General features: G+C 49.4%; 2 protein-coding genes across 10 annotated transcripts; one reads left to right on the top strand and one right to left on the bottom strand.

Annotated features, from left to right (window-relative positions):
• The first annotated feature begins 25,981 nt into the window (after positions 1–25,981).
• Positions 25,982–95,161, top strand: SCMH1 (Scm polycomb group protein homolog 1). Of its 9 annotated transcripts, none has more exons than XM_032202319.1 (16): positions 25,993–26,064; positions 41,519–41,580; positions 44,188–44,272; positions 47,169–47,237; positions 52,566–52,636; positions 53,325–53,559; positions 56,824–56,912; positions 57,882–58,125; positions 76,214–76,446; positions 77,019–77,145; positions 78,196–78,396; positions 79,062–79,247; positions 84,996–85,127; positions 90,522–90,725; positions 91,892–92,034; positions 94,146–95,161. In XM_032202319.1, exons 3-16 carry the CDS (start codon positions 44,248–44,250, stop codon positions 94,269–94,271), a joined length of 2,085 nt encoding a protein of 694 aa, XP_032058210.1. In that variant the 5' UTR covers positions 25,993–26,064; positions 41,519–41,580; positions 44,188–44,247; the 3' UTR covers positions 94,272–95,161. The 9 variants fall into 9 exon arrangements, with proteins under 9 accessions (XP_032058216.1, XP_032058210.1, XP_032058217.1 ...); XM_032202321.1 differs by having other exon boundaries at positions 26,031–26,064; positions 41,474–41,580; XM_032202324.1 differs by lacking the exon at positions 25,993–26,064 and adding an exon at positions 28,897–28,933.
• Positions 95,162–100,231: 5,070 nt separating this feature from the next.
• Positions 100,232–118,434, bottom strand: CTPS1 (CTP synthase 1). Its single transcript, XM_032202345.1, has 19 exons — positions 118,387–118,434; positions 117,862–118,039; positions 117,334–117,504; positions 116,471–116,571; positions 115,142–115,258; positions 113,704–113,787; positions 113,385–113,465; positions 111,507–111,658; positions 110,104–110,236; positions 109,195–109,283; positions 107,698–107,792; positions 107,047–107,109; positions 106,149–106,192; positions 105,145–105,241; positions 104,816–104,871; positions 104,635–104,731; positions 104,173–104,317; positions 102,090–102,180; positions 100,232–100,688 (listed from the first exon to the last, which is right to left on the bottom strand). Exons 2-18 carry the CDS (start codon positions 118,025–118,027, stop codon positions 102,096–102,098), a joined length of 1,776 nt encoding a protein of 591 aa, XP_032058236.1. The 5' UTR covers positions 118,028–118,039; positions 118,387–118,434; the 3' UTR covers positions 100,232–100,688; positions 102,090–102,095.
• Positions 118,435–141,436: the final 23,002 nt, after the last annotated feature.

The raw sequence follows: 141,436 nt of genomic DNA, 5'->3' as shown, positions 1-141,436 counted from the left end.
TCTGCCCCTCCTGCAGCACACAGACACAGGTGGGCTCACGGGCAGGTGTGCACCATAAACACTCGTGTGCGAGGAAATGCCTCCCACTGGCAGCGTCCTGCAGACACATGGAGCTGCTGCTGCCCTGGTGCTGTGGCCGTGCAGCATCCCAGTGTCCCCACGCAGACCTCTGAGCAAACCCCGCACCCCAGGGTGAGCATCTTGCACCCCGCGGCAAGCTAACAGTGCAGTTCAGCCCATCCCAAATCCTCCTGACTGCCACTTGTCCCCCAAGGGCGGACATCACAGCCACCTGTCCTAACACCCTTCCCACCACTGCCCCATCACTTCCAGACACTTTCTTTTTAAATTTATTTGTGACTCAGAGTTGGTTAGACAGCTGATTGACTTGGTAATTTACTTTTTTTTTTTTTTAAGCTTCTATTCCCTGTGGACAGTTCCAATTTCATTAAAAAACTTTTGTTGGAATGCTCCAAAATAGTCAAAGTCTGTTTCCAGTTTTTGATTAAAAGCTGAAATCTGCAGTGGAAAAAAAGCACCGAGTTCACTTTGAGGACACACACACTGCTCACTGCCACCCTTGGCTGCAGTGACTGAGCGGGGATGTGGGCAGCACGATGTGAGGCCAGGAGAGCAGGCATGGGCAGCACCAGGTCCCTGGGGCACAGCTCCTTGGTCCCAGTGCTCCCGGTGTCCGCAGGGTCACAGTACTGCTGGCAGCAGGACCTTCAAGACGTCCCCAGCCCGTGCCCTGCTCAGAGCAGGGCAGCTGCCAGCAGTGGACTCGGGTAGCTGTGGTTCTGCCTGGCCAAGTCCCATTGGGGTGGAGATGCTTCCATCTCTGCGACCTGTCTTAAGGTGCATCACCCTTCTGGGGAGAGAGCTTCCCCTCCCATCCAGCCTGAACCTCCCCAGATGCCACCCGTGGGCATTGCCCCTCACTATAGTGTTGGCCGCAGCCAGGAGGAGCTTGGCTCCCTCACCTTCATGGGCAGCTGCAGGTTGCTGCCAGCTTGCACTGCCCCAGCCCAGCTGCCCCTGGCCCTGGCCATCCCCGTATTAGCGGGCCACAGCTTCTCCCTATGTGCTGCCCATCCCCTTGGTACTCTTATCTTACACGCAGAGAGCACGAGCAGTCGGCTAACGCTCCAGCCAGGCTCCTCTGTAACCTCCAGGTCCACCATAACCAGATGCGTCCCCGTCTGCACGATGTTGTTCAGCCCCAGGTGCCATACTCTGCACTTCTCTCTGCCCTCAAGGGAAATCCCATAACTGGTTGAACTGCCTCCCACCAGCAGCTGGTGTGCACCAGTCCTCGCAGGTCCTAATTTCTTTCCATACTTGACCTGGAGCCACCCCTCACATTAACCTCTAGCCAAATGTGTCACTCCCACCTTGTGCTGCAAACGCCCACACGGCCCCACGAGCGTGGCATCTTCTTCCCTTCCTAATCCCCGTCACGCACAGGTTGACCAGGAGCAAGACCCAAGCCTGCAGCTCCCGCGGGGAGGAGCGCTGCAGTGCTGCATGGCTCGCCACCACCGCGGGGCCAGGGTGCGTGATCTCAGCTTGTTCCATCTAAAGAGTTATCTGTGAAATGTGATTACCTCTCCTCCTTCCCCTCCCTCCCTGGTTGCTCTCACTCAACCCCAAAGTGATTTCTTCCAGCCCGTGTTAATGTTCTTGGAGGAAATGGGTTATCTTCCCTATCTTTCCATATGTGCAAAATCGCAGTTCCTACCCCCCTGGCTTGGCACTGCATACTAATAGGGAGGAGGCTGAGACTGAAACATATCAAAATGCAAGACCTCAGCTTTGCTTTTGCATCCTCAAAAGCCTTATTTTGCTTTTTGGGCCAAACATATTGTGCATTTTCTGTAACAATGAACTTATCACACTTATTATGATAAACTGAGAAGGCACTTTCCACAGTAGACTAAAATCCTGCAGATTGACTTCAACTCTCAAATATTTTTGGATACACGTACATTTTTCCATGGCTCTTCTGACAAGGGGAGTATCCTGTCTGCAGCTTGGCTTTGTGGAGCAGAGCAGCCAAGCCCCAAACAGCGGTGGGAGCTCTCGCAGCTCCTCCGAGCACTGGGAGACACACAGAGAGGGGCGGCTGAGTCAATGTCCCCGTTCCTGGGCATCAGTACTCCTCCAGAAGGAGCGTGCTTGTGTTGGCTACCATTTGGAAAATGTTTGAGTCACTCTTTTAGGGTCTCCAGCCCTGACCCTGCAACCACCCAAAGCCAGGGGACTCACCCTGCGCAGCCTGTGCAAGTGCGAGTGCTGGGCTGCACTGCAGGATCCATCCCCTTCTCGAACACCATCCCTGGGGTGCAGGAGGCACAGGAGGGCCTCTGGAAAACCAAGTCAGGCAAATATCCCTCTAGCCTGGTTCTTCTGCTAAGTAAGACGAGATTTCTCCTTTTTCCTAATGCCCACCACAGCTATGTCCCCACTGCAAGATCCCAAGCTAAGAAAGCACCCAACAATTACAGAGGGAGCATTCCCTGCATGACAGTCTGCGGGGACAGCAGATGTGTTCCTGTGTGTCCCACACTGGCCTGCTACGTGCCAGCACCTCTGCACTTGGCTGATCTCACCCAGTGCCACCTCAGCCTCCTGAAGCCACCTCCTGCAGCCACTTGGTTGCACATTGCTCCGCGATCAATGACCCCCACTGCCTGCACCCGTCTTGTCCCCACCAAGCAGTGTCCAACTGCCCACCTCCAGGGACATGAGCAGAAATAAGCTTAAAGACACACCAGGCAGAGTAATAAATAAATAAATAAATAAATAAATAAATAAAAATGTTTTCCTTCTTGCCAAAGTGTGGAGAACGCTTTGTGGGAACAATCCTCAGGACGTGGCACCCCTTGGTGTGCTGCAACCCACAGCCAGCTCGTTAGCCAGGCCCTTTAAGCACATTTTGTGGCATTGGGAAATAACCACTGTGTAAAGCTCTCCGGAGTTAATTCCTGGGAAACGAGAGTGCCACGCCGTGGTGAGCACTCTGCAGGCACCGAGCTCTGCCCCTCCAGCCCTGAGCAGCCACCAAGGGCAGAGCTGGGGCAGCGGGAACATGTATTTTGGCACTTCACCTCCATCCTTCACCTTCAGAAATGAAGCGTGCAAAAAAATGAGAGCAGAAATGTCTTCGCTGACAGGTTTGAATTAAGAGATTCCATCTTTTTATAAACAGTCTTCACATTTCCTGAAAGTTACAGCGCTGGGCATCATTTGTATGCAGGATGTATTCTAGCTCAAAGGTACCAGAACTAATGCTGTCCTGTTAATGAACTGAGTGAGTAATAGCCATGGGTATAGAAAGCTTATGTCTGAAACTAATCCTAGTTAATGAATCTATTGTTACAGGTATTAAATGGTGACAGGGGGTTTCATCCATCAGCCCTCCATTAATCACAGTGTCCCCGCCTATGCTTATTATTTAGAAGCCAGCGAAGGGATCTTAATGATATTAGTAATAGAGCGGTTGTGGTACGTGACCTAGGACAAGCTGGGGATTTAAGGTGATAAGTGTCTGATCGCATAAGGCATTTTAGAGGTGATCTAAGCAGCTTTGCTCTCCGTGGCACGTTATCTTGTCTCTGCCAGCCTGCTCTGTTCCAGGAGCATCAGTGTGCGGAGCCATGGTGGCCACGCCGGGAGCCTCCTCACCTCAGACCCCACAGCTGCACAGGATCCGTCCCACTTCCACTCCCCAGTCTGCCCACGGGGTGCACGCATGGGCACAGGATGAATCCGTCTGCACAAGTAGCCAGGTGCAAGCCCACGTGCATGAGCACAAATACCCGCACACCCACACAGCCTCGGAGCAAATGACTCAAAGGTTTCTTTGGAAAGACGTGAGGAGCATCTGATATTCTACGCGAGCTCTCCATCTGGACCCTCGCAGCGTGTACGTTGGGACAGGATTCGTTCCACCTATCGTCGTCCCCTAAAGTCACGTCTGCAGTCAGATGTCTCAGTGGAGGGGCCCCACCACCTCCAGGGACAGGTAGGCTGTCTCAGAGGGCCAGGACAGTGCCTGAGGTGAAACAAGACACCCTTTGCTGCACGGTTGGCTTCCAGTGTGGCTCCACTTTGGGGACAAGCCCCAGGGGTGAGGCTGAGTGTCCCGAGGGTCCTCAACAGGGGCACGGGTGTCAGAGCTGGGGAGTGGGTCTGGCTTTGGTGGGCTGAGTTGCTCCTGCCTGTCCTCCTGCATCCTTGGGCAAGGGATGTAGCCAGAGCCACTGCAGCAGGGCTCATGGCCACCACAACAGCAGTAGGGTGGGGGGTTATCTCGGGGGGTGGGCAGGGATGCTGTGTGACTCAGGGGCCTTCCCTCAGGATGCCAGTGCAAAATTGCAGATATAAAAGCCTGCAGTAATTGAACAAGGCAGAGATCCCCACATCTCTGTGCAGCTTTCACCTTCAGCCACCACTGCAGCTCATGATCTGCTCATCTCGTAATTTCCAGTGAGAGGTGAAGCTCCCTGATTAGGTAGGAGCAATGTCCGTAGCGATGCCGGTGGTCGTCTGAGCTGATGGACACGGAGGGATGCCCAGACGTCGTGCATACAGCATGGTGCTGGAAATGCTTGGGCAAACACTGCCCCCAAGTAGCTCAGAGCACATGGGGGGCACCTCCCTGCCACGTCCCCTCCCTGTAGCGGACAAGATGCTCCGATCTAATGACCAAAAGTGATGATTTCAGGGGTGGCCACTGACTCACCTGCTCAAGGAAGACCACACGCTGCTGTACACTCTGGCAGAGAGCAGCTCTGAAAAGGGGCTGGGGGTAAGCCCCCTCCTCCCTGCCAGCCTCCCTCCTGCAGAGGATGACAGCCCCTGAAGGGTCACAGCAGGAGGGAGGTGGCGGGGCCTGTTCTCATCTTGAAAATGGAGTGAGGCAGTGGATGGAAAAGAAAAACTGAAATCTTACCACCTGCCACCATGAGAAGCTCCTGGGGAGCTGTGCTGCCAGGACATCTTGTGGCCACTTAGGTGGCGAGAAGTCAGCCTACATGGCCCAGAAGCCCATGAACTGGGTGACCCTTGTCTCTTTTGTGGGAAGACCCATGGGGTATAAAGCCATTTGCAGGAGAAGAGGAGGTGCTGAAGACAGGGATCCCCAGGGCTCCTCCCGTAAGCAGCAGGAAAACTGCTCCAAAAGCTGTTGTGAGAGACCTGCATGCTACCCCTGTCCTGCTCTCAGTGCTGAGTGCCCAAGGATGGAGTAGGCGTCCTCATGGATTCTTCCACCATGCCCATTTCACAGCATCACCCTGTGCTGTGCCGGCTGGGCATGGAGCAGCTCCCTGGAGACCTGCAGGGCTGATCAGTCCTTTTCTATTCTCTGCAAGCACTCAGACCCCTGAATTTCCATGAAAACCCACAGCAGGTAATCTGTCACTTTATTTTATTTTTAGGTTAATGACAGATGTGTAAATATATATATGTCTCATCTTCACAGGTATTCAGAGCCAGGAGCTCACCAGTTGCCAGTGTTTAAAACAAGCCCAGATCTAGCCCGATGCCTTGCCTCGCCAGCCACACCAACAGCACCCTGCTACACTGCTGCTTGTGCACCACAGCCTTGCGTGGCTGGAGCCCAGCTGCAGGACTTTGGAGCCCGCTGCTCCCCAGGCACCAGCCCCATCCCTGCTGGCTCCCCGCAGTCTGCTGACACCCAAATTTGTCCCTAAGCAACAGGGGGACCCTGCCAGCTGGGCGTTCACCCCAAACCCTCCAGCAGCAAGGATGATGTGTTTGAGGGTTGTGTTTTCTTGCAGTGTTAAGAAACCATCCTCACTTCCCTGCCTGCTCCAGGGGAGAAGATGAATGGTGGCTCTAAGGGATGCATTACCCTGACCAGGCCCCCCAAAACCAGGAAATTGCCTTATGATAAGAAAGATGTTGGTGCCTTTGCTTTGTCTGTTTGTATTCACAGCTTTCTTCCCCATCATAGAATCAGAACACTGCTTTTATCCAGCAAGGAAAGCTGAGATCCTCCCATCACTTCCAAGAGCTGGGGTTTTCAACAAAATCCCCAGGACTGCAGAGTCTGGCAAGCAAGGCAGAGCCCTGGCCAAGCCTGGCCAGAGAAAGGAGCAGGGCACGGTCTGCCTGCGCTGCGCGAGCCCTGGCACAGAGCAGGTGGATACCTGGTCTCCAGCAGTGCCACGCTGCACTAGGACAGCAGCCAGCAGAGGAGGAAAAAGGAAGAGGAGAGATAATTATTAGTGATTGAAACTGATTGCATGAAAGAAGGACAGATGTTTCTTGTTGTGCTTGTGTGCCTGAGGCTACAGAGCCATGCAAGGGACCGGGGAAAACTCCTCTCAGCCTGGGAATGCTGGGGCACTGATCTGCATTCAAATGAGGACTGAAATCTGTACACACTTTCCCTCTGACTCTTGCAAATGCACACAGGATCTGGATAAAACACCCATCACCAAGTTTCCCCATTCAGGCAGACCATGTCCATGGATGACAAGGTGCTGCAGAGATGCCCCAGCTTCCACCATGCCCCCAAACATGTCACCATCCCAGGACGTAGGCACTGGGAGCCGATGGGACTGGAGATGGTGCAGCCAGTCCTGACAAAGCAGGCAGGGGTAGAAAGTTTGAGCACAACATCATATAAAGGCTCAGGACCAAAAGCAGGAAAAGCTTCTGGCCATTCTGCTGTTAGGGCAAAGCAGGCCTCCCTGGGAGCAGGGGGATCCACCACTCATCAGCCATCCTTGTAGCACCCAGGGTGGGGGATCCCACTGGTGATCCTTTGGAGAGGATGGGTCACCCAGGGGAGAGCCAGCTGAGGCCCTGCCAAGCTGAGGAGTTGCTGCTGAGGGGACAGAAAGCCCCTGTGGTGCGGTGTGTGGGCTGCGGTGCATGTTTAATGCTATAAAATATGTAAATAAAGGGCTTGTCTTAGCGATGTGACTGATGGTGGTGATGTGCATTTGGCACCAGTTCAGATGGCTTCAGTGCCAAGGCGGATGGGGCTGGAGAGGCATTAGGGGAGCCGAGAGGGGGCTTTGCCCCACCACGGGAGGAACTGGCCCTGCTCCAACGGCCCGAGCAGCGCCCCTGGGAGCACAACCAGCAGGAACGAGCACCCCGGGCAGAGCGGGGCCATCCAGGCTCAGGCTGAACCCGTTTCTCTTGAAATAAACGCTCCAGCGCCCTACAGGGGGCTTTAAAGTAGGCCCGCGGGGGGCAGCAGGGCTCGAGGTCTGGGTGTCACTGCGGGGGGTCGAGGGGCAGTCGGTCCAGCCGGCCGGGAGGGGGCGGCTCAGCCCCGGACGCCCCCGGCCCCGGCGGCGGAGAACGGCCCCGGGCGAGCCGGGTGCGTGCCCACCGGCAGCAGGGGGGCACCCACCGCGGAGCCCCTTCCCACCGCCGGCTGCAAAGGGCCGGGGGCGAGGGCTGTCCCCCCGGGCTGAGCCCCCCCCCGGCCGAACCCTCCCGGCCGAGCCCCGCCGCCCCCCGGCCCCGGCGCATCCACGGGCGCCCACTGCCCTCTGCTGGGGACGCCGCCGCCGGCGGGAGCCGCTCGGTTGCCACGGAAACGGGGCCGTTCCGCACCTCCGGAGCTGGGGGGGCCGGAGGGGGCTCGGGGGGAGCCGGGGCCGGGGCGCGGTCCCGACCCGTCCCCCCCGGCAGCCTCCAGCCTCCCCGTCCCCCCCCTCGGCCGTGGGGCAGGGGGCGCCCAGCGCTCTGCGGGACCCCCTCCGGCCCCAGCCACATTCCTGGGGCACGGACGAGCCCTGGAGAAGGGGTTGGCCCCCGGGGCTGCGGATCCCCCTGGGCACCCCCAGGCCCGGCCCCATCCCCTGGGTACCCCCCGGTCGCACCTTGCTCGCACTGCCCCGACCCAGCCCCGTGCCCAGCGAGGGGCTGGGGGTGCTGAGGGCAGCTACAGGGAGTCGGTGCCACCCCTCCCGCATGGCCCAGGACCCACTGCTGCCACGACCCCAGCTTCAGGAGCAAATGTGAAGTGGATGGGTGCAGCCACGAGAGGGGTGGGAGGGCAGGGGGAGCAGTCGGAGAGGGGGAAAGGGGAGATGTCTTGCCCCTGCCAAGTATTTCTTGTTCACCCTCCCCTCCCAGTGGCCACCAGTCCGGTGCCTGGGCTGGACTGGCAGGAGGAGGCAGCAGGCGCAGGTGACATGAGCCACCAAGCCCTCCCTTCCCCAAACCTCCCGTGGGTGCTGAGAGCCACGAGATGGGGGCCCAGCACCCTGGTGCCCGGGACAGCCCCGGTTCTGTCCTGCTGTGTCCACTGCTGGCTCCAGCCCTCTCGCCTTCTTAGAAATAAAATCCTGGGTGAAGAATACCCAAAGTGCAGGAACTGGGCTCCCTGTTTTTTTGCCAAATGTCACCCCAGGGGAAGGGGCTACTGGGTCCTGGTACAAGCATGCTTGGGCACTTGCACGTCTCTTCCCTGCACCCCAGCCCAAGGATGATCCTCCCACTACATGCTTCTTTTACCCTGTGCTGTCTCCTACGATGTGTGACCAGCTGGGAAGGGGGGAGAGGGAGGAGGGATCCTGTGCCCACATCTTGCCTCCCCCAGCTGCTGCCCCACAGATCCAGAGCAGTGGGGTGGGGGGAGCAGCCCTGCTGGCCTCATTCTGGGCTGGCACCAGCTGCATCCTGCCCGTGCATCCTCCATGGCACAGGCACTGGGTCCAGGCAGGGAGAGCCTGGCTGCCTCTGGCAGCTGCTCGGTGGGAGCCAAGCTCAGTCCCCAGCTCTCTCTAGGTCTCACTGATGGCACAGGGGGGCTGGTGGGCAGCAGCTGGGGGGCTGGAGAATACAATGGCAGCAAAGGCTTGGATCATCCCCAGGGCATCCCTGGGATATTCACCTCCTCTGCTCTTGGCTCGGAAGCAGGAACTGCAGCTCTGCACGCCAGCAGCATCATGCACACCATATGCAAGGTGCTGGGGAGGTCTTGGTGTAGATGTCCCACGTGCTGGGCATGGAGGAGAAGTGCTGTGAGCCACACTTGCTTCCCTTTTTCCCCACCCTTGTACCCTGTAGGACAGCTGGGCTGGCACTGCTCGCACAGCCCCACACCAGCACCATGGGTCCTGCCCAGGGCAGCCTCAGGGAAGGCTCAGCCCATCACACTGCGTCCCCACACAGGCTGACACCGCAACAAGAGCCTGAGCTGAGCTTTGTGTGTTGCCAGTTTGTTTTTTTTTTTTTTTCCTGCCAAATCACAAACCATTGGCAGAACCACAGAAAGGCTGACACTGGAAGCAACCTCTGGAGACCTCTGGCTCCAGCCCCTGCTCAGAGCCGCGGTGTGTGAGCGCTTGTGTCGCCGAGCGCCCGCCTGTGCGTGCGTGGCTGGCCGTGGCGTGTGCCTCCATGTGAGCGCCTCTCCCCCTGCAGCTCTGCCCGGCGTTGCAGCTCTCAGCACAGTGAAGGCAGCCAGAGAAGTTCTGTAATTTGAAAGAGCTGCGTCTCCAGACATCAGTGCTGCCTTTGAAAGCACATGAAAGGCAGGCAGCTCGTGAGCAACCAAAGCCTAGCTCAGGGAGACAAACGTCCTTCTGCGCACCCCCAGCCTTTCCCCGCGATGTGTGTGATCTTCCCCGCTCTCCTGGGCACAGGGCTTTGAAAGGCGGCATTGTACCGGCGGCTGGGAGCGCCGGAGAGGATCAGTGCTGGGAAGGGGCCCGCCGTGTGTCAGGACGCGACGTCTGCCATGCAGCCCAGACGGGGACAGCAGCCACGCGCCTGCAGCAGCTCGTGTGTGGGCACGGGGGGGACGAGAAGCCCCCTGCAGTGGGTGAAGGCAGGGCTGTGCCCTCCCCAGGGTGGGGGGCACACACCGCTCTCCCTCCTGAACCTCCAGCAGACGAGGCTGTACCCACAGCACCTACCCAAACCACGGCCCCAGCCCCTCAAACCCTGCAAGTTCCCAGACACAACCAGAGCCTGCTCCAACCTTGGCTAAGGCCCTCTGCAGTTTCTTGGGACCACAAATCATACCCTGGACCAGAGGGAAGCTCCTGGAAATGGTTTAATCACAACTGAAACTTCTTTTGCAGGAAGTTTGGGCTTTGGGAAATCGCTGCTCAACCTTTGTCCTGGTGTAACTTGGTGTTCCCGGCTCATCTCAAAAAGCCTCTTGTTCTTTCATCACTTCTCCCCTCACACTGGAGAATAATATTTTCACTCACGCTGAAATTAGATCCTGATGTTTCTGCCAGCAAAGCTTTTCAATAACTTGCTTATGTTCCTGGATGTAATTGCCTGGCAGACTTTCGGCCCCTGTGCTTTCGGGGGCGAGGGTGTGCGTGGAAAGAGACCCATTAATCTCCTCGAGCAGCCCCAGACCAGGCCTGTCCCTGCTGCTGGAGCCCAGAGGCACGGCAGGCGGGGGAGCCTGGAGAACCCTCATGCAACCAGAGGATGAATGGGGGGACCATGCTCCCAGCCATGGAGATGGGAGAGCTCTGAGACAGGGCACCCATCAGGAGCTTGGCACAGAGCCGCAGAGCCTCCCAAAGCCCCTCCCCATGCTCCCTCCCTGGGGGGCTCCTCTGGAAGAGGACAGCAGCGTCCCTGCCTCAGTGGCACGGGGAGCAGGGGGAGAGCCAGGAGCCACCAGGCACTGAGTGCCACAGATGGGATTTCACTGATGGGGCTCCCAGCACTCGCTGCCATCCTGCTGTACAGCCGCCGGCCAGGCAGGCGTGGGGGTCCTGGTGGTCCCAGCTGCTGAGCACCCCTCCAGGGCACCGCAGCCTCGGGCCAGGGCTCCCCGGGGTTTGGGCACGACAGCCCGGCAGGCGGGCGGCGAGGGGCAGGCGGTTCCTGCCAGCCCGGCAGTGCGGCTGGCGAGCTGCGGAGCAGCTTGGCAATCCCCACTCTACAGCAGCCCGCGTGGCAAGCTGCTGAGGACGCAGCGAGCCTGGAAGCCGCGGGTGCCCATCTGCCGGCCTGGCAAGCACTGGGCAGCGGAGGAGCCCAGGCTCCCAGCGCCAGCTCGGTGGAGCTGGAGACAGGCAGAGCATCCCGCAGGTCGCTGCCAGGAGTTTCAGCAGCTTGGCAGGAGCCGCAGAGCCCCAAACGCTGCCTGAGCCGCTCTCATATTTCAGGAAACCAATCGAGAGAGGAACCTTTTTTGCCCATCAGGAAAACACAGTTCTCCAGGCTGTAATTGCAGCACATCTCCAGCACGGCCAGAGCAGCTCTGTGCCATACCGGACTTGCAGCCCCGTGGCTGTGCACCCTCTCAGGGACCATCCCTGCAAGATCCCAGCTTTCCATCAGTGTCCTGGCTGCACCAGTGGCACTGCGCTCACCCTCCCCAGGCACAGGTCACCGTGCCACCTCCATGGCCCTGGTTTCACAGGGCCTTCCGATTTCACAGCTGTCACCTACCCAAAGGGTGAACTCCAGGTGTCAGTGCAGAGCTGCAGAGCTACTGGGAGAACCAAGCCCCTGGCCATGCTGAGCCCATCAGCACAGCCCACGAAGTGCCCTGGTGCCAAGCTATCCATGGCCCTGCAGAGAGGATGGCATCACTGATGACCTCCAGCATCCCCCCGTGTGCTTTTCCAGCTGTGGAGCTGAATTATTTTTTGTTTTGTTTTGTTTAAAGCACAAAAAGTTGTTTATAAACAGTGGGGAAATAATACCTCCCTCCTCGTAGCCTCAGAAGTATCATGGTAATTTTCCTTTGGTTTTTCCAAAACAGCTCATCCTCTGGCACAGGCAGCACATGGGAATCTCAGCTGGATGTTTCAGACAGTTACGAACATACAAAAAAATGGATGTCAGTGGTCTCTGGCATTAGCTGCAGCAGTTTCTTAAACTGCTGATGGTTTACTTATATGCATCAGGACGGTAGCAGCTATAAAGCAGATCCTATTGATCTCCTACACCCAATTAACCTGAAGGGGGGGGGGGGGGCACTCATCTGGGCACAGAGGTGCCCTCCAGCTTGGGGCTAGCAGGATGCAGGTTTACCCCCCAGCGGTGCTTGAAGTTGAGGATGGAGCCTGAGCCAGATCAGGTTCTGCTGCTTCAGTTCAGAGAAAGCTTTCCATGATCTCCAACGAGGTTTGCAGAGCCGGGGCTGGCTGCAGCCCTCCCCTCCCGGGCAGCCAAGGCGCGCTGTGGGCACTGACCCCGAGTCCCTGCTGCACGTTGCAGAGGTCAGTCTGTCTGTCTGTCTGTCAGTCTTCCTCCTGCCCTGTCCCCTCCACCGTGCAGTGAGTAATGAAAGACAAAGCTGGCATGGCAGTTAGTCCTTCTTCTGGTTCTGAAAGAACAGACATTGCAAGCTTTTTTTTTTTTTTTTTTTTTTTTTGTATCAGCTCTTGGAAGCTGTTTCTCTTTCCACCTCCAACAGCCTGAATTCCTGTCCATGTTTCTTGTGGTTTCAGCTGGCTGTAAAAATGCCTGCACTGGGGAGAAGAAGCCGTTCGCTCTTCTCCCATGAACAACACTTTCCAACAATGGTCACAAATAATTTGTGCCACGATCAAGCGTGTGCAACTTGGAGACATCTCACCTTGCAGGTGAGCGCTGCAGGGGAAGAGGCCCCCATGGATGGCCAGAGGAAGGATCAGGCCCCTCACCCAGTCCCACACAGGAGCTCTCAAGGGCAGGGCTGTGGTGCACAGCAGGCTCTGGCAGCCCCAAAAGCCCTCATTCAGGTGCCCTGAAGGACAGCCTGCCCTCGAGGCAGTGCGTGGATGCTGCTGTTGGCATGGGCTGCAGTAGCAGGGGCATTTACACACAGGTGTCCATTCTGGTTGTCCCAACCAGTCTTTCTGCCATAAAATGTGCAAATCAAGAAGCAACAGCACTGCTCAGAGCTTGGAGTGGATCCAGAGAGCCTTGGCACCTGGTGGGACTGATGGGCAGGATAGCAGGGATCTGCCCAAATCCTCATGCTGCCTCAGTTTCCCTCTCTTGGGCACTGAAAATCATCCAGCACCAAAAACTCAAACAAACTGCTTTGTTTCCTAAAAAACAACCTTATCGTCGTGTCAGAATAAGCCTTCCAAACCCTTTCCTTTCCCTGGCTTTTAATATGGCCGTGTCCTAGGCTCTGCAGTCAAAATCAGCCTCAGCTTCACACAGCCCTCACAGCCAGCACAGCCCCCTCCCCAGGCTGTTGCACCTGAGGAGGGAGGCGGAGGCCCACCAGAGCCCTTCTCTCACCAGCAGCAGCAGCACGAGGTTATCGCTGCTGCTCGGTGTGCCTGGCCAGGGAGGAGCACAGGCACCAAGGAGCCGAGGGGACTAAAACAGAGCTAAGGGAAAATGCAGCTTTAAGAAAAGCTACCTCAGACATGAAAGGGATGGAGCACACCTTGAAAAATACAGGAAAACAGCAGGTTGGGTTTTTATTTCCTCCAAGATTAAAAGAAAGCACCTTGTGAAACAAGGTCAGCAAGCGTGGCACCGCTGCAGCCACGGGAGCTGGCGCACCTGAGCACAGTGTGCAGGGTCTGGGGGGCTCCGGTCGAACCCCGCTGTCTGCAGGGGCTCTGCCACCACCACACAGCACCAAGGGGCCTGGGGCGCTGGCACCAGTAAGGACAGGCATGGAATGACCTCGCTGGGGTTAGGTTTTACAGCACCCAGTTGTGCCAGGTCAGCACCCGCCTGGGTGTCAGCGCGCTGCCAGGGCTGGTCCCAGCTGTGTGCTTTGGAGCTGTGGGGGGGTGGCAGCGACCGTCACTAGAGCCTTGGAGCCTTGCTGTCTCTACCAGAGCTGCCAAACCGTTGTTCTCTGTTTATGCCCAAAAAGCGCCCTGGGATGCTTCATCACACTCCAGACCCAAAGAGCACAGACCCCGCTGGCTTCCAGAAGCCCCACATCTGTGCAGCCCCTGGCCCCTACCTGGGCACCTGGCACAGGGAAGCAGAGGCCCGCAAACACCCCGCGGTGCTGCTGTGACGGGGGGGCAGAGCCAGCTGCTGCCCCGCGGGGGGCTCGGGCTGACCATGGCACCCCGCAGCCTCTCCTTGCCTCCGGGTGCCTGGTGGGAGTGGGCTCAGCCAGGTGGCATCGCCCATGGCAGGGCTGTGTCCTGGGTGCCACAGTGAGGGCAGCCCCGGGCCGGCGCTGTCCCACCATGCGCGGCCACCTGCACAGCGGGACAGGGCATGGCATCGAGCCCTCGGCATCCCTTGGACCATCCCTGAACCCCGAGGCTGGGCACCAGGTGGGCACAGCCGGACACGGCTGGCCCCTTACCCAGCCCTGCACCCCCAGGTCCCCTCTGTCTGCTCTCCACCCGCTTCTGTCTGCCTTTCCTTCACTGGGACTAAGAGGGCAAGGCCAGGCCTTTGAAGGATGCTTTAGCTGTAAGGGAAAATAGTGATCCTTTTTAAAACTTTGATACCACTAATTTAATTGGTTTGAAAATACACGGGGTTTTCCTACCCAATGTTTCATACATTGTTTTCCCTTTCCCTTCTAAGCATTTTCTCCTCCTTTTCCCCATTCTGTGCCTTGCCACTGAAACACAGCACACTGAAGCAGATAAAAGCAAGACCCCAAAATTCTCCTCTTTATTTCCAATATCTTCAAAATGGAAACATAAAAACCTGAGATTCTCCAGGCTCTTTGACCTCCTCCTGCAACAGGCTGCCAGGGGAGCCTTTGTTTGAGCCGCTGTGCTTCCAAGCCATGTCCCCACCTTGGAAAGCAGATGAAGAACCACAGCACCTGGCACCTATGAGGCTTCCATCTTGTGCCTGTTTTCCCCTCTCTCTTTCTCTCTCTCTTGAGTACCGTGTTTCTTTCATCTTTTAGACTTGCATGTCTCACTGGAGTTGTCCCATGCGTCACTGTATCTCAGTTCTGCCTCATAGATATCTTTCCCACGTGCCTTCAGCATCCTGGTACGAGCTTACACAACTGTAGATCACTTTGTCTAGGATATTTGATGGGCTTGTTGCTCCTCTCTTGCTAAAATTCCCCCAGGTTGTCTCCTCAGCACTCAGACAGGCTCTCGTATCTCTTGCCACGCTCAATTTGCAGCTCTCAGAAAAGCTCTCCCCAGCTCTGCACCCGCCAGCAGGGGACGGTCCCTGCCCTGAGCTGCCACACGCTGGTGAGGTTGTGCTTCCTTCACACCAGGGCACCCTCACTTCCTCTCCATTAGGCTTATTATGCCAAATAATTGGAGAACAAGAGCAGGAGCTTAAGGTGCAGGCACTGCCCGGCCTCCATCCTCCTGCATGCCAGCCCAGGCCGTGAGGCTCTGTGCTTGCAGCCCGCAGCTCCCACGCCTGCTGCACAGTTGGTGACACGGCAATAAGCAGTGAAGCCAATTGCAGGTATGTCTGAGCTATAGTTGGTTCCCTACGAAATGTTAACAAAGAAAATCCTGTAGCACATTGCCAGGAAACCCTTTTCTAGCTTATTTCCGGAATCCTCTAACATCAGTGCATATCTGCAATTCAATTAACTTTCTGGGAGAGGCAAATTAGCATGCCCAGCTCCCCGTGAGCTCAGGAAAGCCAGTTCCTGCTGAGGGAGAAAGTCTTTGGCTGCATTTTTCAAAGGCTCAGCGGAGCTCAGGATAATCACAGAGCTGGGGGAGGACCTCGGATGCCTCGAAGCGCCCCTCGCATCACGCTGCCCTCGGCTGCCCCTGGGACACGGGGTGCAGCCTGGCACTCCCTCCCCAGACCCATTTGCTACCAAAGGCAGCGTGCCTGGGCTCTGTGAATTAGATCAGATGACATTACGCAGCTGTACTCATGGCCTGTGGGTCGCATGCTCACAGAAGCAGTAGGATGCTGTAATTACACAGCCTAACGAGGGAGCTGGTCTTAAAAGGCACCCAGGGCCCCGGGGCAGAGCACAGCCTCCTGCTCCCGCTGGGCTGATGTGTGCCAGCACCAGGGCTCTCATTCAGCGGTGCTTCAGCAGCACCCAGCCTGGCCACCAGTGCCAGCACAAAGCACAGGAGGGCTGATATCCAGTATTTTCTGACAGATACCAGCTTTTCAGGAAAAAGGTGAAGCTCTTCACTCCCAACGCCTGCAGGTCATGATTCTTGATTTGCAAATCAAGATGCAGAGATGGTGTTTTCCTTGCAGCCCATGCTCGTGCCAAAATGCCCCTGCATCCAAGGATCCCAGCTCCCTGCAGAACATCTCCAGCAGAACAGGAGGGCTGAGCACCCAAATGCAGGGAGCAAAGGGCAAAAGCAGGGCAAAGCAGGGCATGGCATGGAAAGGGGGGCATGGTACAGAGCTCAGCACGCCGCTGCAGGCAATGGATGGTGCAAGCAGCACACGGTGCAGAGTGCTGCATGGAGCTGCAGGCAGTGCCTGATGCAGGCAGTGATGATGCAGGGCGGCACATGGAGCAGAGCCATGCCAGTGCTGCAGGCAGCACATGGCACACAGGGTGACAGACACGGGACAGTGCATGGTGCAGGCAGTGCATGTGTTACAGGGTGGTTCACAGCCAGGATGGTGCCAGCTAAGGCATGGTACAGAAGTCTGGTGCCTGGTGCTGCAGGTGCTGCACGACACAGCTGGAGCACAGGGCTGCAAGTGACGCTCAGGGCACGCAGTGCACAGTAAAGACAGTCCATGGCACTGCAGGCGGTGCACAGAATAAGAGGTACACAGCACAGAGGCAGTACAGGATGCTGTAGGTGGTGCGTGATGCTCCAGGCAGCACACAGAGCATGGTATGCATGGCCCTGCAGGTGGTGCAGTCTCCCGTGGGCAGTGCAAGAGGCTGCAGGCAGCATGGGGTGCAGGCCATGTGTGACACTGTGGGTGGTGCACAGTGCAGGTGGTGCACTGCTACCGACCGTGCACAGTGCAAGATGCAGGAGTGCAGGATAAGGTGGTGCAGAGAACAAGCACTGCACAGTGCTGCAGGTGGTCCATGTCGCTGTAGGAAGTGCAGGGTATGAAGGGAGGTGGTTCATGGTGCTGTGGGCAATGCACAGTGCTGCAGCAGCGCACAGCACCACGGGCAGTATGCAGTGCACCAGGCGATGCGCCATGCAGGCGCTGCATGGTGCTGCAGGTGGCACATGGCACTGGCAGTGCAGGGCACAAAGCAGCAGGTTGTGAGGTGCTGCTGGTGGTGCAGGGCGCAGCACAAGCAGTGCACAGGGCTGGCAGCGGGCAGTGCAGAATGTGGGCAGTGCAGGGTGCTGCTGGCAGTGCACGAGGCAGGCGATGAACTGTGCTGCAGTCAGGGAATGCTGGAGGAGGCACAGGGCACTGTGGGCCCTGCGCAGGGAAGGCAGCACAGGATGGTGCAGGCAGGGTGGGTGCAGGCAGCGCCTGGTGCTGCAGGAGGCGCACAGGGGGTACACAGCAGGCAGCAGCCAGGGCAGGCGGTCCACTTATAAAGGCAAAACTGCTCCATCGCCACACTGCACAGCCTGATTCACAACGAGTTCATGTCCTGAACCCTTCCTGTACACCATTTGCAAGCAGCATTGCAGAGGAACACCCCCCCCCCCCCCCCCCTTAACGTAATCTCTGCATCCTAATAAATATAGATGGGCAGGAAATAAGCACGTAGCATTTCTTGCAGAAAATGATGTGGTGCCCTGGAAGACACCCCTACGAGCCTGGCCCAGGAGCCCCCACGCCCCTGGCTGCCAGCCCAGAGCTGTGTCCCCGCAGAGCCCAGCCGCCTGGCAGTAACCCGAATGAACAAATTGCACAAATTAACTCACTGAAGCAATTTTTCCTAACCAGCTACAAGTGGAGCACACATCTGAGGATCTGTCACAAGCGGTGACAAGGAAAAGGCAGACTTGGGCTAGAAGAGGTTACCAGATATCGATGCAGTGTGGGGGCAGGCTCAGCGGTGCACTGCTGCTGCACCACTGGTGCTGCAGGAGCAAGGTGCATGCAGGCAGGGCTTTCCAGCACAGGGAGGGCAGTGCTGGTAGTCCCGCAGGACTGGCCCCTGCTTTTCCATCATCATCAGTTATGGAATTTACCTACAGCAGGACCCAGCACTGCTGCAGCAAAGCAGGAAAAGTGGCTGAGATCTGCCAGCCTGGGTGACACACTCCATGAAAACGGCAAACCATTTTATTTAATTAGAGGGACTTAGAGGTAAATGGCTGAGCAGCTATTCCACCCACCAAGGGACTGCAAACCTTAAAGTCAGCATAGCTATTAGAGACCAGTTATTGCAACTTCTATCTGACAAAGGTCATGGTCTCACCCCAATATGCTCCACTAAGCCCAAAGACAGCGGCGAGGCTCAATATTTCATAAATCATAGAAAGGTTTGGCTTGGAAGGGACCTTAAATATCACCTGGTTCCAACCCCCCTGCCACGGGCAGGGACCAGTAGAAAGGGACCAGCAAAAAGGGACCATCAGGGCCACCAGATCGGGTGGGATCTACAAAGATGACCCCCCAGGCATGATAGGTCTTTCTGCAGATAAAAGCAGAAGCTCAGAGCAAGGTGTTTAAATACAATTGCTGCTATAGTGCAAGAATTCCCGCTTTCCACCAGGGTCAGCAATGAAGTGGTAAGCCCCCAAACATCACTCAGACCACTGCAATAGGGAGATGCCTGGCTCCAGGCCCTGGCCAGGCCACCCTGGGCACTGGTGGCTGTTCCTGCTCTGCATCGCCCTGCTCCTATTGCAGCCCCCGCATCACACCGCACCAGCCAGCTGCTCGCCAGTGAGAGGGGCACCTCACGGTGAAGATCCTTCAGCTTGCTGTGTCGTGTGAAGAGCTCCTTGACCTTGAGTCAGAAGGATGCTTTTCAGCCCCTGGAAGACTTTTGTAGATTTCTTCCATCCCTTTTTTTTGCTCCTGCAAGCTTCGTCAGAGGCTGACAGCAGAGCTGCTGCGGTGTTCCTGTAATAGCTTTTCTGATGCAGTGTGAAGGATCTAGGTCACTCCTGACTTCTTGCTACTCCCCTTTCATACATCCAACATCACGTGGATGCACACAATGACTCTCAATCCGTTCTGAATGATGCTTTGTGAGACAGGATCTCCTGCTCCAAGGAGCATGCGCTCCTGGCTCCCAGGTGTGGTCCTGCGGATGCCTCTTCAAACACAGCAGCTGGGCTGTGACTGTTTAAACCAACAAACCTGATCATTTAGTAGCAGTGACCCGTCCTGCTTGGTCCTAGTGTCATCTGCAGACATTACCATAGATTTTGTGGTTGTCCTCTTCATCTTTAATAAAATGACCACATTGCTCTCTGCTTCCAGTTTCCAGTCCAGCAGGAGCAGCATCACCCTTCATCTCAAGGAGCTGGTGATGGTGAGGAGACCTATCACGAAGCCAGAGACAGCTAACATAGCCTGTTATCCCTCGCTTACATTGCCAGTTCGAAGCATTTACTGATTTTCTTGGTGGGACTGTTTCACATTGACCTGTACTCTGCCAGTCTGCATGGTGCTGCCAAGGCTCCTGCTGAAAACTGCATGGGCCTGCACGGATGCTTTGACCAGCCCCAGTCTCTCACAGCAAAGACCAGGACTTTGTCTAGCAAGGCTGACTTTCCATGCCAAAAGCCATTAATTACAGTGTTTAGCCAACACTTAGCCATAGAAACTCAAATTATTCTTCCCGCTGTTTGATCTGGGTTCGTGGCTTTCCTTTCTCAAACCATCACGATGATTTTGTAATCCCCCAGTGTCTTGGGATTCTCCAAGTTTTCGAGACTTGCTAAATCTCACCATTCATGACTCAGCCAGCTTCCCAGCTAATTCCCCTGAGAGCCCCAGGCTGAGGCTTTCCAGCACATTGATTCAAAAACATTCTGCGTTATCAGACACCGCGCCTGCGCCCCGCTCACTGCAAAGTGACAGCGTCTCCAAGGACACCCAGCGGGGCTGGGGCAGGACGTGGGTGAACGCTGCCAGATTTACAAAGAAAAGCTTCCCAAAAAGGCGCGCAAAACCTTCAGCCACTGCGGAGCCTACATTCTGGTTTGTTGATCCTGTATTCTTTAAATTAATGTAAAATAATGAACAAACTCCTGTATTCTGAAGGGAATACTCTATTGTGTGGAGAGCAGGAAGGCACCAACACAAATGCTGTGCTCAGAACAGGACGGGGCTGCTGGTTATCGGCTGTCGGCTGTCACCATTCCCTGGCTGGAGCTAAAGGCACAAGGGGTGACCCCAGCCAGCACTGCTGGGGCTTGTGGCTTTGAAGGAGCTGCAAGCTACTGGCTGAGTGCCAGGGGAGGAAAAACCTGGCCAGAAAATTGTACGGAGATGGGGGCTTCCTGGAGGGACTTTCCTGAGATACTCTGGGTGATATCAATTCTGGGAGCAGAGCAACAGCAGGAATCCTATCCCATCCCATGGGAAGAGTGGGGGAAATAAATAAATAATAAACAAATAAAACCCAGCAAATTGATGATCTCAAATCAATAGGTATGTGTCAAATAGCAGTAATGGCAAACAAACACAAAAAAATATGAAGTCATAGCATCATAGATCCATTGCAGTTGGAAAAGGTGCATAATATCATCGAGTCCAACCATCAGCTAAGACGACCAAGTCCAGCACAAAGCCACATCCCTAAGCACTACATCCACACATTTCTTAAATATCCCCAGGAATGGCGACTCCGCCACTGCCCTGAGCAACCTGTTCCAATGCCTACCCACCCTTTCCATGAAGAAATTCTTCCCAACATGTAATCTAAACATCCTCTCCAGGTTAAATGAGTGCAAGATGGCCCTAAATTTAAGACATGCCATAAATATGAAGAGCAGTTAAAGAAAAGATGGATTAAATTGAATCAACAACCTGAACTGTTTCCTCATTCCCATAGATAGTTACAATTCTGAAAAGAAGAATCTTTTGCTTGAAATTTTCCACGACAACTTGAAAAGCAAAGCAAGCATTGTTTGGGGGAAAATGACAGATGGGAAAAAATGGGAGAAAATGCCCTGCCTTCCTCCCGGCCCTGCCCCAATGCAAGCTGGCAGCTGCCCCGCTGAGCACGGCCCCCGCAGCTGGGTGTGTCCCGGGGCAGAGCATCGCTCTCCTGTGTGTGGGGCAAAGACGATGCTCGAATCCCAATGGGAGGGTGAGGGGTTTGCTCGGGTTAAGACGTGCAGTAATTTGTGAAGGGTGCAAACAGGGTATTAAATGGAGTGTTTGTGGCTGGTGGGATTAAAGAGCAACAGTAGGAAGTGTTTAAAATAAGGCCGGAACAAGGGAATTCAAACGCATATGAGTTCCTTAATAGATGCAGAATTTATTAATAGAGGTAGCAGATCAGGTGTTCAATAACTTTCAAAGTTCTGCTTATGCAGAAACCGGATCTTTTTTTCTTGTAATATGTAAGGCTGGTGAGGTACTTGCAAGCCTGCTATTAGCCGAAAGGTTTAAACAACATATGCTCAAAACAGACTTATCTTTACACTTAGTCCTGGAGTGCCCAAACAGAATAACTCCCAAAGAGGTGAGAGAGGTACACAGAGGGCTTTTGAACTACTCTTTTTTTGAGATCAGAAGGGTGCTGATGCGGAGCCACTGCAAAAGCAGGAAATCAAATAATTTTGGGCTGGCTAGTTTGATATCACAGTAACGACAGGTACAAACCAGGCAAGCCCCAAGCACAGGGTGCAAGGCGTGGGCACTGTGCCAGCAAGGAGCGGGTGGGAAGAGGAGGTGTGAGCCCCGCGCGTGGCGCGGTGACACGGACCTTGGCACCCAGGCTCAGTGTCCACCTTTTTTAAAGGCTGTGGGCAAGGCAGGAAAGGAGACATCAGAAATGGGAGAAAGAGAAATGTGCCATAATAAGGAAATTCACTGTTTTGCCTCAGAAGGAGATCGAAAGGGGTGGGTTTGCAGTGTGCAGCCTTCTTGTAAAGGTCTCTCTGTAATCTGGCAAGGAGAGGCAGAACTGCCCACAGACGCCTGAACAGGATGCCAGGCAATTTCACACCACCAGATGAGTTTCCTTGTGATCGCAAAGATGATTCCTTGTCCCGTGATGCCTTCAGAGCAAACCCAGACCCTTTTGGGAAAATTTAACCCTAGTGAAATTCAATGGCTGCTCTCAGTATGAGCCTGCTTTGGGAAGGAGGATGCACAGGAGGTGCTGCAGGGTGACCTGCTGCTGCCTGTTGCTCTGTAAATAACCTCTCCTTCTGCCCTTCTGAGGCCTGGGGGATCTCCTCCCCTCCTGGAGGGAGCTGTCAGGTTGAGCAATGAATCAGGACAGCCAGGATAGCACTGCACATGTTTCCTTAGATTTCCTTCCCTGTGCCCTGTATTCAACTTTTTATTAAATACCAGATTCCGGAAAATAAGGTCATGAACCACGAGACACCAACATTTGTTTGTTTGTTTTTTTCTAGCAGAATATGGTCTATATTTTTATCATCCATGCCAGACTCAAGTTCAGCAGAGTGGAACCAGCCTGTTAGGAAAGTTGGTCCCAGAGAGCTGAGAGGCACTAACGAGGGAGGAGGAGAGGGGAGAAGCGCAGACAGCAGATGTATTTCTTCTTCTTTATTGTGCTACATTAACATACATCCTCTCTCTCAGAAGCTGCTGCCACCAGCGAGTCCAGCACCACAGGCACTAGGACATCAGTGCCCATCCTCAGTTGTTGGTGATGCTGGCAGCCTCCAGGAGCTGGCCCAAAGCAGACTGCAAATGTGCTGGAGCTTTTTTGGCAACACTTCATAATAAATGGCAAACCGTTTCTGCAGCTCATTTCCATTGTAATATTAATCAAACTGAATTCCTGTGGTGCTCATATGGATGTCATATGTAAATCCTTCAGAACTCTGCTGCTGCTAATTCCAAATTAAAGTCAATGGGGAAATTTCTCTCCTGCCTCCATCTTGCAGCCCTTAGCTCTTGCGCATTTATTCCATTCATGAAATCCTGATTATTGTAGAAATGAGGAAATACCAGAGCTGATGAAACCCATGAGGAGCACTGATACTTCTGATTTTATACGGAAGGTGCTCAGATGCCATGTTGACAGGGAGCACCGTGAAGCCCGATATGGAAAGGAACATATCCCTGTGCTGTACTGCCGTGACACAGTACTCTGTGTATTGGTTAAAACAAAAACACTCACCAGCATTTCCAAGTGCCCATTCCCTCAGTGGGAAAATTTTAGGAACAGGCTTTTCAGTCCACTGCTCATCTTCAGCAGTTGTGGAAAAGGCTTCAGAAAAGAGCATGAGAAACTTCCCAACAGCAGTTCTGGAACAACTCTCTCTAGAAGAGTTTTCTCCCCTGACCTTAGAAATCCTGCCCTGTTTGGAGAAGTGTATATCCTTATTTGCCATTTTTTTGTGGGGGGAGAAGCAGGCAAATACAGGTTGTATTTTGTTATGGGGATACCAGCCCCTTTTTTTTTTTTTTTTTTTTTTTTTTTTTTTTTTCCTTTCTTTCTTTGAGAAGGGGATAGAAGAGCTGTGAATTAGTTGCAGGACCCCAGGAGTTAGCTACTGGCCAGCCAGAAGCTCTTTTGGCCTTGGGCAGGATCCTAAACCTTGCAGAGGCTGGACCGAGCCAGCATTTGAGACAGGACAGCATTAGCACCTCCGTTGTGTTGTCTCTTGCCTCCACTAGTTGGAGGTCAGCCATCCAGTTCTACCTGCAGCCTTCACAAGGCAGGGAATGGCATTAGCTGCCTCAAAGGAAAAGAGAAGAGCACAACGAGTGGGCCAAGACAGTTCACGCCTTCCTGCAAGGGTGCCCCCGGGGGCAGCGGTGTGATGATTCCCCCTCACTCTGCACCACCACAGACCCTGGCTTTTTACTGGGTTCCTCTCTGCTCAGCATCAGCGTGGCTTCCAGACCAGGACAAAGAGCATCACAGATTTGACAGAAAGCAGTAAATGGCTTCATCTTCCCTTTGCTGCACATGATAAAGCTACCAGCAGGAAGCCTTTGGGGCTGCCAGGACTAGTGCCCGGGTGAGGAGCAGGTTGCTGACACTGCACTGCAGCAGGGCAGAGGTCATACTGCCTGGCAGAAGGTTTGGCCAAATCCTTTGGCTGAAAATGCACGCTGACAACCGCACATTCCCAGGGGCACTCACATCCCTGCTGCCAACGTAGCAGCAACCTGCTTCCCATCCCATCCCATCCCATCCCATCCCATCCCATCCCATCCCAGTAGGCTGCAGAGCACTTGCTGTGGTTCAGGCAATGATGAACCTACCCTCTGCCTTAGTCTCACTTTCTCCTAGTGTGCTGGCTCCAGCTGTGTCCCAGCTGTTTCAAGTGTTAACTGGCCTTAAGCTGTGGGACATGATACCTGACAGACAGGGGTGGGTAATTCTAGTCTCAGGCACAAGAGAGCTCTCCCTGAGGACAGTGTCTCCTCACTGGGCAGAGCTCTATCAGGCACAACCTTTCCAAACACAGCCAGGCCCTGTCTACACCAAGGGTGCTTCCTTCTGATCTTTTGCTTTGGTTTTGAGCTAAAATTCATGAGTTTCCATGTAATCCCACAGCACAAGAGAACAGTCAGGGAGAGACTCAGATGTTCGTCATGTCACTACATGTCACTTTGGAAAGCATTCAGGTGCTTTTTTCCTGAGAAGGCTTGTCACATATGTCCATGAGTCACTCCAAAGTGATGTCTCCATATTCTCAGTGAAATATCTGTATTGTGAGAAGTCACAAGTACCCAGCAGCAGTCCTTTACACTCACTGACCATTGACTCGAGCAGCTCTGAAGATAACTGGATCTCCAGAATGCAATATAGGTGTTGGTATTTTTCAGGCAAGCCAGCACACAGAGAGAGGACACAATCTCTTGCTCTGTAACTAGCTGCAGCACGATCTAGTTGATAATTAAGATGAATGGCTTTGTTCAGTTGCAGTATCTTGCAATGGAAGCAGGGTCCTCAGCATGGCCAATCCAGCAGCCAGGACATTTGTGCAGAACAAGGGGGAAATGGCACCCTCAGCTGGGAACCTGGCTCCAGGACCACCGTGTACTGCTGACTTCTGGCTGCACCGGGGCTTCTGCTGCCTGCCCACCCTGTGGGGCACGGAGACCTGGGGACAGGACAGAGGCAGGGGTGAGCGGGTGGGGGGCTCTGCTGTGGGTAGAGGTGGCTGTGGCTGTGTTGGTGCACAGGGGGAAAGAGGACAAAGGTGGCCCTTAGAATAGCCGTGTGTCGGACTGAGTTTTCTCTAGCTGAGGGATGCTAGGGGATGGTTCAGGGTACGCTGTGTAGGCTCTGCTTGCACTGCAGGACAGGGCACGTCCACCTCTGGTGGGGGTTGGCTTGCACAAGGGTTGGTCTGCAAGCCGTGAAGGATGCCATGAAGGTGCTGAGCACCTTCCGTACCATATTCTGCGCTCTCTGCACTGAGTACAGCGGTGGCTTGAGGTGCCCTCCGGCTGGGGGCAGGGAGGTTTGGGGCGCTGGGATCCCTCTGTGGTGTCCCCACCTGCAACGAGAGCCTGGTTGGGACAGGAGGCCAGGGGGCATCTGGGGGCCCAGCGAGAAAGTTTGAGGGTGTGGGGGGAACGGGATGCCCCTTATCCAACGGCACCACTGTCCGGGTGTGAGCTATGTGCGGGACACATCTCCAAGCACCGCCACGAAGCAGCAGCAGGCTGGACAGAAGCATGGCTCCAGCTGGCGAAGGGGAGCGCGGCGGCCCCTGGGGTCCCTCTCCCGCTCGTCCCACGGCCGGGTTAGGACGCGAGGTCCCCGCGGGTGCCCCGCAGCCCCCCACAGCCGCGGCGTGTCCGCGGGGGGCCGAGGGGAGAGCCGGGGGTCAGGCCCCGGGCCCGGCCAACACCTGCGTACAGCGGGCCCGGGGCACGGGGAGCGGGGGGGAGGCAGCGGAGGCCGCGCAGGGCCGGGCCCCGCCGGGGGCCTCCCCTCCGTGCGGGCCGGGCCGGGCCGGGCCCCCCGCGGCCCCGCAGCCCCCGCGCGGCGCTGTCCCGGCGGCAGGGGGCGGCGCTGGGCCGGGCCGGGCCGGCGGCCGCCGCGCTCCCTCCCCCGCTCCCCGCCTTCACTGCGCATCGGAAACATGGCGGCGGCGAGGGACTGAGCAGCAGCGCCCGGCGGCCGCGCAGGTGAGGGGGGCGGCGGGGGACGGGTACGGCGCGGCCCGGCCCGGCCCGGCCCGGCTCGGCTCGGCCCGGCCGGGAGGCGTGGCGCTGGGCACGGCCGGGCCGGCACCGCCCGCGGGGCTCCGGGCACGGCGCTGCCCGCGGGGCGGGCGAAGGCAGCGCGGCCCCAACGCCGCCCGCGGGGGCAGCCCGGGAGGCGCGGCCCGGCCCGGCGCGGAGCAGCGCGGAGCGGAGCCCGGCTGTCAGCGCGGCCCGGCCGGCGCCTGGCCCGCAGCGCCCCGGGCTGGCAGCGCTCCGGCCCGGCCCGCCCCGCGCTGCCCGGCCCGGCCCGGCCCTGCCCGGCCCCGCCGCCACCTGTTGGTGCCCTTGGGGGCCCGGCCCCGCTCCTGCCCCGGGCCGCGGGGGCTGCGGTGCCCTTGTCGGGCCCGGGGCCGGCTGCCCGCGGAGCAGCCCCGGGAGCTCGGGGCTTTGTTGCGCCCCCTGAGCTGGCTCCGGGCAGGGCTGGGCGAGGGGGCCCCGTTAAGTGCAGGGGGATTCGGGTCCCGAGCTGTTCCCGCAGCGCTTTGCGATGCCTCGCGTCGGCCCCCGACGGCCCGTGAGTGCTTTCAGCAGGCTGCCCGAGCCCCTGGCCCGCCCTGGTGCTGTGTGCTGCCCGCTGACACCCCGGGTATGAAAAGGGAGCGGGGACACGGGAACGTGCTGCCGGAGGTGCCGCAGGCTCCCGCTGCCAGCCCGCGGTGCTGCCTGACCCTGGCCGCAAGCCCTGGACGACAGCAGCGAGCCCGTGGTGCGGGGATGGACAAGGACAGAGCTGGGAGCAGGAGTGGGCATCGCGCACAAACCTGCCCCTGGGACGCTGCTGGCGAGGGCTGAAGGGCAGTCCCAGGGACTGGCCAGAGATATCCCACAATTACTGTCCCCGGGGGAGCATCTGCTTCTCCTTCGTAGCCCCTCTGAACCAAGGGTTTGAGCGGAGCTGGAATTCGAGCAAAATCGAGCTTTTCATGCATAGTAAGATGTTTAAAAATAAATACAGTGGCAGGCTGGCTTCTACCGCACGTTGCTCAGGTTCAATCCACACGCTCTTTGAAGCTCCGGTGTAAAACCGTGGCAGCAGTTTGAAGTCTTGATGACTGAAGGTAGAGATAATAAATCCAAGTCCGTGGCCTGTATTTTGGGTATGCTCAGTAACATCGGCTTTGGCCTTGGCCGTTTTAGGTTCAGCAGCTCTATACTGAACTTAATTATCTCCGTGGATAAAATAAGAAAGCAGAGACCCAGCTCCAGGGTACCCAGCTTTGATTTTTGGCTCCATTTCTGTTTACTGTTGTTGTTTATAGTAAACACTGTGCTCTGAGTGGCTGAGAACAGCCATGTGGCAGCTCCTCTCCAGCAGCCAGTAATATTGGGGAAAACGCTCTCCCGTATCACTTCAATTGCTGGAGTAACGGCGTGCGGCTGCCTGTGCCGAGCTGCTGGCAGAGGGACAGCTGCCTCCTCGCCTCCTCTCTGCCGGCCTCTTCCCTTTCAGGTGTTGCTCTCGGACGTTAGCTGGCCAGGGTGAGGTGTCCCAGCACACATTCTGGAAATATTTGGCATACAGGGTGATAGTTTCATACCTCCCTTGTGCTTCAGAGCTGTCACCAGCAGCAGCTGGTGACTCGGCGCTGCTGTAGGGAACGGAGCCCAGCCTGTGGGCAGCCGGCGCTTGGGACGAGCTGCTGTGAGGGTCTGTGCTGCGTGGTCGGGTAGTTCAGGGTCTGCCCAGTAGATGGTATGAAAATGCAGACAGAAATAGGAAGAGGCTTTTACAGTGGGCGAGATGGAAATACACACGGCTGTGCTATTTCAGATCTTTATTTTAGTAAAGGTTGAAGTGTGATTTGTTTTGAGAGACAGACGTTGACCCAAGGCGCTCCTGCTTTAGCATTTACATCTTAGGAAATGACAGATCTGTGTCTTGATAATCCACTTTTTAGTCAAATATTTGGTATTAAATAAATCAGGTGATTAGCTAATTAAGAGAAAGTAGATGTAGAATCTAGAGCAGGCATGTGAGTGGCATCCCTGCAAGTTTTGAGCCTCAGTTCAGGTCAGTCTGTCTCCTCTACCTTGTTTTTCCTGTGTATAAAATTTTAGCAATATTTAACTCTGAGTCACTTGCCTGGAACCTTGATGAATTTTGCAGCACATTTGGTGTCTTTAAATGAAAGGTGATGTTAGGGTGTAAAATGCTGATATTATTCATCAACTGGCAGTATTTCAAACTAGGGTGTCAGTGCTCCAGGGGTTGTGTCCTTGCCTTATATTTAATTTAAAGGAATCCATAACGCTTTGTGTCATAGCCTCAGGCACAGTGTGCCCAGAGAGAACCTCAGGGGATCACGTAGTTCTTTTCCAATTCAGAGTAAGATCAGGTACAGATCTAAAACCCCTCCTGGTTAACGTTTCTTCCTTTAAGGCTTTTCCTGCTGGCCGTCGCGCATCCTGTACAGGTGCAACGCTCAAGCATCCTTGCTATTAGAGAGATTTTGATGCTGTTTAAGATAAATCTCCGTATTGTACTTTAAGCCTGTTCCTGCTTTTATGGTCAGCAGGGCACGTGGAGAACACTGTACTCCCAACATCTCTGCAGCTATATTCGAAGTATTCAAAGACTTTGCTCTCTCTTCCTAAGCTGATGTAGCTCCCTTTCTATTCTCTTTTCATATGGACTTGTTTTCTGCTCTGCTGATCTCTGCCCTTCTCTGCGCTCCGCTGTCGATCCGTGCTTTTCATGTGATGCTGTGGTCAGGCTGGGCTAAGCAGGACTGTATTAGCTGAGCTTCTGTGGAGCAGTAATAATGAGTGGGCCCAAACTATCGCATTTCAGGTATGTCTAAGTACCATTACATGCAAAAGGAAGGCAGATCAGATGTTTGCATATTTGCACGCTGAACTGTGCTGTTTGTGGCAAAAGACTTGGCTTGCTCTGCAAACTCCTATTTGCAAAATCTGGAGTAGCATGTTAGCAGTGTGGGCTCACTGCTGGTGTAAGTTAAAACGCGGCATGTTTGGTTCCCTTAAAGCCATTATGCTTGCATCTAGCCCCCTGTCTCTCTTTTTTCTTGACTGAAACTGAAATTGAAATTCAGTTTGCAATGGGACAAGCGGATTTTGAGTCGTTGAGTTGCCCGTTTCTGTTTAAAAGCTTTCCCCATAAGATGACCAGGAGAGGTCCATGGGAAATGAAGCAAGACGCGCTGAGGACAGAGCAGTAGCTGCAGCTCCCACCTTCTTTTGCAAGGTTGTTAATCTCCTACATAAGTCAGAAACATCTCAAGGTAAAAAACATCCCCACAAAAAGTCTCTGGGTGCAATGAGACTGTAACTCCGAACCTCCTTCACCCCTGCCGTACACCCTGGTGCAGCATGTGCACTCCAAGCCATGGGACGTGAGCAATGTTTTATCCCAAAGATGGCAGGACCTAGTTCTAAAGGCAAGGTGTTGTGTGTTTTTTAATGTATTCATAAAGAACTCCTTTATTTCCAAGCTTAAAAAATATCTCACTGTGAAGACTTCCCTAAATTCTTGCTCAGTGTTTGAAGTGATAATGCAAATCTGAAAGTAGTGGGAAGCACGTGAGGTCTTCTGTCTCTTTATCACCAGTTTTTGCTAGGCTTGTTCATGGATCAAAGGAGACTCATTCGTGTCTAGTGGCCTGAGCTGGCAGTGTCAAGCCACTGAAGTGCCACCAAGCTGAAGGAGAGTTCAGAGCAGAGGCATCGCTGCTGCCTGCCTTGTGCTGAAAACTTTAATTCCTAGCAATCTCTCTCTGCCTTAAATTACTTTAAAAGAACAGCACAGTGCTGAGCTCTTTTACAAAGGTTTCTGACAGATGACCTCTGGCAGATTTAGATGCCATGATATATGGCATTGCAGCCAGCAGGGTTCCTTCAGACACCTACCAAATGTTTCTGTGGCTGTAACAGGGATTTGAGCAGAATATATGCCTCAGCTTTCCTTTTGCATAGTCTTGTGGTTTAATGCAGACTCATCCTGAGCAAAAGTTCAAGGATTTGGCCGTGAATGGAAGGAAAAGATGACCATCCTGTTCTGCTGCCACTGCTATTTGCATGGCAGCCTCATCCCAGAGGGCATGCAGGTCCGTGATGTCCTACAGTGCTGCAGATGAGCCCACCGGATCTTTTCTTCCTGAGATCTGACTTCATCGGGAGTGGGAAGTTGTCCTTGCGGCTCCCCTGTCTGGCTGGAAGCTGCTCGGTGGTGGTGAGGAGGCTGGAGCTGAGTCAAAATGGCCATTGCCAGCACGAGGGAGCTGGTGTGAGAGTTCAGCACAGGGCTCGTTGTTTTCCCTGGCACTGTGCTTGTGCCTCTGAAATACATACACCGTGCTCCATTTCTCGCTCAGAATTTTTTTGTGTGTGTGTGCTGTAAATCAAACAGTATTAGCACCAGCCAGAAGCCCACCTCCTCCTGGAGATACCTCCCCCAGCCGATGTGCTCCCAGTTACCCAGCTGCAGCTGTGTGTTCCAGGCTGACACAATGCGAACAGCCCAGAAACCTCCCCGCGGCTTGGTTTTGTTTTTAACAACGGAAACCGTAGGAGTAGATGCCAGTGGAAATTTGTGAAACGCCGCTTTTGCCCATTGAGAAAAAGACAACTTCTACCCCGCCTCGGCTCTGCCAGCGTTGTGCCAGAGGCTGCGTCGGGTCCCTTCCTCGTCAGGGGAGCGAGGTTGGTCCAGGTGCTGCGGGAGCTATGCTTCGTGCAGTTTGGTCAGGCATGCTGAGGGTGGACGTGGAGCAATGCCTCTGGCTTCCCCCTGTGTGCTGCTGACGTTTGGCTCTGGGGAAAGGTCCTGCTATGAAGAACAGCTGCTTTCCAGCAAGGACTGCATCCCTGCAGGAGCTGCAGCAGGAGGCTTGTGCTGTTTCTCTCAGTTTGGTTTTCGTGGGGTGCCGTGCAGGTCAGAAAACTGGCATCACTCCAGCCCACCACGGATGGGCACGGTGTAAGCGGTGCTGTTTGTCACATCTCCCGGCTGCCTTGTACACTGCCTGCATGAGGGAGTCCCGCGGTGCCTCTGCAAGTGCCAGCAGGGCGCCGGCTTTTGTCCTTCCTGACCTCTCCATGCGTGACAGCCGCACCTTATCTCCTCTTTCTGGGCCTCTCCTTTCCTCCCCTGCTCCAAATAAGCCTCTGCCTCCTCCCCCAGCACTAACCCTGCGTTCAAGGCAGCGGGACGCGCATCCAGCTGCGTCTCCGCAGGCGGGGGCCGCGTGTTCCCCGGCCGCTACCTCCTGGCCGCTGGCAGCCGCGGCGGCGCAGAGCCTCCCGGGCTGCCTGCCAGCGCCGGCCCTGCCCACGGCCCTGCGGCCTGCAGCCCGAGGGAGAGGCCGAGGGGGAGCCCGAGGGAGGCCAGCGAGCGGCCTCCACGGGAGGCTTGTCCGGGAGGCACATGGGCAGCAAGGGATGGGGACACACAGAGCTGCTCCTAGGCCAGAGGCTGGGCTCTGCTCTGGCTCCCGGTGCTGTGCAGCAGATCCTACGCAGCCAGGTGTCTGCCGAACCCCTCTCAAACGGCCGTCCCTCCCTCTGGCCTTGCCCGTGCTGAGCACAGGAGGCAGGAGAAGGTTCTGGCTGGCACGCGAGGAGCGTTACCCACGGGGAGGCACAGCGAGCAGGCAGAAAAGCTGATGAATTCTGATGTGGACAGAGGAGGAAGTTGCACCAATTCCACTTTCTAAAAATAAGTCGAGTTAATGTTCCCGCAGCCCAGAGGCTGCCGCTTTTTACATGCTGAGTTGTGTTTTTTTTGTCTTGTTGTGGCAAATTTTAAAAAAAAGACGTTACAGTCCATCAAAATGCTGCACTGCTTGTGCAATCAGATGTACACGCCAATAACAGGCTTGGTTATTCCAGTGTTTCTAGAAGTGACCTTGAAGGATTACCCACACGTAGTGTTTCCTAGAGGTTTCTCTAAGCTGTTCTTAAAGATTTTCAATACTGGTGATTCAGACTTGCTTCAGCAATCCACTCCAATGCCTGACTATTCAATGATTAAGAAGCCTTGCTTGGTGTCAGACCACTAAGGCTGTGTTTTGACCTCTTTGTTTTGGCATTTCACCTTCTCCCTGCCAGGCTGCCAAAGGGAAGAAAGATTCTCTAAATTCAAAAGCGATCATATGTCTAGGGCTTGGTCCTTCTTTCTGCCTTTTGCAGCAGTGTTCGAGTGCCTGCTGGCTCTTGTGTGCTGCTCTGTGTTTAACTACATGTGTGTGACACTCGGGGAGCCCTGGTCCTGACTCCTGTGCCGTGTTGGCCATGACTTGCAGACCATCATCAGTGCTGGTGTCAGTGGGAAAGCGGTGCTTGAGGTGAAAAATGTTTTACTGAAATTGTGCATCATGACTTCCCCAGTTGTCTCTTACTTCTACAGAAAAATGCACATCTCAAACACCGTACAAAGTTTTTTGTTAGTAATACATTTCATAAAAACCAACAGGATGGCATTAAAAGCTGCTGATAAAACTGTTGCTGAGAAGGAAAGAGCGGAATATTGTTATCTGTCACAGGGCTGGGTTTTGTCTCCTTTGCCTGTGGTTGCGCATTTTATGAAATATGAATTTGCTATAGAAGTTCATGATCTGCAGCTAATTTCCTATTGCTTTCCATGCTAAGATGGGTGTTTGCAGTATCTTCAAGGCATTACCATAACTTTTTCATTTCATTTGTTGATAAAATCGTTATAATGCATTTCAGGGAGAGGTCTACAATTGCAATAGGCTGTGATTTATTCAGAAAGGGAGGAAAAGGACTGAGGCACCCAGGATGAGAATTTCTGCCTTGCAAAGCCTGGCTGGGCTGGCCTGGGCTCCCAGGTTCCTTCCAGCTCAGAATATTCAGTGGTTCTGTAAGATTTCTGTACCTCAGTTATCCTGCTTCCTTGCTGTGTTTTCTGCCATCAGTTATCTCTGGGGCTCATGTCTTTACCCAGGTGTTGTTTTTGTGCTGGGAACGTGTGGCTGCTCCTGCACTCCTATAAGGAGAGGCAACAGACACGTGCAACTCCTTTACGGTGCCCTCACCTTGCAATCTGCCAGCTCCTGGAAAGAGTCAGCGCTGTAGTATTCAGTCTCGTGTATTAAAACTCCAATTTACTTTCCATTTCACAGAATCCCTTGGGGAAACTGTTCACTGTTGCATGGACCTAGAGCAAGTTTGCTACTGCCTGACCAGCAACGCCTGTCTGTGCGTGCGTACGCTTGCTCTGCATGTCCGGGGCTGTGGTGAGAGCTCGGTGCCGGTGGCCTTTCCGTGGCAGGGGTGGCCGCCTGCTCTGTGCCAGCAGCTGGCCCTGAAGTGCCCGGCACTGTTGTAGAGCAGCTAATGCAGCATGTGTGCTCTGCCCCCAGACATTAGGTTTTTTGTTAATTTAGTCTTAGTGGCTCTTACCAGCTCGGAAACAGTGTAATGCTTGGCTCCTACCTTGCTCCCTAGAGAACAAAGCTCACAGTGCCCTTCAGGTTCTTGGTGCCCTGCTCTGTGTTTCTGTCCTTGTGCACAGGTAACTCAGCATTCTGCCCTGTAGTAGGGTTTCTTCTGCAGGTTCTGTCGCATGCAGTTGGTGTGGTACAACCCAGAAGGTGTTGGTGACTGATGGCCAGTAGGTGCCAACTCCAGCCAGGTAGGTCCCAGCTCACTGCCCGCCTGCAGCCTGTCTCCCTCCCCAGAGAGCAGTAAGCCGCAGCAGGTGAGCAGTTCTGCTGCCTTGTCACACATCCCTGGAGGTGAGCATCACGTTGTCAGTTCAGCAGTCCCTGACAGGGTTTTGGGCTGACCACATGGTGCCGCGTGTCCCCAGCACGGCAGGTGCCCGCTGGCCGATGCCGGGGTCGCAGCTCTCTGGTGCTGGGCGGTGCAGCAGGGACGGGCTCTGCTCTGGCATTGCCCAAGCCCCCGCAGCGTACGGCTGGGCCGTCCTGCTATTGTTCAGGGATTACAGCAAGGCTGAGGGATGGCTTTGTTGTCTTGGCTCGCTTTCCATTACTCTGAGCTTCGCTCTCATCTTGTGTGCTGCTGGCACGATTTCTGTTTGTGGCCGTATACACTCACTGCTATCCACTGCGCCTCACCAGAGGACTCGGTCTGGGTCTGTTCAGTTATTTCATATTGTTGTCAGCTGGAAAATCTGTAAATGCCCTGTGATATTTTATGGCTTTATAAGCTGTACAAAATGTCCAGCAGGTAGTTTAATGTCTAGCAGATACTCTGTAAGAGTGCGTTTTTTTCATTAGCTGTTTGGCAGACTCTGAACATACTTTCATAGCTGCAGGATGGACTTTTGGTTCCTTGTGGTCATGATTTTTTTTTTTACATTGGCGTCTACCGTATGTACATGTTATTGCCAAAATAAGAGATTTAATGGTGTCTTGTACAGAGGACAGTGGAAGGCCTTGCAATATACTTTTTGTTTTCCAAACTCTTGGCCGTTCAGGAATGTAGCAACTTTTTCTTTACATAATCAAAAGCAATCTGTTCAGGGTTTCTTGCAGGAACCGGCTAGTGAATTTTCCTCTCTGGGAGTAATTCTCTGGGGATAACATTTCTCTGTACTGCTAGATTGCTCTTTCTTTTCTTATTAAAATTTACAGAAGTTTTGATGAGGATTTGTTAGAATTCCTTTATTTCCAGAGTTTGCAGCTTGTAGAGGATATTTCACCTATTTCAGTAGATTTACAGTTTTGACTCCTGGGATTTTAGCTCCTTCAGTCACAGATGAGACTGGAGTTATACACAGGATAAAAATAGAAAGCAGTAATTAATACACATCCTCAGTGAGCCTGGCTCTTCTGGTCTCTCTTGACATGTTGCACTGCTGCAATTTCCTCTCCTTTTCCTATGAAATAGATGAATTAATCTCTCTCTACACGAGCGAGAAATAAAACAAAGAGGCTCGCTTCCTGCCCTTGTGCGCTGCTGCCTTGGGTCGCGGCGCGTTTCTGCAAGCTTCCCACACTCCGTGGCCCTGCTGCTGGGCAGGGGGAGCAGTGGCATGGCCTTGGCCTCTCCCTCTGTCCACTGTCTGTCTGTCCATCCATCTGCCCAGGGCTGGCTGACCTGCGCTGACTCCCTTCTGCAGGAGCACACCTGGGTTTGTGCAGCGGTGCTCTGCACTGTGAGGATGCAGGAGGGTTTTTCTCTCGCCTTTTGCAGGCAGGGCTGAGCAGTTGGAGCTTTTTCAATCCTGCTGCCCATTCGCACAGAAGGATTAGGGCTGCAGGGGTTAGGGGGAAGAGCTAGGCTCATCATCTCGCTCTCCAGCTTGATGTGGAGACCTTGGGGCATTTCTGAGCCCTAGGGAATGGCACTGCCTAGGGCTGGGTGAGGGATGAGAGCACCTGAGAGGCTGCTGTGGTGCCGAGCCATGCTTACAGGAACAGGTTTTCAGCGTGTGCTTTTTCCCAAGGGTTATTGCTAAGCACTCAATTTAACTATTAGCATCAGTTACAAAAGTAAAGCAGATGACAGGAAAAGGCAGCTCTAGGTTTATGTAAGCATTGTCTTCCCACATGCCTGCAGTACCTCAGCTCCCTAGAGAGAGCAGTGGTTTTGCCCCTTGCCATCAGGGCTGGTTGGCTTTCGTCTGCTCCCTGAGCTCCCATTTCCCTCTCTGCAGTTTTGGTGGAAACACCTGGTCCTGTGTACCTAGCCCTGGGGAGCGTCCTCCTCTGGGCCGGAGTGCTTGGAAGTTGGAAGCTGATGTGGGGATTGGGTCATTTGCTTCCCCTCTCCTTCCAAGGCTCTCCTCACTTCCACTTCTGTTGTCCCCCACTAATTATCATCCTTTTCATATTTTTTTAATTCCCCCTCAACCTTCCTTTTCCGGCTTACTGTTTCCTGAGAATATTATGCTGAGACTTTATCAAACTTGCGTTATGAGAATTAGTTAGTGCAAAATCTTCTTCCAAGAATTTTCGTATCCAGCTTGCAGTATCATTGCACAATCAATGGTGACGCTTCCAGCAGAGACACGACTGGAAGTCAGACCTTTCTGCTTCTACTTGCTAGGGGCATGGGCATCTATTGTCTCTATGGAGCTAAGGTACATTCATTTCATTAATTAGTATTACAAATCATGGATGTATTTATCCACCTGATCCTTTCTTCCTGTTTCTCCCATCCCATAAGGAGCTTAGTTTTTAAGTAAGATATGACCCAGGATAGAATAAGAATAAGGCTAATTATCAGGGTTTTGTAGAGTATATGTAATGTGTGATAAACATAGGCTTATGAAGAGAGTGCGTGGTGGGGCACGTTTCTGCTGCCACCTGCATTCTGAGCATAACTGCCCTCTGGAAAAGCTGCCACAATTCTCTACAGGACAGGCTGCTTGAGCCTGGTGAGAGAAGTTTGTGCCCGTGTTACAGCCAGATGACAGTGATATGGAAACGCTGCACTTCTTTTCTACGTGCTCCTGTTTAAAGTCTTATTTAAAGACCTTGAAGCATCCTGTTGTATGCTTTTGTAGGGGGTGACTTTGTAATGGTCATGGGCAGAATCCCATCTGAAGGTCTTCTGTAAGCCATCTGCTTTCATTAATAGCTTTTGGATTTGGCACACAGCACAGTGCAGATTAAAATAGCCACATTGCTGCAAAACTTTCTGTACTGAGTTCAGCCCCTGTGCCTGTGCCACAGAGCGTGTCGGTGTGCGCCCTGCTCTGCACCGCTCCCAGGTGGGGCTCCCTGCCTCTAGGGTGTCAGGATGTGTCCATAACACGGCTAGGGTCGGGGACTGCAGAGCACACACATGCCTGGTAACTTCTCTTGTCTGCTTCGAGGTGACCCCAGGGGCTGGGCTGGGTGTGCTGGCACGCTGCTCAAGGCAGCTCCCGCTGCTGTCGCCCAGCCAGCACTCTCCTAGGGGCAGATGAGTGACTTGGGGCTGTGTGAGCCCTACTGACACCAAATAATTACAGCCCAGATGGCTCAGTCGCAGAAACATTAGCCTAGGGCACGCGGGGCAGGTTCAGTTCCCTGCTTTGGCACGTTCTCCCGTGCAGCACGTTTTAAGTCCTTCGGTGCTCTGTGTTTGAAAGGGGCCTCACCACTCCAAAAGGCCTGCCCCCAGCGATGGCTTCTGTCACAGCGCATCTGGGAGAGATGCTGCAGGAATGGTGGCGGTGTGGCTCGGAAATCTCCACTTAACACCAAGAAACAGAGACCTCCAGTTTTCCCAAAGCTCCTTAGGGAGATTTATGGTGAGCCATGCTCTCGATGGCCTTGCTGACTGCTGTGCCTGAAGCCTTCCCCGTCCAAGGAGAAACAGTGGTGAGGCAGAGGCTGAAAGCCAGCAGCAGGACCAGCAACAAAGGCATCTGCTGGAGTAACTCAGGAACATAATGAAGCTTCGTTAACCCAGCCCTAATGAGAGGGATTGGTTCTGTATGATTAGCCTAAGTCTGCTCCGTACAGCCACCTTTGTGGTGGGCCATCCCCGGCCTCCTCAGCCTAGGGCTTTGCTGCAGGCCTCAGGCCGCACTGACTTTGCTGTGCCTGGGGGGGGGATGCTTAGATCTTGCACCATTTTGTTGTATTTGTTTTCTTTAAGAAGCAAAGCAAAACCCAGCTTAAAGCAAAAGAGTTCTAATTTTTCTAGGTTTAATGTGTGCATTTCTTGCAGTGGTCGGATCCTGCACCCGTTCTCAGGAGGATTTGAAGGGCCAGCTTTCTCACTCCCATTTCCATCGAAATGGCAGATGCACAGCAGGCCGGCTTTAACTCCCAACTCATCAGCAGAAAAGTGTGTGAGAAGATGAAACGTGGTTTATAGGGGCTTCCTATTAGCAGTCTCAAGCCAGACTTTCTAAACTGGCTGTTTGTTGGTGTTTTTTTGTTTGTTTGTTTGGTTGGTTGTTTTTGTTTGTTTGTTTAAGTTCTTTTCTCCCTCTGCTTCGCAGCCTGGATATCCGGTTCCTAGAGTGTACAGAAAGTGTAGATTTTATTGCAACCTTTTGAAACTTCATGGAGAGCAAGGTCTGTTCACAGTGACACAAGACAAGATGTTTCTATTTTGAGCCAAGGCCCACACTGTTGGGTCTTTCTTTTTTTGAGAGAGAGAAATAGAACAGTATTGGAATCCTGCAAGGTTTTATTTAATTTCCTTCACAGTCTTGAGAGGTGGTAACTCCTGCAGCCTCCCTCGTGGTGGTGAGTGATTCCTTCCAGCGGTCTCTGGCTTTCACCCCCATCCTGAGCTGTTGGCTTTCCCTTGAACTTGCCTCAGCAGTGTCTGATGATCTAGCTGTCATTTTCCAGGAGGCTGACCCATCTCCTCTCCCCTCCAACCTGAAGGTGTTCAGGAGGAAGTCATAAAGTTGATATTTTCATTGTAGAGACACGGCTTATCCAAGTTTTTTACATGTTCTTTTCTCTCTTAAAACATGTTCTCCCCTGAGACTTGGCTCAGGGCTAGAGAAGTGTATTGCTTGTGATCACATCTTCGAGACACCTCAGTATCTTAACATCTTTCACAAGAATGTGTTTCTGAAGAGCCAGTCGTGAGGTCTGGAGTTTATCAGTCCACTTCTTACATGGTAGAAAGATAAAATTAGTTCCAGAGAGAGAGAGAGATGTTGGAAATGACACAAAATCCTCCTGGTAAAAAGAGAAGTAATGGTTTGCAGCCATCGGGTATTTCAGATCACACGAAGGGATCAGTACTCCAGATGGAAATACTGACATTCATTGTTACAGTGTTTCTTTGAGAAATTTCCTAGCATGAAGCATAAGGACCCTTGAGACTTAACAAGGGGAGATGCTCCCAGAGGTACTGTCGCTCCATCAGCCTGCGCTCACTGCTGCCAAAAGGCAGCTTTGCACAGACAAGAAGAAATAAAACTCCAGGCTTGTCCAGGAGGACGATGATAAGGAGGTGGAAGGAGATAAATTCTGGCTCACCTCTTCAAAATTTGCAGCTATTCCCTCTTGAGAGCTTTCCTTCCTGGTCCAGCACAAGCATGTTCGTGTTGCTGCATTTCAGTACCCATTACTGGCTGTTGCTGGCTCCTTGGAGGCTGGTGTTCATGGGCTGGGAGCTGTCTGCTCCATGGTGGTTTTAGACCAGCAAAACTTGTGGTGTCTGCAGGTCAGGCAGAAACCTGAGGAGCTAAGTCTGGTGGGAAACTGGAAGAGGAAAGAAGTGCTATAGATCGCATGCTCTCTTTTTCCAAGGAGGCTGGATGTGCTTTTCTCCACTTAGAAATTAAAATTGTTTAAAAAAAAAAAAAGTGATAGTAATGGAGCAGGCTGGCATGGTTATATACATGGTTGTACACGTCTACTGATCAGGTCTCCGTGCCTGGTTTCCTGGTCAGGTTTGGAGGAATCTGGCCGCAGTGTGCATGCGGGGCAGCTGGGCTGGAGCAGGAGCCGGTGCCACGGGGAGCACTGCCCTGGCACCGCCGCGGGAGCTCCTCGGTGATAGCCCCTCGCTGTGGGCACGTAGATAATGTTTGATGGAAGGATTCCCCTGCAGAACAATCAGTGGAGGCAGAGGTTGTGAGGAGGGGGTTTTTACCAGCTGGGCCTGTCGTGGTGCTCAAGAGCCGTGCTTTTGGCAGGGGGGATCAGTGACTGCAGGCATTTTGCATTATGAGAAGCCCTCGGGACTCTCTTGTAGCTGTCCCATGGGATCTCCAAGAAGCGTCATTCTCACAGTCCTCTGGCAATACGCAGAGTTTTCTTTTCTTCGTGACCTTAAGCTGTGGGGTATGTATCCACCCTACTAAAACCATTTTTCAGCTTCACTGTTGGTAGTTTTCTTCCTCTTCTCTCTGAAAACATCTTGCCTGCTGGCAACTTCATTGTCCAGAGAGGTCTGAAGCTTGGCACGCTGTCAACAAGCCTTCAGTTACCCATTCAATCAAACATGGTAGCACTGTGAACTGACTTGGCTTCCATCCCAAGGTTCACCATAATCTTCCTCATATAATAGGAAGTCCAAACAACCCTAGGAAATAATTCAGATGCAAGTGGTGCGTTTAGTGGAATAAAGAAGTGCCTAGAAGAGGCACTAAGAATCTCAGCTATAACTCCTTTCATAATTATGCACTCTAAAGGAACAGAGGCTTTGTAGATAAAGAGATTACATGCATTTTATGAGGTCTGTATAGCTGTGACAGTACCTTCCATCCACATTTTTTTTACTTCTTGTTTTATTGACATCACAATTGCAACGTTTAGTGCAAGAATATCACAGAGCAGGCTGCCCACAGCCCTTGAGGTCCCTTGCAATCTGGCACAGGTAAATTGAATCATCCTTCCCTTAGGGATGATCAGATTTTTTGGTAAGAGCAGTGGTTGGGGGGGGGGCAGAACTTAATTAGATTAAGGAGCTGTTCAACAACGCTTAGGATGAGGACTGCACAGTGTGTGTGCTGAGCAAGCGACAGCCTGAACCAGAGCCCTGGGATATCCTTCCCAGCTTCCTAGCTGCTGCCTTTATTTTTACACATCTTTCTGCAACACTGACATAGAGAAGAACAGGAAAAAGAAAAGTAAAATACACCCGAGGTGTACATCTTGATGCAAACAATTCCGGGGGCAGCGGGAAGGTGGCAGAGCTGCACCTGGTGTGCTGCCTGTGGCCAGGTGTCAGCAGCCAGGTGGGAAGGCACGGGCACAGCTTCTCCTTGCGAAGGGCAGCAGGTAATGCAGTGGTGTGCTGGGCAGGATTTGACTGGTCAGCTTTGGAGTGAAGCGTGAGTACCAACAGCCTGTGCGGTTCAGACTTTCACATAGTTAGAAGTGCTTTTTTGCTTTGAATGTCTGTGCCCTTTTTTAATGTTACCGATTTCCTTGTCTTGATAACATTCTCCATGATGAAGCTGTATGTCTGTTAGTTTCCAATAAACAACAATTCCTTCTCCCGGGTACATACCTGTTATTTTTTTATAGATTATAGATTTGCCCTGCCGCAATGTGGAGAGGATAACTTGGAGTCCCCAATTCACTATTTTCATGCCGTTCATTATTTTATATGCCTCTCTGGAGGTCTCTCTCCTTTTTATTACTAATCAGATGTAGTCTTTTAAATCCTTCTTTGTGTGATAGTTCCATTTTACAAAAGCTGAACTAGTTTATATCAACTCAGTTGATGTGATCTTACTGATATCAAAGGTGTTTAACAGCTGCGGTCCTGTGTACTCGTTGCAAGCTGAACTTAAATTGTGTCAAGCTCTACGCTGCTTTGCTATGGCAAGTGGGAATGTTTGTTGCAGCTGTCTTTAAATTTAAATTTGGATGTCTTAAATGAATTAAATATGAACATGAATAATGCAGCTGGTAACCTAGCCTTTCTGCAATTAAATGCAAACTTTTTCATTTTGTCTCTATGCTTCCAGGTTTTGATATGCTGCAGTATTTGTACTGACTTTGCTGTCTTGTAGGAATGATGGGGAACTAGAGCTCATGACAGTTCAGTGGAGCCGTTCGCACTTTTGATATCTTGGTGAGTGGAAGTTGTTTGGAACTGTGAAAAAGGCACCTTATCTACTACAAAAGACAGCAAATAAGTTGGTCTACTAAAGTTTTAAGGTAGCATCCCATTTAAACGAGTTTGTACTTTGATATGTCCTTTCAGGGCGTGAATTCTGGAAACCAGCACCACATAAAACTGTGATCTGTGGTTGCAATATTACCTTGATAGCCACAAGTATGAGAAATACAGGTTTTGACAATGAAGGGAGTTTTAATTCTGATATGCATTTTTGTAGAAGTGGCAGGGTCTGGAGACGAAGTGTTACAGCATGTGCTGGGCTGTCTAAATCTCAGCTGCTTCACCTGATTCAAAAGTGGGATTGTCCCCTCAGTGACACTGACCCAGCCAACAAGTTCTCCTCAGGTGTCTGTTTTGTCTAATGCCTTTAAGAAAACTCCTGTCTGTGTGAACAGCCAAGTTTTCCCCTTTGGATACTGAGTTGTAGCTTCTGCTGTTTATTACTGTAGGATTTTCTCAGTCTTGAATTCCTGAACGGTGTAAAAGACCACATACATGTACATCCATACCACGTTTCTTCCTGCCCTGCCCATTAACTTGCCCATTCTGACATTCACTTTCTTCTGTCTCAGCTGAAGTCTGTTTTCTTCACAGGGGTGTTTCAGGCTTGCTAAAGACTGTGGGGTGATTCTACCTCTCTTCTGACTAGATATCGGCAAAATAAGATTATAGCCTATTTCAGGTTGGAAAAAACTTCGGGAGTTTGCCTTGATTTTTCCCCAACTCAACATTTACATCTCATTCTCTTCCACAACATGAGATCTTACTAGGAAGCTACGTATGGTGTCTGCTGAGGGTCTCGGCAGTTGTCTTCATGCTTTACAAATTGTTGGGTCTCTCTCCTTACTGTCTGAGCAAGGACCAAGTGTGGAGTTATTTCATCTTGCCTGCTGAGCTTTGGTCTTCCACAAATGGTGTCTGAACATCTTGTACACACTCATGAATTTCTCCTGCAAGTGTTCCTGCAGGGAAGGGTTACACATCCCTGCCGGGTAGGGCTCTGAAGTACTGAGGCTGAAGCAGCTTTTCAAAAGCTGTCTGAGTGGTGCAGAATGGGTGGTCCAGCGCCAAGTGGGTGAGATTTATGGGCAGCATTAGGTGCTGCAGAAAGTCCAGGTCCACAGGAGCCAAGCAGACATCAGTGGTGCAGAGCCAGAGATGGGGAATGCTTGTCTGCTGCCTTTATGTAACACCTCGCGCCCTGGGGTTTATGGCTGGAGGACTTTTCCTGCCGTGACTGCTAGCTTTTAATAAAAAAGACAGATTAAAATTATGAAAAAAAAAAAAAAAAGCATTAAGTTGTAAATAAGCTTTCACATGTTGATTGCTTTCAGGCATTAGAAGGGAAAGAAACTTTACTCTTTTCATAAGTATGCAGAAACACACACACTATTTATGAGAGAGGCAATAAGAGACTACTGTGTACCTTTTGCTTTAGATTAAAAATCAGCTATTCACTTTTTTTTTTCCTTTAGTCTTATTTCAGAGTTTTGCTCAATGTTGCCAGCACCGCACCTAAAGACTGTAGTTTGCAACGTTTGTAGAGAAATGAAGAGTTTAGCTTTCTATTAGACGTGGGAAAAGGCTGTTTTTCAAAATCAAAACTTGTAGTCTGTCTGGATCTGTAAAAAGCCCTGTAAGCAGGAAACTCAGCATAGCGTCCTGGTACGGCTTCCTCTTACATCCTTCAGCCTGACTGCCCCACTGTGAACAAAATGGAATTATATTGACACAATTAATCTTTAATTAGTTAGTGTAGTGTCAAAACATGCTTTTACTAGCTTTCCTAAGGGCTTGTTTGTGGCTTAGCCATTCATTTAGATATTTTCTGGTGGGGTTTGCCAGGGCTGGGGCTTGCTGCATTTGGGAGGCGCTGCCCTGTGCAGTGGCTGTGTGGGAGCAGTGGCCTCCATGCGTGTCCAGAGCACACCTAACGGCTCCCATCTCCAGTAACACTTGCTTTTAACAAGAATGCAAATGTGTTTTTTTTTTTTGTCGGGGACAGTCTGGCCAGTTTTCCTCCAATCAGGAAAAAAATACAATGCAACTTGGACAATCGTTGCAGTAGTAATAGCAAAAATATTTCCTGGGTCATTGTCCAATTTCTCATCCTTATTACCCAGAACTGCTGTGAGCAATTTGAATTGCAAGTGGCGAGCTGGGGATTGCGGTGCTGCTTTGCCAGAGTTAATGTTATGTTTCCATGTGTTTTCTTTCATAAATTCCAGCTTTGCCTCCCTTTGTTAGTGAGCAAGAGCAGCCCCCCTTCCATGTGCACACTTGGGACCTGCTGTATAGTTAGCACAGAGACTGGCATATGCTCTTCTTGCTTATTTATGCTGCTCCCACTACCATAAATTTGAAGCTCTCCACATATTGGAGAAAGGCTTTTAGTTTCAGTGGGCTTGAAATGAATTGTCTGTATTCAGTAGGAGGTGTTTGTGCAACCTGGGGTGAAAGAGCATCTATTTTCTCCCCGCTGTGTAATTAGTTAATGTTGCAGATGATTGTATGCTCCAGAAATGGGGAATTTTCTCATGTTTATTTCTTTTATCCTAGACATCTTCAGTTATCTAAAATCAAGCCAGTCCCAGGATAAGGACAGCAGCAGGTGATATAATGCGGAAACCAGGCCCTCAAAAAGGTGAGCGGTGATGCTTGGCACAGACAAAGGCCCGTTAGCGAGCTGCTCAGACCAGAGGACGGAGCACAGCAGACCAGGTGGCCAGCCTTGGGGAGGGTGGGGGGACGTGCTGGTTGTAGGTGCAAACAAAGCTCTGACGAGGGAGTTTCTCATCTCTGGCAGTGTGCAGGGAATGCTTCCATCAGTTCCCCACCGGGAGCCGGTGTGCCTGCGGCAGCCCCCAGGATGCCCGGGCTGGCCCCAGGGGTCCCTGCAGTGGTGGAGCCCACCCGGCAGCCCCACCGGCCTCTTCCTTCCTCATCTTCCTGCAGCAGCGGTCGGGGAGCGGAGGGTTGGGCACTGGGGGAGCCCTGGTGGCCCTGCACACCCCCGCAGTGCTGGGGCACGATGGCAGGCGGGACGCTGCTCGCGGAGCTGCTGCACGCACCATCTGCTCGTGCTCCCAGCGTGAGGCAAACTGCTGCTCTGCTGGCACAAGCCTCCCCCTTTCTAATGAGGCATGAAACCAAAGACCAGCCTACCTCGTGGAGATGAAATTCATTACAGGCACTTACCTCTCGCAGCCTCGGTCTCTCGTCCCCTTGCCCGCAGCTGCGGCGAGGTGCTCAGGACAGCCACACGCCCACTCCCCGTGTCCCGCTCCCCCGGATGAGAAGGGCCCTGTCAAGCAGGCTGCCTGCAGCTGAGCCGCCTGGACCTCGTGGTTAAAAAATAATATTGATTTCCTTTAGTGTTGTTCCATACATGTGCATTTGACGGGAGTGATCTCATCACATGCGCTTCAGAGCGTGGGGGAAGGGAGCGCAGCAGAGGAGAGTGCATCCTCCGCAGTCCTTTGTTCACATCTGCTGCATGCACACAAGGCTTATCACAGGAGATTTCTATGCTCAATTTCTCCCCTTCCTTTATTTTTTTTTAAACGTCTCCTTTGCTTCTCTGGTGGTTCATCTTACAGAAGCATTATCCTCTTCCTAACGCTGCTTGTCCTTTAATGAAGTGAAAATAAATGAAGGAAAGCGGGGAATGGGGAGAGCATGCTGCGAGGCAGCTGGAGGGCTTGGCAATAGAAGAGGCAGATTGATTAGTCAGCAGCACGGCCGCGGACCTGGCTGCCTGAATTTAGCCCCGCACACAGCTTGTCCTCTCTGCCTCGTGGAGCAGGGTGCCGCCAGGCAGCGTGACCTGTGCTGCGAGCGCTCTGCCATGTGCTGCAGAAGCAACACCTGTATTGTGTGCAGATGGGCTGCTGTCCTACTTACCTGCTTTTCCAGTAAGGCACTGAACTTTTTGCCTTTTTTTTTTTTGATTTGCCTCCAGAAATTCTTGCATTTTTCCTCTTTTTCTGCTTTTGCTGTCTGCTTAATGAGGATTTTGCGTGGTAAAGGTTAACAATAAAACATAACTTCACCTGCAGAACATGGCAATAGGCAGCTCCAAGCATACAGAGGCTGCTACAGAGCTATCCTGAGCAGAGTGTTTCTCATCATGGAGGCTTTTCTGTTTGTTGCATGTATACCTTGTGTCCTTTTTCTTTGTTCTCATCAGGAGATAAGCAGGATACTGTCTTGGAAGGGAATGCAGTTTTAGGAAGGGTTTCCTTCCAGCTTTTTCATTTATTTGCCTCTCTCTGAGGAGACTCTGGCTGGTCCTGTGGCCATACTGCATATGACCCTCTTGATCCTTTAAGGGATGAAATCTATATTAAGTCTTGCTGTGCATTTTACTGAAAAGAACATGTCATGAAGAGAAGACTGCTAAAATAATGGTCCAAAAGCAATTTTAAACACCTTAAGATTATCCACTTAGCAGCAGCTCATGGCCTGCCTCTTTCAGCTGCTTCTCCAAGATTTCAAAACTTTTTCTGTGCTTTTTCTGTTTTCTTTTTTGTTCTTTCACAAGTAGTTGCTTTTCACGGGGACAAATTTTCTAGGGCACTACCAAATTCTTTTTTTTTTTTTTGGTTGGTTGGTTTTGCTTATAGTAGCCTACAAAATGCCTTGTAAAATAAATGAGCAGGACTGTAGCAGCTAAAAGTGCTTGTGGGTGCACATCCATCAGCCAGCAGCACACAGAGGAGCCCACGACGGGCCGCTCACTCGGTGCAGGCTCTGCCATGGCACGCTGCTCTGACATCCCTCTGTCTGGCTGAGGGCTGCCAGAGGGGATGAGCATCGCCTGTTTCTGGCTGAATCTGTCTTCCAGAGCAGTCTTGAGAACTTCTTTTGCCCAAAGCTCTCATGATGAAGACAGCTCTGACGAGATGTCCATCAGAGCCAGGGCTACGTTGCTGCTCTGGCCTGTGAGGAGGATGCTGTGGAGCCTGATGCTGTCCCTGTCGGGGCACTGTGCAGACGCTGGGAGAAGTGCTGATGAGCCCCAGCACTGGAGAGTGCCGAGGCTTTCGCTCCCTGTGTGTCTTTGTGCACTCGTGGCTGGCCGCAGCAACCCAGAGGCAATGAGTGAGCTGCGATTCAGGCTCCCCATTGGGGTGCATGGCATGCATGCCAGTCGCTTTTAGTGACTCTGGCTTTTGTTTCTCTGGAGCCTTGATAGCTCTTCATATACTTTAAATGATGAAGATCTATCAGTTTGCTGTTTTTCACCTTTTTGCTTGCCGTGGCAGAAGAATATTGGTTGGTGAGGACTAGGCAGAGGCTGCAGTGCAGAGGCCTGGTGTCAGGTCTTCTAAGCTGTGTGGAGGAAGGAGATTTGGACAAAATCTCCCTGCTCTGGGCATAACCTGTGTTACCTGGGTGTGTGTCAGCAAGAACAGGGAGGTCATTTCTCTCCTTTGAGGTGGCCCATGCCTGCAAAGCAGATGATGCGAGCTGCTAGTGTTGAAGAGAGCATTAGCTGGCTTCCCTCACTGACATGAATGCTTTATTTCTTGTCTCAGCCATAGACTGGAAAGATGGTAAAAAGCACAAGTACAGCCGCCCGTCAGAGTCTCCCTCCCAGTACCAAGGTAAGACAGCATGCTTCCCTTTCCCTTCCTTTTCTTTCTAAAAGCTTATGGAGTTGGCTTGGATCTGGGAAACTACGGTGTGCCAAGTTAGTTTACAGATTAAAAACTGCTTTTGGGCAGTCCTAATGTGTTTAACTCTGACCACAGTCAGCAATTGCTGAGAAGATGTCAGGGCAAGCACTCGGCTAAGGCAGCTCATTCTGAAATCAGGCAGGATCGAATAGCTGTTTCTTCCTGCCCAGCCGTGCATGCCAAATGGGTGGCTCTGCCACGTTTTTACACGTGTCCAGGATGTAGAGAGCTTCTTACTTCTGCATGAACTTCTCTTGGCATTCACGGCAGCGGCTGATGCCTGCGGTCAGGAGCGCAGCGAGGCAGCCTGGCACAGAGGCAGCGGGGTGTCCCTTTGGGCAGGGCCGATGTGCTCCCATGCAGGGCACCTGCGGGTTGTTCAGGAAACTGCCAGCTCCTGCTGTCTGCTGGTAGGGATGCAGGTAACTTCCAGTTTTATGGAGCGTATGAAAGACTTGTATTTTACTTATATTTATCTTAGGAAGGTGATGTCCATATTTCCCACCAAGTACAGAGCAACAAGAAGCTAAATGGTTTCCTGAGCTGAACAGCTGAACCACTTCTAACAGGAAGCTTGTGTTTGCCTTCATGGAAGGCACTCCTGTGTTTCTGAGAGCCCCTGTGAGGACCAGAGTGGTTGCAGTGCCTTGGGGCTTGGCTGTCCCAGACCCTGATTCAGGGTGGTGGCTGCCCTCACCATTCTCCTTTGGGGCATCTGACCTGTCCTTACCTACCTTGTACTGAAGTCCCACATATCACAGTTTGGGAAGGTCCTTTTCCAAGGGGAGGCAGTTCTTTAACATCTCAGATAAAGTCCTGGGCCCTGTGTCACCCCGCGCAGAGCTCCAGGTTACATTACAGGGTGCTGTCACAGCTCCCACGCGCTCTGCATAGTGTCCCCACAGGGCATTAGGTGCTGCACTACTTTTTCCTTTTTGCTGCACTGTTTGCAGATGCCGGAGGACTGGCTGCTGTTCAGAGGCAAGTGGAACTTGAGATGGAACTTTCTGTGAAATTCAGGGGTGTACGCTCCCATCAGTACTCATGCACAGCAGTCTCCACACCTCACTGCATCTCAGGGTTTCAGAGCTAAGGAGGAACTACTGCAGACATGCTTCTGTGTGTGCGTGCGCTCAGTGGGCACATGGCGTAACAGCAGAGATCAGACATCAGCTCCCTTCAAGAAACTCTGATCAGAGAATCACTTACCACCTGCACGGAGCTTGGCTGCACGGCAAGGGGTGTGAAACTGCAGCAGCTCTCTGGCACGAAGCACCCTGCCGTCCAGGCTGGAGGGATTTCTGCTCAAAGCTAAAATTGAATGGGAACACCTCTGAGAAGCAGCAAAGCAGACAACATGTTGGTGTTTGAAATCTATTAGTTTTGGCTCACACATTCTTGCATTTCTTGTGAGCAAGGCAGTGAGTAAGCAGTATCGTGTTATCAGCTGTAGCTGTTACTGATGGAGACCGTGCGGCCAGACTGCCAGCGGAGCAGAGTGCCTGGAAAGTAACGCGGGTAGGAGGTGCAGGAGCTGTGCCATCACACTGGGAGAGCTGGCCCCTCAGAAAGCTGCAGCCTGTTGTTGGGGACAGCCACTGTCACCTTTGGATCTGCGAGCACAGCCGATGCTCTGCTACTTTTTGTTCTGAGTTGGCTCCGACTGTGCTGCTTTCATGTGCTGCCTTGATGCTAGTTAGCAGACACACATATGGGCTGCAGACCTTAATGGGATGCCTTGATCTGGGTAGGGCACGCTCTCCTTCACAGATGTGACCTGAAACACACATGTATCATTTCAGTGGGATTGATGACCCCTTGGGAGCTGAAATGCTAATGGAGCCCAAACCAGACTCGGTTAAAGATATAAACAGAAACTCCATTTAAATTCTGGGCAACAGATCAACATTAAATGCAACATGATGAGAATACAAACACAAGGGTGCAGAGTTGCATTGTTCACAACTACTGTAGTTTGACCCCTTGGGTGTGTGGAGTGTTTTGTTTGTAGTAAATATTTTTGAATGTTAAGACAGCAGAGCCCCAATCTGATGCTCTGCCTGCAAGTAATATCTTTCTTTGGCATTAGCACACAGTAAGGCACTTTCCAAAGGCAAGCAAAAGTGACAGGCAGTTGTCCTTAACAGGCATTTTCATAGCCGACTTACAGGGAGCTATACAGGTTTATAATCCTTGGCTTTTGTTTAGCTCACAATTTGTAATTACAGCGACGTGGTGTTTCTCATTAAGCGTCTTTCTCTTGTTTCTGCCTGAAAAGAAGATTTGATGTATGTTTTACTGAGGAACACGGTCTGGCCAAACAAATGATCCCTCCAGTCTGTAGGGGTATGGTGTGCTCTGCAGCAGAGTGGCAAAAGGGGAGGCAGAGACGAGGGAAAACAGAGGGTGATTGTCGGACCAGGAGGGCATCTTGCAGATAGTGCTGGAAGCTGGCAGCAAGCAGGGGAGCAAGCACTCCCCTTTGCTTTTCGGGGCAAGAGAGGCTGTCAGTCCCTGCAGACAGTTCTGTCCTTGGCACCCCTGCCCTGTCACCAGAATGAAATGCTGGTATTGCATGAAGCAAAGCCGCTTACTGGGAGCTGGAGAGAAGCCACCAGTGTTTTTTGACCAACACTCAGAAAATATTCTGCAGTGCTGTCTGCCCAGGCCAAATAAGAAGACAAAAACACCCTGTCTCCCCACGGCGAGACACCCGGTTTATTGATGTGTGTCAGGGCTCATTCTCTGCTCCCTGGTTAAAAAAGCTTGAAGAATCTCCTCCTTTTTTCTGTTTTACTGTCAGCTTTCCCTTTGTTGTAAAAGCCCAACTTTTGTTGTGTTATGCCATTTTCCTCTTCCTGCATTGTTAGGTTGAAGTTGATCATATTTGGTTATGTTTTAAAGCACTTTGAAATTCCCAGTTGAAAAGCATTGTATCATGAGCTAAACATTTTTCCTGAAATCATCTAAAACCATTCCAGCATTCTGCAAAGGGAGCTGTGCTGAGGCAGAGGTGGTGCCCTCTAAGCTCAGTATACATTTTCTGTCCCGTTTTATGAGTAATCCTGGAACAGACGTGCAGCCTCTAATTGTGATTGTTGTGCTCTTTTTACGGAAAGAAATTACCCATTGTAAGCAGAGAAGGAAGGCGGGTTTAACTCCGCTGTATATCCTCTGTCTTTTTGTTGGGGTTCAGGGTCTTTCTGCTGCTCCTTCTTTTCTTTGCAAAAGAAGTCATCAGAAATGTGAGCTGTTAGTAGCTGCAGTTCTGCTGTGTGTGTCTTCATATGGCGGTTGAGTCCCAACAGGCTCTAGAATTAATCTCAAATAAGTTCCATGTCCAAACACTATTTTTAGAGGCACACAGCTGTCTCAGAAATTTACTGCTCCTGCAGGAATTTTACAGCATTGATCTCGACTGCAGTGTGAGCTGTTGCAGAGAGCAAATGGCCTCACTTGGTCCGGAGTAAGTGAAAAGTGGAAGGATTAAAACCAGAACTAGTTTTAATAGTGAGGGATTGAAACCAGCTGAGGGGAGGATGAGCTGTATTTTTTTTTTTTTTTTTTAATAAAATTGTCAAAAGCAGCTGATGCTTTTTAGGAGGCTTGCTGAGGCCCTGAGGCATGCGCTCCTCATCCTGGTATGATCACTGGGTGCTCTATGGACACGGGCTCCAAAGGGCCAGGCTGGTCTGAGACAAGCCCAGATCAGGAACCAAGCTCACAGATGGAGAGCAGCACAGTGCTTCATGGCAGGACTGCTGGGCTTGGAGTCCTCCGTCTGGGTTTGCTGTGGCTGTATACTTACTAAACATTATTCATGCAAAGAGTTTCATAGAGTTAAAGATCATATCTTCAATTAAGCCCCAAAAAATCCTGTTTGTGAGAGCACCGTTCAGTGAAACTTAATTTCTTCGTTCACCCCCATGTGAGACTGCTGGCTGAAAGGAAACGCGTGCCAGCTGATGGGATGGAGAGCTGCTGTCAGAGTGTGTAAAAGCAATGCATTCAGCCACTGTGGCAGTGAAACTCTATTTTTTCTGTTCTTTACCACTGTATTTAGAAGAGTGCTAGTTATCAGCATGGAGGTGGCAAGAAAGCAGTGTTTCTTTTACTTATTTGAAGCTGGTGGATTATCATGCCCCTAAGGCTTCTGTGCACGTGAGGCAGAACTGAAGCAATGTGTGCTGACCCCAGCGCCCGGATTTTCAGAGGTGTGGTATGCTCTGCAGTAGCTGAAATGGCTCTTAATGTAGCTTTTGTTTTGAAAACAGACTGATTAAAAACTTGACATGAATAGGGGAAGCGGTAGCCGCTCTTTAATTGTGCTGCCACCAATGCTCTTGAAATGACTTGAAAACAGCGGTCTCCTGGGAGCCGTTCGGATGAATACAAGCTAATGTCATGCTGGAAGGATCCTTTCCCAGCTGCTCAGCTTAAATGGCAGAAGTCATGATTTGCTTGGATCATGGGAGCTTTTAATTCCTCATTTAATAACAGGTTTCCCTGGATGCCATATTGCTTTCACCGTCGCTGCTGTACATGAGAAGCGGTGCAGGCGTGATAAAAGCAACGCTCGGGGGAAGGGGCTTTGCTGTTGGATGGGGGCTGCTCTGCTCCGCAAATCCCTGTCCTGGGAAACCCTGCTTCCATCCTGCCCAAGCCGTGGGCTTCGTGCCCATATCAGGGAATTAATCAATAAACTTACCTGTCCGCTAATTATTTCTGTAGGTGGGCTGGTACCTGCTGGGAGCTGCTGGTTGGCAGGACAGGCTGTGGGCATACTGGATGGGAGAACCACGAAGTCAGCACCTTGCAAGGTTTCTGTTGGTCTGGGCTGCTTTTAGCTCTTTGCCCATAGTGACTGTGCTTAATCCCCAGGCAGAGCAGTGTCTAATGAATGATTCTTAAGGGACAGTTGTCTAGTGGACTCCACGGATTCCCATCTGTGCTGGGTGTTTTATGTGACGATGTGGGCTGTTATCCTTGCTTTCTGAGACCCTCCATCAGCAGCACAGAGGCAGCACGGTGCCGGAGGCAGTGCCATGCTTTGTTCTGCCTGTCAGCTGCAGTTGTAAATCTTCTGTGGTCACAAACATCAGAGGATCATGGTGAAAACATGTTGCCTGTGAGCACCTCCTCTGTGAGAAGTGGAGAACTGCTGGCTCTAGGACTCCAGCCATCTCTTTTCTGAGCTTTTTGTTCATCAGATCCTATTTGAATGCCCCCCCTTCTTTTTTTTTTTTTTTTCCTTAGGTCACTTCACCTGGGAGAAATACCTGAAAGAGACATGTGCCATCCCAGCTCCTGCCCATTGCTTCAAGCAGGTAAGAGGATGAATGAAAACAAGAGATCCAAGGAAGATGGGTCATTTGCAGCCCAGGAGTTTTGTGCCTGGGGTGGCCCCTTTTTTGGCAAGGAAGATGTTAAGGATAAAACAGAGCCTTAATAAAAATCATAGTGTGCTGAAGCAGAGATGAAAAAGATATGTTTAGGCACTGCAAATGTTAACATAGCACAGAAGATTTAAGTCTCAGATGTGAATGGATGGAGACACAAGAACAATTTTTTCTCTGCTGAGCACAGGCCCTTGGAGAAAATGTTTTGAGTAGGATGTGATACAGGTTCTGTTGGATCCCGTCCAGCAAGACTTCCCACAGAATTCACCAGTTCTGTAGGAATGGAATAGCAGCCCCCTGGGCATTGGGTGCTTTGAGTACAGAGGTGGTTGTGTTGAATACAGGGGATACAGGAGAGAACTTAGGTCAGAGGTTGGACTCGATGATCTTGAGGTCTCTTCCAACCTAGAAATTCTGTGATCCTGTGATTGTGTGATTCTGTGAACTGGCATGGCGCACATCAGTCCCAGCAGAGGGGCAGCAGCACAGAGGAATATCTGCTGTCAGTCTTTGGTAGAAACAAATTTCATCATCTTCGGGCTTCAGCTTTTGGACTGAGGTGGTACCTGTATTGGAAATCCTGGCTCTAACTGGGTCCCCGTTCTTCTCTTTGCAGTCATACACGCCACCTGCAAATGAATTCAAGATCAGTATGAAACTAGAAGCCCAGGACCCCAGGAACACCACCTCCACTTGCATTGCCACGGTGGTGGGTCTGACAGGCGCTCGCCTCCGCCTGCGTCTCGATGGCAGTGATAACAAGAATGACTTCTGGCGGCTGGTGGACTCTGCCGAAATCCAGCCCATAGGAAACTGTGAGAAGAATGGAGGGATGCTGCAGCCTCCACTGGGTGAGCTGAAGTTCAACTGTCCAGCAAGCACCTACATCATCTGTGGGGAAAAACCTTTTCCTTTTTGTTTTTTTAACATTTCTGTGCTTGGGACAGAGATCCGCAGACTGCCCATGCCTACCACAGTGATGTAGACTAGCCCAGTTAGCTTGGGCTGTTAATCAGATGTATTCCACACCAGGTTTGTATTTCCACGTGCACATTGTGTCATGGATGGGGAGATGCGTTGGAGTGTATATTAAAGTGTTTTTGGCACTTAGATGAGCTGATAGCTCGCTTGCAAGTGAGCAGCTTGCAGCTTAAGCATGGGCTTGGCACATGCTGACCATGCTCTCTTGCCTTCTGAAACTCTCCCTGTTGCACCTCAAAGGAAAAACACATTTTCCAGCCATTTGTGTGAAAGAGTCTGAGAGACGCTTAAGGTTCCCAGAGGACACAGAAGCAAAGGAGAGGCCTCCAGAAGTTCTGATCACCCAGGGGTGTGTGCAGGAGCAGTGAAGGCAGAGCTATTGATGACCTTTCCTGAGCCAGCACACGAACATGATGTATCCAGGCTGTTGTTTTTTTCTGGGAGACACCCCACAATCAGAGGGGCAGTGCTGGCACATAGCTCTAGCCAAGGCCTGATTACAGGCTGTTGCCTGTTGCTGCAGTCTTCTGATCCTGCTTGCAATTGCTGTCATGTCAAAGCTGTGTTTAACAGAAAACAGCTGCCGTCCAGCAGCACGTCCCTAGCACCTCCCCTTAGAGCAGAGCACTGTACTGACATCCTGGTAGAGATGCTTTGCTGGGGAACTCTAAATCTTGATGTAGAGAATAACCAAGAGAGCAATTAGGGCTGAGGCATCTACTGTATCACTGCTAGTCCTGACACTGTGATTTCAAAAGCATTTAAATTTTCATTCTTGCTGTCTAAGTGTATTTGTGCCCAGGTGCCTTAGAAGCAATAGCAGGTTAGCTGGAAACCATCAGATGGGAAAACATGATGATGTCTGAAAAGGCTGCCAGTGATTTAAGTCCTGTGTAGAATGAAGGGACAGTTGCAATATTTCATCTGTTTGTTTATTTAATTTTACTCAGCTACAGCTTTATAAATAACCTGAATAGTCGAATAGTTCTGCCAGTGTCATCTCCAGTTAAACACGCATCTTTTTTTTTTGACAATGCTGAATAACGAGTTGATTTGCTGGTTCTTTCTTAATTAAACAACAGGATTAACCTGCTTTTGCATTCTGCTGCCAATTATTATTGAAGCGTCTTCATAAAACACTTTCTGAATTAGCACACCCCCAGATAATATCAAGCCGATCTATAGTGATGGAAGAAGCCTTCAATAGAATACCTTGAGTTAGAAGTATTTTTATTTTTTTCTGGAGCATCATTTGTGAGCTTTGGTGGAAGTAGAGTATAAATTGCAATGGGACACTTGGGACTGACCTTTCTGAAGGAAAAAACACCAGTAAGTGCACATTTTGCCTTGTCACTCCAGACAATGCCATGTGTATGCAAGTTGCACTACACTCTTTCCCTTCATATTTACTACAGACAGAACCTGCTGCAGCTATTAACATTAAAGCTGCAGTTTTTCATGTCACCTTAATGCATGCTGCTGTCCTTTTTCAGATGTCTCGTTGAAACCCTGGTCCCAGGGTGCCATTCACACCTCTGGTGCGGTCTGCCCAGCAAACACAGGTGCCTGTCCTCCCTGAGAGGGGTGGATTCCTCCTGTGCCTTTTTTGAGTTTTGCCAGCAGATGGCAATAAACATAATTGAGTCGCAGAACAAAACTGATTTCTGTCCGTGCCAGAGGAGCAGGTTAGGTTAGTACTCAGTGGAAGAAGTCTGTGTCCAGCTCTGTTTTGTGTCACCTGCTTAACCCTGGTCCAGATGAGAGTACTTCTCTTGTGCCCAGCATGAACACCAGTAACAAGTAGCTAGCAATGCAGTTGTCCTTTTTGCCTGCGGAGTACAAGATCCGAGAAAACAAGGTGAGGAACTTATATGTTCCTTGTGGTGTTTTCTGTGTGCATACATAAGCTGCTGCTCTCCTGTACATGGATAATTCATACTACCCCAAAGGTAGTAGTAACTCCATTACCCAAAGGTCATTTTTGCCCCCCCCCAGAGCTTAGCTCTCTCAACCAGAGTGGTTTTTACTGAGCTGGTTGTGTTCTGGTGTTTGAGCTCTTGCAAAACTTTGCCACATTTATCATTGTGGGATGCTTTCCCTGTAGGTCCAGTCCCAGCGTTACCTTCAAAATACCACAAATACAGAAAGTGCAATGCCATGTTCAGCTGAACAGCAGAAACTGCCAATGCAGGAAGGTACAGCCTTGCATTTAGCAAAGATTGTGTTGTGTGATATCTGGAGATGATCTTTGTGCTCATACTTTCCAGGTCTGTGTTTTCTGTACATTCAGGTATCTCCTTGTCATCTTCAGTGGGACACTACATGCACAGGGCTCCTGCATGTGAGATTCTGCGATGGTTTTCATCATTCGCTTCTGCTTTCTCACTGATCTTTTTTTTTGCGTGTGCACTTTTTCAAAGAAGACAGCGTGTTGGGCTCTGTCACCTCTGGGATTAATACCACAAGCCTTTCTAGAGAGCAGGTCTTATAACAAAGGGTGTAGAAAGAACAGAGCTGAACAGTGGACACAGAGCTGTTGTGCAGTTGTGTTCAGTCCATTGACTCAGAGCATGAGAATTTGCTTTTTTCTTCCCATATGCCTCTTCCTGTTGCTTCTTTCACAGAAGGTATTGAGCCAAAAGTTGCCATCCTTTCTGTTTGGTTAAATGGTTAAGTCCGTTTCCTAGCCAAGTCACAGCCTCTTTATTTCTTCAGGTCAGCTTGCTGGCAGCTCACTCCTGAAAGGTGGAGGGGGCCACCCAGAAGCTGAGATTCCCTCCTGAGGCAGACATTTCATAGCCTGAGCACTTGCTGATTCATGTCTCCCCCGTAGCAGGATCACTGAAGCTGCCAGCACCAGTGCTACGCACAATGCCTGTATGGTCAATGTACAGACTTTTGTTATGATAAGTGAAAATTGCAGTCAAACATCCATTTCCAGATGTTTCTTTTCAGCAACATAATGTTTTGCATTTGGAGTATCTGGAAAAGGTCAAGCCTGACTCCTGCTTTCAGAGGAGGGTGGTGTGGGATCACAACATGTGCCCGCTGCAAAGCTCCCGTCAGGACAGGCATGTGTGGCTGGATCCAGTGACCTCCCAGCCTTACGTCCATCTCTGCTCCCTTCTCTGCAGGCTTCCGGCTGAATGCCTCCTCTTGGCCCATGTTCCTTCTGAAGACTCTGAATGGAGCAGAGATGGCTCCTGTCCGGATTTTTCACAAGGTATCTTACTGTTTGTGAAGACGTCTTTCTGGTGTGTCCCCTCTACTGCAGAGCATCAGAATCACAGACAGTTTCTCATGGTCCATCGGTCCCAGAGGAGCTGAACACATGGCCCGGTGCTGCCACATGTTGCTTCCCTAGGGACACATCCATACCCTCTGCTGCTGCATTGAGCAGGGGTCAGGGTGCAGACTGTGGTCTACTGGGAAGGTGGGCTGCAACGCTGGGGCTTGAGAGATGTGCTTGTTTTCACCTGGGCAGCGGGTGCTTCTCCAATTCTCTATATAAAAGTCAGCACCTCTCCCTGAAGCTTTTTAATGTACCAGAGCTTGCAAGGGATGCAGCTACCTTGTGTTGCTTGTGAAGCAACAGTGCAAGTATGATTTCTCAGTTTGTATTCTCATCCCTTTAATGAAGAGAGAGGGACGGAGACCAGTCTGGGAGGCGTATGCCATCATATGGGGTGGTTGGGGTGGTTTTACTGTATCTCTTTGTAAAAGACCAGGCAGAGCAAGCCCCAGATAAGGATGGCTGACAGGCTTCTCATATATCTAGCAAAGCTGAAGGTGGAGAAAGAATGATGGAAAGAGACTGTCACATCTCAGCTTTTCCTGCTCTGGTTGAGATACAAAGTGAGAGTATCCTGCAGAGGCTCTTTTCTTCAGAGCTTTGTTTTCTGTCATGCATGACAGAGTTGTCACAGGGTGCAGTGTTAATGTAGCGCTGTCTGGATTTGGTCCAGCCGCCTGGTGATGATAGAGCAGTCAGTAATAGACTTTGTTGTCTTATGAATGTAAAGGCACATGGCTGCGTAGCTAGGCCAACTCATGCACATCTAATCGGGGTTCAGATCTGTCCCACTAGCTCCCTTCTCCATCTGCTTGTGGAGGTGAGTGCTGATGGAGAAGGCAGCCCTGATCTGGGGGGGCACTGGCACTCGCTGAGAATATTTTCAACTTCTCCTTGTAGGAACCACCATCTCCATCCCAAAACTTCTTCAAGACAGGTATGAAGCTGGAGGCAGTGGACAGGAAGAACCCTCACTTCATCTGCCCGGCCACCATTGGGGAGGTGAGAGGTTCTGAGGTCCTCATAACATTTGATGGCTGGAGAGGTGCCTTCGATTACTGGTGCCGATATGATTCCCGGGACATCTTTCCCGTAGGCTGGTGCTCGCTGACTGGAGATAATCTGCAGCCTCCTGGAACAAAAGGTAAGGTCCATGTTGTTGTTTTGCTGTCTTCCTCATCCACTCAGCTCTCCAAGGGCAGCAAAACAGGCAGAAGCTAGCAGTAAGGACATCTGGGTGCCGTCTCAGGCTTTCTTATCGCAATTTCATGTGTGGTGAAGGTACAGATGATCATATCTGTTGGCAGTGTAACAAGCAGCCTGGCATCAAGGTGCTAGGCAGCAGCCATCTGGAAAGACGGGCAGCATGGTGGCTGTTTGGAGGGAAGGCAATGCTGTATCATGTTCTGTTCCTCTTCAGGAATTTCCTCAGTCTTTCCTGTGTCCCTAGAACACACAGAGACCTTTTCCCACAGGAACTGGGATATTTGGAGATATAATAAGGAAATAATGAGAGAATTATCTGTCTTTAAGTAGCCGGACTATGCCAGTTCATACTTCTGACAGTGCTATCTTGCTGTGCCATTTGCTGCAGTCTCTGCTGGAAAAAGCGGGTCTGGGTCAGGCAGTACCTGCCATGTTCCGAGAGCTGTGATGGTTGGTTAGGGATGGTACTGGGGAGCTTTCTGCCTTGCTGATGCCTGAACACTGGCTGTTGAGAGTTTCAGCCATGTGTCTAGCTTGCAAGTGTGAGAGTTATTTGGGAACACAGGAGCTGGCACTGTCCCCGTGCAGGTCCCTCTAGCATTTGCTGGCTGGCAAGTCCAGCGCATGCCTGGCAGTGAAATTAAAAGCAGGAGAGGAACCTCCCTGCCCGAGCTGAAGGATTACTTAGGAAAGGCGTTTCTCTGATGAGACAGTTCCTCTTGAAAATCCAGGGTTTGTGCTAGTCCATCAGGCTGGTGCTGTCCTGCGGCCCTGTGGTGGTGCCAGGCCTGTTGGTGCTGCAGGGCCAGTGTCTGGGCACGTGGCCTGGGCTCACCTCGCATGGTGGCCTGTGGGCTGTGCTGTGAGCTCCCCCCAGCCAGGAATGGTTTCTGTTAGGCTGGGAGGCACTTATTGTGCTAAGGCTGCTTATCTTGGATGCCCGTGTCCAGCTGTGGTGTTCCCAGCCTCTCCCTCGCTCCTGACCTGGGGCTGGGGGCTCCTGCCCGGTGTCCCCGAGGTGCTCCTCAGGCACCACACCAGGGGCAGGGACGTGTTGGTGGCAGGTAGGAGCTTTTGTGCAGCCAGGGGTGGAGAGCTCTGCCTCACCCCTCTCTGTGCCAGGGAAGAGTGCCCAGGACCCCCCAGCCGTGGAGCAGCACGGTGGTGGCTGGGTGCCCTCTAAGAAGCGCTTATTCCCCCTTGCCGGCCTGTCACAGTTTTCCCTCGTGTATTTGCTCAACCTGCAGGGACTCTGTGGTTCCTGCTCACGTACAAAAACAGTGAGCAGAAGGCACATCTCCACGCTTCCAGCCAGAACACTTGCTTTCAGGCAGATCTCTGCTGTCTTTGACAGGTATTTCAGTTGCTGCGGCAGCAGCAGGGACTGGCAGAGGTTGTGTGAGCCATGCAAAAGCACCATAAAGTCGGGATCGGCATTGGCTTTGTGGTATTTTACTTTCCTCTCTGTGGCAAGATTTTCCTTTATCCCCATCCTTTCCTGTCCCAAACTTTCCAATTTCCGCTTTGTGGGATTAAACCAAAAGAAGGGACTTCTGGGAACTTTCTTCCTTTTTCCCAATCTCAATTCCTCCCTTGTTCATTTTCCCCTCCGCCCAGCCTTGCAGGAGGGCTGAGCTCAGCTCCCCCGGGGCCTGTGAGTGCTGCTCTTGGCAGGCCTGGAGGAGGCTTCACCGCAGAGGTATCCCCGTTTCCTTTAGCTCCAGGAACCGTTGCGGTAAAGCTTCCTGCTGAACCGAGGGGGGGCCCTTCCCAGCAGGGAGAGCCACGGCCAGGACCCTCGGTATGACTGCGCCTACACCGGGCTCTGCTCCCACAAGGGCCCGGCCGTCTCGATGGGTGTGAGCGGGGCGAGATGCAGTGCTTGGCAGAGCTGAGGAGCCCTGCAAAGAGTTAAGTCCATCGGAGCTCGTGGCTTCCTAGGGCTGAACAAAGAGAAATGAGCTCATGTTAAAGGGAAGCAGAACTTCAAAGAGAACAGGCATGTTTGTTTAATGCTGGCAACTTAATTCAGCTCTAATCTGTCTCTTCTGGTGGTTGCCAGCAGAGGTGGAGGAGAGCGGGCTTTCTCCTAGGCACATCCCTCCTCCTCCAGGCCTCCCACTCCCACCAGTGTTTGTTCAGTGGGGCGGCTTCGAGGGCTCTGGTGCTTCTGGGGCCGGGCCAGCCGCTCCCAGGGAGCTTTCCAGAGGGCATGGGTGTGCGGAGGGAGGGAGCAAAGGGAGCCCAGGCAGTGCGGAGGAACGGCCCTCACCTCACCAGCCTGGTAGTTGCAGCATTGGCAATAGCAGCGCCGTCAGGACGTGCTGGCAGACCACTGGGAGCGCTTGGCCATGCCCAGGCAGCCAAGTGCCTGCAGTGCCCAGCTTCAGGCTGCCTCTGTACAGCACAGCCCAGGGACGGGGCTCTGCCAGACACGCTGTGGGTGATCCACAGCCATGAGGTACTGACACAGGGCAGCCGGAGCGGGGTAAGGGTGGAGGTGGGGTCTTTTTGGATGGAGGGGCAAGGCAAAGCACAGCAGAGCTCGTCCCGTACACCTTGGGCCCTCCGTGACAGCAGCCAGGGAAGTCAGGTCCCCCTGCCCGTCCCAAAGGGACCTCCCCACCACGCCAAGCAGGCACCCAAAGTTGTCTCTTGGGCAGGAATCCCCAGTCTGCCCCATCACCCCTCACACTTGGTGCATGGCACCTTCAGTGGATTTTCGTGTTACACACGTGCTCGTTCGCCCTTACCTGCCCAGCCTGGGCTGTTAGGAACGTAAGGTGTGGGTGGGCTCGCTGTCAGATGCAGTGCTGGTTTGACCTCTGTTCTCAGGGCAGGCTGTGTTAATGGCATTTTCTGCACCCACCTTGCACAGGGGATAATGGTGACTTGTAAGTTCACCTCACAGGTTTATAAGTTTTTTGGGTTTTTTTTGGCTGTCTATGGAAGAACTGTTTGTACATCCATTCATAAAGAATGAAGCACTCGTTGTAGAGAAATATTAATCTGTCATGGGGCATGTACATAAAGCAGCTGACTTAAAGTTGCATGGGGCGTTTAACCCAAACTTATTGCAAAGGCTTTGGACTTTCCTGTTTCATGGTGGCACCAGAGTTCCAGGGTGAAACAGAGGTAAAATGATTGTTTCTCCAGCTTTAAGGTTAACAGCACACAAAAGCATGGCCAAAATCCACTACATGCAGATCATTTCAGTAGAAGTCAAGATGTAGAATTTTTCAGTAGAAGATCCTGAAGGTTTGTTGAGTAGAGAAGGAATAATTCAAATATGAGTCACATAGAGACTTGACAAATATTGTGGCAGATAAGAGGCAGGAGATAGCATGTTTCTCAAGCCATGAGCTTGGAGGTTTAAGTTACACTGTGACGCCAGGCTGTGGACTGCTGGAATGTCAGGTGGCAATGTAAACTGGGAAGAAGCAGAGACTGAAGAAGCAAAATGTGTACACCACATAATACTTTCGGAAAAACTTTTGGTATGCACTTTCCATTTTCTGAACTTCGTACTCCTCGGGGAGTCTGCGAGTAACAAGCTTTTGCTGCTCTTCAGCAGGGCAAAGAAACAATTCTGCTCTCAGGTCAGTGGCATCAGTAGAGTGCAGATTTGGAAAGCTGATTTGGAGAGTTCCTCTTCATTATAAACAGGACAGAAAATCGATACTCAAGATCAACCTAAAGAATGAGGGTTGTTGCTTAGTTACTTTAAGTCATGTCTGGGGAGAAAGAGAATGGGAGAGACGCTCACAAACCGCGGTGCAGCTGCTAAGGATCAGGGCAAAGCAGATTGAAGAGGGAAATACCAGGCTGTGATAAAAATCTCTGGAAGAAAGAAGAATGAGATAAGAGGCTGCCTAATGACTGTCGTTTCCAGGGCACCTGCCCTCAGCAGGGAGGTGGGTATAGGGGAAATCCCCCATCAGCCAAAGCATGGTCTGGCAGAGAGGTGTCTGCTGCTTTCATCTATGGGAAAATTGGCTTTTCACAACTGATCAGACTAGAGGAAAGTTCAGTGCTTTGTAGTCAGTGAAGCACACATGGGAAGAGGTTCCACGAGGAGTCGTTCTCCTTTCTGAAGTGGTTTGTGAAATGGAGGGTTGTAAACCCCTGAAGAAAGCAAAACCAAGCAGGGGTCTTGCCAGGTCCTCTATCAGGAAGCTTCTACCTCTGAGCTATTCACCCAAGCAGGTGATGCTCCTTCCTCTGCCTCATGTCAAAGGAGGAGGCCGGGTAGCAGGCTGGGAAGAGGGGACTGGACAGATGGGATCGGGATTTGCTTTCTGTACACGCTGATTGTGGGAGCAGGAATCTATGAGATTTTCTGCAAGATTTGGGTCGTTGCATAAGGAAACATACAGAACTCTTGTATTCGTTAGTGCTAGCTTTACATTTCAAGGAAATGCATGTGTTGTTGTGGTTCTCGTGCTGCAGTGTTGGGAATTGTAACTGTGATTCACTTCAGACAGCATGAGGCACGCACAGGACCCCAAGGAGCCCTGGTGGTAGCTGAGCACTGGGAGCTGTACACATTAGCCCAAGCAGCACCACTGCGGGAAGGGGCCAGGGCAGGGACAGTCTTGAGAAAGTTTTGAAAACTTGAAAAGTTTTCTTGAAAAGCATCTAACGTGCCAGGTCCTGAGAAATCCAGGTGTGAGCTGTACCTGGACTGGGACCTTCCCCACACACCCGTGCACACACACCCCTCCTCTGTGGTAACAGCACCCCTGAAGTCTGCTCATCCTTTTATGCAGTGGCACATCCCTGCTGGAGGGCAGGGAAATACTGTAACCCTCCCAGCAGGATGCAGGGCACCACTGCCTGCAGCATCCTGCCCACAGCCATGAGCATTGCTGTCAAATTCGAAACTCGGAAGGTCTGTGTGCCTCTCCTCCCTGTGGGTAATGTCTCCTTCAGCTGCCAGACACCTCTGGAGCTGCCTGGTGGGGGCTGCACTTGGTGCAGGTGGGTCCCTTACACCTCCTTGCGCCCTCCCGGATCCCCGTAGGAGAGGCGATGCTGTGCTGGGCGCCGGAGGCAGCAGCAGTGAAAGCGTTAAGGCCAGGCGGGCAGGAGCTGGAGCAGCCTGGGCTGGAATTCGGAGGAGTGGAGCCGCTGCCTTGGCAGGAGCCCAGCTGGCAGCGGGGCCTCGGGCTCGGGGAGCGCCGCTGCGGGGCTCAGCCAGCCGGCGGGGAGCTGCAGAGAGAGCACCGGGCCCTGCCGCAGGCGCTCGCCTGCCCTGTCTGGGTCTCTGCTGCTCACTGTCGGCACGCGGCTCCCTCCCCATGGGTTTGTCTGGCTTGCGAGCGCTTCCAAGCAAAAGTTAATAGTTTTACCTAGCTGCCACGGGAGTATTTTGAAGCAAAGCTCACGGACGCTCCTGGATTTGCCGCGTGCTGCATCCCACCATGCTCGCAGCAGTGCGAGGCTGGAGGCACAACACACGGAGCTCATGACATCCTTCTCTAGCCACCCTTGCTGCCATGCGATTTACTTATTAACTGCTTGGTGTCTTCAAAGGAAGGTGATCATCAGATGCTAGATTTTCTGCCCACAGGCAAAGGTAATATTTGTTTTATGACTTCTCTTTATTTTTGATGTTGCTTGGTTTCTCTTCCTCCTTTGGGAAGGGAGCACGCAGGTGGGTGGCAGTGCCTGTCGGGAGCCCCCGGCAGGGTGACGCTCGGGTCAGCTCCTCTGCTTTGCTGCTGGGAGGAGATGCAAGGATGCTGACTGCTGTCACTCTGGGGTCTGGAGCTTATACCTCAGGCTGGTGTGAAGCCAGGCTCAGGAAGCTGGTGCAGAGAACGGCAGGGCAAGGGGCCTCCAGTCGGTGGGGTGGCTGGGGCCTCACTCTGGTGCCGGCATCCAGAGGGGTTGCGCACAGAAGCTCAGCATTCGCCCCTGCAGCCGCAAGCCTTGTGGACACACAGCCGGGTACCTGCAGATGCTGCCTTCGAGACCACTGTTGGGAACTGCCAAGCACCACCCTTGACCTGTTAGGAGCACAAAATCATGGGGTTTATCCATAAACCCAGCTGGGCTGGGCCATGTGTGCTGGAATCCGTGCTGGGCGCTCATCAGGAGGGTGAGCTGCGCTCTCGTCCTGCTGCACGAAGCTGCAGGTTTGTGGCTCAGGGGGAGCATGGAGCCACAGCATCGGACGCCTGGTTTTACCGTGTGATGTGCTGGGACTTGCAAGAGCTGACCTGAGTTAGCACTGCCCCCTAGTCTGTCCTTAATATCAATGTCACAGCATGAATTTTCCTCGTGCATTTTATTCTAAAATTCTTCGTAACCCACAGAGTTTGGATGCTCTTTAGGATGTTTCCTTCCCCTTTCCTTCCTGCCTTTTGGCCTAAACCAGACCACTAAAATCTCCAGGAGTCTCTGTGTCACCACAGGATGGTTCTGTGGGAGCATCACTGCTGGAAACCTTCCTCTCCTGGGACAAATGAAGCTGGGCTTGTCGCTCCCCTCCTGCAGGGACTTTGTAACACTACTTGTGCGGGTGGGATGTGGTGTTGGGCTGTGCATGGTGCTTGTGTAGGCTGGAGGTCTGCACGTTTTGGGGAGGGAGCCAGACAAATTTGAGGGCTTTTACATTTGCTGGTCTAAATGCAGGGCCTGGCTCAGGAGCTGCTGATGTCTTTGCCTAACCGTCGTCACTGACAGGTTTGGAAGCAGAGTTAAACAGGCCACAAGTGTGCTCAGTTCAGTAGGTTTTACGCCTTCAGGAGGGCAGCAAGGAGAGCCCCATTTCCCATTGAGCTCCCTGCAGTGCTTCAGCTTCTGCAGAGCCTGGTCTGACCTGGGACACACCGAGCTCGTGTCCTCTCACTCACCTTTGGTACTGTACGATGAAAGAGACCTCCTGTAGCCTCTGTTTGGTGCAAATGCTCTGCCCAAACCCTCCGGATTGTGTCACCCAGGGCCAGAAGACTTCAGGGCCTGAGGAAGCGATGCTGCATCGTCCTGAAGCCGGTCAGCAGTGCTGGTACTGGAACTGAAAGGTGCTGGTGTGTACTGTGAGATCAGGGCAGTGGGATCTTCGAACAGGAGTAGTGAAGCAATCTTGGTCTGCTCCTGGTGCTTTTTTACAGGGTCCTGAAAAACTGGTGATGGCACAGAGCAGGGAATCGGAAGAGGACAGAGGCCTTTTACTGCTCAGGTATCTGTTCAAGTTCAGATTTAAGCCTGTTAAAAATTAAGTCGCGCAGCCTGAATGCACAGTCATGGCCAAACATGTCAGGATGGCTCCTGGAGCCCGTCATTCTGGATTTGCTTCAACCCCAGGGCTTCCAGCGCACGTGCTCTGTGATGATTCAGGACGGGAAGAAAGCAAAGCACGGCTGGTGTGAGTGGGGACACTCATCTCCAAGCACACTCCTGCTCCCCCGCAGGTGGGCCAGGTGCACCCTGAGCTGCCTCACTTTCCCCCGGCAGGGCCAGGAGTCCAGCGTTCCTGGAGCAGCAGCCACAGAAGAGTTTGAGTTTGAGTTAAGCTCTGTACTGGGACATGGAAGATGCTGAGCTTGGATGCCCTTTGAGGCTTCACGTTGAGGATTTAGTGCTCCGAGTCTATTTTCTGCCTGTCACCAGCCCACAGGTGCCAGCTGTTGGTGACCGTAGCTTGGTCCCCAATAGAGGTGCTGTTTCTGTTGCAGACAAGTGCTGGAGGAAGCAGCATGATCTAACCAGATTTTTCTCCCAAAGGCTTGTAGAGGCTGCACGCAGTTGGTGGTACAGTTGTGAACGGAGCAGCCCATGTGCATGCAGGAGAAATGGGCCTGATCCAAAGATACCTGAATCTTGGTAGGATTTTTCGCAGTGACACAATGGGAGCAGGAGCATTACGTTACCTCATGACCTACTGAGTAGTTTCTTCTCTTTGTTTCCTCCCGATTATTCGGAGAAGTTGGAAATGTTGAGCGCAGATCAGGCTTTGGTAAACAGGGCTACATTGCCACAGCGTGCATTTTTATTGAATCCGGGAGCTTCATACTGAATATACAGCCCAACTTGTTAAAAAGATTAGACCTTTTGCAGCCTGTCAGTTCTCCTCTTGATCTTGGTATTTTTATGACTTCTGAGCAGCTTTAATAAAGAACAAAAGGTGGAATAAACTGCACCCACTAGCAGTCTCCTTGTTCTTTGTGCTCTGAGATGTTGAAGGTGTTCTGCTAATATTTAACCAGGAAGCCAAAGCTAAAAAAAGAGCCTCAGAGAAGATCAGAACAAGCAGAAACCCCAGGAACAGTTCTCAATAGCCTGAATACTCTAAGAGACTCTAAAAGAACAGAAGCGTTTTGATTCTCAACATGGGGTTTTGGAAACGAGATGATAATCAACTCCCAGAGGCAAAAGACACAATCAGTTAGTAGACTGACTGTGGTGGCTTCTCATGCCACCTATTTTAACTCAAGGAATGTCCTTGAGCTCATTGGATATTAATAGCAGCATAGCCACGCTGCTGCAAGCTTCCTGCAGGCTGTAAATCTGGGACTGGTGACCTCTGTCCTGCTCAGGCTGGCGTTGCTGTGCTTGCACGTGCTGAAGCCTTACTTGTCTGCAGGTTGGTTGCATCCTAAGACCGTGGCTCTGTGACTTCCTTGAGGACTGCTGCGTGTACCAGACATGGGTCAGTCATCCCCGATGCTTTTGGCAGCCTGCTCTGGGTACGTACTGAGAAGGCTGCTGGCCGTCCTCAGGGCATTCAGCCCGGTGGCACTGCACTGTGATGGTTCTCCCGGGGTGTGGAAGTGAGGTTGTTTGGTGTGGGCGTCTGTGTCAGGACTGAAAGTGCCGGCTGCTCTCATGCACCATCCACTGAGCAACTCCAGTGGCTCCAGCTGAGCTCTTGCAGTTGCTGCTGGAGTACTCACTGTGGACCTGTGGGTGCTGTCAGGAAAGAAACGATCTCCACTGGCTGAACTGGTTTCAGGGTAATCAAATTAAGCTTGAGTATTGAAGTTCAGATTTTGACTTGGTTTTGGTCTCGTTTTGACAATAAATAAATGGCATTGATGTTTCTCCTGGAGCATCCTGGTTGATCCTGAGTGTTGTCCCTTACCTGCTAGTGCCTCCCTTCGATCAGGAGTCCGAGGGTCAACTCTGCTGATGTTTTCTCATACTGGAGCTGGCTTGGTTCCCTTCACCCTTTTATAGTTCAGACTCTTTCTGTTTTAATTCCGTTGTTGCTGATTAAAGGAACTCACCGTTACAAGAGGTTTCTTTTTGCCGTGGGCTGGAGAAGGTAAGGCTATTTAAGGGCTTATAACAAGGAAGAGTCCATGCTGTGTTGCAGCCACTTTATTTGTGGTAAGAGGTACCAGGATGGAGCTTGGGGGAAAACTTCTGACTTCAGTTATGAAGAGGGTGGTTGTAGACAAATGTGGCATTTGCTTGTCCTTTGCATTTGAACCATATTCCCTGTGGGGTCCTTGTTCTCTGACCTGGTGGTTGGTGGTTGGGCTTGAAGGAGAACCTGTGCTCCAGGCTGACTGAGTTTGGTGGCCCCTGTGCTCTGGGCTGTGCCAGCCAAGCAGCAGCTTCTGATTGTCCTTGCAGAATCGGGCCCAGAGTTAAGCGGTGTGAGCACTGGAGAAATAAAACCCGATGCCAGCACAAAGAGTGCAAGCCAAGGCCAACAGCTTTGTGAGCTCTTTGCAGGGGCTGCACATCTTGCCGGACACTGGCTTGTACAAATGAGCATTTTTTCAAGGTTGACAAGGGTACTCTCTATAGTGTAAATTACAGTGCTGTCCCAGAGAGGGCTGTAATTTTGTTGAGGACTTCCTGTGCAATCCAAATCTACAAGATAAATCCCTTGAGCCAATGGGAAGTCTAGCCCTGCTGTCCAAACCTACCATTTTTCTCTGCAGTGTAAATCCCTGGGCCGGTTCTGTTCCCAGCACGGTCTTTCTGCTCCTTCACTGTGCCTTCAGGGAGCAAGAAGAGGGGATGGCAGGGAGAAGAGGGGCTGAAGGAGTATTGCGCTGCTCCTACAAGCTGCAGCCGTGTAACTGGCAGCGAGAGATGTCTGTTATCGATTGTGCAGATGCTCCACAGCTAACGTGCCGAGAGCTTAGGAGCTCACGAGATGCTCTTTGGGGAGAAGCTTGCGTGGCTTCATCAGTGGTGGCAGGCATGATGCCTTTTTTTCCTTACCCGAATGCTAGCCTTTGCGGTTTATTTTTAAAAAATAGTAATGCATGACTCAGTTTACCCATTTGTTTTATAAAGCTACCCAGTTGGATGCAAAACAGTTCATTTCTTTCCTGTACTGGGGAGAAATGGAGACCTGGCTTTTGGAACTAACCCATGTGCTCAGCACTAAACTGAAAATGACTTTTGCTGAGGACAACAATTTGCACATCCTCACCCTTCACAGCGCTGTCACTGTCTTTGTGTCTGATCATGAGCCAGTCGCTTATCTCTGTTTATTTTACCATCAGCAGAACGGGGACCGTGCTGGCCCCCAGGGCATCTTGATGAATAAGTCTATTATGCTGCGCATCCGTAACACTTGTTGTGCCAGCTCTCAAAGCACCGCACCCCCATGTTCAGGAATATCTGCACATGTATGTTTATGTTGTTTAAAAGCACCAGGAACTGCTACATGACTAGCTGCTACCAGGGGATCCAGGAAAATGGGGAAGTGGGAGAGCATCGCTGACCGATGTCCCTGCCTCAGCCCGCTTCTGGGTTCTTGGTGCACGAAGCAGCAGCTGTGAAGCCCACGTCCCTGCCTGCGGGGTACACACTGCTCCCTCCTGGTTGGTTTGTCTGTCCCACCCTTGCGAGTGAGCTCTGTGGTACTCAAGCTTTGTCCTTTGCTCAACCTCGTGAGTCTGCCTGCCAGGTAGAGCTGACATCTCAGCCAGCTTCTTCCAGCCAGCAAGAGGGGACCTTGCCTTGCAGAGCAGGCAGGCAGCTCTCCCACCAGACTGCCTGTATGGGCTCCAGGAGGGGATCTGTGCTGTACCCAGAGGTGTAACTGTAAGTCACCACTCAGTGCCATGGTGTTTGAAAGGCCCTGGATAGACTAAAAATGTGTAATCGTGTAGTTGCGTAGCAGAGAAGGAATTGGGATGTGTATTAAAAATCGCTGTCTCTGAAAAGTTACTAGGAACCGATTACAAACATTAAAAGATGTCTTCGTATGCTTAGCGGGGAAGTCCCTAAGATGGGACTCTTCAAAACGCTCCGTCTGATGGGGGTTTGCTTACCCGCATCTTACCCGCATCTTACCCAGGGCAGGCTCGGGGTGCCCTGGCAGGGACAAGGCAGAGCTGAGCCCTGGCTGAGGACATCCCCAGAGCAGCTGAAATATTGGAAAAGAGAATCCAGGGATCATCGGCAGGTTTGGTGGCTTTTTGCCTTTTTTTTTTTTTTTTTTTTTTTATAAGCATAATAAGGATTTTTATTCAGTTGGTTTCTACCATGACATCCAGCAGTCCTGATCTGCCGTCTGCCACTCAAAGCTGAGTCTTTGTCCTATCTCTTTTTAGCTGCTGCTGTGCCCAAAGCTGATGTTCTTGTGTGATGGGTCCTGCAGCCCAAGTTCTCTCTCCTGAGTGAGCACCACGCACCTCAGAGCCCATCATTTTGTACCTGAAAGGAGTGGTTTTCCCCTCGCTCACTGCTTTGTACCTGTTGTCACCAAGGTCACCTGCTGCTCTGTTGCCCTGGCTCTCAGTGTCCTGGGCTGTCTGGAGCTTGCTCATGAGCTGCAGTGTCCTGCCTGCCCTGGAAAGCATGAACTGTTAGAAAACTTCCTCGCCTCCCTTGCCTGGTGAGAATAACCATTTGCCCCTGCCTCTTCTAAGCAGTGATTTAGCCCTGCAGAAACCTTCCCTCTTATCCCATGGCTCTTTATCTCTTATAAATCCTTTGGTGAATAATGTGGCTTTGTGGAAAGGGAGGCAGGCTGTGTCACATCCATCCATGTGCTTGCTCTCCCTTTCACACCTTCCCAGGTTTGTGAGCCTAGGTTTCTGGTACAGACGCTGTACTGACTGCCCAGGTTGGTTGGACTCATCTTGAGGGCTGTGTTTTCAGATAAAACCTCCATTTTCTTTTGGGAAAATGTTTTAGCCCAATGAACTTCATGCTTCATTAAAGCTGCCTCCTTGGGTTTGGCAAGTGTTAGGGTGAAAGGAGCTGACTGTGGTGCACAGAGGGGAAGCCTTGGTGCAGAGTTGGGTTGTGAGCTCTGGGTTTGGATTTGCATAAGCAGACCCTGCGGGTCCAGAACAGGGGTTTTCTGCTCTTTAGTTCCAGAAGAGCCAACTGCAGTCTTGAGTTGTTCTTTTTCATATATCCATGCGTGGTTTTACTTAGGGGTAGGGCACTTGGGATGTTCTGCAGTACTAATACTGGTCTGGCACTCGAGGAGTGCCTATCCCTCCAGCTGTCAGTGTTACCCAGCACGTCTGAGATGCATCACAAGGCACAGTGACTGCTGCTGAGGGGTTTGTAAATCCCTCACCACAGTGCCTTGGGAAGGTGCTGCGAGTAATTACCAGAGTGGCTGGAGACGCACAGGAATGCTGCTTTGAGAGCTGTAAATGCAAGGCTTGTGCAAAAAGCAAATAGTTAATACCAGCATCACTGTGACTTGTGTGACTTTTTTGTAGATGTCTTTACAAAAATAAAGCAACCATAAAAATGCCACAGCTTGCACCAGTGGGATGTGTGGTGGCATCCACAGTGCACAGTGCTCATCGAAGCACATGCAGACAATTAAAATAAGAAAACTGCAGCTCTGGCAGAACTTGTAGATTTCGAAGCCTTTAAGAAATGGGACACTGTCGTGGTGAGTGTTCATAGCCCATCTTGGGTACAGCAAATGTATATAAGGCATTGCTTTGGTTTTTAGTAACCACTCTTCTTCGTGTGCTTGCCCTGCCCAAAAATACATGTGAGAGTGACAAATGTCCTGATCATCAGGGCTAATAGCACAGAGACAGATTTAGGGTGAATGGTTTTCCGTTTTTGTGCATGCTGCCATGTCACCACTGGCAAGTCAGATCCGGGAGGGGGACATTGAATAAAGCACTTCATAGCTCCCAGCAAGCCTCAGTAGTCAAAAACTAGACAAATTTTGTGGTTTAGGGGATATATATAAAAAAAAAAAGCATCTTTGAGAATTAAGGTAACTGATCATGAGAACATCTAGAACATGCTGAATCATGCAGCGCTTGGATCCTCTTGTACTGTTGTATTAGGTACATCCTCTGGTCTCTCAGCCTTAGGTCAAACAGCCATTTCAAGCTGGAGTCCCTGCAGGAAATATTAGATCATGCGAATAATTGGATTCTGACTTCTAAATTCCAGGATGTGGAGGACAGTGCACGTTTGCTGTGCTCCAGGGCACCTGCGTCTCCCAGCTGCGCTCTGCCCCTTGCCCCTCTGCTCTGGCTGCCCAGCTGCTGAGAGCTTGGGACGCGTCAAACCTGGAGCCCTCCTGGAGCCCGGGTTTAGCTCCTGCATGCGCTTGTGGTGGACAATAATAACAGCCTCTGCTTCAAGAAGAATCACAGAGGTTTGAAGTTTGCACATCTTGCTCTCAGACGGGCACTGAGTGCTGGTTCTTGTCAGGAGGTCTGGGTTTGGATGGCTGCATCCAGAGGATTCAGCCAATTCTCAGCAGGGTGTTGGCAATTACGCTTACCTTAAATGTGTCTCTGTAACCCATATCTTTGCTTCGTGCTTCTGACCACACAGTGCTGAAGCTGGAGCACAAAAAAAAAACAGCAGTTGGGTGTGCCCTACAGGGTGTTCCTCATAGATGCTTTACAATGGGTACAAATGTCATTTTCAGTCTTCTCATAAACTGCCTGCTTTACACCTCAGTGGTCACTACTGCAATACCCAGAGGGAGGGTACATGACCTACAGCTGCATCCGAGTTCAGGAGCCCTTAGCACATAAAATGGAGATGTCAGGTTTTGTGGTCCAGCGGCTGTTAGTAAAATGCAAACTGGTAATTAGCTGGTGTAATGGACAGAAAGGTAGGGAACTCTTCTCCATCCTAAACCCTTCTGTTCCACATTTTATTACATGTGTTGGCTTTGTTATTCTTACCACAAGGACATAAATTTGTCGTCTTCAAGCTCAGACAAGCCTGAGAAGCTGATGAGTGACAAATGCTGCTTTCTAGTATGATTAGCAAAACCTCAAAGTGTGGGCAGCAACTTATGTTTTATAGAGTGTCCAGTAAATAACAGTTTGAGTAACAGTGTGGTGTGTAGCTGCAGGTACTGCTGCAGCCATGTGCTGACTGGCAGGGGATATTTTGGCATTAGGAAATAGTCTTGAATTCTCTGTCAAATCTCTTTGTTTCTGCAGGAAGCTTGGGACTTCTTTTTAAACTAATCCTTTGATGATTAATAAACCAATTAGTGATGTCAGTCTTTTCTTTGCCTCCGAGTTCAGCAGTCTTGATCCTGCATCTGCAGGGCGATGATCCTCATTGCAGGCAAATTGCTCCCATACCAGCCCCAAAGGAGCGGTTCCATCCCTCCAGGTCCTGGTGCCTGTACAACCCAAAGCAAGACAGCTCAGCGAGCTGAAGCAGCAGAAAAATTGCTCTCTTTAGTTCTCCGTTCCAGTAACGGGCTGAAATGATTAACCATGAGTTCAGAGAATGATGCAGGTTGGAAGGGACCATAGGAGGCCTGGGTCCATGCCTAAAGCAAGGCCAGCTTTGGAGCTGTGCTCGGTTACTCAGAGCCCATATGAGCACCAAAGCCCAGAGGCAGAGGTTGCATTTCTCAGTGACAGCAAACTTGATTTTTGAAGAGGGCCTCAAGTAACTTTAAGAAAATTTGGCTCTCCTGATGGCGCAACACAGGGCGAAGGTGAGCATGAGGGACAAGGGACATGAGATGGGGATGGCCCTGGCAGCTGCTTATGTTTGGGCTGGCACCACCACCGGCTGAATGAGACCCAAAAACTGCAGCTTCTGGCAGGTAAGGGTATGTGGGCAGTGGTTTGCAGTTGCAGGACAAGCAGCTCCCGCCTGCATCCTCACCCCATCCTTGTACCATCAGGGGCTGAAATCCTGGAGGAAAGTTTGCAGGCACATACTGAAAAACCTTAGGCTCCCTTAGGAGACAGCTGGTCACCGCAAGGGCTCAAGCAGCGCGAGCAGCCGGAGCCCTGTGGTTTTTGGTACAGCACAGATCTCCCCGAGTGGCTGCTGTCTCCTTCAAAAGCTGATGGTCTGTGGCTCAGTACGTCTGGCAGGGACAAGAGACGTGAATTAGCACAGGCTGGTGTTTTTTTATGAAATGAATTAGCACAGGGCGGTGGCAAGGATGGGCTGTCATGGCAGCAGCCTCAGTGCAATCTCCTCTGCTGTGGCTGAAAGAAATTGCCGTGTGCTCTGCACGTACCATGTAAGGGGCTTTTATTTCCCTAAAAAGAAAGCAGTGAGTGGTAAAGCTTAACATTAAATTAATGTTACTTTTAATATCTTTGTGACTGAAGTGGACAATGGAACTTTCTAGCATTTATTCTACCCCCCAGAAATGACTTTTTATTACAAAATTCTGTAGTGAAAGCATGCAAACTGGGAATCCGCCTGACGTCAGTTGCATTTTCCCTGGCACTGGGGTTTCTCTGAGATGCGGTTCAAGCTGGGGAGGGTGCAGTTCAGCAGTTGTTCATGGCATCCTAACTTTCCAAATTTACTGTTTCTGTTTTTGTGGTGTGTTTTTTGTTTTTCTTCTTTTTTTTTTTTTTTTACTGGTAACTCAGGTTGCTTCACAGCTCGTCTGTAGAACCCTTGATTTCTCTTGAAACTTAGCGAAACCTCGCTATGGCACAGCTTTGTTCGGACACTTAGTGCTGCTGCAGAGTGCAAACAAAATGCCTCCCACTTTGTTTTACACATCGCTTTGATGTTTGGAAGTTTCTTTAAAGTACTGAGTTCTTTACCCATGTTTATCCGTGCTCTATCAACTGACAGGGTTCTAGTAAATCCCTTTACACAAACACTCGTTGGCTGAAGTCAGCTGTGCAGATGTAAGGCTGGAGGCACAGCGATTTGGCCGAGGATACCTGGCCCTGCTGCTCCTCTCTGCTCACGGAGCTCAGTGGGTGACACAGTAACGAGCATTTGTGTATTGCATTCCTTTTCTTGCCAGAGAAGTAGCACTGTTGTTGGTGTTATTATCTTAGACACAGAGCAGCAAAATCCCTCAACTCTGTTTCTGCCACCACTCACTGTATCCACCTGGCACAAGAAGATGTTAGTTCGGAAATGAGGTAAATCTTAGGTAAATCACTCAATGACTGCGAGCTTATCAGCAGAATCCAACACACAGCCCTAGTGCATGTAGTGCACAAAGGCAAGGAGATAAAGATTTAAAAAAAAAATAAAAGAATTTGAGGGCATTGTAACTCTTGCCCTGCTCACCTGAAGAGCAGAGTGGGGCTAGTTTCTGGAGGCTGGTGTCCTGGTGGCAGCATGGACCGGAGACATGCCTGGCATGTGGGAGGTCTCCTGGTCCTGCCCAGCGAGGCAGCAAAATGCCCTGTTTTTGAGCTGAATGTACAGTTTGTGGGTGTCCGGGAGCTGGCAGCCAGGCACAGGTCTGCTCTCAGGGGAGGCCTCCAGCGTGGAAGCTGGTGAATGAAGCACAGTCAGACCGGAGGAGCAGAGCAGGATCCTCCACTTCCAGGGGCTCATTTGTGTAAGGCCAAAGCAAGCAGCTGCTGATGGAGCCGTACGCAAACCCTCCCCAGCAGCCATGCCGCAGCGAAGCAGTTAACAGCTCCCTGCCCTGGGGCTGCCGGGGCTCCTGTTCCTGCCTTGCCGCTGCCACCCCGCAGCCCAGGGATCCTCTCCAGACCCCTGAAACCTGGGACGCAGCTGTTAGCTGCTCCCGAGCTGTCGACAGGAAGGGCTTTCTTTGTCCTTGCTTAGAGTGATTGCTTGTAAAGCTCTCATTTGAGAACCTTACATTCTCCTTATGCGCCCACAGTTGTCACTGCTGGTGCCGCTTGCCATCCTGGTATCGCTCTTCTATGAATCTCTGCTTTCCTTGCCAAGGTTTTCTTCTTATCTATAACGCACCCCACGTCAAAAGGTGGAAGTTGTTGTTGTGTTTTTTTTGAAGTCACAGCCCCCATGTTGAACACACAGTGAGGTTTCCAGGTCTGAGAAATGAGACATCATAAATGTCGCCGTGCAGTTTTCAAAATATAGGAGGGCTGTGTTGTTTTCTTGTAGCAGAAGTTTAAAGAGGCATTGGTCTGCTGAACTGGGCCAGCTCATCTCCAGCCTTTAGTGGGGCTTGGGAAAGATGAATGACCAAATGCAGGGGATTTGGGGGAAATACTCCAGAAAAACCTGGTTTTGTCGTGGAAAGCTTGAGAAGTTAAGAAGGATCGGACCATGTGCTGTCTGCAGCCAGATACTGTCTCATCTCTCACCTCTGGCAGTACATGAGAGGAGCTGAAGTAACTGAGATAGGAGCTGTTGCTTTGGGCTGGGAGCAGTCGTCCTTGCAGGAATCAAGGACATAGTGGTGCCTTCCCCTGCTGTTCACTGGTAATTTAGGGACAGAGCAAATCTGACCTCAGCCTCTCGAGAAAGGGGATTTCCAGCACAGCCCTGGCTCTGTACTGTCAGGCAGGTCTTGACTGATCCTTCCCCTAGGAATGCTTTCAGAGCATCTTACCTGATCTCTGGCAGGTCTCCACTTGCAGATGGAAGAGCTGTAAGTGCCAGTTGTTTTCAGGAAGAAGGTATGGCTGGAAGTGCGATCCTTCCAGAGCTCAGCCTGCCCAGGCTAAGCCACAGCGCCCCACAGCTCAGGTGCTGAACCCCGGATCAGTGCATTTGGTTTTTACTCTGGCATGGAGAGCAGTAGCCTCCACTCAGGGGACTGTGACTACTCCAGGTTTTTCCATATGACACTGTTTAAAGATGGAGGCTGCTCTTGTTTTCATTCTCGCCTGATTTAATTATATTTGCTTTTTCTCTTTTTATTTCAGTTGTGATTCCAAAGAGCCCTTTACCTGCCTCCGAAGTAAACTCGGAGAAACCTAGCATGCACAGTAGCACAAAGACTGTTTTGGGGCATCAACAAGGGCAAAGGCGTCGCAAAACAGGGAAGAAGCGTGGTCGAACGACCAAAGCGCTAATCCATCACCCCATGCCTACACCCTCCAAGTCAGTGGAGCCTTTGAAATTCCCCAGAAAGAGAGGCCCAAAGCCTGGCAGTAAGGTAAAAGCTGATGCTGATGCAGGCGGGTGAAAAGCAGGTGCTGCAAGTTCTGCCATGGGATGGTGCATGCGTGTATTTGTGCACGTTTGTCTCAGCCTCTGGCTGTGTGACTGCAGCAAGTAGGAGACCAGAGGGGTGTGTGGGGCTGGGAATATCCCTCCGAGTCCAGCCTCAGAGTTGTAGAGAATGTCTGTGTCCTAAAGATCATTTCCATCAAGAAACCGTGTCTTTGGAACTGCATTAGCTGTGAAGTAGCACGGCAAATGCTATGATCATGACAGGTTGGCCAAATGGTGGAATAAGCTCTTCTGTCCATCATGTGTAGCTAGTCAAGCAGAGTCAAGTCAAGCAGAGGTGGCGGATCTCAGGCTTGTTATTTTTTCGAGGATCGTGGTTTCTAGAATGTGCACATATTGATTAAGTAGGTTCTTGAAACTTCCTGTCATCGCCATCAGAAGTATGTCATGTTCCACAGTGCCTTGTTTGTTGGATGCAGAGAAGAGAGTGTAGTGATCATGGGTGGTATAGGAGAGCAGGGATAAAAGGAGAAATATCCTCATCTTTTTCTGCAGAGGAAACCTAGGACATTGCTGAACCCAGCACCCACCTCTCCAACAACCAGTACCCCAGAACCAGACACAAGCACTGTGCCCCAGGACGCTGCTACAATCCCCAGCTCTGCCATGCAGGCTCCCACAGGTAAGGGTCTCGAACTGCATCCTCGAAAAGATTGCACAGTTAGGAGCTGCAGCAGTCAGGAGGTGGCACGCCACAGCACTCCCATTTCTTCACAAACACACAAACCAGCAAACCTTAAGATTCCACAAACAAAGGCTGGCCTAACTCAGAGTGTGTCAGGAGGAAAAGAGGCACGTGAGCTCAGACCAGCTGTTCATTTATCCATACTGGAAATATGAAGCCATAGGAGGATTGCAAGTCCATCTGACAAATGCAGAGTTCCCTTTCCCTGAGTTGTCACCTGCATGTTAGTGACTCCAAAGCCCTCAAAGTGCACTTCGTGTGGCCCATACAGCCTAGAGGCAGTACTGTGAGCAGCTGCACTCAGGAGTTCATAGTATGGGCTCTCCAAAACTGTGCCAGGCACAGCTGCTGAAGAGAGCAAGGTGCAGAACAGCTCCTGCTGAGCAGCAGTGGCCATGGGCTGTTCAGCTTCAGCCAGACAAGCAGGGACAAGAGAGAGAAGGGGAGGAATAGAAGCAGCCAGTGCAAAGCATGTGCTCTGCTATGACTGAGATACAGCCAAAGGTGAACCTGGGCAGGAAAGTCTAATGCGAAGATGGGTTTTATATGTTCAGACACTGGATATGGGTAGAGCCCTCTGTTTCCCCAGAACGCAATTTTCAGAGGAACCCAAAGAACCCAGTTTCCCCCCGGAGTTGGGGCTGCATTCCTTCATTTCCTTTGAACATCTCAGCCACTTTACCTTTCTGGCCCAGGAACCACACTGCAGCCTGCCTTTGGGAGCCTGAGCACTGGGGAAAGCATAGGTGTAATAGCAGCAGTGTGAAAGGTGAGCATGATGAGGCAGGAAGGTGTGAGAGGTGATTCCCCCCTAAAAGTGTCTCTGTCGTTAGGTTGCAGGCAGGCAGGTGATGGATTCGCTCACACTTTGTGAGTGATTTTACAGTCTTAAAACTTGGGCATCTCTATCCCTCAGGCTGGATTTTAGGCATCTGTTTCTTGATTTCTTGAGTGGGTTAATGGCAAACACGTTTCTCATCTTGGCAGTTTGCATTTACTTGAACAAGAACGGCAGCACTGGGCCCCACCTAGACAAGAAGAAAGTTCAGCAGCTGCCGGATCATTTTGGACCAGCTCGAGCTTCTGTTGTCCTGCAGCAAGCAGTGCAGGCCTGCATTGATTGCGCTTATCATCAGAAAACTGTCTTCTCCTTCTTAAAACAAGGCCACGGGGGAGAGGTCATCTCAGGTGAGAACTGGCCTGCAGCACTTTGCCTTCAGAGATGTCATTGCAAGAATTCAGTCGCTGGAAGATGTCTCTCCTGAAGCTTGGTACAGTCATGGGCCAGGGGCAGACAGAAGATTTCTGTCTTCTCTTTCTTGCCAGACATCTGTGTCAGTGAAGCAACAGCTAGCGGCTGATGCAGAGCAGAGCAGTAGCTTGTCCTCCAGGCCCAGCTGCTGCTGCGAGCCTGGGGAGCGCTGTGCGTCACCTCCGGCACTGCCTGGACCCCAGCAGGGGACGGAACGGGGGGCCTTGCACAACTCCTAGTGGAAGGAAAAGCGGTACCGCGAAGCTTCTCTTCCCCTACCCCCGAGTTTTAGTTTTACTCTTAAGCCCCGGCTGACCCGGATGGCGGGAGTGCAGGCCCCTCCTTGAGCACCTTTCTGCTCCTGGTACCGCGGCTTCGCAGCCGTGCAGCCTGGTCCTGACAGCGGGTGCAGCAGGCTGGTTTTAGCCTGTCCCAGGGAGGCGAGCTCGCCAGCGCCCAGCCAGCGGAAGGCAGTGGCTTTTGTTTGCTCTAGTCTAGACCAGTGATGCTGAGATACAGAAGCTGGCTGTGCAGCCCTGGGCGTAGTCTCCTGCCTTTGCTGGGGGTTTACGTGTTGGGCTCTGTTTGTTTCTGTCTCCAGCTGTGTTTGATCGGGAACAGCACACTCTGAACCTGCCAGCAGTAAACAGTATCACCTACGTCCTCCGCTTCCTGGAGAAGCTCTGCCACAATCTCCGCAGTGACAACCTCTTTGGGAACCAGCCTTTCACTCAGAACAGCCACATGCAGCGCTCACACGAGTACGACCACGACAGGTATCTACCAGGTAGGAGTTGGGGCGGGGGCGGCACTGTAGGGACCCCAGGTGCTCCGCGCCTTAACCCAGATTTTATCATTAACTCAGGAGGCAGGAGCGTGTTTCCGAGCCCTCTCTGCAGGGTTCATCGCATCGCAGCAGTGTCATTCACATGCCCACAGGGCTCTTTTTCGCTTAGCATTCAAGTTGCCTTATTTTCTGCCTGTCAGTCCGATTTCCATCTCTGCCTGTAGGTTTCCGTTCATCCGTGCTGTCTCCCTGTCTTCCCTCCTCTCCTCGTCCCCCGGTCCTTCCCGCTTCCTGTAATCTGATTAGAGTGACTTCATCCAGCTAGGAATTAGTGAAAGCCTTTGCATAAGAAATGGAAGAGTGATAACAAGTAGTAGGTAAACTGTAATTAGGAATTTAATTAAATCCTACCTGAGCAGTTTCCAGCGTGGCTACGAATCTGCTGCCAGCAGTCCAGCCCTCAGCGGAAGCTCAGCCTGCTCAGGGATGGAAACACGCTGCAGCTATCCGAGGCAAAGGTGGCTTTGTTTTTGTTGGCGAGGCTAATGCTCCACTGCGTTGAAGCAGCACACCCCTGGCAAGATAGCTCATGCCACGATGCAAATCATCAGGCTGCAAAACTGCTTTTAAATGAAAGCACTGGGAAACAAGAAAAGCAGTAGTTTTCCCTACAAGTGCTATGTGGTGGCAGCAACCCCGGGGCGACAGCTGCCTCCCAGGGCTGGCTGTGGGGCTCTGGGGGAGCTAATCCTGTAGGAGCTCTGCTCGTGAAGAGGATAGATGCTATCTACACCCTCGGTACATGGTTGACAAATGTCTCGTGCTGATCTGCTTTCCTGTTACGCATCCTTCACTCTCCAAGCCAGTGAATAACTGTTGTACCATTTGAGGTCTTTCAGAGTAAATCCTTTGGATAATTATGGCTCTTACGTAAAGAGCAAGAAGAATTTCTAATGGAAAAGGATAAGGTCTTAGGAAAAACTACTTAAGGGAAGATTGAAAAGTGTGAGGCTTAGGCACCTGGTGCTTTAGTGCTTCGTGCATTGTGCTCTGCTCTCTGTGCTCTGCTCCCCTGCCTCTCTGCTCTCTCCTGCTGCCCTCTCACTCCTGTGCTTCCAGGAGCCATCAGTGAGGATGGTGAAACCAGCTGGGAGGCATGGCCAGGCTGGTGTTCAAAGCACATGTGTCTGGGGAGGGGAATGGCAACAGTGCTAAGAGCATGAGGGTCTCAGGTGAGTGTCCTCAGCTTCCTCTGGCGCTGAGCGGCTGCCTGCAAGTTGGAGCTGTGCAGGGCCAGGAGCAGGGATTCTTGCTGTGGTGTAAGGAGAGCTGTAGGAGGCTGGTTGGCTGCTGTGGCAGGTAGTGGAGCGGCTGGACTAGTTGCTGGAACTAGAGGTTACCGCTCTAGCTGACCCCCAATTAGAAGAAATGTTTCCATGTTTCTGTGTGGATCTACCTTCTCATCATGAAATAGAGCAAAGCCAGAATGTGAGGAAGAGGGTCCTGTGTCTGGGCATGGCAGCAGGTGAGGGTGGAGAGGGTCCTGTAGCCCGCATGGGGCTCGTAGCTGATGTGGGATGTCACGGGTGTCTTGCACCAAGGGCAGGGCTGCCTGGCAGGGCAGGAAGGTAGGAGGAAAAGCGGGGGAAGCACAGGCAAGCACCAAACGTGGCACAGTCCTGAGATCTGCCCACTGGGAGCTCTTTGTTAGAGTGTTTGCAGGGATTAAAGATTAACCACAGTCTAGAGAGGTGATAACCCCTAGTCCTCTAGTTCACAGTGATGTCTCAGGGATCTAACATCTCTCTTAAGCGCCTGAAAGATGATAAACATCTGTGCATTACAGTGATTTCTGGTGAGGGCAAAAAAACAGTACCAATAACGTTTAGAGCTTAGTGCTGGTCATGGAAGAATGAGGATGTGGTTTTATATTTGCTTAAATGAAACCGAGTGAGAAGGCTGCCGTGGACTCACCTCCAGCTCCGTGTGTCTTGCTTTGTTTCCTGTGTGGCTCAGGCACTCACGTGCCTGAGCAGGCCAGTTCTTCCAGAAAACAGTCACTGGTGGGAACTGGTCTCAGTTCCCAGAACAAATGCCCTTAACCGTGACACGAGCACCACCGTCGGTGTGCTGGGGGGGCTCGTGGCTGTGCTTGGGGCAGAAGAAGCCTGCAGCAGCTGTAGGTCAGGCTGTGTTGCCATGGAGTTGCGACGTGGCACGCAGTCTCTGTAGGTCCTAGCCACAGAAGGCAGCAGGAATGGATCGAGTTACACATCAGGAAACTGTGGATTTGCAAGAAAATGGAAAGTTGATTATTGTTGATAGGAATAGAAGTGGGCTGGGAAATACTGTGAGCAGATAGGTCTGATCTGGAGCTATCCGAAAACATGGACGGGATGAACCCTCTGAACCACTGAGTTGGGATCCTGTTATTATGGACACCACAGCATTGCTTCGATTAACTCTGGAGCTCTGTTTTTAATTAGTTGGGAATTAGTTTCTAGTCCAAATTTATTCTTGGGCTACTTGGTAACTGTATCGTCTCGTCTTAACATCGTCTTTTAGCTTAACTTAGTTCCCCTCCTTCTGGAGGCCGTTAGAAAGCAGTTGTATCCTGCAGGGGAGCTCGCCTTCCATCTGTGCTAGTAAGAAACGCTCTCTGCTCTCCTCACGTAGTGTTGCTTGGGGTCAGACTTCAGTGAGGTGACCAGGGTGCTACCCAGCACTCTGGGGAAGATCTGGTGAGGGCCTGGTGCCACAGCACTGGCACCACCGTCTTCACAAGAAGCCACTTTTCATTGCTGAGTCCTTGTAGCAGGTGACAGGTGTCCCATGCTGGTCATGTACCCTGTTCTTCCCATCCGTCATTGTCAGCTGCAAGTTCACAGCTTGCAGGTTAATGTGTCACATACATATCTGCGTTTTGCATCTGAACTTACCTCCTGTCTGGTACTCTGTTCTTTATATTTTTTTCTCTAATCAAATACTGTCTTGTCTGGCCCAACTTAGGAAGACATCAGCAGATTTCATCAGCGAATTTCTAAGATCTGTGCCAAAGCTATTATAAAATATTGAATGTTGGTCTTCTATGACCAATGCCTTGCTGAATTCTAGGTAAATGAGATTGACCATGCTTCCGTTGTCTGATAAATGAGATATTTTTCAATGATACAGAAGCTGTTGGGTTAGTCACCTCTGATGAGTGCCTACTGCTGTATGTGCTGTGTGTAAGTGCAATGTTATACTTACCCTCCCTTCTGAACCTCTGAGAAGCCTTGCAGTACTGCTGAGGTCATACATAAGCATTCAGTTGCCTATATTGTTTTTCCCCTTCCTTTTTAAATGCTAGCGCTGTATTTCCAGTCCTGCTGAGCAGTCCATCACTGAGTTTTGTTTGAAGTCACTGCTGCAGACCCACTGATGCAGACCCATGCACCTTCTCGCTTGTTTTATTTCTGCTTCCTCCTGCACCCTTATGCCCCCCCCCCCCCCCCAGCTTGAGTAAATTTGGTTATTTGATTTTTCCTTCTTAGTCAATGGTGTGTGTTTTCATTCCTGTCCCATTTCTGTTAGCCTTTGGGCTTTGTCCCAGTGTTCAACATTGCTGCAATTGGAAGCAAAGCAGAAGGTGGCTTTGGTATGTCTGGATTCAGGTGGATGTCCCAAGCACATCTCCACTGAGGCTCGTTGCGTAGCCATGCTCTGCAGACAGGGAGGAAGCAGCAGTGCAGCCAGGGCAAGTTACAGTGTCCTGAAGGGGCCACTTTGATGGGACGAGCTGAGCAGAGCCTGACTGCAACAGAGCCCCTCCTAGCAGCACAAATGCTGGCATGGTCAACTTTCCAAGTTAGGGAGGTGAAATATTCCCCAAAGCTGATCCATAATTTGCAGACAAGGACAAGCTTTTTTCCCAGTCTTTACCTTTCTGCATGACATCCTCTAGCTCTGTACCCACACACTTGTTACTTTTGCAGTGGAGGACATAGTGCTGTCTTTTCCTTTGCGTTGTCAGAAGACAGAGTTCAAAGTTCACATCGTCCCTGTACGTGCTGTCCTCTGAGGCGTACATCTCCTGGCTGAGCAGGTCCCTTTCATTTCCTGTAAATGATCTGCATGTTCTCAGCATCCTTCTCTAAGTGATCCCTCTCCAGTTAGATGTGGGGTCCTTTCCTGCCAGCTCTTTCCCTCACTGATAATACACATTCAAGAGGTTTAAGGCGTCCTTTGAACTAAGGGCATTTTCTTTTTCTCCTGATGATCCACAGCATGCAGCTGTGTGTGCATATCTATTTCCGTATTTTCTTAAAAACGGCCATTTAAACTGAGAAACCCTGACTGCAGACCTGCTTTGGTTTATCCTTCCTTTAATTTGCATTGATTTACTTTCTAATTCCCTGGATTATTTTCAACAACCTGACCTTCTGTGTGTTTGTATTACTTTTACAATCAAAAATTTTAAAAAATACCTGCCCCCCCCCCCAAAAAAAAAAAAGATAAAAGATAAAACCTTTAAAAAAATCACCTTTTGTTGTGGTTCTGTGACTGTTTGGTGAAGAAATGCATCCTATTCTACATTTTAAAATATCCAAAGACATTACTAAGAGCATTTGTTTCTCATCTCTGTCTGGGCAGTGAATGTTTCTTATGGGGAACTGTCCTGAGGACAGTGCTAATCTTTCTAATAATATCTTGGTGGTTTTTGACCATAGTTGTAGGGAGTCCAGGGGCCTCAGTAAAAGCAGCTTCTTTCCTTTCCCAAAAGGATTTTGATAAAACAAGTGCTTTTATCTACCTTCATGTTTCTCGTTAGCCAACTAAGCTGTGACTGCCTGGTGCTTCCCACCCATCCTTTCCTTTGTGTCTTCGTTTGGTGTGACACATCTCCGTTGGTGTCTGGTCCTACCCACTCCTCGCCGTATTTGTCACCCCTCCAGTCCCCTCCCATCCCACACCAGTGGCTCGAGCTGCTGCAGGCTCTCATCTGGCTCCTGGCATTCATCTCCCAGCATTTCACCCCTTGGTGCAGGGTCCCCGCTGCAGGCTGGCACGCATCGCCTCGTGCTGGCTGTACCCCACACTGTGCCCGCACGGGGCAAGGTTGCCACCAGCCGTGCCGCTGTCGTTGCTGCTGTCCTGTCCGTGTGAGCAGTCCCATTCTCTGTGTCCATCCGTGCAGTGACGTTGTGTGCTCAGCATTTTCCATCTGTGAGGGATGCCTCACGGCCTGGCCCGGTGCCTGCGGTGCCGGGTGGCTGCGACTTGGTGCCCTGTAACCCCACCGCTGGGGTAGAAGAGTGGCAGGGACAGCTGTGACGCTGGGGGTGCCGTTCAGGGAAAGACTGAAAATTCAAGTACAGTTTTATCAAATGGTGCCTGTGGCATAGAGTGTCTGCAAATTGTCTGAGGGCTGCAAGTGCCCAAAAGGTGAGGAGACTGGGGTGGAGGAGGAATCATGTGGGAGATGAGCCAGAAGGAGAAAAAATTAAATGAAGCTGATCAAAGGTGCCATGTGGGGTGAAGCATGGCAAAAAATGGCTATAGATCCTTGTTAGGTTCATCCCCACCCTTTTTCTCTGTGAAACTCACAAAGCAAAGTACGAAACGGTAAGCGCTGACAGCTGTAGCTGGGTTGCAGTTTCAGCAGGCTGTTACCAGACTGGCGGTGCACAAGAGTCGCAAGTGACTCTGGCAGGGCTGAATTTCCCAGAAAATCTCCACTCCTAAATAGGGCTTGTTCTCTTTTCCTAGACAGAAGCAGTTCGTTAGACGGCACTCTGCAGGGACCAGGCCGGGGTACAAAGCGATATTCCCAAGATTCCCCTCCATACAGTGCTCCTCTCTCCCCCAAGTTACCAAAGAATGACCGTCACCCTTTGGAAGGTGAGCACAGTGTCTCTTCCCAAAGCTGGCTGTTTATAGCAACTTGTAACAGATGCAGCAGAACCTCACTGCAATGCCAGCCCAAGCTGTGGGCTTAGGAAGTCTGCTTTGCTTTGTCTCTTTTGTCATGGGTCGGTGCTTGGTGTTTCAGAGAGAAGAAGAAACTGTTGTACACTGAGGCAGGTAGCCCAAGCAGTTGTGCAAGACGTGGAATGCAGGCAGAATTCCTTCTAACCCTGATAGCAATCAGCTAATACCATAAAACCTGGGGTTTAATTACCTATATTTTAGCTTCCATTGCTATATATGGTATTAAAGGTCATAAAACTGTCCAGTTGCTTCAATCTCCCCCTGATTTTTTTCCATGATGGCTTGCTGCAGTGTTTTCTACAGATGCTGATGTGCAGCTGTCTGGCTGGGAGCTAGTGCCCTTTCCCAGGATCCCATCGTGTTCCTCACAACCCTCACTAAACAACACGGCATGTTTCACTACCGTGTGCTTCACCAGCTAAACCAAACCTCCTGCAGCACTGCTGCTGCCTGCACCATCAGCCAAATAACTGATGCAGATGTGCTCTGCCACGTTCTCAAAAGTAATTGCAGAAACAACCTCTTTGGTACGTGGTCCATAGGTTTCACTTGCATGTGCAGGTCGTGGGCTTCCAGTGGGTCTGGGTAGCTGGAGGACTGTGAGCCTGAGGAGTCCTCAGTAAATATGCTTCCACCTTCCCTTTTGTTCTGAACTATAAATGCTCCATAATGCAGAGTGGAGGTACAGCTTTCCTAAAGCCCTTTAATTGATGGCAAAATCTGTCAAGTGGTTAGTCTCAGTTCTTTGTAATAAGTTCTTGAAAAACTGCTGGAGTCTGTTAGCTGGGCTCTTAGTTCAGTTGCTTCGTGCTCTGTTGCTGTCCCGCTAGAGTCACTGTTTCCGCAGTTGTTGCTGAGTTTGCTGGGCTTGGGCTGTTGATCCCAGATTTGAGAGTCAGCAGCCTCCTGTGCACTCTGGTGCAGCTTAGTCTTCATGCCTCACCATGCTCTGTGCTCTTCCAGTCACAGCTGATCTGAACTTGCACCCTGTGATGAACAGGTTCGAATGGCCTTAGTACCTAAATCGATCAAAACTGCTGATTTGTCACATAGCTGATGTGAAGAACAAGGTGACTGTGGGACTGTCCCATGTATACTGACAAGTTGAAAGTTGTTCCCTAGAACGCAATCCCTCTATCACCTCTTGGTACACATTCTTCTTGATGTCCTCTAATCCATCAGCCACTGCACACAGGTAACCATTAGCAAAGCGCGTCAGCTCCTACTGTCTGGGCAGTGCCTTGCTGTTCTTGGGGGGGCTCTAAAATTAAGGTGCCTTGCTTAGGTGGTATCGCAGACTCTCTGTATAGTCAGTCAAAGGGATTTTGTAACAAGTAATTCTGAGTAGGAACCTAGTTAGGTTGTCTGGAAGGTTGAATCTCAGTCTGCTTCAGAGTGTATTCAGGTATCTTTTGGCCTTTGAATGTGGCTTGCCATCTAGATGCCCAGATTATTGCAGCCTCTTCTGTAAAAGTAGAGACAAGTGTGCGGACTGTGTGCCTTCACGTGAAGGTGGTGATTCTCGTGGTTTGTGAACTTCCTACAGAAACTTGGTCTTGGTCCATTCTTGGTTCAAGCCAGAGATATACAGGGCAGAGAGAAACAAGGTACAATTCTAAATCCCTTTGAGAAATTCAATTTTATCCTGCAGGCAATCAACTAATGGCCCGTTCCACCTCATCCACTATGAAATTTAAGCAGAAGCAGGGATACTTGCATTTCAGAGGATGTTTTTTAAGAACTTGAGCCCGAAGTACTCAGATAGGTGTATTTCCTGAGCGAGGAGGTGTCTGCTCTTGGTGTGGCACACTGCAGCACCTGAGCTATTTCCAGTTTGCCAAACTGACAGCAGTGAGTAGCAGGGGGAAGTCTCCATTCATTGTGCCCTTGGCAGGAAGGCAGAAAGACAAGAAGGGGATCTCTTCATATATTGTTTTTCTTCTTACACTCAGTGCCATTAATGTAGCTTTTTGCTAAAAAGCTGCAGTTCCAGCACAGTGGGGACCCCCTTTTGAAAGACTATCATTTGTTGGAAACAGTGGGTGTTTAGTAGTTGTGCAAATCAGATTTGTGCTTGTGGCCAAACTCTGTGTTTTAGCAGTAAAACTGCACTCTTGAATCTATAGCATTATTTGTTTAATTAAACTTTAATTATCTGCTCCCTGCCTCTCCACCACTAATTGTGGCATGTTTTTCTACAATGCTCCAAAAGCAAGCCTGTATTTAAAACTAGCAGTTCATATAAGAAAATCTGCCTAAGAATTAACCACCTCCTCCTCCCTCCAAAAACTAGTTATCAAGGGCAGAAGGATTCTGGATAGTGTGTGTGCCTGAAAGCAGTCTGTGCGCTGCCACCTGCAGAAGCATGTTGTCTTCTGCTGTAGCTGAATCACAGAGCTAGTCAAAATTTTCCCTTTGCTTTGTTTCCCTCTCCCCTCTCTGACGGTATCATTTGTGTAAGCAGCTCCCTGTGTGTTTGTATTTTTAAGAAAGTTCAAGACCTCTCTTGCACTGACCCTACCAAGAAGCCTCCAGCTCTGCTGCAGTATTTACAGCACAACCAAGCACTCACCAACCCTGAGACAGGGAACCTGAGGATGAGTGTGCAGCTTTAATTCTAGGCAAAAAAGCAGTGCTCCCAAGTTGTGTGGCTGCATGCTCTTCTTCGGATGTTTGATCATGAGCACGTGTGAGAACATGATCACATATTTGAAGAACGCATCACAGAGCATTCACATCAGAATAGTGACAGCGTGTTAATTGTTGAGTCAAATATGTTCCGAGGGTGAGTTCTGGATCCTTAGTGTTGCACCGACACGAACCTATGCATGTGGTCTTCCAGCCTCCCAAGCTGCAGCCTTCTCCAGCCGAGCTCTGAAATTCTGCTGACAAACATCCCTCTGCATGAGCTTCGGTGTCGTCATTAGCAGTTGGACACGCACTTCTGCCTGACCCAGCACATCTGGGGCTTCCTGGCAAGCCGAGGCTGTGCGTCACTCGCAGAGGGAGTCATGTTTCCCTGGAGGCTGGAGCTGAGCTGCACAGACCCCTGCCTGTGCCATATCTCTGCCGCGCCTGCCCCTGTCCTGCCACAAGGCACGCAGAGCGGTGCGGCAGGCTGTACCCCCCAGCTGCTCTCACGCCACCGCACATTCCAGGAGTCAGACGTCACCCTTTGCACAGATGTTCCAAGAAGTGTGTATGAAATGGGAAGTGATGTGTGTTTTAAGAAAAACTGTCCTGATCTTGGAGAGGAAACCCAAGGTAGCTTCTGCGAAGGAGCTCCTATGAAGAGCCAGTGGTGCAAATTGTATCCACTGTATGTCTGGGCTCAGGACAGGGAGTCTCAGTCTGCCTTGGGAGCAGGCAGCCAGCTCAGTGCTGGGTTTGCACCCAGTTTTGTGCTGAAATGAGGTGGTGGAAAAGCAGTGTGGAACAGGAGTGACGGAGGAGTGCAGAGTTATTCAGGAACAGTCATGAATCAGAACCCCTTGTCTGATTCACAGAGAGCAAGTGAAAACACATCTACCCACATGGGAAACTGCTGGCACGCCAGCCAGCAAACATCACCCAGAGAGTATCAGTCTTTACATGAGCACTGGTTCTGCTCCCTAAGGCCGTGCTGTTGGTTTCTAAGAACATCACAGTGGCCTAAGAGCAAATAAATGCAGAAGTGCCTCAAATGCAGAGTAGCAAAACTCACAAGATGGAGCATTGCATTTATGAAGGTGATAAGCTCACACCTGCTTCACTGGACTGCTGAGCAGCCAGGCAAAAAGGGGTGTTTGTATCTTACAACATAATGAGGTGCTGCCTGGCAAGCTGTGGTCTGCCCACCCCCAGCTGAGCTTGCCCCTGGGTTCTCTGCTCAAATACAGACAGCAACAGCACCAAAAACAGAGGATCCTACTTCACAGAATAGCCTTGTAGTTCATAGGAACCAAAGAAAATAAGTTGCTTCCAGGAGAAGGTTGGCAGGGCCCAGCCTCTGGAGCACTCGGGTTTGGGCTCAGGCAAGCTGCATCTCCCTTCTCTGGAGCATAAAAGCGTCAGCCTAGCAGAAATGCCTGGGCAGAACTTTTGGGTCTCATGGGCTGTGACACCAGCTCAGCACCCGCACCACCATCCCACTTCAGCACCAATTGTGCTGGATTTTCTACTGCTGGAGCAGCTCCCAAGGCTTCCCCCTCCTTGCAGCTTGCTGCAGCGTTCGGGTGGGTGCTGGTGGAGGTGCTGCAGTTTCCAGCCAGGCACAGTGGCACAGCCCAGAGGAGTACATGTACACAGGCACCACTCCTTGTAGGAGACACTTTCCTCTCCAGCTGTGCAAACTTGCCAGGTATTTCGTGATAAAGAACCCAAGTATTTGAGGATGATTCATAAAGCACCAGCTCCACCTGGACTGAGATTAGGTTGCATTGTGCCACAGTGCCATAGTAAAACCTACAAACACGTGGTCCTAGTATGTAACCATCCCAGTATAACAGCAAAGGGAAATCTTGCCCAGAGGTTCACTTGCTGGTACGCAGATCTCAGTGGCACATCATCCAGGGCAGCTTTCTCCATTCCCCACCCTGGAAGGGCTGGTGAGGAGTCTAAGCAGGCAGTTGGACCCCTGCCTGGGGAGAGCCTTCTGTCCTGCCGCAGCGAAGGGTGCTGGTCACCAGCTTCATTGTGCACTGAAGGGCCCAGCAGCAAGGCAGGAGGGGTGCACAGCTGATCCCCAGCACCCCAATTTTGGGTGCTGCCCCATGCTACTGCTTGCCGTGATGGGGCAGGTGAGCTGCTCAGAGGAGCCTGCTGCTCCCTCCTGCTCTGTGTGTGCTGCTGTCCACTCCAAGGCATGAGTCTGGCTAAATACCCCCACAGTCCCAATGGCCCAGGCCGTTCCCTTGCACACTGATGCCCATGATGTGTGGGCCTTGAGTCTGAAATGCAGGGAGCTTCCTCTCCCAGCTCAAAGCAGTTGTGGAAGCAGTAAGAGGCTGCAGGAATGCAACCTGGAGCTGGTGGTGGCATTAGCAGAGTAGCTGTTGCTCAAATCTGGGTATTAACCATTATCGCTGCTCCCTGGTTGGACTGGAACTTGCCAGGCAAACACCAGGCCGCAGTGCTTTAGCCGTGCATATTGCAGTTTGGGTACTTTGGAGGAGCCCCTCAGTGCAGCGGTGTGACACCTGCTCCTGCAGCCGCGTGTGCACCCTGCACGGTGCTGCCTTGCCGCGGCTCTGCTCACTGCTCTTGAGCCGTGACGTGGGGCTGCGTGGCATTCATGTGCACTGATTGCAGCTTGGTGCGTTCCAGGTGAAACCTTTGTTCTGGGAGATGGCCTCCCAGGGCCCTTGGAGCCTCGCCTGGACCCCATGGACTCTGCCTTGAACTCTGTCAATTCATCCAGCCACAGCAGGAGCTCCAGAGACTATCGCCTGCAAGGATACAGGCACCTGCACCAACCCTCTAGCCTCACTCAGGGCAGTACCTCTGCCTTGCGTAGGCTTAGCTCTGGGGGTAAGAGAGTTAAGAAGCCAGCCCTCCGATTGTAAATTTGGCAATAAAGGGCTTTTCTAACTCCAGTTACATCTTTCTAACTTCAGCAAGTACCAGAGACTGGCCTCTACACTGTTAAACAGGTAGTCTGTTAGGTTTAACAGTAGTTCTAGAGACATGGCAGATGGGTGGGTGGAAATACGGCCAGGAGGTGCTCGCAGGGTCAGCTCTGGCTTGGTGACCAGCTGGGACATGGAAGGCAGTGGGCAGGGAGGAGCAGGCAGGAGATGAATTTGTGAGCATGGGCAGGGGTTTTCAGAGCGGTAATTGGGTGTCAGCGAGGATGGCTGGGGAGCGGTTGGTGCGATGGGAACTGTCTGGTTAGGGTGGGAGCTGGCGGGGGTGGCCAGGAGGATGGGTGGATGCACAAACGGTGCTTGTGTAGAGGAATAGCGTCAGGAGAGCTGTTAATTGCAGTAAACCACATATCAAATCCAGGTGTTTGCAAGAAAAAGTTGTAATTTCGTGTGCATGGTGTCAGTAATAGATTCTAAAAAGCTCAGGCTGCTGATGCCTCGATCTGTCTGCTTCCCCCCCATCTGTGCATACAGGCACGAGAGTTGAAACAACTGGCTGTGCCAGGCCAGAGCTTTGAGAGCAGGATTGTGTTAGCTCAGGCAGTGTTTCAAGGCAACAGAATTCTGAACGTGGGCTCAGTCCAACAGAAAATGCAGCCGATGAAAATGTAGAGTAACTTTGCCGTGTTACAACTGCTAAAGGTGGTGTTTTGGGCAGTTGGGGAGGGCAGGAGCAGTGCTCGGGGAGAGGAGTGGGAGTGGAGAATTGTCTGCAAAGCAGGGAAACAGCAGCTTGGCAAAGAAGAGTGGGAATGTGGAGCAAGCCTCATCTGAAGGACAAGGGCAATGAGAAGTGGAGTTTTAGGGTGAGTAACAGGGCTAGATATAGAAGGCTGCCCCAGAAGTAAGGCATAAGGAGAGAGAAAGTCCTTTGGTGCTAGCCCTGTGCCTCAGGACTCTCTCAAGTATGGTGTGGTTGTGCCCTTCACGTTGTCTCTGCCAGTGCTTTGAAAGAGGAGACTGAATGGTAGCTTAGGGTGAATGTCTGCTGCAACGCTGCTGTGGTCACACTTGGAGTAACTGCTGCTGTCTCACAAATTACACCCCCAGGTTCAGACAGATACCTTGGATCTCGGGATGTCTCGCGGCTGAACAGCCGAGACCCCTCGTCCTGGACAGTGGAGGAGGTGATGCAGTTCATTCGAGAAGCAGATCCACAGCTGGGACCCCACGCTGACCTCTTTCGAAAACATGTAAGTATGTCTGTGTGTGTGTGTGTATGCACATGTGTGTATGTGTGTATTATATATGGGTGGGGAACATATTCCTGATGAGGAAGGTCTGTGAGAGTCAGAACAGCAGCACTTCACACTAGTTTTGTGCTGAGGAAAATATCTTATAAATCCTACTTGAATCACGTCTGGGCTTGGGATCTTCTCACTCAGAAATTGCGGAGGGGAAGACATCTCAGCCCGGTTAAAGCTGCAGTGATGCTGCGTTTGTGCATGCAGAGAGCTCATCTTGGAGCTGGATTTGAACTGTAGCACCAAAAACACACAAAACTCTTCATCCTGGAATCCTAAAATTCACTTCATAGCAAATTTCTTCTGGCAAGAAACGTGTTCCAAGTGGAATTCACTCTGTGAATTGCAGTTAGACTCCAATAAAAAGGGGTCTTCTAAGGTTCTGATTTTTGTTCATACCTTTAAGCGCAAAATAGCTGCAGATATACAGCATGGAATTTGTACAAAGAAATCTACAAAAATTTTGTCACCTTCATGTCTTGGTTCCTGCCAGTTCATCTGTCCTCTACCTTTTCCTTCAGTCCACTACCTGGTAGTGCCTATGAAGTCAGAAAAGCAGTGGGAGGAAGTCCTTGCTGTGAGCTGGAGGCGGTGCAGCTCATGTGCCAGCCAGGGGAAGCATCTCCCCCCCTCGCTGCTTCAGGGCTCATTGAAGGAAGGGGAGCCCACGCTTGGTGTCTCCCGAGCGTGGCTCTCTGTGCTGAGCGTGCTCACGTCTGTGTTCGTGGTGCATCTGGAGTTGGACCTCCATGCAGGTCTGTGGGGATTTTGCAAGCTGGGGCTGTACAGAGCCCTTCCCCAGGCAGGAGGAGAGGCAAGTGTGGCATGTGCTAGGCTGAGACACGCGCTCTTTGCTCTTTTTTTTTTTTTTCCTTAATGAGTTCTATTTTAGAATCACCAGTAATTGAAAAATATTTTAATTATGCAATTACAGTACTGGAGATCTTGCTAGATGTGAGACCTAGCTGAGTGTCAACACAGGACAGAGTTTTCTATTGTCAGAGGCTGTGATATTTACTAAAAGTAAATGCAGTAGTAAACATTTTCTTCATGGCAACTTGTCCACTGCAAAGCTCTGGGCCAAGGAAAAGAGTGCTGCAAGGGATGACAGCCTGAAAAACATCTGCTAGCAGACGCTAAGTGCAAAGCTGCTCCTCAGTTTCTTCAAGCTTCATGATCCCTTCCCTCTTGAGCCTCTGCGAGGGGCATGTCTGGCTCTGCTGTGAGGCAGGAAGTACTTCTGTAAGCCATGCTGCTGAGACCAGGCCTTCTGGAGGTGAGATGCTCCACTTCCCTGCCAGCTGCAGGGCATTTGTTTAGAGACTCCAGACAACTTTGCACATTGTGGCCTTCTCTTTGGGTTTACAGATTTCTGTCTCTTGCCTCGTTTCTCCAGCCTTGACTTCACCATGGCCATTTTTCACATGATGAAGTCTAGTTTGCAGTGTGTTGCGTGCGTGGCAGTAGGATGGCTCTCAGGGCACATCCTTTCCCAGGACGTTTTCCCTGCACCAAGGCAGCAATGCCCTTGAGTGAGAGGCTGCTCCCAAGCATCGCCGCTCCGCTCAGGGGGTTCTGACCACCAGCTCAGCACAGCTCCTGTGTGTTCGCTGCCCCACAGCATGGGTCCAGCGGGTGTGCCACCACCATGTGGCATCCTGGCCGTGTCCCCTGTGCCGCAGGCAGGGCTGGGGGCAGGATGCCCACACCAGGATGCAGAGGCTACATACAAGCCGCCTCCTTTGCTGTTGAACGATGTGCTGTGCTGTTTCAGCCGTCAGTGTTGTGGGCACAGCCTGGCTAACAGGCAGGGTTTGGGCAGGGACCTGCTGGCAGTACAGCTTGCTGGCCTGCTTGAGCAACAGTTCACGCTTGGCGAACGCAAACGTGAATGAGCCATGAGAACAAAATCCTGCCTGTCCTGAGGTGCCAGCAGCAGCCAGAGCCAGAAGGCACTCCTCGCTTGTCCATTGCTTTGTGAGTTTCCCTGGGCAGCTGGGATACTGGGAGGCTGGAGGGCTGAACAGGGCTCTGACAGGTGCTGTTTCTCCTCCTTGCAGGAGATCGACGGGAAAGCGCTGCTCTTGCTGCGGAGCGACATGATGATGAAGTACATGGGTCTGAAGCTGGGGCCAGCCCTAAAGCTAACCTACCACATTGACAAGCTAAAGCAAGGCAAGTTCTGAGAGGACGCTTGGCAGGACAGATCCTGGAAGCTCTGCTCCTGGCCACCCACACCCGCACTCACCTGCAGACAGGTACGCATGCACACACACCCATCCACGCTGCCGACGGACGCCTCTCCGACCCCAACCTGCTGCAGGGACCAGCCGTCCGCCCCTGCCCCCGGCAGCCACGCCCTGCAGGCCGTGGCAAGGAGGCCGGCACGCGGCTGGCCCTGGGCTCCGCACCCAGCACGTCGTGGACGTCCGAGCACCGAGCTGGTGCCACTCTGCAGGCTCCCAGTCCCACCGCCCTGGGACTGAGGAGCTGCTCTGGGCAGGAGCAGTGGCAGAGACCTCAGGACAGGGCTTGTGCTGGCTCCTCTCCCTCTCGCTGTGCTGCAGGAGCACCCAGCCGGCCCTGTTCTCCCGGCCTCGCCTGCCCTGGGCGGCCCGCGGTGCCCAGCCCCCTCGGACGCTTTGCGCTTTGCTGTGCCCCCGTGGGCAGCCTGTGAGAGGGACAGCACCTGCGACCGCACTCGGCCCTCATAGCATGGCAGCTGGCTTAGAGCAGCAACCACCCCGCTCCCCGTCTTCCACAAGAGCCCATCTGCCCCCTCCGGGGCACCCTCACGGCCCAAGCACTGCCTGCCCCTCCCCTCCTGGCCTTCCATGTGCTGGGGCCGCCAGGCTGGTGAGGAAGGCCTTCGTATTTATTTCTGACTGGGGAAGCTGGGGACGCCGTGTGGCCAAGGAGATGGAGTGAGCCACGGGAGAGCCAAGGAGTGTGTCTGGGTCTGGCATACCCGTGGCAAGGACACATCTGGGTCAGCATTGAAGGCTGGCTGGATGCTGTAGGACTCGACTGATCCTTCTCTCCCGCTTTTCTTTCTCTTCTCTTTTTTTTTTTTTTAATAAGGAGTTTTCTGTTTAAAATGTTTTTTGTACCTGTTGTTGAACTTGCAGCTCTTGGTTTAGTCAGAGGTGCAAAGGTTCGTCTTCCCAGGGACCCTCCTGGTCCTCTTGTGTCTCGCTCCGTCCCAGCTCGGCATTGGCGAGAGGCTGTCGGGTCTGGCAAGGCAGAGGATCCCGGTCTGGTGACCAGCCCTTGCGTTGCTTTTCCTGTGAGGGTTTTGCCCTGCCCAGGGGCACCTGTTTGTTTCAGACAGTCTAATGTATTTATTTTTGATGGCACTTGAGTGGTAATCCTCTGTCCCAGATGCGTTACTGCAGCTGCAGGAGAAGTACCCAAGCGGCGGCCGCCCGCTTGTGCCAAAGCTGCATCCCCTGGGAGCCAGGCCCAGGGCTGCTGGGTCCCTGCTGCATCTCCTGCCCTGGGGCAGGGCTGACCGGGGAGCGCTGCCGTGCAGCCGGCACACACGCGCTTCCTTCCTGCAATGACCAAAGGGGGGATGGGGATCTCCATTGCAAGCACTTCTCCTGCCGTTAGGTCACCCTCTTTTCATCCAGAGAACGTCTCACAAACCCTTCCCTGCAACCCTCGAGGGCCCTGGGCAGCAGCAGGAAGGGTCCCCGTGGCAAGCCAGTCTCTTCTCCAGTCTCTTGCACTGGGTCAGGTTTACCCCTAAGGGGAAAGTTGCAAAAAAAAAAAAAAAAAATAAGCCGCAAGCCCTAAAGTAATAAAAAGGCTTTTTGTTGTACAGCAAGGTCTCTGCTGCACTCCCTGCTCCTGCACCAGTGTCTTCAGAGGGAGGTGGGACTCTGGTCACCTCACGGAGCCCCGTCACTCCCAGCACTGGCCCTGGGATGCCCCTCGTTTGTATCCGATTCTGATCCCGCTGGCCCGCTGCTGACAGGTCCCCATGCGGGGTCAGCCAGTGCTTTCCTCTGCACTTATTTTATGTTGATTTCTTTATAAATAAAAGAATAACTAAATACGTTTCCTTGCTGCTGGTTGTGTGTGCACTGGGGGTGGAGGTGGGGGTGCATAGCTGGGCCCCTGTCAGCATTTCCACAGGTACCTGCTGTGGGGGCATGCCTGGGCGCTGTAGGAATGGGGTCAGGCAGTGGGGCAGGACAGACGGACAGATCCCTGGCTGCCCCACAGGCACTGCTGGGGGGGGGGGGGGGGGGGGGGGGGGGTGCAGCAGGTCCTGCACCACTTCTGAGAGGTTGGAGGCGCTTTATGACCCCATGGGTGGCACTGCCTTTCTGGAGCCAACCCAGGGCCCTCTGGCATAGAATCACAGAGTGGCTTGGACTGAAAAGGACCTTAGAGACCAATTCCAATCCCCTGCCATGGGCAGGGACCCCTCCCAGCAGCCCAGGCTGCCCACAGCCCCATCCAACCTGGCCTTGGGCACTGCCAGGGATGGGGCACCCACAGCTCCTCTGGGCAGCCTGGGCCAGGGCCTCACCACCCTCACAACAAAGAATTTCCACCTATCTTCATTCCCCTTTGTCCTCTCACTGCATTCCCTGACAAAGAGTTTTCCTGTAGCCCCCTTTAGGTACTAGAAGGCCTCTGTGAGGTCTCCCTGGAGTTTTCTCCAAGCTGAACAACCCCAACTCCCTCAGCCTGTCTTCACATGAGAGGTGTTCCAGCCTTTGAGCAGCCCTCTGAGCATCTTTGTGGCCTCTGCTGGACTTAATCAACTAGGTCTATGATGTCCTTCCTGTGCTGGGGGCCCCCCAGCTGAACACAGGGCTCCAGGTAAGGTCTCACAAGAGCAGAGCAAAGGGAAAGAATCTCCCTGCACTGCTGGCCACACTTTTTGTGCAGCCCAGGACATGGCTGGCCGCCTGGGCTGCAGGCACACGTTGCTGACTCATGTCAAGTTTTGCATCCACCATGTCCTCTGCAGGGCTGCTCTCTATCCCCTCATTGCACAGCCTGGGATCCATGTCTGGGATTGCCCCTTGCACTTGGCCTTGCTGAACCCCATGAGGTTCACACAGGCCCACCTCTCAGGCCTGCCCATGTCCCCTGGGTGTCACCCATCCCTTCCCTCTGGCATGCTGACCGCATGACACAGCTCGGTGTCATCTGCAAACCTGCTGAGGGTGCACTCAGTTTCACTGTCTGTGTCACCAACAAAGATGTTAAATAGTGCTGGTCCCAGAACTGACCCCTGAGGAGCACCACTTGTTACTGATCTACACCGGGACATGGAGCAGTTGCCCACAACCCTTTTAGTGCGACCATCCAGCCAGTTCCTTACCCACCGAGTGGTCCATCCATCAAATCCATGGCTCCCCAAGTTGTAGACAAGTATGCTGTACAGAACAGTGTCAAATGCTTTGCACAAATCCAGGTAGATGATGTCAGATCTTCCCCTATCCACCAAGGCTGTAGCCCCATCATAGAAGGCTACCAGATTTGTCAGGCATGATCTGAGTCAGTGGGAACTGTCAGTGCCATGATTTTCCAAATATGAGGGACAGTGGCTCAGCAACTACATCTGCCAAATCCCTCGTGACCCAGGGATGTACCTCACCAGGGCCCATGGATTTGTGCACCTTCCAGTCCCTCAGCTGTCTCGCACGTGACCCTCTCCTGCAGTGGGCTGTTCACCGTTCACCCAGCCCCTGCGTTTCCAGTTCCTGCTCCGGGAGCAGGTTGCTCTCAGGGATGTGTGGGCCCAGCCCTGCCTGGAGCACGTTACCTTTATCAGGGCGCTGCGCTGTTCCCCCATGAGCTGGGCAGACCCCGTGGGCTCCCGGAGAGTCACAATCCTGCTCTGTGCTGGGAGCTCATGGGTGGGAGCACTGGGCAGGGGCCATGGAGCACTGGAGTGGACTCGGGGTCCCTTGCTCCCCAGGGTGAGGCACTGGCCAGGGTTTACTCTGCAAGAAAGAACAAACTGTCCCGCTGCCTGCTAAGCCCCACGGCAGCACCACACTCATCTCCTCTCTGCCAGACCTCCAGGGGATCCTGCTGCACTCCATAAAATGGGCACAAAACCATCCCAGAGCAAGGAGGGCCCCTGCAGGCAGGCAGCAGCCTGGGAAGGCTGCAGGGACAGCAGGAGAGGCTGCTGCAGGCCCACCTGGTGCTGAGGGTCCAGGAGCAGCATCTGGGAGGGACACGGGGTGTGCAGCATGGGCTGGGGGCTCTGCCATGGGCAACAACATCGAGGTTGCTCAAAGCTGCATCCACCCTGGCCTTGAGCACTTCCAGGGGTGGGACATCCACAGCTTCTCTGGACAGCCTGGGCCAGTGCCTCACTACGCTCACGGTGAAGAATTTTCTCATTATCTAATGGAAACCAACTCTTTTAGTTTAAGGCCATTTGCCCTTGTCCTATCACCACACCTGCTGAAAAAGAGTCCCTCCCCAGCTGTCCTGCAGCCCCTTTAGGTACTGGAAGGCTGCTGTAAGGTCTGCCCCTGAGCCGCCTTCTCTTCTCCCAGCTCCCTCAGCTTGCCTTCACAGAAGTGCTCCAGCCCCTTGATCATCTTTGTGGCCTCCTCTGGACTTGCTCTAATAGGTCCGTGTCCTTGTGCTGGGGACCCCAGAGCTGATCACAGGGCTCCAACAACTCAAAAAAATGAAATTGCTGCTACAACTCACCCGGGCCCCAAGCCCGCAGCCGAGGTCTGAGGCTTGCACCAGGGCCTGAGCAGGCCTGGAGCAAAGACAAATGAGGAATGAAGTTCAAAAATGTATGTCTAAAAACCACTGTGAGGCTAATTAGCCAATGCAAGCTAGAAAAAAATTGTAAGGTAGACAATATTACATTTACGTCCTTTTTCTCCGAGTTAGAGAAGTAATATAGCAAGCATTTGCCTAGTTATTTTATTACAAATACTCATTTAATGACGAAGTCAGCTGCACAATTTTGGCCAAAATAAAGATATTTCAGGAAAAAGAAAAGGAAGTTGTGCTACAGATAACAAGTGACCTTACACTGCTAGAGTCAGCCATTTTATGACTGGCATTTTGCTCAGAACAGAGAGCATCTCAGTTGGTAAGAGATGTTGTAAGTGACACACACAGAGAACGCTTAAAGCTTTTCTGGCTAAAAGAAGATTTACAATGTACATTTGAAATAATTAAGGAATAAAGCAAGAGGGACTTTGGAAAAGGTCACTTAAGATGACAGAACAGTGCTTAATAAAGTTTGGCACCAGATAACACAAGAGTTAGTACTCAGCCAGGCTTGAGACATACAGCTTTCCCCAAACTTTAATGAACTGAAGTTTTCTGAATACATGACACTTCAGACAACTGAGTAACTTTCTTCCTTTCTTCTAAATTACCAAAGACCAAAAACTGTGTTGCTTACACTGCAGCAAGAGGCAGGAAAAGAAAGAAAAAAAAAAAAAAGAGTGCATTTCCCACCCCAAGACTGCAAAGCTGAGCTCATCATCATAGGACAGCACACTTCTACAAACTACATCAAGTAACACTGTAGGCAAGTTGCTAAACCCCTCCCTCAGGAAATAGCACTTCTGTATTGCATTGAGTGCGGGACACGTGGCTCCGCCGTATAAAAAAGGCAAAGAAAGGCTCCACTACAAATCAAAGAAAAAGCACCATGAACTGTTCAGTCCAAGGTAAACGACAACGGGAGCTTTTAAAGGCAGCATCTGAAAGTAGTTCACTTTCTGTTCTGTACCTCCCCCTTGATGCAAGGAGTTGAAGTTTCCCAGCCCAAGAAGCAGCACCAGTAAACACTGGCATAGAAAGGGCCAACAGTTACGCCTCGTTTCAAGCAATGATGGGCTTTCCTGACAGTTTTGCTTTTTTTCACATGATCCCAGTTAATTGCATCCCTGCAGAGTGACTTGTCACAGTTAGAGCAGATCATGTTCCAGATTAACTCTTCTATTCCAGGAAGATTTTCCTGGTTAAAAGTTCATTGCCGGCAATGAATGCACCAAGACCACCAGTGCCAAACATTTTTAAATACTATTGGAAAAATAAACAAAGCATCCCCCCGCCTCCCTCCCAGAAAAAGACTGCATAAAGCTTAACAGACCCATCCTCTGCAGCACAGCACAAGAACCAAGTCTCCAAATCCAGAATCATACACATTATTTCACAAGTAATAAAGACTGCTTTGGGAGCAGAAAGGCTGGAGAAAGCAACACAACCACCAGTGTCCAAGATATAAACTCATGCCAGCATTACCATGCATTAGGAAGGACGTATGCAACTAGATTCTCCCCAATACATCAAATCTCATACTCAGATTTGCTTTTTATCTCCAAGATGGTGCTAACTGAAGAAAGCCTAGAGGTGCATGTGCTGTGATGAGCTCTCTTCCAGAAATAATCAGAATATATACAGAAAAACAAGACAGAAAAGTTGAGGAAATAGACAGGATTTCATAACGGAATTGAAAAAAAAAAATGAAAAACAAAAACAAAACCAATATAACTTAAGAAAGCCCAAAGCTGACAGTGTTCAAGCTATTGCTGTAAGAATGCCTGGAAAAAATCTAATGAGGGCTCTTCTCTTCAGTGAAGACACATCTGGAGAAGGAAAGAAAGAAATAGAAGAATTAATTAGTAACAGTTGATAGACAGAAATTGCATAGCACACTGAAATCTGAGTCTTAAAACTGCATTGCTTCAACAAATGTAACAGTTGCAACCTGACAACATTCCTTGTCTGAAAAGAGACATCTTTTAGTTCACAGGGGCATTGTGGCAGTTTTAAAACCACTAGATTATATCTCCAAGAAAGCAACCTTGGAGTTATTCCATGCCCATGGCAGGGGGGCTGGAACTAAATGATCTTTAAAGTCCTTTCCAACCTGAGCCATTCTATGATTCTAGCCATTCTATGAACTTTATTCTAGAAGTCAGCATTTAAATAAAACTTTGGGAATGAGCACTATGAGGCTAAGCATTAACCTCTCCCCCTTCCCAGCCCTGGATGAGCAGCATTGCCCACTCACTGCCTGTACCAAAAGGAAAACCTTAATTTTGTTGCAGTTATTAACAGAGTTGAGCTGAGACTTGAACCAGCAGGTCAGTCAGCTGGACAGGACATGCATCACATTGGCCAATTTGACTTTCCCTACAACTTTATTTTGGGGAAGGCCTCCAAGCTACCAGGTATCAGTTCTGCACCCAGTACTAGGCATGTCATGGAGCTTGCTTGATACTCTCAGTGAGCCAAAGCTTCTGAACTTTAGAGAGGGGTTCTTCAGCTCGTAGTTTGCCATGGCACCAGATCTGGAACAACCCAACGCCCAAGCGACTCTAACTTTAGTACTACAAAGGCCCAGTACCACGACTGGGGATGGGGGAAGTACTTCTGTGCTAGATTTCATGGGCTAACCCTCATTTCCACTCCGTAGTTAACATTGGAAATTAAGGTTTGAAGTGTTCTAATTTATTTATTTATTTATTTGCTGCTGAAGTTTGAAAGCTAGGGTTTACTGCCCCTCCTCCAAAACTTAGATTTTATTTTTATACACACATACAAATCTGATTTTAACAGAGAAATTTGCTGTCTCATGAAGTAGGGGAGAATGGATATTTCAAGTATGTTTTTTGGGCAAAGGTGAGATAGTGCTCTCAAAATATCAAGCCTTCTAAATCCAGTAACCCCTTGTTTGGCCATGCTTCCATTTTCAGCAAGGTGTGCTGTATTTGTGCTTTGTTTCTTTATTTGAAGTCATTCCTAAGTTCCCACATTTATTTTTATACTTTATTATTTGTCAGTTTGCCAGGGAAATATACACCCACATCTGTTACACAGACACGAGGTCTTATGCATCCCTCCACAAAGCTAGAACACGTGTAAGCACCAGCACTTTTTGCAGCATGCCAGTTTTCAACTAACTGATGTGAAACACTAGAAGGACAGATTGGGCAACGATTTTTTCTTCCATAAGGGAAGAGGTTAATATCATTAAAAGTTACCGGGAATCAGTCGTGATTAAACGATGGAAACTTCAGCTCTGTTATCTCTGAGTCAGGCGAGCTGCTGCCACTTCTGTCACTGTAAGTGTCCCTATAGAATACAGGAAGATTTTATTTTACAGAGCAAAAGTGCTTTATAAACCTAGATGTGCATCAGGAATTAGTGTGGTCTTGTACTGTTGGCTTAGGAAAAAAAGCAAAGCATGCAAAATTTCCTAGAATAACAGATATACTTATTATAGAATATTATAATATAAATGTATATATATAAAAATAAATCAAACCACATCTATCTATAGAGAGAAACATTTTAAGACCAAGCTAATCTAAATTAAATTCAATCAAGAGAAGACTGGGTAACCATCCATGATCCATTATGTTCATCTTCCCAGTAACAGTTGATTGTCTCTAATCCATTAAAGAACTTTTTCAGAATCACAAAATAATTCAGACTGGAATGGCTCTCAGGACAGACAGCAGGATCAGCTATCACACCAGAGACAATTGCTCAGGATCTATCCAGTCACATTTTGATGTTCTCCAAGAGTGGAGACTGCACAATCCTTACTGGGCAACCTGAACAAAAGCTTGAACAATCTGAAGGTGAAAAACAGATTCAATTTGCGTCAATTGTTTCTCATCTTCCCATCATGCACTTGTGTAAAAATCCCATTTTTATCTTCTTAAATACTTTCTCATAGGTACTGGTGGGCTCCTATTAGGTCCCCCATGAAGTCCCCATAAACAAAATAATTCTTCCAGACTGAACAAGCCCAGCTCCCTCAGCTTCTCCTCAACCAGCAAGCACTCCAGCCTCCTGATCTTCTTTGGTAGCCCTCCACTGAACTCCCTCCAGTCTAACAACATCTTACTTGTACTGGGGGCCCAAAACTTTATAAAGCATTCTAGGCATGGTCTAAGAAATGTTAAGTAAAGAGACAAACACTTTTGTCCATGTACTGGCTTTCTCTCTTATTTATACAGCCCAGAACACTGTTCATGTTTTCTACACTGCCGGGGCACACTGAACCCTGGTGGCTTATGTTCAGCTTGCAGTTCACCAAGACTTTGCAGCAACATGCAAGCAGAACTGCTCCCCAGATCCTCAGTCCCCAGCCTGCATTATTGCAAGGGGTTTATCCTTCCTAGATACTTTTGTCCTTGCTAAGTTTCATACAGTTCTTTTGGGCCACTCCTCCTGCCTAAGCCCACCTGAAAAGTGGGCTTACTGCCGTGTCTACCGAGCAGAACTGCAGGGCAGTCAGAAGCAACAGAATAAAGTAAATGCACAGTTGTAACCTATCCAAAACATTAGTTGTTTTGCAAACTAAAAGAAAGCTTAATTAAAAGAAAGCTTAATGCAGCAGAAAAAAAACACAAAGCTACAACAACCTGGGACCGTTCTTTAAACCATTAATGGAAACAAGTTTCTCAAGGATCAACCTGTACCTAGGACTTGTACAAGAAACATGCAGAAAACCCTGTGAGGTCTCCAATCATCTAGAAGAGCAGGCCCAGCTGAGTTTCCTGAAAGATCTGATTCCCAACAGGACACTCCAGAATTACTCTTCCTGAAGATGGGACCCCACTGTGGGACAAGTGCAGCTCTATGGCACTACAGTCAATATTAAAATACAAGACAACAGGTTTCGACTAAGAGTGTGAAGAAGAGGTACTTCAAGCACCTTTTCCCAAACAACAAGGGATAGGACAAGAGGAAATGGCCTAAAGCTGTGCCAGGGAAGGTTTCAGTTGGATATTAGCAAAAATTTCTTCAATGAAAGGGTTGGAACAGGCTGCCCAGCAAAGTAGTTGAGTAACTATCCCTGAAGTTATTCAAAAGATGTGTAGATGCAGTGCTTAGTGACATGGTTTAGTGGTAGACTTGGCAGTGCTAGGTTAACAGTTGGACTTGATCTTGGAAATCTTTTCCAACCTAAATTATTCTGCGATTCTAAGCACCCCCAGCACCTCACAGACCAGCAAAGCCCCACTCTGTGTGAACAAGAGCCTCCAGTTTACCCTGTAGGAGGAAGCACTGCTGCATGAGAATCTTCCTTATGAGAATCTTCCTTTAACCTACCTGGGTGAGAGCCTGCAGCCCTTTTGCAGATAATGTGCGAGTCTTCCTGAAGATGCCAACAGGAGGCCAAAGTATGGAGGAGATGGCTTAATTGGTCTGGAGAGGAATTCAGGGTGATACTGAACACCCACAAAGAATGGATGCTCTACAAGAAAGAAACAGGAAACATTAATGAGAAGTCTCTAAGTCTATGTCTGAACTGTCACTGAAAACACTTCCTCCCCAACACCATGGCTTAAATGTGATCAGTATCTTTCTACCTCTGTCAATTGTTCCTAAATGGACAGGCCCATGGCACTGTTTGTTTTTTTTTGTTGTTTTTTTTTTTTTTTTTCCTCATGTAACTCAGCATGTCATTCTATGCACAGAATGGTTCTGAGGGAGCCTGGACTGGTCTGCTTGATTACCTTCAGTTTCCCTCAGAGATACTGAGGCTCATAGTCTCATTGCTTAAATACTCACCTTCCAACTCAACCACTTCCATTCGCTCTCCTTCCTCATCTTGGCCTACAAATTTCAAACCCTGCTCTTCAAAACAGTTTTTCAGTTCTGGATTGACCTAGAAGACCAGAAGCAAGAAAACCCATGATCTCTTGTGTCTGGATTATACAGAAAAGCTCAACACCCACAATAGCATTTTTACCTCAAACCTGTGTCTGTGTCTCTCTTCCAAGAAATCATGATCCCCATACAGCTTCCCTACACCAAAAAAAAAAAGTCAATGTCTTAAATAAATGCCAAACAGTTCACCTGATGCCAAGTTTTGACAGGCTCACATGATTAGCATTTACTGTCATGAGCCACTTCTAGAGGGGACCAAATTGATTGATCTCCATTTCACTAATGGAAATACGTTCAAGGAATGCTTTAACATTCCCAGATCTTACTTCCCTATACCCACTATATCCCAACTATATAGGCATCTTATTCCCAGGAAACACTTCCAAACCTGGAAGATAAAACAACCCTTACTCATGATTGAATTCTTCGTTTGGAAGAGTGTTCTTCTCTTGCCAAGCCTCATAGTTCCACCCATTTGCCCAGGATTATGTTCTGGCATGTCTATGACCTGGGAAAAGCATTCAGAGCAGGAAGTGAGACTGAGGGATGCTCAGTCCCAGGCACACTCTGAAACACTAACAGGAAAAAAGAAATCAACATCAATACAGAAAACAACTAAATCAACCCACAGAACTTGATTAATTAGCAGTTATTCTAGTAAAGGCTGTACAGAGAACATATAGAAGGCTTGGAGATATTTGGGAAGCTCTAGCATAGGAAATGGTCCAAGTCAAAGCCCACACAGATCCCACGATAATAATACTGTGCTATTTACTGAACTATATGTTAAGCAAACCAATTTCACAGAAACAAAAACCTGAAATCAGCATCACTTATACTTCATATAACTCCATAAGCTTGTTTTTAGAAAAACCTTTCCTTCTGAGTAGCGTTTTAAAATAGCAGAAGCCAGCCTTTATGATGGGACCCTGGATGACACATATGTGGTCTGCAGTCTGAGAAACACACATTCGGAAATCTGTCTACAAATGTTCTAAGGAATTTATCTTCGCCTATGCTGATTTCTGAGATCATAATCAAATTTGGTGATATCCAAATTCGACCGGACCTGCTTACTCTTTGATTTCAGAGAGCTTTTAAACTGCCCTTTAAGAAGGGCATTTTTTCCTTTCGTCTCTTAAGAAACATTTCATTTTACGAAGAAGAACAATTATATTATACACATATTTATATATCCCACTGTTGCACCATTAACAAGCACTATAATATTTTAAAAAGTGGCAACTGTCATACAGTTAACTAGGAAACATTTGTTGTTCAGATTAGGAAGTGATGAAAAGCAGACTTAAAAAAGCCATAAGACATAATAATCCAAGTCCTTATCTATATGAACAGGTGTGTACAGACAAGTCTAACACAGTAAGGATACTAGAAGCAAGTCACTACATACTCACCACTGGATGAGTGGTTTTGGGGTCAAATTCTGTTGAGTTAGCATCTGCAATGTTACATTAATTGATTAGAAACACAAAGTTCCTCTCACCATGGCATGCACCTCCCCCAGGTACAACTGCATCCCATCCCCACCCTTCTGGCAAGCAGCAGCCTTAGCTTTGCTGAGACCCTCTCCCTGCACAGAGCTGTCATTTCAGCCCCAGACAGCAAAAACACAGTACTCCGTCAGCTATGTTAGATATGAATTTCTGCCCAGAGGTAGGGCAACTAATGCTAGTGCACTCGGTGCTGAAAGCAAGGGTCATTCAGGAAAAATACAACAGTTCTGAATATTTTAAATAAAGCTACGGAGTGGGAAGGAAGAAGTACTCTGAAGAACACATCCCCATGACTGCCCCCTCCACCCCTTCACTACTACCAAGATTCAGAATCAGTCTGAGACACTACTTCCTGTCAAAACTTCTTTTAAAACAGGAACCAAGTCCACTCAAGCAGTGGAGCCCAGAAAACAATTCAAATCACTGAAGTAGGTGTAACTGCCTGGTCAGCTGAATTGTGTTCTGGTCTTCATTGCCAGTGAATGGCTATAATGGGAATTAGGCTGTCCAGCACACGTGAGCACAACTCCACTTACGTGTCTTAATCAGGAGCTGAACCTCACTCCAAGCAATAGAAATTTTTCTGTTGTTAAAAGCATTCCAGCACTGAGCTTTACTTGAGTAAGATAAGGAGATTATTTATTTTTTGAGTTAGCAAAGGAGGAGGGGAATTTTTTTATAAGTCTAGAAAAAAATAAATTTTAATCTACCTACCAATGAAAAATATAGTTACGGGTATTACCCAACAAACCAACGAAAATAAAATATCCAAAGCCCAGGAAAAGCTTTGTGCAATTACCTTGCCAACCAAGAACACTGCGTGCAAACTCCACGACTGCTAACTGCATTCCCAAACAAACGCCTGCAGAAGGAAAGAAAGAATACAGATCAAGTCAGGACAAGGGACCACTGAGCCTATATTCACAGAGGCAAAAGCTTTGCTGGGCAAAGCGCACACGCCTTCACAAAGCAGTCCGGAGTCTGAGGAAAACTTGGAAGAGACACACCCCTGACTGGGATTTGGATTTAAGGGGCTGTTCACCCTGTACCAGACTGTTTTGACACATTTTACCTCCACACCTCACACCCCATCCACTGCTCACATGACATCTCCAGTCTTGCACTATGCCCAGTTAGTTTAAAAGCATTCACACATTTCTTTGTTTCCAGATGCCAAGATACCACAGCCATGCTCTGAAACTCATCCCCCCCTCATCGTGGAGATTTTGTCATCACATCCCAACCAACTCTGACTACTTCAGAGCTAACTGAAGATGATGATTCTATTACCCCATTAACCTGAGCACAGACCACCGCTTTCCTTCAGCCAATTATCTTCAAAACTGTATATTCTGAACACTCGTGAAAATCCACAAAGTTCTTGCTGCAGTCCAGTTAAGCTTTTATTCAATTTCCTTATTTCTTCTAATGGATGAAAAATGTTTCTCACCTAAGAAGGGTTTTTTCTGTTTTCTTGCCCAAGAAATAGCTTGAATTTTGCCTTCTGTCCCACGAACACCAAATCCACCAGGAACCAGGACTCCGCTGCACGAGAGTGAGAAGATTCTTTTCACATGTGACTCACCAGCATGGTTCCCAGCAACCACGTGCCACTCTCTCCTATACATCTTGCAAGAATTCACTACTGAAAAGGGCTTTAAAGTGCCCTAAGTGGCAAAGCCTGTCTGCAGCACAGCTTCTGTCTGACTTCATATGAGGTGTCATAAAATATTTGGGGGGTAACATTTTATAAATGCACATTTTACCTTCCAAGGAATCCCAAATATAACACAGGTTGCAATACTCAAGTTGTTCACACTGGATGATTCACGCACTCCGCAACAAACACCCATTTGCGAATGCATCATCCACCCTGGCCCATGCCAAGGAAGCCACTGGCTGCAGTCACGTTGTCCTAACCCCAGGTGCAAAGAAACTCAATTCTGCAGGAGCTTCTTTGTTCTATCAGTATAACCCAAAGCGTGCTTCCTTCAGGACTCACAAGCCCCACTGGTTCTTGTTTTCTAACAAGAGCTTCCTGGCTAACTCTTGGTATTTCTCTGCATTGTAACACTTTTTCGTAGAATCAGAATGGTTCGACTTGGAAGGGACCTTAAAGATAATCTAATTCCAACCCCTCTGCCATGGGCAGAGTCATCTCCCACCAGACCAGGTTGCCCAAAGCCCCATCTAACCTGGCCTTGAAAACCTCCAGGGATGGGGCATCTACAGCTTCTCTGAGCAACCTGTTCCAGTGCATCACCACGCACATAGTAAAGAATTTCTTCCTGATATCTAATCTAAACCTTTCCTGATTTAGTTTAGACCCATTATCCCTTGTCCTATCACCACACTCCCTGACAAAGAGCTCCTCCTCAGCTTTCCTGCAGCCCCCGTTAGGCACTGTCAGGCCACTGTGAGGTCTCCCTGGAGCCTTCTCTTCTCCAGGCTGAACAACCCCAGCTCCCTCAGTCTGTCTTCACAAGAGAGGTGCTCCAGCCTTCTGAGTCCAGAGGAAGCCACCAAGATGATCATTCTAGGTGGCTCCAGAGCTGAACACAGTACCTTTATCTTCTTCTTATAAAACTGAATACCACATTTATGTATTTCCTCTCTTTGGTTTTCCAAACCTTTGCCAGTATCTATCCCGTTCCCTCATTTCCTTTCATCCCGTTTCCCTGCTAAGTCTGTGCAAATCCTTATGTCCATAATTATTTTCCCTAATGCTGCCTTTCACAAACTCCCTCATTTTTCATTTTTATTTTTTTTCAAAGTAATTCTACTCTATCTTATCCTTAGTTTCCTTGAGAGATCTTTGGGGCCGCTTCAAGAGTGTGCTGGTACACTGCCTAAGAAAAAGGCCTATGGTGAGACATTCCATAAGTGTCAGAAGTAGCAAGTTTACCAGACACGCTCCAAAGAAATGGACAGAGTACAAGAATCTTACTGAGCACCACATAGTTTCTGCCATGCTTCATGGTATCGGACAGGTTCTTCCTGGAGGGTTGCTGGCTCCAAGTCAGCAGAGTCAATATACTGAGGAAAATAAATCCCAAAAAGGATTATGAGGTACTGCCACAAAAAAATACAAACATGAAATCTTCTAGTTCTCATTAATATAAGGTCTAGATGCACAACACACACAGAATCCATTACCCTTCTGAACCATACAAATACAGTTACTAGGAACTGCCCATGGATGAACACACACAGTATTTGCCTTTCACCACTCCTAAAAAATCAGCGGAGGTGAAAGTAAGACAAATGTAGAATGGTGCTGTTGTTAAAAAAAAAAAAAAAAAAAAAAAGCAGCTATTTCCATGACTCAATGGCATCATGAATCCACTGCACCTTTAAAAAACTTTAATTAAATAAGTTCAATTTCTGACAACAGATACACATTTTAACCTTTTCAGAACATTTGGCTGTGATCAAGACTATTAGAAGCATCTGTGGAGCCAGTCCAGCATTAAAACCTCAATAAAAGAATGAGGGAGAAGCATCATAAAGGCTGTCAGTACAAGGTTAACAGCAACAACCCTAAAAAAGGATCACTTTCGAAAACTGCTAGAAATTAAAGCAAATATTGCCCTCTTTAAATACATCTAGAGCTCTGTCATAGTTCAATATGCAACACTGAGCACTCAAGAGTTCCCATCAACACTGACGCCTTGCATAACTCTCAGGATAAAAGGCTGGTTTGCTTTAAAGCTGTTTTATGCCTGACAACAGATGCTATAATCCAAGAACAGTTTTAAAGTTCACTGGCTGGACCAACTCTCCCTTTAAGCCTAACAACTAAGATGCGTACACTGTAAGTATGAAAGGGGAAATTTACTTGCATGCACACACACACCTTGATGTCAAGTTTATGGTTGATAGCCAGTGCAGAATGTTCCAGTGCCTTAATGACAGATGCGTAGGAATCTGAAAACTTGGTGTATTTGCCAACTAGTGCAATGGAACATGTTTCAAGGAGACGGTCATACCTAAAGAAAAATCAAAACGCTGGTGTTATTTCACCACTAAGAGGAAATGGGGCAAGAATTATTTATATTCTATTCAGCTTTTCAAGTAATTTAAAGAGCTAGGCTCTTGGGGTCTGTCAGACTAGAGATAAACCAACTGTGAAAGAGATGACCTTCCGTAACAAAGACAACCTAAAAAACATCAAAGCAAGAATGGAAGAAAAAACACCAACATGAGAGCAAAAGCTTGCATAAAGTTATGTATAAATTAACTTGTCTCTCCTTGTGGTAAAAAGCCATTTTGAACAGATACAAACTGTCTTTTCGGGAAGTTCTATTATATCCAAGAAGTCAGCAGTAAACTATCAGAAGAGAGGATCAAAGCACAATTCTGCATATGTTTATACTGTACTGCATCTTCCCACGCTGCTTCTGACTGAGTTCACTTCAGCAGCCAGAAATAAAGAAATGACTTCTAGAATCCTGAGTTGTGCTGCCTACACTTTCTGTCCCCAGCCTCTGGCAGCACGTGATTTACACAGCATTCTTGATTACAACTAAGAGATTCTGTTTAAACAGTGTATTTCAGAATTAAGTACCTTTAACCAAGTCATTTACTGAGGCCTTTCCCTGTCAAAGTGAAACGTTCTTTACATTGGTCACCCGTGTTTTAAGGAGAAGAATCTAGATCTTGCAAATTAATTTCTTATAAAGACAGCCATATATACAGCTTCAGAAAGGGCCTGAATGCTGACTGAAAAGACTCAATTCACTATTTCTAAAAGAAGATGCACTGTAGTCCCCACACGAAAAAAAAAAAAAGTGTTCTAGGAGTCTCAGATGGAACAGTTACAAAACAGCTGTTTGACTCGCTTGAAAGCACACACTTTTTTTTTTTTTTTTAACTGACATTCCTGATGACTCCTGTGTATGCCTACAAAAGGATTTCAATGCTATGTAACAACACTGCTGTTTTTGTGGGGGAGGTCTGAGCCATTCACATTAAGTACTTCAAAATGGTTCTGACATAGGCAGTACACTAACATCACAATGTAAGGAACTCAATGTATCTTAAAGGACTCTCTAACTGAAGATTTATTTTTTTTTCCAAATGGTTAAACATCTAGGAAGAAAATGTGCTTTTGTAGTAAAGAAAAAAAAGAGGAAAAAGCTTGAGCACTTCAGAACACTGGCTGAATATGTAGTAACATTCATAACCTAACAACCAACAATGAAGTAGAGAAACTTATTGAGATTCTTAAGTCTCACTTCACGCAGCGGTGCAGCTCACCTGTCAGCCATTTCCTTCCACTTCATAAGCATCCTCCTGGGCTGTCTCCCAATGGGAAGATCAAGCCTGTGTCTGAAGTAGTCAACAACTCCCTGCTCCTCTAACAACAGAGGAACCCGGTATATAGAAGAGACATCATGAACACAGATAACCTGTTCATAAAATATGAATGTCATTAGAACAGATTTAAGCATGCCTGTCAAATTATTTTTAGATGACTATTGAAAGAACTTCCATCTCTAGAAAAAAACCCTTTGACTACTTAAACATGCAAGAAATAACATGCATTGAATAACATACCACATAACAGCTTAATAGTAGTTTCCCTATACTTAAAAAGGCTATCCTTCACCACTTCCCAGGTATTGCGACTCACTACAGCCTGAGGAAGGGCTGTGGCATGATGACCCAGCAATATGACAGTCAGCTGCTATGGAAGTTATGCAAGTGTGTAACAGAATTCAAAAAAATAAGTCAAGAGGTGAGTTTCTCCTCCTAAGCAGAGGTCTCCAGCTCTGGGGAAGGAAGGACTTCATATTTCTAGAACTACAACCCCCAGCATGACTGGATCTGCCCACCATTGTCATTCTTAACCAGGGCTCCAAGTTTGACTAAAGTCCAGGGAACACTGTGGGCTCAATAAAGTAATCATTTTCAGTCCTTCATCAGACTTGGAATTAAACAGCTACAGAACAAAGAATTCTAAGACTGGTGAGGAATACAGACTTCAACAGTTAAGTTCACTGAAGAAGGCTTCAGCAGAAAAGGAAAGACATCTCTAAACAATGGCCACCTGACCATCATGGAGACTGTACTTTATTAAGGATCAAAAATATGACAACTATTTTTAAATCCTCATTTCTCCCAACTCCCATGAAAGCAAAGTTCAACACTTCACCAGCAAAACTAAACTGCAATTTTCTTCCTTTGTAGGCAGTAACATCTACTTCTCAATTCAAGTGCAACTGCAGTTAGAGAAACAACTACATAAAATTGCATTAAACTTCCAAGAAAGCGGCTGACATGGGGAATTTACTTAAAATTCCTGACCAACAGCAGGTTAGAAAACAAGAGGTGGGTATCATACTGCTGATCACCAGCTAATTCTGAATGTAACACCTGAAACCTCAAGACTCCCTTTGATCTTGTATAGGAACTTAAAAAGAAGACTTGACAGAGCCTGAAAATGTGCAGTGATATCCCTTGTTTCATAAAAAGACACACTTTTTCAAGCTCTAGCTGGAACTGAAAGTGCTAATAAGCACCCTCCAGACTATCTGATTATTTTCTAAAGTCGAACTCAGACTATGCTATGCAGATTACGCTCAGCACAACAAAAATCAGGCTAACATGGAATTTTTGCATACCACATAACATTCAAGTAAACAATGCTCCTCTCAACTACCATTTAAACTTTTCTTTGTAATTTCTCCATATGCAACCACGGGCAGAAGAATACTATCACAGAAGTAGTGTACAAAAATGCACCTATCCTTTTAACGCAATTTTGGGCAACTACCCTTTTGCTTCTAAACACTGATAAAAATCTCATTCTTCTGCATTTACAGCAGGAATGTTGAAGGATAAACAAGGTATAAAAAAGCTATTCAGAAAATACCTTGGATTCCACAGAATTGTCTACGCCTAAGCATATTTACCTTATAAAAAATAGATGCGGACACAAAAAGGACAATTGTAACAGTTGCTTATGCAAGGGAACGTAGGTAAGACAAAGAAGCAAATGAATTATGCAGCTATTACAGAGAGAGCTAGAACAACAGCTCTATGCTCAGGTAAAACTTCGCTCAGCATTTGACAAACAGCTACAATATTTATTGCTACTTGCAATAAACAAAGTAGACAGCAACCTTTCTTTACCTGTTCTGGTTCAACATGACAGAACATGGAAATCTTTTCTTTTACTGAGGTATCCAATGGAGTAGAGCACCTGCAAACAATCTAACAGAACAGCACCATTAAGGTTCTGAAGCAGCAGACTACTCAGACATTCACATAACAAACCTCTAACAAAAAAAAAAAAAAAAAAGTCTTTCTGCAATGTCTCTGTGACTTGGAAAAAAAAAAAACAAAACAGCTTAGTTACCAATATGTAAGAACTCAACTTATTTAGACTAGGTTGCTGTTGCAACGTGCCAGTACTGCATTTTCAAATTCAAAGCCATGCAGCAAACCTTACCAGGTCTGGCGAGAGACCAAGGCCTCTGAGTTCACGAACACTGTTTTGGGTGGGTTTGGTCTTCTGCTCTCCTGTAGAGCTTGGCTGGTCAAAGAACAGAATTTGTTACATTAATTTCTGACGATTTGTAGAAATTACTCACATTACTGGGGACTCTCCACCCTTTTTGTCTCATAAAACTTTGACACAGTTTTTAGATAATTCACGAGCTTTAAATACCTTTTTGTACTAGCACCTTAATCTCAAAAACTGAAATCAACCAGCAGAAACCAGAGTTCAAGTCTGTACAGTAGGAAGACATGCATATTACTGTGGAAAAGGAGAGCACAGAGTCTCAGGTTTTTTATTCACTGTTCCCTCCAAATACCTAGCAATTCAAATTTCTGATTTTCTCTCCCTAAATCACCTAGCCCAGCCAGAAAGGGAAGGTAAGATTGAGAAGAGAGAACGAAGACTGATCTGCACCCTTGTAACGCAACTGAGTTACTCTGTCAAATCCAGATCCTAAACAATAAATACTTATGCATACTTCCATTACCATAGAAGACATTTTTTAAGTACTGATTCTTGAAATAGAGGTTTTTGAGTGGTAACAATTGTAAATTGCATTCAAATTCAGGGCAGATAATACAGATCAGGTTGCATGGCATAAAGTACCTTCATTTGCTTTTAGTATTAACTGGAGTTTGCAGCATCTACTTGAAATATAAGGACATTTTGTTTTAATTTGTGATTTCTAATTAACTGATTCTTTTAGTAGCACTGTTTCTTAAGACCTTATTCAGTGAATTTTTGAACCAAGGGCAACTGCCACTAAGACTATCATACAGCATTTAAAAACTGTCACATCTGGCTGCTGTTAAAGATGAAAACGCATAGATTGTATTTCAAATCACAGTATTATGTATTCAAACTACAAAAGTAACCCAACTTATTTCATGAACTACAGATATTGGACATATTGGGAAAAAGACATACAGTAACAAATAACAAAGTGTAGGAATAACTTGGAATATGATCATTTTAAAATGAAATGGCTATGAGATCTGGCTCTAACACTGAATTTTATGAGAGCTTTGCAGAAGTGAAAGACAACATAAATCAAGAAAATTGGGAAGTTTTCAGCACTAGACAGCAAATTTATCTGCCAAAGCTAGATGATTCCATAGAGAAAAACAGCAGTTAAAAGATGACAACTGAGTTTGCTGCAACTCCCAACTATTTATTACACATTTACACACTTTGAAAAAATTCTGTTCTGTTTTTGTGAACCTCATAAAAATATGTAACCTTATATTTTCTGCATTTCTTCCAGAAGTTTCTATATACAGAAATAGAAATACAGTGTCTTTAGATACAGCATATCAGAAACAACTATTTATAAATCAAGTTTTGGATACAAAGAAGCAGCTGACCACCTCGCATTTTAGTTCCTTACCTGTGGAACTAGACTGACATGAATGTTACAAAAATTCTCTCTTCTGGCTTTGAACTGGAACTGACGGAAAGCTTCAATGAAAGGCATGCTTTCAATATCACCTACTGTTCCACCAAGCTAAAAAAAGACAAAGACATTTAGAATTAAAGTTAACATCAAAACTCTACTATATAGGTATGCTAAAGGGTACCAACACATAAAGGACATCTAAATACCTCCCCAGCACCTCCCTCTAATTCCCTAAGGAGCATCAACACCAAAACATCAACATGAAAAACAACAATATTTGCCAGTTGTACGTACTACTTCCTCAGTCTCCACTGTACCCCAACTATTATTCTACCTTCGTGATTTACCCCAAAGTCAAAAATCCACAGGAAAAACAGCTTCTCACATAGACAGCACATCTCCAGGGACATTAGCTTTGCCTTTACTCTCTCTTTAGGAAAAAGATTTAAGTGTTAAAACGCTGTTGGGCTACTATCACAGATCTTCTGAATTATCATTTATGAACATTAGGTGGCACAAAGAAGCAAAATTTCTGTTAGTTTAAGTGACTATACAGTGTTTTTGCACACGTGCAGATAAAGAAACACAAGGCATCCTCTGGAGCAGCAACAAATTCCTGAGCGCTGTCAGACAGTGCTTCCTAGGTACTTCAGGATCCATAGCTGCAAATCCTGTGACAGAAATTGGCACTCAAGCTGCAGGAAGAGTCCTAAGTCACCGCGACCTGGGCACTCTGACAAACACTTTCTCTCCTGTATCAGCATATCCTGCCAGCCAACTCAGCGGCACCACCTCAGAGGCTTAGCCCTATTCTGTCTCCTCTAGCAGCAGGATGACACATACAGTGTGCAGGCAACAGAACAGGGTTCATCACTCGTGCAATTCATTTTTCTAGGTCTATGCTGGAGGTAGTCACTCCAAGGGTCCTGTTACTGCTAAGGAGAGACAAGTACTTGTCACCAGAGGGTCACTTAACTACCCTTCCTCTATCCACCAAGTACGATGAGGGCACAGCACAGTTAACTCAAACTTCGATGTATAAAATTACGAGAGCTAAAATTCATTCCATAAACTAATTTGGATTAGTCTAGAGAGCAAAGGACTTCAAAAATATAACTGTCCATGACCTAAGCCTTCTGTATATGGATTCAGACACAGAGCAACCAGAAGATTAAAGTGAGGCTAACAAGGGAGATTTTTTAACCATCTCAACATGCAAAGTCAAATATTACTGAAAATTAAAGTTTTATTAAACAAAACATATGTATAGTTCAGTTTATTCCATACAGGAAAAAAAGCTATGTTTTAAGAGCTACAAACCTCAATCACGCAAACTTGGGGTTCAATACCATCTTCATCTACAGGAATCCGTGCCTGCCTCATTACCCATTCTTGTATAGCATCTGTGATATGGGGAACAACTGAAGAAGAAACCATGGAAAGGGTTAAAATCACAACCTATCACATTACAGACCAAATTACTGACAATAACTAGCCAGTGCTTCCCCTATCACATCAGCACCGATACATGTCTTTAAAGAAGTATGCGTTTTTGAAATGGCTATTCTTGGCTGTGATTTTCAAGAGAGGTGCTTTGGCAGGAAATGTAATCCTGCTTCGATTTAAACATATGTAAACAATGTTCCTTTTTAAGATGGAAGCTTCCAGTAAATACTGTTCTATGTACTAAGCAGAAAGTTAGCCTGTTTGAAACCAGCTATAAAAATCTTTATCCAAAGCAGCTGTGGAGGATGCTTAAAAAGAGAAGAATGATCTAATCCTCAAAGATCCTTCGGGTCTTCTAAAAACATAACAGTATTATTTAAATGAGTTATCAACAACAGTAACAGTCTTAATAAGCTAACAAATAATCCACAGATATATTGGTCTGTAGTCTGTTCATGTTTAGGACTGGCTGTTAGAAAGTTGGATCCAAGCCCAGGATATAGGTCATACAACATGCAGTATGCTCCCAAGCACTGTAAGGTTTCGAGGGGGGGTTACAGGTAAACTTTGGCACGCACCCCAAAATTTGCACCAGCGTGCCTTCTCAAATCAAAAAGTCACAAAGACAGCATAGATCAGAAAAAAAGACCTCAAATCAAGATGGAATTCAAAAGCATCTCACCAGTACAGAAATATGGAATATATATCTAAACACCAGAAACAAAGCTTCACATCACCTTGGACAGTTTTGCCGAGATAGTCTCCCTTCCTCTCCTTGTTGATGACATACTGGTAAATCTTCCCAGTAGTCAGATTGTTGTCTTTGGTGAGTCGGATATCAAGGAAGCGCTCGTAGTTACCGAGGTCCAGGTCCACCTCCCCTCCGTCATCTAGCACAAACACCTCACCTGCAGGACACAGAAAGGCACAAACACCACCATCGCATACACAGTCCGCATCAGCAACTTGCTGATTTTGCATGTGACAGCTAAAGAATTCAACACAGGGTAACACCTTCTTTGGTTGCTACAGCAAATTCAGGAGCAGCTCATAAAACTAGAAGCCTTGTCCAACGAAGAAGACTAACGCACTGACAACTGGACCCATTTACCAGCCACCAGCTTCATTCGCAGCAGTAACAGACCAGAGCCCAAAGCCACTAGGAGAACATCTTTGCTGCAGGCTGCCTCATGGCAGGGCTCTGCCAGCAGGTACCAGCCCCAGGAGCCTCCCGAAGCCCCGGGCGCCGCTCGGGGGCCGCTCACCATGCTCATAGGGGGAGAAGGTGCCCGCGTCGATGTTGATGTAGGGGTCGATCTTGATGGAGGTGACGTGCAGCCCGCTGGACTTGAGGATGGTGCCGATGCTGCTGGCGATGATCCCCTTGCCGATGCCCGAGATCACGCCGCCCGTCACCAGGATGTACTTCATCTGCCCGCCGGCCTGCGACGCCTCACAGCCTCAGCGGGGGCCGCGGTGCCCGGCGAGGCAGCGCCAGCCCCGCTGCGAGACCCCGGCCTTGTGCCCTCAGCGCCTGCAGCCCCCCGGCCCCGTCACCCCCACCCCGGCCCCGTCACCCCCATCCCGTTACCCGCTCCCCCCCCCCACTGTCCCTCAGGCTCCCCCCCCCATCCCCGTTCACGCCGCCGGGCGCGGCCCCCCCCCCTCACCCCCCCCCCGCCATCCGGTCTCCCACCCCCCCGCCTCCCCCGCGCCTGCCCGCGTGGTCCCGCGTGGTCCCGCCCGCTCGCGCCTGCCGCGCGCCCCCTCCCCACCCCGCCGCCCCTCACCTGTTCCCGCCCGGCCCTCGCGGCGGCGGCAGCAGCAGGAGGTGCAGGAGGTGCAGGAGCGGCGGCGCGCGGAGGGCGCGTGGCGGGGCGGGGAGCGCAGAGCGGAGCGGGCGGGGGTGCGCGCGCGCCGAGCCGCTGCCAGCCGGCGAGCTGCTGAGGCGCATGAGGCCGGCGCGCGGCGGGGCGCAAGCGCGGGCCTCCCTCGGGCGCCTGCGCAGTGAGGCGGGGGGGAGGGGGAGGGAGGTGAGGGGAGCCGCGCTTCAGCCCTGACGGGGCGGGGCCCGCTAACGGCAGCCCCAGCGCGGGGCCCGGCCCGCGGGCACGGGGCCGTTGAAGCGGGGAGCGCCGGGTCCAGGCGCCCCCTGCCACCGCCACCGGCACCAAGCCTGGCGGTGCCCGAGCAGCCCCGCGTGTTGTCCCCGGCGCGTTGTTGGCTGGCGGGTGGGGTCTCGTGATGGATTTCTCCTGATGGTCGAGCAGAGCAGCCTGCTGTGGTGTCAGGATGCTGCTTGATGTTCCACGCGTTTTTTCTGTTTCCTGCTTGCTCAATTTTATCTGCTCATAACTTATCCTAGACATTCTTAGTCATAGTTACAGAGTTGTTCTGTGTATGCCTTAATCAGTTGTCTTGTCTGTGGCAACTGTCACTGCTTACATGGAAGTACCATTGTAAGAAACAAATGACTAGAATCACAGAATTTCCTAGGTTGGAAGAGACCTCAAGGTCATCGAGTCCAACCTCCAACCTAACGCTAACAGCCCTCCACTAAACCATATCACTAAGCTCTACATCTAAACGTCTTTTGAAGACTTCCAGGGATGGTGACTCCACCACTTCCCTGGGCAGCCTGTTCCAGTGCCTCACAACCCTTTCAGTGAAGAAGTTCTTCCTAACATCTAACCTAAAACTCCCCTGGCTCAACTTAAGCCTATTCCCCCTCGTCCTGTCACCAGGCACGTGGAGAACAGGCCAACCCCCACCTCGCTACAGCCTCCCTTGAGGTACCTAAAAAGAGCGATAAGGTCACCCCTGAGCCTCCTCTTCTCCAGGCTGAACAAGCCCAGCTCCCTCAGCCGCTCCTCGTAGGACTTGTTCTCCAGGCCCCTCACCAGCTTCGTCGCCCTTCTCTGCACCCGCTCAAGCACCTCGATGTCCTTCTTGTAGCGAGGGGCCCAAAACTGAACACAGTACTCGAGGTGCGGCCTCACCAGAGCCGAGTACAGGGGGACGATCACCTCCCTAGGCCTGCTGGTCACACTGTTCCTAATACAAGCCAGGATGCCGTTGGCCTTCTTGGCCACCTGAGCACACTGCTGGCTCATATTCAGCCGACTATCCACCATCACTCCCAGGTCCTTCTCTGCCTGGCAGCTTCCAACCATTCCTCTCCCAGTCTGTAGCTCTGCTTGGGGTTATTGCGCCCCAGGTGCAGGACCCGGCACTTGGCCTTGTTAAACTTCATGCAGTTGACCTCAGCCCATCGGTGCAGCCTATCCAGATCCTCCTGCAGAGCTTTCCTACCCTCAAGCAGATCGACACACGCACCTAACTTGGTGTCATCTGCGAACTTACTGAGGGTGCACTCGATGCCCTCGTCCAGATCTCTTGGTTATGTCATATTACCTAATGCTGCCTCAAACTTTTTATCTCCTTCAGTTTTTCTCTGGCTTTCTTTTCTCTGTCATGCCCCATCCTTGCAATTAGGGTTTGGCCTCTGAAGAGCTCACTGACATTTTGGTGGGTGTAGTGCATATAGAGAACTTTGTGTATACAATCACACAGATAAATGTATTGCTATTGTTTGCAGTTAACATGCCCAAGTTGTAGACTTTTCCCAAAAATAATTGTGCCTAATTATACCAGATGCCAATGACAGAAAAGAGGGGAAGGAGCCATGAAGGAAAGCCAGGCAGATTCTTGTACTGTAATTGTCATTGTCTCCGTGGTTTAATTCAGGACCATCCTCAGGCTGCTGTGTGAAAGAGATGGTGTGGCTGATCTCTGGCCTTCTGGTGAAGATCCTGAGAGACGAGGCACATCACAGCATCTGGCAGTGTCACCCAGTCCCTTGCAGACTGGTGACTTTGCCTGGGGGTAGTGCCTGAGGGGATGTAGAAACAGGGTAGGGCCACTGATGGGGTGATCAGCTGGACGTGGGTAGGAATCAGAAAGGGTAGGAACATGCTGGTGATGTTTGCCTTTTGGCCATGCCATTGGAAGCTGCTGAGGAGTGTTCCTGGCCGGGGGAGGTGACTGCACAGACCCTGCTGGGAGTTTGGGGATGGTGTGGGGAGTGGTTCCAGTCTTTTCTTGCTATCGGTTATATGTCTGCCATGGAAACGTGTGCCAGCGTACTCTGCCGTCATTGGTCTTGCACTCAAAGTCTGCATCTGGTCTGCCAGAATGTTTCCCCGTGGACATGTTCTCCTGCACATTGTCAGTTCTGTGGGCAAAGCCACCTCTTGCCTCCCCCAGGGGCAGGCTGTTTCCACTTGCTGCAGGTGGGCAGTGACAGCGCACAGTAATGCAGCCTCTGGTGCCCTTGATGGCGATTCCTCTGAGAAGCATTTGCCGTTAGAATTGCCTGACTGTGCTGTTTTGCTTCTTCATGAAGGGCTCTTGTTGCTTTCATCTGTTACTCAGCTAGCTTAAAACAAAAAGAACATTAGTTTCCAACATCTTTTTTTAAGGTGAGGCTAGTGTGATGAAGGGGTGACAGTATGCAGAAATGCAGGAAAGGATGCGTGTGTACGTATATCTGTGTGTGTGTACCACACATACATTGGCTGAGAGCATCTGGTAAGACACAGGGAGGCCAGGTTGTTCTGGGGCTGGGTCTGAGCATCTCAGGTTTTTCTATTTCTTGAGTGAGCATCAGACATCTGACTGGAGCAACTGCTTTAGGAGTGAAGGTAGGCCCTTACTTTCAGAGGTGTCTGTTACCTAAATGCAAGCTTCTACTTTTAGATGCATGAATCTTTTTATCAGTGCCTAATTAAGGCCTCAGGGGTTGGATATCCAGTGGTGCTTAAGAGATAAGTGAACTCACTGGGAGCTATTTGTGAATATTAAATGGTGTGGAATTGCAGCGACCCAGAAAAGTTACATCTCAAATTATGTAAGATTACCTGGACCTTTTGCAGGCAAAGTGAGGCAACAGTGGTGGTGGTATTTCACTGTTTTGGCTTTACAATGTCTTGGTCTTGAGTCTCTCCCAGTAAAATACAGATTGTGAATGCGATAAAATGGATCTACTCTGTTTAACAGGATTTGATTCACAGCAGATCAAATGAATTTGAAAGCATTTTGTTCAGATGATTGGCATAGTCCTGATGAATGCTAATGTATTGCAGTAATTATGTAAGGAAAGAATATATTAGAATCCTCAAATATTCATTTGAATGTCTTTATTATTTAGGTGTGTGTTCATGCAGGAAAAGGTTTGTTATTACAGTTGGTATAATATTATACTATAGTAATATATTATATAATATGTAATTTTATTACTTACTATTGTTATAATAATAGTATGCTATCATCCTGATTATAGGAATCAGGGTTTGTATTTCCTTTCAAAGGCACATTTAACATTTTTTCAGGTGAGGGCTTTCTTAGCAAGTTCACTGTGTTCATCTTTGTTTTTACATTTTTTTCTTTGGCTGCCTTAGAATTCCACAGAAATGTTGATTTTGCCCAATTTGTGAGATGCAAGCCCTGATCTACAAGCAAAAGGAGGCCTGTGAGGTTGCTGTGATTCTGCAGGCCCTAGTAAATCTGCTCAAAGACTATAAAACAGAATAATGAGTTGAAGAAGAGAAATGTGTACGAACATTTTTAAGCAGGTGTTGGAGTTTTATTTGCCGTGTTAGTGCAAAATGTCACATGCTGTTGACATGTGCATTCCTTTGGTGTGTGAAGTCAGCTTAGTGTGGTGAAAGAAGGTGAGTCTTTCAGGCAGCCACCTTGGCAGAGGTGCTGAGGGACAGATGTGAGCAGGTGATGTTCGTAAGGTAACCACTGTGCGTGCACCTCATGGTGTTGTCCCTGCCATCTCAAAGGTTTGTCTCCCTCGAGCTGATGGGAGTGCTGTGCCTTCTCACTGTGGCTCTGCCTTTGTAGTCTCTAATTTCTGCATTCACTAAGAAGGATCACTGTTTACGACCCATGCAGAGCTAGTTATCTTACATCTTCAGGTGTGAGCCAGTTTTCTACTAATCTGAATCCCACTGTTGCCCTGTATTCTGAGATCTTGCTGCCAAAACAATGTGTTTCAGCTGTGGCTTTGCCATATTTCTTGGTTCCAGTTCCATTCAGGAAGAGGGATGCGCCCTTCACCAACATGTATGTGGTACCATTCCTGGGTGGTGTGTGATCAGCAGGGCTGTGTTTGAATGTGACTACTGAAACAAACTTGACTTTCATAACAACAAGCAAGCACAGATGGAATTACACGTGCCTGACATGGCATGCAGTGCCTACAGCATGGATGTTTTCCACTGAGCTAGTTGTTTATTTGTGCTCCTGTTACAGGCAGTGGAGAGGTGTGTGCCTCATGTGCAGCCCCAAGAAGGGAGGGCTGACATCCAGGTGCCTAGTTCTCTGGTAGCGTGGTTAGTGCTGTTGGGACCTCTGCAACCTGCTCTTAGCGTGGTCACTCCTGAAGATCAAAACATGATCTGTTGCGGCAAGATTTTGCCAGTGAGTTATCATCTCAGGCCAGTAACTCTTCTTTGCCATGACTGGGCTAAAGGCTGCCCTGCACCAAAGTGTTCCTGGCACTGATGGGTTATCCAAGAGCCTGGCTGAGACCTTGTTGAGGAGAGTCTGGCAGCCAATTGAGCTCACTGCCAGCCCAACACTGGCTGGCCATGCAGAGAAAACATTTTGTCTTCACTGTAATCAGTACTGGGTATTGCCCACATGTCTGGAATTCACATTTATCACCTCAGATGTATCTTGTTGGGTGGGTTTGAGGTTATGCTCCTCTGAGTGCTGCCTTCCATGTGACTAAGGAGGCAATGTTGTGGGTGAGAACACCTTATCTAGCCACCTATGGGAGAAGGGTCCAGTACAACCCTATCCAACCATAATCCTCTCTTACCCTGTTTCCACCACTCTCCTTTGGCCCCACGGAGTGACTTCATGCCCTGCTCAGCTGCCTGCCTGAGCTGAACCACCCCATCCACCACTTCCCCACCAGTGACCCCGGAGGTGCCTCCTCTTCATCCTTGGTGGCTGCTGCCAACCTGCCTGTATGCCTGCTGCTGATGGAAGGGACAGGATTAAGCCTGCCTCTGTCCTGGGTGGGAAAGGCTCAGGGCTAAGATGGAGAAGCCTGGAAATACTTGCTGCTGATGCTGCATTGTTGACAGTGCAGCTGCCTCCTGCAGCCAGAGCTGGAACCCCATCCACCCTGACCTCTTCCTTGGTGGCAGCAGAGGACTTTGCAACAGAGGTCTGGACAGAGACAGGCTGGACACTTGCTTCCTGTCCTTTCTGTCACCCCAGTACTCTGCCAGCTGCTCTGCCTGAGCTCAGAGGCAGCCCTGATCTGTCTCTAAGAGCCTGAGATACTACCTGGCGTGAGCCAAACCCTCTGAGTCATTTGAAATCAAATGCCCTTTACTTTTATTTTAAAACCTTGCTGTTTGTCCTTATTGCACATTTATAAATTTCTTGTATATATATTTTTGACCATGCCATGCAGTTTGAAAACTTTACAAAAAAAAAAAAAAAAGTAAAGCATTTACCCTGGTGCACCCTCCCAGACAGGAAAGCATCGGCAGCACCCAGCCATGCACCAGAATGAAGATTTACACAGCATTAGCACACATACAGGAGGTGCACCTACTCCACCCCTTTGCTCTCCTCTGTGCTGTGCAGAGCACACCAAAGCAACGTCTGCAGAAAGCAGTAATTGGTACAGATCCAGCTGGTTTATGTGGCATGAGCACTCCTATACACTGCAAACCACAAGAAGCAATCTGAAATGCCATGCAAGAATGTTTCTAAATGCTTCCATTGGAGGCGTGCACAGTCTGTTGGCAAGATGGAGCAGCTGACATGCTGATGAAGTGCTCTGCACATCTGTAGTACCTGTGGAAACCATTCTTGTCTGTTTTTTAATGAATAATGTTGTAAGCAGCATAATATCAAGACACAGGAGTGACTGCCATGTGCCCTTCTCCAGATGCGCCCTCAGTTCTTACTCTGTGGCTGCTGAAACTGTGGTGAAATAGTTCCTACTGTGATCCAAACATCTACCAAAAGGCTTCAGTGGTGCTCACCCCTGGGTTTTATCTGATGTTTCATTGTTTGTAAACTTAGCAGGGGTTATGCTCTCATTGGAAAGTGGCAAGCAGACTGTACAGAATTTGACTTGGGTAAAAAATCTCCATTTACAAATCATCAGTTTGGCCAGCAAGGGTCTGTCCCCAGTTCTCTGTGTCAGGAGGTTCCCCTTGGGCCTTGTGTACCACTCCCTTAGTTTTTCATGTGCAGAATTGATACGGGCCTTGTGTAAAGTGTTCATCTTCTTTACTGAGGTGAAACTTTCTAAACTTCTGCTCTAAACTTGATCAGGTGCTCTCCAAAATGCAAAGTAACCACATCTGGTACCCTGGGTAACAAAGGAGTTTGGGCAGAGCTTACAAAGGATGTAAAATAATGTATGATTAAGAGCTGTTTGTAGAAGATCCGTGGTGTACTGCAAGAAATGTCCACTAGATGGTAGAATTGAACAGTAAAAGAGTTTCTGAAGTAACAAAGAACCAGGGCCGAGCTACCTCGGCGCCAGCAGGGGCACCACGTGTGCCCTGAGAATGGCAGGCGGCACCTGCCAGCACCCTGGGGCTCAAGGGGTCTGTATGTTTCCTCCATCCTGCAGGGACTGGGGAACTGTTATCCCTTCTGGTCAGTTCCTGGTAAGATCCCTCCTCGGTTATTTCAGGTGGGGTTTCTTCACTTTCAAGCCTCTGCCTATCCAATTCTTTTTCTCCATGAAGAAGAGAAATATCTTTCCAGGAAAGCAAGGAGTGAGCCCGCTGGGGTGCTGAGTCCTCGCTAGTCCATGCTAGGGAAGAAGTGCTTTGGTTAGAGGACCATGACCTTACAAGAAGATGGCAGTGAGCAGGACTGTCTGAGAAGAGGGCAGCACACCAGCAGAGAGGGGTGTGGGTGGGATTAAACAGTTCTGTGACTGCAGAAGGCAGCATGTATTAGGGATTAAAGCTCTCAGCTCTGCACGATGAAACCTCTTCTGCCGTTGGACAGAGTGCAGAACTGAGACCAGCTCCTTGTCCTCACCCCAGTAGCAGCCTCCTGGGGTGGGAGGGGTCATGTCACCATTCTGTGCCTCAGTTTCTCCCATGTAAGACAGGGTTGAGAACTCTGACCCTTTAGAGATGATTTTTTGAGATCTACAATTAAAAGGGCATTAAAGCTGCATGTTTTCATTACTGACAGCTGGTGACTTGCTCTCTCTCTGTGAGCCTGCATCCTTCCTACATGGAGAAACAAAGAGATGAGGCTCCACCCATGAGACTGGCCAGCTGGGTGCCTGATCCTGCACTGTCTTGTTCCAATTAGGTTTGCATATCTTATATTCAGTTTGCGTATCCTATATATGCAAACTGAGATCTGCCAAAGCCAGATTGCTGTTCAAGGGGCAATGGATGCTCATTGAGCTGTTGGTCACTCTTTGGCCAGCCTGGCAAGGGCACAGTCTGCAGGCTGTTGTGTTTGCAGCAGATTTAATGCACAGAGAAGTTCCACTCACAGACCCTGAATGCTACACTTTCCTTTGAAAAAATGAGGTTCCCTTCTTTGAGTGGTACTGGCGAGTGCTTTGCTGGATACTTGTGATCTGAGAGGAACCAGGTAGAACGTGTGAAGCCTAAGGGGTGTACTTGGCTCCTCAGTGTTCTGGGTTTCCAGCTCATGCACTCTAGAGAGGTAGAGAGGTAAAGCCAGCTGCCAGGCAATCTATTCCAGAGGCATGCAAGGACAAGAGCCAGGATTATCAAGAGTTTCTTCTCTACCTGTATGACTGAGCAAAACTTAATGACGTCTGCTCCCAGGAGAGTTGCCTGGTCCTTGTACATGAACCATGCAATTTAAGTTCCCTAATAATCCAAAATGCTGTGACAGATGTGCCAGTCCTCTAGTTCAGTAAATTGCCTATTAGTGACCCGGGAAAGCTGGTACAAGAGCTTTGTAGTGAGTCACGCAAGAAAAAGAAAGGTATAGAGAAAAGAGACTTCCCACCTCCAGTCAACATGCAGGTTGCATTATGTCCCAAATCATCTGCCTTTAATGGTTTTAGCCTGTTCCATTTCCATACAGTCATTTATATCTGCCAATTTAATGCTGTCACCTTTCCATCTCTGAGATTTCTCTGATGCCATCTCAGCTGATGTCCAAATCCTGGTGCACTGACTGTTTGGTTTTGTCTTTTCTAGACTTTACTTAAATTTTCTCTGCTGTCAGGAAGATCCGGTAACTACTTCTGTTCTCATTGTCTAAGGAGACTAATCGGTCCTTTCTTCCTAATACAACAGGTAGCTGCTGTAAAATTATCTCACAGAGCTGCTCATCAGCATTGTTGTGGTAATGAATATTTTGAAGAAGAGGCTTGGTAATGAGAGGTGACAGAGCTAGGTGAAAGATTTGCCAGGAGATTCATGGAGATGTCTTCACCCTGGGATGCAGGGTGTTCCACATGTGAACACAAGCCATCCCTGCAACTTGTGCATTTGCCAGTCATGAATGTCTTGCCGTTGTGGTAGAGTACAGGAAAGCTCATCTGTCCAGGTATTTGATAATGACCAGAATTTGCTTTGATGGTACCTTCTGCATGGGGACAAAAAGCTCATTGCTGGCCACAGAACACAGGGGCTCAGTGCTGCAGGAGATAATGTCATTGCTTAGTGAAGAGTCAGCTTTAGAAATCCTGAAGCATGATATCTGCATGGCAGGGCAGGAACATTCAGCAAAGCAGTGACATGCCAAGAGGCAAAACAGGCTTTGGTCTCATTGTTTGCAATGGACAATACATAAACACTGTGACTGGCGTTTATTTTAGTGTCTACTGTTTGTACTAGCCAAATGTGCCAAGCCCAAAGGAAGATTTGAGGTACTGTGCAGGCACACGCTGAAAGGTGACCTCTTTCCCAAACAGTTCATAACCCCAATAGAAAAGTCAGAGAAAAGAGTAAATGTAGTTCTCTGTAACATATTTCCTTGAATTGAGATATACCCCAGTTCATTTTCCCCCTAAGAATGTTTTAGCTACCATCATGCCCTTGTTCTTATGGGGGACTACAACGTGCAAGATTTCAACTGGGGATATCACACAGCTGAGACAAGCAGTCCAGGAGATTCTTGAAGCACCTTGATAATAACTTCTTGGTACAGGTACTAAGAGAACCAGCTAGGAAAGGTGCCCTCCTGGACCTGTTACTTGTAAGTGGGGAGGGTCTGGTAGGTGAAGTGATGATAGGTGGCTACCTTGACCACAGTGACCATGAGGTAGTAGAACTCAAAATCTTCAGTGATAGGAGGAAAACTGCCACCGAAACTTCAACCCTGGATTTGGGAGAGCAGACTTAAGACTGCTCATGGAAGTGGTTAGTAAGGTCCCTTGGGAAACTGCTTTTAAAGACATTGGGGTCCAACAGTGCTGGTCGGTTTTTAAGCACCACCTCCTAAGAGCATGGGAACAGGCAATTCCAAAGTGTTGGAAGTCAAGAAGGAGGGGCAGAAGGCTGGCTTGGCTGAGCAGGGATCTTCTTCAAGAGCTTAGGAGGAAAAAGAAAATGTATGGTCACTGGAAGGGAGGTCAGATGACATGGGAGGACTACAGGGATGCTGCTAGCCTTTTTAGGGAGAATCCATGTGGCCAAAGCTCAATAGGAGTTGAAGCTTGCCAGCAGTGTGGGATATGATAAAGAACGCTTTTTAAAGTATGTTAATGAGAAAAGGAGGACGAGAACAAACATTGGTCTGATACTTGATGAGGATGGACACCTCACAAACAGGGACACAGACGAATCAGAGACGTTTAATGTATTTTTTGCCTCTGTCTTTAACACCAGTGATGGGCTCTGGGACCCCCACTGCCCTGAGTTGGAGGACCGTGACTGCGGGAATGATAAACTCCCAGTTAACCCTGAATTTGTGTGCATTTGCTGCTCCACCTGGATGCATACAAGTCCATTGGGACTGATGGGATTCATCCCAGAATACTTGGAGAGCTGGTTGATGTCATTGCAGGACCCCTCTCAATTATTTGTCAATGGTCTTGGGAACCCAGAGGGGCCCCAGTTGACTGGATGCTAGCAAATGTGATCCCAATTTTCAAGAAGGGCAAGAAAGAAGATCCTGGCAATTACAGGCCTGTCAGTCTCACTTCAGTGCCTGGTAGAATTATGGATAAGATTATTCTGGGAGTTATTGAAAAACACCTAAAGGACAATGCAGTCATTGGTCAGAGGCAACATGGGTTCACTAGGGGAAGGTCATGTTTAACAAACTTAATTTCCTTCTACGACAAGATCACCCAGCTAGTTGACCAAAGGAAGCCAGTTGATGTAATTTTTCTGGATTTCAGTAGAGCTTTTGATACTGTCTTTCACAGCATTCTTCTGGACAAAATGACCAGAATACAAGTAGATAAAAGCACAATAAGATGGATGAAAAATTGGCTGACGGATTGGGCCCAGAGGGTTCTTGTAAATGGGGTTATATCAGGCTGGTGACCTGTCACTAGTGGGGTTCCCCAGGGCTCTATTTTATGACCAGTCCTCTTCAATATTTTCATAAACTATTTGGATGAAGAACTCAACGGTTTTCTGAGCAAGTTTGCAGATAATACCAAATTGGGTGAAGCTGTTGACTCCGTTGAGGGTGGTGATGCCTTGCAGAGAGGTCTAGACAAATTAGAGAGCAGGGCAATCACCAACAGTGTGGAGTTTAACAAGACCAAGTGCTGGATTCTGCACCTGGGAAGGGGCAACCCTGGTTATATGTACAGACCTGAGCCTGAGATACTGTAGAGCAGCCCTGCAGAAAGGGATCTGGGGGTTTTGGTCAAGAGCAAGCTGAACATGAGCCAGCCGTGTGCCTTGGCAGCTGAGGGCCAGCCATACCCTGGGGTGCATCAAGCACAGCACTGCTAGCTGGCCACGGGAAGGGATCGTCCTGCTCTGCTCTGCACTGGTGCAGCCTCTCCTCAAGTACTGTGTGCAGTTTTGGGTGCCAAGAAAGAAAGATATAAGAGTTAGAGTATAAGAAAGATATAAGACTTAGAAAGTATCCAAAGGAGGGCTACGAAGACAGTGAAGGGTCTAGAGGGGAAGATATATGAGGAGCGGTTGAGGTCCCTTGTTGTGTTCAGCCCAGAGCAGAGCAGGCTGAGGGGAGGCCTCATGGCGGCCTGCAGCTCCCTCATGAGGGGAGCGGAGGGGCAGGCGCTGAGCTCTGCTCTTTGGGGACAGCGACAGGACAGGAGGGAACGGCATGGAGCTGGGACAGAGGAGGGTCAGGCTGGATATCAGGAAAGGGCTCTTCACCAAGAGGGTGGTTGGGCACTGGAACAGGATCCCCAGGGAAGTGGTCATGGCACCAAGCCTGCCGAAGTTCAATAAGTGTTTGGACAACACTCTCAGACATGTGGTCTGAATTTTTTTATTTTTTTTTTTCTTGTGTGGTCTTTTGGGGACCTAGGAGTTGGACTCGATGATCCTTGTGGGATCCATCCAACTTGGATGTTCTGTTATTCTATGATTCTATGTCTAGAATAGACACATGGCTGTGTAAGGGTCCCAGCTGACCACAGGAAACAACACACGTAGGGTTAATTTAAAGCTCTGGTGGCATATTTCATTATTTCTGTACCCATCTTTAAACTGGTACTGACAGTGTTTGCATTGTAATGATTAAATTCCCTGTCTCACTATCTGCCTGGTAGCAAAGGCGATTTTTGGATAACTGGAGAACACTGAGAGTTCCCATTCCTCTGGGAGCAGTCTCACCTCAGTGCAGGATTCAGCTCTATCCAAGGAGCTGCTTTTTCCCAACAGTGTAGGAAAAGGTTTAGAGCTGCAACCAGGTGTCAATGTATAAGAAATACTTTTCAGGGTATCAGTTAAGCAGTACTGAGAGAAAGTTGGGTTCTCCCAAAATTTTGTGGCCTGCCTCTTTGAAGATGGTGATCTAGGGATGAAGACACTCAAACTTCAGCTGAAAGCCAAGTAAGATTTCTGTCAGAGACTTTGCTGAAAGTCATATAAGATTTCTGGCAGAGTTAAGGGGTGAGATCAGATGTCCATGTTTCAGTCCACAACATAAATCTGACAGGATCACTCTCTCGTGCAGAGAACAGATGACACAGATTCTCACTGAAGCGTCACTTTCCCTCAGGTTCCTTTGACTTGGAAAAAAAAAGTAGCATCCTTCTTCCATTTTAGGAGCAGAGCATATGTGACTGTCAGCAGGAGAGAATATACTACTAACACAGCAATGTGTGCGAACTGGGGACCTGACCTTGGCTGGAGGACAGCTGAGCACAGCTCAGCGCATGCACAAGGAGCTCTGCTGATAAAGTGCAAAAGAAATGGGGGAACTGGCATGAGAGGACACCAGCATGATCAGAGGGTGTGAGAATTCAAATGACAGAAGAGTTTTCATGCCAGCATGGCTGGCTGAGAAAGACCAGATCACACTGTAATGCTTTTGTAAATCTTTTCCAAGCAAGCCAGGCAGGGAGAGAATAGAGGTAAGGAGAAAGGAAAGAGGAAGGAGAAAGGAAAGAGGAAAGTAAGACTCCAGAAAGAATGAAGGAAATCATGTTGGCACTGAACTCCGAGACAGAAAGACTGCTCTTGGGAGATTATTGAACGGACTGTTACAGGAATAAAACTAAGCTTGCAAGGAAAGCTCACAGAAGCAGCTGAGCCTGGGCTCTGCCCAGATCAACTGCAGGTTGGAGATACATCCTGCAAACAGCTGAGGTGGGAGATCCATGGGGTCAGTGTCAGCTTGGGCTTTTGTGGTCAGTGCCCAAAGTCAAAGAACAAGAGGCTTTGCCTCTACCAGAATTTCTGGCTGCGTGCTGGTAACAGGAATACATGTAGGATGTGATATGAACTACTGTGGTTGTTTAGGATCTGGATGGGGTTTGAGCTACCAGATCTAACACCTTCTCATCAATATCCTGAGTATCTGCAAACCATCTGGCTATGTTGGGTAGCAGGTATATTAGAACAGAAATTAGAACAGAGCAGAAGACCCCATGAAGAGCTTGGCACTATCAGGGTGGCATTTCTTTATCTCATGTGAAGGATGATAGCTGCTCCACAATGTAGTCATTTCAAAGACACGCCAGTCTGAAATGTCTTCCATTCTCTTACCCTGATTTTTATGGACACAAACATTTTGAGCCTAACTCTGCAAGTGGTCTCCTCTTCTTCCTCTACCCTTTAGTTTCTAGTTTAGAAGAGGCAAGAAGCTGAGGAATTTCAATTCCTTTCTGAATGCATATACATGTATGCTACCTTCGTTGGTTGGTAATTAGTGTATCATGTAAGGAGTGTGAAATCTCTCAAAGTGGACTGCATGGAAAAGGATGCATCATTCCTTGTTCATATAGTCTTAAAGGGAGCAAAATCCTGCTGTAAGTGCTCTATGAGGTTTTACATGATTGGGTTATTCATTTGTATGAAAAGTGTGAGAAATAGAGTGACTTCCAGTTAATTCAGTTCTCAGATAATTTGAACTTCTATTTAATTCAGTCAAAATTCCAGAAATACAACTCTCTGCTTCCTTGAAATAAAATCATTTACACTCTATTCCTACTAGCTGATGTAGCTGTAAGTGGGTTTTTCATTTAGAGGCCACTTCACAGCTAATTTTTATACTGTTTTTGCTTAACTGTCAATGAAGAAATATTCATATACTTAAGCTTCTAACTTCTGCCTAAATTTATAACATTTCCCTGCACAAAATGAGTCATTAGAGAAGAAACCCTCAAGTTCAGTCAAAGGATTTTAGTGTGCTTTCCTGCTGAGCTGCAGTCACACTAATACTTCCAGCTCATTTTGTTAAACATTCCTGCAAACTCCACTCCATGCCTGCAGATAAGGCAGGCTGTTATGTATGAGCAGGTTATAAACTTGAATCCTTGCTGAGAAGAGTCCAACATTATGAAAGACATGAAAGAATAAAGAGCTCAAAGGAAATGAAGGTGTGAAAAGACAGACAACACCTGCATGCTGAGCTACCCACACCTCGGCACAGATACAGTGAGAACAGCTGCAAGCTATACAACCTGTGATATACTGACTGAGCGTGTAGGGGTAACAAGATTTATTTGTTTCAGCCAGGAAGAGCAGAAGAAACTGGGTCAGGAACAGAGGAAAGCTCTGCACAAGCACACCTGGGTTGTTTTCAGATATAAATGAGTGCTATTTGTCGCCTTTGTTTTAGGAGAAATGGAACAGCAAGCGGTCTTGCAAATGGCCGAGCCAGGTGGCCAGAGTATCGGGAGCGTAAACTCAGCAATATTCACCCCATGGTGGAACAGTTGGCATTTTTATTTGATCTCTCTCTCTTGATCTCTCTAGCATAAGGCTGAGCATGGTCTTAAGAGTCCAGTAGTGAGAAGGAGATGTGCCACAATAGCAGATCAGAGAGCAAGCTTTTGTCCCTGCCATCACCCCAGGGCTGCAGTCCCGCTGTGTTTGCAGAGGGGCAATCTGGATGGGCCAGAGGAATTTTAATCCTGAATGATTTCCACATTCCTTCCAGCATGGCAAAGGATTCTGCTGAGGCATCAACTGCCTTGTCCAGCTCAGCCTGTCCTACATCTGATACGTTAATTGAGGATTTAATTGAGGAATTAATTAAGGCATTCTGCTGGTTACCACAACATAATCAGTCAGCTTCCCAGAGCCAGAGCCCTCCAGTGCATTTGGACGCGGTCCTTTAAACAACTAAATACCATCAACCTCCACTGAAATCCTGAAGTGGTAGGTGCTGGAAACCTCAGAGATAGTCCTTTTTGCAAGACTTTCAGCGTCCCTTTTATCCTCACAGTGCTTGCTTAATGGCTTAACTGTGTTGTGTTGCCTGCAGCTCAAGGGAGAAAGTTCACTTAGGAAGCAGAACTGCTGAAGAGTCTTTTTTTTTCTTCGTGTGCTAGTTTTGCAGCTGCAGCTGATTGTGCTTTTTATTAGATCTGATTCTGGCATTTGTCTTAGTATCCCAGGAAGATGTTTAGCTTTTGTTCTCAAAAGGATACAATACCCAAAGAGATTTCTAGCTTCGTTTAGTGTATTTGTGCAAATTGTAGCTGTAATATATAATGCAGCTGCAAGGTAATAACTGCACTTTGATTAAATTTGACTTCCTGAGCTATAACATGTAAAACCAAAAAATTGAAGGGAATATCTCAAAACCTTAGGGGCTTATTCTGGTTTCATTTAAATTGGTGTGAATGGGAAAAAGATAATGGGATAATCATGGGTTGAGGGGGCAGAAGCAGGTCTGCACTTTCTTTCCTTTACTAGACTTTTTTAGTCTAGTAGACTATATACAACATATATATTTATATATACTTACATATATACACTTATACTCTAGTATACAACTGCAGAATGTTGTTCCAAGCAATTTTAAAATCTTTCTTTCCTTGTCTTTCGTCATCCCTAAATTATAAATAATGTACTCCAAAGAGGAGCAAACACTTGGAACTTACAAGGTCTCTGTCTTGGTAACTTGTCTGCTGACACCATGGGTGTTTTATTAGTATGGATGAAGTATGTTCCTGTCCATGTAGACTTTACATTACTCAAGTTGCTAATAGGCTTTTTGTACCCACAGTTGTGTTGTCCTACTAGCAGAACAAAGGTCTTGCTGCTCTTGCTACAGGTTCAGATACCATTCCCAACTATCTGAAAGTGAATGATCCAAAAATATTTTTTCTCCAGGAAAGTGATAAATGAATACCTGAAAAGAGTTTCTGTGAGTCTCAGCTCAGGTTTTGGCCTCGATAATTTCTAATAGAGTGACAGAGGACTTTTGCTTTTAGCTATTGAGAGTGAGACTGAACTTCTCACCAAGTGTCAAAGGTGAAGCTGTGCATCTTCATCTCCACTGTTCCATGTTGGCACAACCTCTAAGTAATGAGAACCTGAGATTGCATGAGGCCCTTAAGTATCACTGGAGCTTAATGGCAATACTGATTTTTCTGTCTCCATATTTCAAGACAAATCAGGTTGTTTCACGATTATAGGAACAGAAAAGCCTACTTTCTCCAGGTTCCTGTGCTATGGCCCTGACTAAATTTAATTGAAATAAGACCCTCTTTCTTCCATGACCACGTGGCTCTACCCATGACCCCAGACAATGCCACAGCACCCCTGTTCCTCTAGGTGCCCAAGCACAGTTCCCTTAGCTCTCTGTCCTGTCTCCTGTACCTCTGGAGGACCACCATTCCCTGTCCAGGCCCCTTGAGCCCATTGACTGTGCTATGGCCACCCCTCACCTACAATAATTCATCCATTGAGTAGGTCAGTGAGCTCATGCTGTGGCTGTCCTGAGGCAACACGTGCCATACCTGACCAACGAGGGTAAGTGCACATACCCTGACATAGGACTGCACAGACAACGAGGGTAAGTATCCTGGTTGGCCTGCTGACTGTTGCACAGCAGAATGCAGTGTTCCACTACTGGTGTGCTTGTGTTCTAGACAGCTGTTGGTTTTTGTATTTACATGAAGTTAGGATTTTTGAGACCTTTACGTCTCTGACAACATTTATAGAAATTTCTTGGTAGAGTAAACTGGACTGACAGACATCCCCTTGGATAGACGTTAGTGAGCTACTCCCATGACTACACATGCATCTTGGTACTGTAAATTTTTTTCTCTATTCTCTCTTTTTTTTTTTTTTTTTTTTTTTTTTTTTTCTCTTTCTACAAAGGGGAACACCTCTCTGTGTTCCCTGAGTAGGGAGCATGTCCTCCTTACAGCATGGACCTCTTGCAGTAATGTTTGGTCCTGGTGTGCAGTACCACACACACTGCTGTCCTCCCTGGTGGCAGGGGGGTGCTGGTGCCCCCCTGTGCAGCAGCGGAGTCCAGGGAGGAGACTACGCTTTAGTCATTGGAGGATGAAAGGCAACCTCGGGACTGGAAAGGTGATATTCAGAGAGATGTGTGCCAGTCTTGCCTGTACTTGACAACAAGATTACTTTGATCAGCCATGATATAAACTATGCTCACTTGTGTTGGATGGTCAGCCAACAATGTTGTTCCAAAGGATCTGAACCCTTGGCTAGGCCAAATCCACATACTGTCCTTTTAACCACCCATACATCAACATGAAGGAGTATCCTTACATCCTGCTTTGTGGGCTGCCATGGTACTTCTCTCAGCACTGGCAGGACACCTAGTTTTCCACAGCTCTTGGCTGACAAAACCATGCACCAAGGAAGTACGTGGCTGCTACTAAGCCCATCAACATCAACCATCATTGTGTCAGCCTTCCAGCAGGAATTAATTCCCAAACATGAGATCAGTCATCTTAAATACATCACTACACAAAGATATACTGTTGTGTCTGATCGCAGCTGTTAGCTCAGTCACGCCATTGTATCAGATGTGTTTGCCAATTCAAAAATCGATCTAAAGATGAGGTGTAATGAATGATGTCCCTTCCCTGCTGAAGTACAGACACTCATCTGCCTACTGTTTCACTTCTCAAGGGGTCATTCAAAGAGTTGGCAGTAGGCCAGCAACATATTAGGGTAGATCACCAAAGAGGTGTGCAGCGCATTTCCAGTGTGGTGAGGAACTGCATTATTTAGAGGAAAAAGATAAATCTACACAAATGAGAGATGGAGTCTTGATGGACAGACAATGAACCTGAATGGAGTCCCTGAAGGAGTCCAAGAGATTCTCCAAAAGTCAATCACACATCAGGAAATTTATTCTCAGCAAATGCTGGCTGAGATGATGGATTTGCAGAAAGACAGGGCCCCAACCTCCCTATGTCTGAATTTAGTAAAAGACATTCCAGATAACTCTCACTGTCAATATTTCATTTCTTCACTTCTGACTAACATGAATGTATTTGTAACCAGTTGTAACATGTACTTGTTGGTCTGAAAACAGAAAAGCATGGCTGCACGTCTGTCTGCTCCAGGACTGTGCTCTCTCCACAGCTCACCCCCTGCACTTTCAGTGCAGACCCTACACACAAGCTGCTGGGTCCTTTGCTCCCCAGGCTTCATGCTCTATACTTTCCAGCTTTGCTGTGCAAGAACCTTGATCTGACACACAGGTTTGGGGCTTTTTCCCAACAAAAAATAATGAAAACTTTTCTGGATACCTGAAGTACAAGACTTTATGAAAAATGCAGTCCATGAAGCAAAGCCATGCAGATGATCTATTTTCAAGGAATGAGTACATCTAATTATTTACATATATTCACAGCAATGCAAAGGTTTGAAATGAAGATTTGAAACCAGAATCATGCTTTCTCAGAGGCTCTGTGCTGAGCTGGAAAGTGCTTCCTGCATTCTGCCTCTGGAGGGCAGAAATGTCTGCAAAGAGCAGAAGACAGGAGGTGCCTTCTTATACCAAGGGATGGAATGGCTGTGTTAGAAAGTGGGCTGTTGGACTGAGCCCATGGAGCTGAAAGAGGCTGGGCACGTTGCTGGCACAAACTCTTTTTCCATGTTCAGTGGTTGCTGCCTACCCTCCCTCTAGGTCTGCATCATTTCTGTTGTGGCTATGCTTTAAGCTTAACTTACCCAGCTTCCCCCCGAGGGAATGTGCATGAATGTGACCCTGTCCTCACTGTGCAGTGCATCTCTGTCCCTGAGTCCCAGATGTCACCAACTATTCCAGCTCTGGCACACAACCAGGTCCCAGATGGGTACTGTGCTACACTTATGGGTGGCCAGATAGTAACAAGGAAGAATACTCTAGAACTAGGAAAGTTGCAAAGAAGTGCAATAAAAATGATCAAAGGTCTGGGGTGTCTTCCACCTGAGGAGCCCAGAGCAGACCCAAACCTATCTTCCTTGAAAAGAGGTAATGAGAAGGATAAGAGAAATCTACAAACTCATGAGCCACTTGTGAGAAGGCACGTAGAGCATAACTGTCCAATGTTCCATGTGAAAAACAAAGTAAGGGAGATCCCATTGAATTGTGGCAGGTTCAGAGCCATTGGAAGTGGCATTTCCTTGCTATTCTGTACTTAAACTGAAGAAACTTCTCATCAGACTGATCTGTTCCAGCTCTTTTGCAATCCTATCTCACAAGAAAATCAGACTGACAGTCTCATAAAAGCAGAGCAAAAGTAACAAAATGTATGTGACTTTGTTTCCAAGCCCAATCACTTAACATTGCAATTATGGACATCATTACTTTTACCGTGCCAAATAATAAACAATCAGATGACAAGGATGTGTCATCACAACCACCTGCTCCAGCCTAATAATTTCCTAGGAGGGTCAACTCCAAGCAGATGCAGGGATCTAGGCTGCAGACCACCATGCAGATCTGGATGCAAGGGTCCAGCTGGCCCCAAAGCCAGAATGCCTGGGGTCTGGCCTGTTTTGCCTGATGACTGTCATTTCCCTTCTCTGTCTTTCACGGTGGCAAAGCCTGTCTGTTGTTGTTGTTTGATTGGTTTGTTTTTTAAAGAGCAACAGTCTTTAAAAGACCTTGAGATCCATTGATGAAAAGCTCTGCCAGGTGAATTACTATTAATTCAGGCTGTTACTGACAGGGATATTACACATGGACCCAACCTGAGCCTACCAGGGAAGGGCAGAGCCCCTCCAGGAGGAACAGAGAGGGCCAAGGGAATGTATCAGCAGAAGTAGCCCTTGGAGCTGGCTTCAGGAGGTCTCTATTTCATCCTCCTGCTCAGAGCATGGTCAGCTACAGGATGAACAAAAAGTCCACAGATGCCTATGGATGGCAGAGAGTGGATGGCCAAGGAGCCCAGTGATCCCAGTCATGTGCTCAGCCAGCAGCTAGCAACTCTAGATTTATTGTGTCTGTTGGATGCACAAGAGCTCTCTGACCACAGTCCCCAGCTGAGCAGACTCCTTGTTATAGCTATTGAGTTGTGCTGGATCGCATCTTGCTAAGATCCTGTCTCACATAGTGAAGAACAGAAGATGCCCAGGCAGGTGTTTGAATACACACAACTCCAGAATGCTCCAGCCTTCTACAGTTCATAGTTCAGGAAGGACCCAGGACTGACAAAAGTATTAATTTTCTTTGGTAGCTATGACTTTATCCCTATTTCGGTTGAAAAGTTTAAGTGGAATATTTCCCCTTGTTATATCATCTGTCACCAGCACAAGGATTTAGCTCTGTTTTGTAACTGCCCTTCAAGTATCACCACATTGCCACTTACCCTTGCTGCTGGACTAATGCAGCCCAGCGATCGCTCTCTCCCTGTAGGTCCTGTGCCCCAAGCCCCTGACCATCCTGGTCCGCCTTTACTGCCCCTCTCCAGTTTCCCCACATCCCTTTTGATGTGGGAGCTCAGTGCCAGATGCAGAATTTCAGGTATGGCCTCAGCAGAGCTAGGGAAAGGGATAGTAACTGTCCTCCATCTGATCTACTGTCCACATTGCCACACGGGTAGCACAGTGGCTCAAATAATTGCAGTGAGGGCACACTGCTATGGGTTGTGTTGAGCCTTTTGTCCGCTCCAACATCCAGACAGGCTGCGGCTCAGCCAGCTGGGTCCCAGACTAGTCTAATGTGTGGGATTATTCTGCCCCACGTGCTGGACTTTGCATTTCTCCATAGTCAGCTCATGAGGTTTCTGTTTGACTGGACCCTCAGTTTCCAAGGTCTCTGTGAAAAGACATTGTCTCATTTACGCATCAGCCACACACCCTAATTTTGTATTGTGTGCATTTGGTGAGGATGTTCTCTGTGTCATTTTCCAGATGTTGACTAATGTAAACCCGTGTTACCCTGGGGACACTCACTCCTCACTGCCCATCAGACAGGTATCAGTCCATCGCTGATCACCATTAAGCCTGGTGGTCTGGCCGGTTTTCAGCCACCTAAGTGTAGGTTTGCCCAGCCTGCACTGCATTACCTTCCAGATGAGACTTCAGCAGGACACAGCATCAGAAGCTTTAATGAAGTTAAGACATATTGCATCTACTATGTTCACCTTGTCTAGAGTCAGTTATTTACTCATAGAAGGCAATGAAGTTGCCTGACTACTATTTGCCCTTGGTAAACCTGTTCTGACTGTTTCTGGCTGCTTCCTCATCCTTCACTGGTCTGGATAAGGACCCCTTAGAGGACACACTCCATGACCTTTCCAGGCACCGAGGTGAGGCTGGTAGGCTGTAGCTCCCAGTTCTTGTCCCAGCTGATGCAAATTCAAAATGAATACAAAACCCTGCCTAACTTGTCTAAGTGTCTGTCCCTAGTTATTTCTTCTTGCTTCAGATGACAAAGTAATGCCACCCTAGTGAATACAGGTATTACGCAGCATGAAGTTTGCAAAGCTCTTTTGGGTCGGAGGTGCTTTCCAAGATAACAGTCCTGTTGTTGTCTCTCTGTTCAGCCAGGCAGCTGCTTCAGCTGTGCTTGTTCCAAATTGCAGCATGATGTTAATTTTCTAAGATCTGCTTATCAAGGAGGATTTTATTTCAGTTGGCAAAAGACAAAGCACTGAAACAGCTACAGCTGAGACAAAGATGGAAATTAACATTTGTAAAGGGAGAAAGGGACAAAAGAAATGTTGGTGACAAGGAAGAAAGTGAAACAAAATTGAAATCATTGTTATTATCTGACTACAAAGGAGAAGGATGCTGTTCCAGAGAAGAAGACTCCTGCCACTTCCAGCCTGCTGCCTGGGACCCACTCCAGGGGGAAGCAGTTTTTCCACATCCATCTAGGAATGGGGCACAGCTGTGAGCATAAGGGACTGACTTGCTCACTGTCAGCCCTGGAGAAGTGGCTGCTTAAAAGGTCCATTCCCATGGTATTCAACAACAGAGCTGTGCATACCCTTTTGTTAGGCAGGATGTTTCAAAGTGCTCCCCCAAGAAGAAGGAGAACCCCCCAGATGACTGTCCATGTTGGGTTGCAAACTACTGACTGCCCCTTAATCTTCACTTGTTGCTGGGAGATGGTGAATTAGGCAGAAGCAGTCCTAATGCAGTGACTAGGAGAAAATTACTCGTGCCTTGTGACAATGTCCACTGGAAACATACACTCCTCCTTCTTTTCTTTCCAGGAGCTTTTAGAGTAACCTGTGCTGTCTGCCAATGACTATACAGCAACTAGCCATGATGGCACACACACACACAAAGCACTCTGTTGACATCCCAGCATGATGGATGCTCTCTTGCAAGTTGGCAGTCATGGCCCTCATATTGGTGCAGATGAGCACCTCTGTCAAGAATAAGAAATCAGTTCATTTGGGGGAGTTTTGGCAAGACCACAGGCACCAAGCCTGGGAGCACATGCAGCCATAAACTTGAGTGGCTCCTGGCTGTGGGTTTGTGGGTGGACTAACTCCCCATGACAACATTGCCCTGATTGCGAAAGCTGAGGACATACAACACTTGCTGAATGCCAGCTGTGAAATAGCAAGTGCTCTTCTAGAAGGATGTGACTGTTTCTGAAATGCTTGTAAGTCTCAATTCTCACCCTCTCAGGGCAGGTACTCTCCTGTCTGCACTCTCCCTGTGCCTGGCTGGCTTGGCTGCTGCTCTACCAGTGCTGGGCATGCCCCATGCTCACAGTTTCAGTGCAAGGTCCAATTGCTCAGAAGGAGCTTCCTTAAGGTGATTTGCTTTGCGCATATGCCTCAAAATTCACCTCCATGCAGACTGAGATGAGCTCAGGGAAGCTGATCCAAGGAGTCCGGCTTTGCACTGATTTATGGCTATGGTCTCCAAGAGGTCTTAAAAATTACAGTACAGAGTGTGTGCCCTTACCCTAACTGAATCATGTTCTTCAGAAAATTAAACCAAGGCCTTCTGAGGGGAACAG

Source organism: Aythya fuligula, chromosome 23 (assembly GCF_009819795.1).
Source record: "Aythya fuligula isolate bAytFul2 chromosome 23, bAytFul2.pri, whole genome shotgun sequence".
Lineage (NCBI taxonomy): Eukaryota > Metazoa > Chordata > Aves > Anseriformes > Anatidae > Aythya > Aythya fuligula.
The sequence above is the reverse complement of the archived record's forward strand: the minus strand, read 5'-3'. Positions and strand labels throughout refer to the sequence as shown.

What these genes read in the sequence shown, in the direction of transcription:
- SCMH1 (XM_032202325.1), top strand. Translation starts at nt 44,248, where the DNA reads ATGCGGAAACCAGGCCCTCAAAAAG. An exon ending in GAAACCAGGCCCTCAAAAAG is followed by an intron (nt 44,273 to 47,168) that starts GTGAGCGGTGAT and finishes TTCTTGTCTCAG; the next exon opens with CCATAGACTGGAAAGATGGT. An exon ending in TGCCATGCAGGCTCCCACAG is followed by an intron (nt 77,146 to 78,195) that starts GTAAGGGTCTCG and finishes TCATCTTGGCAG; the next exon opens with TTTGCATTTACTTGAACAAG.
- CTPS1 (XM_032202345.1), bottom strand. Translation starts at nt 118,027, where the DNA reads ATGAAGTACATCCTGGTGACGGGCGGCGTGATCTCGGGCATCGGCAAG. An exon ending in ATGTCAGTCTAGTTCCACAG is followed by an intron (nt 113,788 to 115,141) that starts GTAAGGAACTAA and finishes TTCTTTGACCAG; the next exon opens with CCAAGCTCTACAGGAGAGCA. An exon ending in CCAAAACCACTCATCCAGTG is followed by an intron (nt 105,242 to 106,148) that starts GTGAGTATGTAG and finishes TGCTTTTCCCAG; the next exon opens with GTCATAGACATGCCAGAACA.